The sequence below is a fragment of the Pituophis catenifer genome, unplaced genomic scaffold (assembly GCF_029215685.1).
Source record: "Pituophis catenifer annectens isolate HBS135680 unplaced genomic scaffold, rPitCat1.0.hap2 SCAF_9, whole genome shotgun sequence".
Classification (NCBI taxonomy): domain Eukaryota; kingdom Metazoa; phylum Chordata; class Lepidosauria; order Squamata; family Colubridae; genus Pituophis; species Pituophis catenifer.
Genome location: NW_027256889.1, coordinates 9,637,041 through 9,758,521, shown reverse-complemented (window position 1 = coordinate 9,758,521; position 121,481 = coordinate 9,637,041). Strand labels below are relative to the sequence as shown.

Here is a 121,481-nt window from a genome sequence, read left to right as displayed (position 1 = left end):
ATTTCTTTTGAATAAATGTACTTAAGATTGCTTTCCACTAGCTGTTTCATTTGACAAATGAAATCCCTCTGTGCTTAAGATTATAGACTAAAGTCATATCCGTTGGAAATAAGAACCCGAAAGATATAAACAGAATCCATCTTTGGGTGCAATGCAGGTTAGCGCCGGATAAGAAATCTGGTTTATCAGGAATTTTTAGAACAACATACCAATTTCAAACCTGCCAAAATATATGCAGAATATAAATGCACCTGAATGACATTGCTTTTTAAACATTTCGGGAGGCGAGTTGCAAAAGCACGCTTTTTGTTCACATTGAACGGAGTGGCAGAGTTTGGAAGGGACCTTGGAAGTCATCTAGTCCCTTCTGCTCAGGAAGGAAACCCTATACCCGTGATGGCAAACCTATAGCACGCGTACCACAGGTGACACGCGGAGCCATATCTGTGGGCACACGAGCGTTGTCCTAGCTCAGCTCCAGCACACATGTGCACGCCGGCCAACTGATTTTCGGGCCTTTCGGGCCTACTGGAAGTCGGGAAACCGGCTGTTTCCAGCCTCCAGAGGCCCTCCGGGAGTTGGGGAAGGCTGTTATCGCCCTCCCCAGGCTCCAAGAAAGCCTATGGAGCCTGGGGAGGGCGAAAAATGGGCCATCACATGTCAAAAGCAGGGGCAGCGTGGGTGGGTCACACGCATAGGCATGGGGGGCTTTCAATTATGGGTGTGGGCATGCGCGCACATGACCCCCTGCGCTCCCTCCACTTTTGGCACGTGTTGGAGGACCCACAAGTTCTAGAGGCAAGTTGTTCCACTGATTAATTGTTCTAACTGTCAGGAAATTCCTCCTTAGTTCTAAGTTGATTAGTTTCCACCCATTGGTTCTTGTCCTGCTCTCAGGTGCTTTGGAGAGTAGCTTGACTCCCTCTTCTTTGGGGCAGCCCCTGAGATATTGGAAGACTGCTATCATGTCTCCCCTAGTCCTTCTTTTCATTAAACTAGACATACCCAGTTCCTGCAACCATTCTTCATATGTTTTAGCCTCCTGCCCCCTAATCATCTTTGTTGCTCTTCTCTGCACTCTTTCTAGAGCAGGGATGGTTAACCTTTTTGGTGCCGAGTGCCCAAAGGGCATGCGTGGGTGCACTAATGCATGTCTGCATGCCCAAACCCCCCAAAATGCAATGTGAGCACCCCCTGCGCATGCGCCCCACCTCCCATGCATGCTCCCAGGGCCTCCCACGCCCTGTTGTGGCTTCCAGGTTAGTGCAAGAGGCTTTCCAGGCCCAAAACTGGGCACGGACTGAAAAGCCTCCTTTAACAACCTGGAAGCCAAAACAGGGTGCAGGGGCACGACACGAGGACCCACAGTGTGAGCCCCCCCCACCCCGTGGCCTGTTTTGGGTGTGGAAAACCTCCTGCACCAACCTGTGCCCACCATTCATTCACACACACACACCGCACATGTGCGTGCACATCTCCCGCACATGCATGACAGAGACCCGAAGACCAGTTGGCCGGCAGGAGGCACATGCACATGCGTGGTGGAGCTGGGCTGGGGCGACGGCTGACATGCCCACAGAGAGGTGGCATAGGTTCATCATCACGGTTCTAGAGTCTCAGTCTTGTGGTGTCCAAAACTGGATGCATTGCTAAATCTGCTAAATTAATTTATTTCAGCAAAAACAGCCGTCCCCTTATTCAGGCACCTGAATTAACTTATGGTATCGTTGCACGAACTTGCAAGGACACCCCCCCTCCCCCATCCCAGTCATTGTTAAGGAAAAGGCTGCACGTTTTCAAGAATTACAGACCCAAAGATATAAGCATTTTTTCCCCCTGCAGGGGAAAAACAACAACAACAGTTCCTTGTCCCAAATGGCACACTATGAAAATAGAATGCAAAAACTCTTATATTTGAAATGTGTGCACAGCAACGCATGTAAATATTTGTTGTGCATTTTTCTGCATAAATAGTAGGCTGATAATTTACAGTTGGTAAGTCGGAAAAAACACACACCCAACCACAACCCAATTGATATTCATTTCCATACAATAATAGGAGTGATTTCGCTCATTTCATTACAGCGGCATTAATCCTGCACAAAGATTGTTAGCTAAATTCATGCAAAAATACACATCAAAAAAAGTGAGTGTAAAGAAAATAACCACCCAGTCCTCCTCTACTTTCCCTGACTAAGTGCAGCTTCTGATCTCTCTAATTTCGTAGTAGGAAGGAAGGAACCTTTGAACTTGTAGAAGAGAGAGTACATTTTATCTAATATCTTTACAAAAAAGATCCGTTGTAGAACCCCACAATGAATATTTGAAAGGCTACCGGGATTCTCTTAAAGGTACATGAATTTGCATAAATCCTTTACCGTGTTTTTTTTTTTAAAAAAACAGTTTTTACATTAAAAAGTAGTTTAAAATGCTCCCAGCATAGCGTCTATGTGAGAGAAATAGGTGATGATTTAAGTAGGATCCAGCAGAGTTTTGACCAACATAGAAGACAGAACAAAAGACCACGGATTTTACAATCAGGTCTGCATTCTTCAGTGCCACTTCTCAATTGATGCTATTTGAGGGCCTCTTAGCTTTTGTTTGACAACTGATTAGTGAAGAACTGATGCCGTTCATTAAAATATCTAACAATGACTTCTCAATAGGAGCGGTCCTCTGAAATAGTGAAGGAAGGGTAAAATGATTTTACTTGAATAATTGGTAAATTCCAACTCATTGTTAGGTCATCTTTCGTTAAAAACAAAAACAAATGCCCAACGTCCAAATGAAAAAGGAACATTGGAACCATAATAGATTATGACAAGGACAATGATGACCTGCTTGTCAATTATGGTTGGTTCCATCAACTATTCATTTAATATAAAGATGTTGAGACTCTAGAAAGAGTGAAGAGAAGAGCAACAAAGTTGATTAGGGGACTGGAGGCTAAAACATATAAAGAACGGTTGCTGGAACTGGGTATGTCTAGTCTTATGAAAAGAAGGACTAGGGGTGACATGATAGCAGTGTTCCAATATCTCAGGAGTTGCCACAAAGAAGAGGGAGTCAAGCTATTCTCCAAAGCACCTGAGGGTAGAACAAGAAGCAATGGATGGAAACTAATCAAGGAGAGAAGCAACTTAGAACTAAGGAGAAATTTCCTGACAGTGAGAACAATTCATCAGTGGAACAACTTGCCTCCAAGAAGTTGTAAATGCTCCAACATTGGACGTTTTTAAGAAGAGATTAGATAACCATTTGTCTGAAGTGGTGTAGGGTTTCCTACCTAAACAGGGGATTGAATTAGAAAATCTCCAAGGTCCATTCCAACTCTATTCTATTCTATTCTATTCTATTCTATTCTATTCTATTCTATTCTATTCTATTCTATTCTATTCTATTCTATTCTATTCTATTCTATTCTATTCCATTCCATTCCATTCCATTCCATTCCATTCCATTCCATTCCATTCTATTCTATTCTATTCTTTCCAGCCTTGTTTCTCCCAGTTGAGCTGAATAGTAACTCTCGTAATCTTTTGACAAAATTACATGTTTTTTTCTTGTCCGTGTCCTTCTAGCTTTCTCGACCGCCCTTTTCTCTCCAGATTCAATGCACAACAAACCGCAGATGATGAGTGAACAAATAGGAGGAACAAGGATCTGAAATTAAGATTAGGAGGCTTTGAAGATTAGAACCTGACATCCTTAGAAAAATATGCTCAGTGATTTCAGCCCCAATGCTGGTTCCTCTTCAATCACTTTTACAGGACACTCATCAGTATTTTTATCACCTTACAACTCCAAGAAATCCACCCACGCCTAGAACAGAAGAATGCAACTTTTGGGCCATGACCTTCCATGGACAGAGATGTTTAGTTAGGGGAATCCGTTGCCTACATTCCTGTGCAAAGTTGGCCTCATTCTCCTGCATATAATATGTATTCCCTCCTACCTTGATTGGCTTGATCTTCCCAGTCTTGATCTTGATCTACCTCATTCCTGGCTCCTAGGTGAGAACTTGGGACTCAATGTCTCAGTTTTCTAGGTTTCGGGACCAGAGTCCAGCCAATGAGATAAGGGACACTCCTTGACTTCAGAAAGGCTGTATGCTGATTATAATAATTGAAATGGGATACAAGGGAACCAGAATTCATTTCTGATTGGTTGCTTCAGAGCAAAGAAAGCGGGCTCTGATGGTGACATCAATTTAGTAATAGAGACAGGTTGCCACATGGGGGCAGCCCTAAAACTCAAACCATGTGGGGCTTCCTCTCTATAAAAACCCTTGGATTTTCTGGAGTCTGTGTGAGCCAGTGGTTAGGATGTTGGGTTAGGAATTAGGGAGACTCATATTCAAATCTACCTTCGGGCCACATTAGCTTAACTGGCCAATTTTAGGCTATTGATTTTCTCTAGGCTCATCCTGCCAGTTAGGAGTGTTGTGGGAGAACCTAGGAGGAGGGAAAGCTACATATGCCACCTTCAGTTCCTGAATGAAAGGCAGAATATAAGCCACATGCATTGTTTTTCTGTATGAAAAACTTCAAGAAGAGGAGGGAGAATGCACAACGCATGACTTTTCATTTTAACGATTGTTTTTGAAACTGCAAATTTGGACTTCTCTCTTTTGTGAAAAGGGATGTGGTGGCTCAGTGGCTAAGACACTGAGCTTGTCGATCGAAAAGTCAGCAGTTCAGTGGTTTGAATCCCTAGTGCCACATAAGAGGCTTTGAAACAGAGATGAGCACCGCCCCCTAGAGTCGACTAGCACATATGTGTGAGGGGAACTTTTACCTTTACCTTTACCTTTTGTGAAGTGTTCATGGAAGGCTGAAAGTGAGGACTGTTGAGGTCAGGGGCGGAAAACTTGCAGCCCTCCAGCTATTACTATACCACCACATCCATCACTTTCAACCAATCATGGAAAGAACTTTCTTCTCACTTCTCCTTCTCCTTCACTTTCATCTTCCTCCCTTCACCTATTCTCCTTCTCCTTTTCCCAACCAGTGTTGAATTTGCAAGAACAGAAGCCTATCAAATACTTTAAGTAGATTAAGGTAAAGGTAAAGGTTCCCCTCGCACATATGTGCTAGTCGTTCCCGACTCTAGGGGGCGGTGCTCATCTCCGTTTCTAAGCCGAAGAGCCAGCGCTGTCCGAAGACGTCTCCATGGTCATGTGGCTGGTATGACTAAATGCCAGAGGCACACGGAACACTGTTCCCTTCCCACCAAAGGTGGTTCCTCTTTTTCTACTTGCATTTTTTATGTGCTTTCGAACTGCTAGGTTGGCAGAAGCTGGGACAAGTAACGGGAGCTCACCCCATTACGTGGCACTAGGGATTCGAACCGCTGAACTGCCAACCTTTCAATCAACAAGCTCAGCATCTTAGCCACTGAGCCACCACCTCTCAGTTTAAGTATATTACTCAAGAGCAATTGCTCGACATATTCAGACATGTTTCCTATCATGGCATGCTTCCTGCTCTCAGAGACAAGAAGTTATTAGCCACCAGCTGGAAAACAGTGGGACCTTCTGTCCAATATATCTGAAAGTTATCAGGTTATGGATGAAGAAGATCTTTCCCTGAAATCATGCAAAGTTACTCAGTTAAAAAAAAAACCACACACCAAGAGAGAGTCCTTCATCCTTGACTTAATTCCATCAAGTCTTTACAAGTTAATCATTCAGATTTTTTTTTTTTAATGGTTAGGTGTTCCCTCCACAGGAATTTGGAACAAGAAAGAAAGAAAATACTAGCATTACCCACTTATGGCTTCAGCTTTGGCCACTGCAAACATGCCTTCCTCACTTGATTTTTATTGTGAACTAAAATCCCCCAGGGATGAAGAGCTTGGCCGTCCCCAGCCTAGAGGTAATCATTTTGTTCTCCCCACCAGTTGGAGGCTGACTTGATTTATTTGTCTTTCTCTGATCAGATTCATTAGCCCCATTGTGTCATTCTGCTGTGGGTCAAAGGCAGAATCATGTCACCACCCAATTATGCCTTTTCTTCCTTTTAATTGCTGAGTAAATCAAAAGCGGAGACACAGTCAGGGTGGAATCACTGCCCGTAGATTTATGGCTGGAGTGTCTCCCAGCCTGGAGACGGTGAGACCCAACTCTAAGGTTGATCCATGCTTTGTGGCAGATCAGCCCTTCCACATCATCCATCTTGGGCACAGGAACAAAGGGGAAAAAATTGCCCTCTGCATGCAAGACATTTTCTTTTCAATTATATCAAATCATAATTTTTGAAGGGGAAAAAAAAGTCTCAGGGACCTTTATTGATCTACTTATTTATTATTTAATTAGTTTCTAGGTCACTCTGGTCAGCTTCACAAGTAAAATACCCCAACACATTAATCTACCTTCAGCCGCTATGTGTAGAAATCCTGCAACTGTGCAGATGATCATTCAGCAACTCTGACAGATGACCATCCAATAATTTAAATTCCTCCAATGAAAGACCATCTGCTACTTTCTAAAGTGGTCTGTTCAAGACTCAGATTCTCCTGATTGAAATCTCTCTCTTTCTCTCTCTCTATGTCTCTCTCTCTCTCTCTGTCTCTCTCTGTCTCTCTCTCTGTGTCTGTCTCTCTGTTTCTGTCTGTCTGTCTGTCTGTCTCTCTCTCTGTGTGTGTCTCTGTCTCTGTCTCTGTCTCTGTCTCTCTCTCTCTCTCTCTCTCTCTGTTTCTGTCTCTCTCTGTCTCTCTGTCTCTCTCTCTGTTTCTCTCTCTCTCTCTCTCTCTCTCTCTGTTTCTGTCTCTCTCTGTCTCTCTCTGTCTCTCTCTCTGTGTCTGTCTCTCTGTTTCTGTCTGTCTGTCTGTCTCTCTCTGTGTGTGTGTCTCTGTCTCTCTCTGTCTCTCTCTCTCTCTCTCTATGTCTGTCTCTCTCTCTGTCTCTCTCTGTCTCTCTCTCTGTGTCTGTCTCTCTGTTTCTGTCTGTCTGTCTGTCTCTCTCTCTCTCTGTGTCTCTGTCTCTCTCTCTCTCTCTGTTTCTGTCTCTCTCTGTCTCTCTCTCTCTCTCTGTTTCTGTCTCTCTCTGTCTCTCTCTCTCTCTGTTTCTGTCTCTCTCTGTCTCTCTCTGTCTCTCTCTCTGTGTCTGTCTCTCTGTTTCTGTCTGTCTGTCTGTCTCTCTCTCTGTGTGTGTCTCTGTCTCTCTCTCTCTCTCTCTCTGTTTCTGTCTCTCTCTGTCTCTCTCTCTCTCTCTCTGTTTCTGTCTCTCTCTGTCTCTCTCTGTCTCTCTCTCTGTGTCTGTCTCTCTGTTTCTGTCTGTCTGTCTGTCTCTCTCTCTGTGTGTGTCTCTGTCTCTCTCTGTCTCTCTCTCTCTCTCTGTTTCTGTCTCTCTCTGTCTCTCTCTCTCTCTCTCTGTTTCTGTCTCTCTCTGTCTCTTTCTGTCTCTCTCTCTGTGTCTGTCTCTCTGTTTCTGTCTGTCTGTCTGTCTCTCTCTCTCTGTGTGTCTCTGTCTCTCTCTCTCTCTCTCTCTCTCTCTCTGTTTCTGTCTCTCTCTGTGTCTCTCTCTGTGTCTCTCTCTCTGAAATGACTTCCTTCCTTTTTCCAGTCATCTCTGATTTTCCTGCCTTCTGGAGAAGATAAAACCACCGTTAAATCAGAGTAGCTTGCAAGCACCTGAAGATGGCAGGACCTTCTGCTCAGATCCTAAACAAACAGTCATGTGTCAGTCCTGGAGGCCATCTTTTTCTTTAGATCTTCAGGGCTGCCACATTTAGTGCTGTGGGAATCTGGGAGGGGGCTTTGCGTGGAATGGCAGGGATATCTAGCCATAATAACATTCTTTTCTCTGAGAGTCAAGGACATTCAACCCTGCACCTGGGGTGGCATGACTGGGAGGCATCTCCAGTTGGGACGGTGCATTGATTGGACCATGTGATGGACATGTGGTTGCAGGGGAAGGGACTTGGACTTTCTTTTGGGTGGGGAAAACCTGGAAGCTTTCAGATTTGGGTTTTTCCCAGATGTGCCAATATGACATCTCTAATAAAATGAAACTTTGAGGACTTCTAGCCTTGGAGTCTTCTTTTGTTGAAGGTGTTACTTGGAACTCTGACATTAGGAAGAGTATTATTGAAGCTTCTGAATGCTGCGCTGGAGGAGATAATGGATGGAATCAATCAGCGTGTTCACTTGAGAGGCATAAATGACTAGGCTCAAAATGATCCTGTTTTTGGACTCATCGTGCAAGATCTAGCTCCCTTGAGAAACCCACAATGCTGGGGAAATGGAAGGAAAGAAAGAAAGATGATGATTAGTAGCAACATGGATGGACTTGTTTAGAGCAGTGACTGAAGACCTGAAGGCCAGGTTGGGATAGATAGATCATCCTAAAGTTGTCTATGGTTATTAAGAATTGACATCCAGTTGATGGCAGGTAATTGATCATTCAATCCAGTCCATCAATCAATGTCCTTCCATCTTTGTGAACTTCCTTTTTTAAAAAATCTGCTACGAGGGACACAAAATGCTTGATGATTTGGACTTTGAGTCTGATCAAGCAGGCTTTTTTTTTTTTTCTATTCTAATAAAGCTTCCATCCTAGGAGTCCTACTGCATATTGGGCATAAATACAATTGAGAGAGTCCAGATATATTTTACGAGAAGAGTCCTCCATTCCTCTAACTGCAATAAAATACCTTATGCCACCTTATGGGGTTAGACAACTTAGAACTACGCCGACTTCGGTCTGATCTAAGTGTAGTACATAATATTATCTGCCACAATGTCCTTCCTGTCAATGACTACTTCAGCTTCAACCACAACAATACACGAGCACACAATAGATACAAACTTAAAATGAACCGCTCCAAATTCGATTGCAGAAAATACGACTTCAGCAACAGAGTGGTCAATGCCTGGAATGCCCTACCTGACTCTGTGGTTTCTTCCCCGAACCCCAACAACTTTAACCTTAAACTGTCTACTGTTGACCTCACCCCATTCCTAAGAGGTCTGTAAGGGGCGTGCATAAGAGCCCCATCGTGTCTACCGTCTCTGTCCTAATATTCCTTTTTTTTCTCTTATTCTTTTCATGTATTCAAATTATGTTTATACTTTTACCTGTTATCTTATATATGCTTAACAAATAAAAAAATAATAAATAAGGTGTCCATATTGGTTTCTTCCATATTTCTTTTTCTTTCTTTGAATTGACTCCAGAGGTGGGCTGCTTGGGGTTCGCAGGGGTTTTGGAAAACCTCTAGCTAAGATTCTGTGCAGTTTGGAGAATCCCCAAATCCGACTCCTGGCTGGCCCCGCCCACCCCACCTCGCCCCTCACAGGAGTCCCCAAGTGGCCCATCTTGGATGCAGGTAAGCGGAGGGCATGCGTGGAGGCTCAGGAAGGGCGAAAAACAGGCCTACCGGAAGTTTGGGAAGGCCAGAAACGGGCCTGTTTCTAGCCTCCAGAGGGCTTCTAGAGCCTGGGGAGGCTGTTTTCACCCTCCCGGAAGCTCAAGGAAAGCCTCCAGAGCCCGGGGAGGGCAAAAATGCCCTCCACCATGGTGCAGGAGGCCGACTAGGACACACCCACCATGGACATGCCCACCCAACAACCTGGCAGAGAACCCCTTGCTAAAATTTTTGCAGTCCACCCCTGATCAACTCCTTTTTTGTTCTGTTTTTGGTTATAAAAGAATGTGTGAATTCTTTGGAAGAACCTTTTCCAGATGGGTTGGAACTTGCAGAACTCTCCAAGGTGCCATGACAGAGGAGTCTTATATTAAACAAGAAATACCGAATAAGTGGTTCTTTTTTGTTTGTTCTTCATATTGTGTTATTCCTTGATGGGTAAAAAACAAGAACAATTAAATAACAATCATTTAAGCATTACTGTTATCAAACATAAGATGGTGTGGTTCATTGACGTGTCAATATCTGGAGAGAGTCAAGTTGGTGAAGAATAACTAGAGAAAATAACCAAATATGACAAGGATCTTGGAGTCCTAGTGGGCAACCATTTAAATATGAGCCAGCAGTGTGCAGCAGCTGCCAAAAAAGCCAACACAGTTCTAGGCTGCATAAACAGAGGGATAGAATCAAGATCACGTGAAGTGTTAATATCACTTTATAATGCCTTGGTAAGGCCACACTTGGAATACTGCATTCAGTTTTGGTCACCACGATGTAAAAAAAGATGTGGAGACTCTAGAAAGAGTGCAGAGAAGAGCAACAAAGATGATGAGGAGACTGGAGGCTAAAACATATTAAGAACGGTTGCAGGAACTGGGTATGTCTAGTTTAATGAAAAGAAGGACTAGGGGAGACATGATAGCAGTCTTCCAGTATCTCAGGGGCTGCCACAAAGAAGAGGGAGTAAAGCTCTTCTCCAAAGCACCTGAGGGCAGGACAAGAAGCAATGGGTGGAAACTAATCAACCTAGAACTAAGGAGAAATTTCCTGACAGTTAGAACAATTAATCAGTGGAACAACTCACCTGCAGAGGCTGTGAATGCCCCAACACTGGAAGTTTTTAAGAAGATGTTGGATAACCATTTGTCTGAAGTGGTGTAGGGTTTCCTGCCTAAGCAGGGGGTTGGACTAGAAGACCTCCAAGGTCCCTTCCAACTCTGTTATTCTATTCTATCACAATTTACAAATTGAGATTATAGCAGGAAAAAAACCCCCACATGCTGATTGCAGTCTTTGGTTGCAATGCCATGGGGTAGAAAAAAAGTCAAGTATTTAGACATTTAAAACTTATGGGAATGTGATGATGTAAAAAACTACTTGGCCCAGCATACATTTTACAGCAATACTTCCATGAGTTTTTAGGTTAGGACTCGACTTGCTGGAATCAACCTCCCGTTGATTAGCCCACGACAGTCATTCGGATAATAATAATGATGATGATAAAAATGCCTCTCCTAAGTGAGCCAAGTTAGAAGTCGACTATTTCCTGCTTATTATACTCTAGAAGAAGTTTCAGGGACGCTTCCCAATCAAAATGAAAACGGATAATTGGTAAGAGTTCTTCAGATCTTCGCTGGGACAAAATTGTGTGGGTGCGTGGGTGTTTGGGTGTGGCTGTGTTCTCCTTTTCAAAAGGCAGCAAGTACTTATGAGTTACCTATTGCATCAGGAACAAAAGCTTTGTGATCAGGATGACGGTTCTTTCAGGGTGCAATTACTGTGGGCACAGGAGCATGGGAACCTCAACTGGGAGTCAGAGGTACGGTGTGCTACACAGCAAGGCACCTGATCACAATGGAAGCCATGCTTAATTGCCATTTGGAGGGGGCCACCTTGACCTGGTTGGGATCAATGTATTTTTAGACAATCTCTCAGCAAAGCTTGAATGTAGAACAATGGGCGAGCTGGACCGTCTGCTCATTGAGTTGTCTGTTCACAGATGAGCGTGTCCTACCGGTTAAAGAAGGAACGGACAATTGGCCACCAGGTGCCTTTTTTCTTTTTTTTTTTTTATTGCAAAAGTTTTACAATTACATTTTCACCCCTTTTTTCACCCCCCCACCTCCCTCCCCAAACTTCCCATCCACCCTAACCCTCCCTAACCCTCCCCCCCCAGACTTCCCTATTACATACTCATAACTAATAACACTAATATATAAACCTGAACCCATCCCTCCCCCTATATAATTTTTCCTCTTTGTCTCTTTACATAAAAATATTTCTAATACATTATTTTCAAATAAAAGCTATTTGATACTTTCTGGTTTGGTATTTGTTCTGAACATATTCTATCCACCTTTTCCATTCCCATTCGTAAGTCTCTTGTGAACAATCTTTTAGATACGCTGAAATCTTCGCCATCTCTGCAAAGCTGGCCATCTTCAAAGTCCATTCCTCGATAGTAGGCAAAGCTTCATTCTTCCAATATTTACCTATCAACAATCTAGCTGCTGTTATCATATACAATATTAGTTTTATTTCACCCCGTGTAAAACCCTTAACTATACCCAATAAAAACAATTGTGGAGAAAATTGAATTTTTTTCTTCAAAACATTCTGCATGACCCACCAAATTTTTATCCAAAAAGCCTTAACTTTCCTACAGGTCCACCAAACATGATAATATGTAGCATCTACACAATCACATCTCCAACATTTTGGCTGAACATTAGGGTACATACATGACAACTTTTTAGGATCTAAATGCCATCTATAAAACATTTTATAAAAATTTTCTCTCAGGTTTTGCGACTGTGTAAATTTAACATTCTGAACCCAAATTTTTTCCCAAGTTTCCAGCATCACTGGTTCTTCAAAATTCTGTGCCCACTTAATCATACAATCTTTAACTAATTCCGTTTCTGAATCTCTTTCTAACAAAACATTATACAGCCTTTTAATATGCATTGGACCTTTCTCTCTTATATGTCTAACCAATTCTTCCTCATGCAACATAATACCAGTTTTTTGGTCCTCTTTCCATCTCATTTGTAATTGATTATATTGTAACCAGGTTAAATTAATCCCTTCGTCCAACAGTGTCTGCAATGTCTTCAGCTGCCATCTGCCCGCATCTGTAAAAAGAACCTCTTTGTATAAAAACCCCCCGAGTGACATTATATTTGTATTCCACAAGGTATGACCAAGATCCAGCCATAGCGGTATTTTATAATCCCATTTGAGTCGGTGCTTCTTCCAAACTCTCATCAAAGAATCTCTGAGTATATGACTTTTAAATACTTTATCAACTTTATCATCATAAAATAAATAAGCATGCCATCCAAATTCAAGATCAAAACTTTCTGCATTCAATATTCCAGCCTTTTTATTTCCAAACCAGTCACTTGTTAAAGTTAAAGCTGCTGCATCATAATATAACTGTAGGTTTGGGAGTTTAAGGCCTCCTCTTTCTGGAACATCTTGCATAATTTTCAATTTCACTCTCGGCTTTTTCTCGTTCCAGACAAACTTATTCACACCAGACTGCCAGACTTTCAGTTGTTTATCACTTTTAAGCACCGGAATCATTTGAAACAAAAACAGAAATCTTGGCAAAATATTCATCTTAACTGCTGCTATTCTTCCAAGTAAAGACAGTTGCAGCTTTTTCCAGGTCTCCATGTCTTTCTGAACCTCTCGCCACAACACCTCGTAATTATTTTGAAACAATTTCATATTTGATTCTGCAACCTGAATTCCAAGATATTTTACCTTAGGTACAATTTCAAAGCCTGCCCTCCTTTCAAGCTCATGTTTACGATCTTGTGTCATATTCTTAACTATCATTTTAGTCTTTTTTGAGTTCAGTTTAAAACCTGAAACTCTACCATAGTCTTGTATAATGTCGTTCATCAGGATTATTGATTCCATTGGTTGTGATAGGGTAACAACCAGATCATCTGCAAATGCCTTTATTCTATAATCCTCTTGCCTTATCACTATACCTTTCAAGATTTTTGAGTCCCGTATTATATTTAGCAAGACTTCCAATGTTAATATAAATAAAAGTGGGGACAACGGACATCCCTGTCTTGTTCCTTTTTCAATTTTAAACTCTGTCGTCAAACTTCCATTAATAATAATCTGTGCTTTTTGCTCTTGATAAATTGCTGAAATCGCCTGTATAAATTGGTCCCCAAAGCCCATCTTTTTTAAAGTCTTTAGTAGAAAGTTCCAATCCACTCTATCAAAGGCTTTCTCCGCATCCAAGAAAACCAGCACTGCAGAAATCTGTTTATTCTTATCAAGATATTCCAATAAGTCTATTACTTGCCTTACATTATCCTTCATATATCTGCCCTCAATAAATCCCGCTTGGTCCTCATGAATCACTTTTTGAATTACTGGCATCAACCTGTTGGCACCAGGTGCCTTTTTTCAATGACTCTTTTGCTTGTTCCCATAGGAAGAACAGTGCAGCTGCATTGTTACCCCAAAGGTAGAGACAGAAGGCTCTATGGGGGGTGGGTGGGGAGAAAAGATTTGTTTTTTGTTTTGAAGACATCCAAAAGAATTAGAATATTCACTCACTGGTCTTTATTTCCTTTTGGACAGAAATGAGTAGGGTATTTAAAACGGTGGCAGCAACATCTAAAAGGTAGAGGTAAATTTTCCCCCTTGCATATATGTACTAGTTGTTCCCTACTCTAGGGGGCGGTGCTCCTCTCCGTTTCAAAGCCGAAGAGCCAGCACTGTCCGAAGATGTCTCTGTGGTCATGTAGCCGGCATGACTCAATGCCAAAGGCTCACGGAATGCTGTTACCTTCCCACCAAAGGTGGTCCCTATTTTTCTACCTGCATTTTTTACGTGCTTTCGAACTGCTAGGTTGGCAGAAGCTGGGACAAGTAACGGGAGCTCACCCCGTTTACGCGGCACTAGGGATTCAAACCGCTGAACTGCCGACCTTTCGATTGACAAGCTCAGTGTCTTAGCCACTGAGTCACCGTGTCCTGGCAGCAACATCTACAATTAACTAAATAGTTTATTTCTGCAGGAAAAGTCTTTGAGGGGGAAAAAAAAAGAGCCAGTAGCCAGAGGTAGGTTTCAACAGGTTCTGACCAGTTCTGGAGAACCTGTAGCGAAAATTTTGAGTAGTTCAGAGAACCGGTAAATACTACCTCTGACTGGCCCCGCCCCCATCTATTCTCTGCCTCCAGAGTCCCAGCTGATCGGGAGGAAATGGGGATTTTGCAGTAACCTTCCCCTGGAGTGGGGTGGGAATGGAGATTTTACAGTATCCTTTCCCTGCCACACCCACCAAACCATGCCATGCCACGCCCACCAAGCCATACCCACAGAACCAACAGTAAAAAATTTTGAAACCCATCACTGCCGGTAGCCCACGGAACAGAGTTGCTCATTTCTTGGTTAACTCAGGATGTCTTTTCAATTGCTTGAGAACAACTCATGTGCCATTCGGAATAAATTTTTTAATTATTGAAACTAAGAAAAAGCCCCAAACAAACAATAAAAGAGGGAATAAAGAAAAAAATGAAAGAAAAAAAAATATCCTGGCAATTTGTTGACGTTAACCTCTTTTCTTCCAACATCCCCCAGCCCTCAATCCTGTAACTGTTAAAATGCTTCCTAAAAAGAAGCCAAGGATTTGCTGTTCTTCTGATTCTTCGTCAGTTTGTTTTGGGAGGAGGAGGAGGAGGCAGCTTGCTTGCTTGCTTGCTTTAGAAATTGCCATGTAGGTCAAGGATGCGCAAAGCTGGAAGGTCAAGATTAATGTGGCTGCATCCTTCCTCTTTATCCATCTACCGGTCATGTATCTTTGTTCACTGCACGTCCACTGGATATTCAAAGGGTTCTCATCCCTTTGAAATAAAGACCCTGCATTTATTGAAGCCCCCTGGAGTGGTGCGGTGGCCTAGAGGTGGAGCTCTCGCCTCACAATCAGGATGCGGTGAGTTCGATCCTAGGTAGAGGCAGATATTTCTCCCTCTGGGCACACTGAGAATATATCTGCTGAACAAAACTCTGCATTGGTGACAGGAAGAGCATCCGGCCACTCAGCTCCATTCAGTTGCCCAGACTCCACCCCATGAGGGATTATGGGGTCATTAAAAGAAGCCCTCACTGTCAAGACTTCTGAAAACTGAAGGAACAGTTTCCCACAATGTTGGTGTCGATTTCACGACAGTTGGAGTAGGAGGCAAGACACACATAGTGCAGACACCCTAAACAGACACACAATTGTTAGAAGAAGAAGAAAATCTCCAAATCTTTATCCCCAAACCTACAACTTATGTGGTTTGACTTTCTTGTTCCAAAAATGTTGAGTGTGGTCCTTGAGCCATCAAAAAATGACCATCCCTGCTTTAGGTGATACTTGATTTGCTCCTCAGCTGATACCTGCAAATCGCTGTCCCTGCTATGATTAGATACAGGGAAGGAATAGAACAAAAATATGTGGCCTTCTTTGCAACCTTTGATTCAGGGGAAGATCCCTAATATCGGTGGTGGTATTCAGCCAGTTCGAGTGAACCGGTAGTGGCGACCTGTGGATGGCCCACCCACCTGACCCAGTGCTATGCTGTCCTATTTAGCCACGTTTTCTAAGCTGCTGTTGTGGCTCTGACCCCCGAGCCCATCTTATCGGAGGAAGAAGGCTCCGAAAGGAAAGGAGAGGAGTTGGCCGGGCCTCCCTCTCCAGGACCCTCCTCTCTGGCAATGCCTCAGGTGTCCCCCGACGGAGAAGAGATTGACCAGGAGCCAGGTATCCCCGCGCAGGCGCAGGCGGACAGTGACGGGGATGAGTCTTGGCTGGATCCACGCCAGCGTCGGAGAGATAAGCACACGCAACAAAAGAGGAGGCGTGCCAGAGATTAGGCTGAGTCACTGGACCACACCCCACAGGATATAAAAGAGAGTGTGGTGGCCAGTCAAGCCTTGTGATGAACAAAGATGAAAGCTTCCACGCCATTCTGCATTGCTGGACTTTTGCTATAGGCTTTGCTGGATTATATTTGGACTTAAGTTACTCTGTAATTATTGAACCTTTTACTTTGATGTACCAGAAGCAGAGAGAAGTTATCTCTTCCCTTTGTGAGTAATAAACTCTTGGCAGGCAGCCACTAGGTTGCTGCCAAGTTCTGTTATCATAAGGATTTTGTCGGCTGGTTTGGTTTTTAACACTTGGATGTCTGTTGGTGTGTGTGTGTGTGGGACAGGGACAGAACAGCTGCATGCATGCGTGTAAGCCATGTGTGTGAGCAAAGCGCATGCGTGGAAGGCTGGGTGCATGTGAAGAACGCGCACACGCTCACATTTTCGGTGCACGGTGAACTGGTGGTAAAATTATGTGAAACCCGCCTCTGCCTAACATAATGGTTGAACCATGCTTGCCAAGGAAGAGGACCCAATTTCTTTCATCCCCGAAGGAAACTACAGAAAGATGCTATCAATCATGTTCTAAGTCCACTATCCATGTTGCTCAGGTAATCCTGTGGTAGAAATGATGCTCTCAGATCAGGGGTGCTATTCAGCAGGTTCTGACAGGTTCTGGAGAACCGGTAGCGGAAAATTTGAGTAGTTCAGAGAATGAACAAATACCACCTCAGGCTGGCCCCATAGTGTGGAGGGAATGCGGATTTTGCAGTATCCTTCCCCTGGAGTGGAGAGGGAATGGAGATTTTACAGTATCCTTCCTCTGCCATGCCCACCAAGCCACGCCCACCAAGCCACACCCACAGTGATTCAAAATAAAAATTGCATCCTACCATTGGCTTCATAGTGTTTTACAGCCCTCTCTAACCAGTTTACAGAATCAGCCTATTGCCCCCAACAATCTGGGTCCTCATTTTACCGAACTTGGAAGGATGGAAGGCTGAGTCAACCTTGAGCCTGGTGAGATTTGAACTGCTGAACTGCAGCTAGCATTCAGCTGAAGTAGCCTGCAGTACTGCACTCTAACCACTGTGCCACCTCAGCTCTCAGTGGCATTGAGAAAGGGGATTTATGGCAGTTTGCCCTACCTCCATGGTCAAGGGATCAGAATTCAAATGCTTGGCAGCTGGCTTGTGTTTATGTCGGTTGCCGTGTGCAGGAGTCATGTGATCACTTTCTGCAATCTTCTGACAGTCAACGGGGAAGCCAGGTGCACTTAAGCACCACTCTTATAGGTAGTTCTCGATTTCCAGAGTGGGGAGAGAATGGGGATTTTGCAATATCCTTCCCCTGGAGTGGGGTAGAAATGGAGATTTTACAGTATCCTTCCCCTGCCACGCCCACCAAGCCATGCCCACAGAACCGGTAGCAAAAAAAATTTGGATTTCACCACTGTCTCAGAAGTTTCAGATATAATTTCCCCAAGTTTCAGAGAAGGTGCTTTTCATCCTATGCAGAGGAAGTTCCTTCATTCAGCAGAACTTCCTTAAAATGGAGGGAGCTAGGACCACACTAACCACAATTAAGTGGTCTTACTCCAAAAAAACAGGCAGGGGTCCCTTTTTGAAGAGGGTTTCAGAAGCTTTAGGATGTGAACTGGGGTACCTTAAGCATATACAGTAGAAAGTTTAAGGTTTTGACTATTTATTTATTTATTTATTTATTGGTTCAATTTATATGCCGCCTGTGAAGTTTCTGAAAGATGCTCTAATTAATTCATGAGCCATGAGCCGAACTTCAAAAAAAATACAGTCATTTATTAGGGAGCACCATTTCGGCAATATTCGGATGCAGTTAGAACTAATCCCACGTAGATTTACGTTCCCCTATGACCCTGTCTCTCCCCTCCTCTCTGGCCATGTCATAAATCACATTCTCCAATTAACCACTTTGGCTGGCTGTGAAATCCAACACCCTCCTTCTGATTGCGGTCAGGAAGAATGTATGGAATGCACTTCAGTTAGGGAAATCAATCAGCTCTATCAGTTCTCCCTCCCTCCTGCTCATGGCAACTTGAAAGCTTTGCAAGTTGACATCGCCCTTCTCCGGAGACTCAGGGCGGCTTACAATGCGTTAAGCAATAGCCTTCATACTTTTGTATATACCTGCTTAGTAGGGCTTTCGGCCCCCACAAGCGGTGTCCTTTTTTATACAAAGTCAGCTTATTGCCCCCACAATCCGGGTCCTCAATTTACCTACCTCGGAAGGATGGAAGGCTGAGTCAATCTTGAGCCTGGTGAGATTTGAACTCACAGTAATTGCAGGCAGCTGGTGCTACTTAACAACACTTTAGTCTCCTGCGCCACCAAGGCTCTTAACCTATATAGACTATAACCTTCCAGCACTTAAATGCAAAACAAAGTCAACTTCATACGCTCACCTACTCTGGAAGCTCTGGAATCAAGTATTTTGGGGCTACAGAAGAGATGCTGGAAGCCTGCCTGTAGTCACCATCCCTGCTCTAGAAAGTCGCACACATTTCTAGAATTCAGCTAAGCCTGAGTCGTCCCTGCGTTTTTATGGATGGCGGCTCACACCATGGACAGTGATTTGGCTGGGTTGGGGGTGGGGGTGGGGAGGACGGGAGGGCTCTAAGAGCGCTGCAGCAGAAACAGCCCAGCAGAGAGCACTGTTTGTCTATTATCCGGAAAGCGTCTTTCTTTAACTGCAGAAATGCAATAAGAAGCAATTAGATTTCTTGGGCTTTTTGGAGTTTTTTGCTTTGTTTTTTTCACACTGCAGTGAAATGTCCTCATTGCAGGAATCATTCGGAGAATATGAATTAACGGCAGCTTTATGACTGAGTAGCAGTTGTGGCTAATAAATATGGAAGAGCCTTTTGGCATGCCTGACAATTCTGCTTTCCTTTCCTTTTCAATGTTACTACGTCTCTGCTTCTCCTCCCCCCTCCATCCCCATCTCAGTATCCCAGTATTTTCTTCCCAAGGACTTTTAAGGGTCTTCCTTCCTTCAGTCTTCATAAGCCTAGTAATAAGAAATGGTGAAGGGAGAATGATTGTCCTACGATTGTTTAGTACTGCAGGGCTCAGAATTTAATCTTGGATGGGCTACACCTTACCCTGGAACAGCTGCAATTAAATATGACCTTGATTTATCTCTTTGCTAAAGGCACAAAAAAAACAAAAAACAAAACAAAACCAGAGCCAACAAAAGAACTGGCAACTGCAGAGAAAGAGGCCCAATGTGGTTCCTGAGCGATGAAGGTGAGACCTGAAACAAGTGCTCCTCAACCTTGGCAACTTTTTAAGATACTTGGACGTCAACTTCCAGAATTCCCCAGGCAGCATGGGAATCGATGGGAAAGAGTTTTTGGCTTGTTGAAAAATGTGCCCGATCTGGCTGATTGGAGATGTATAATTCCGAACCCCATGGGAAACTTGACATATGTGTGTAGGCAGGCAACTTTGTTATTTGTCTAACACTTTTTGCTAACACGGGATACGTTTTTGCTTTAATCTAATCCAAACAGTGTAAATTTCCCAGTGATGGTTTAGGCAGGTGGCCAAAGTGCAAAAGAATGGAAACTTAAGACTCTTAATTATAAATAAGCTGTTCAATCCCAGTTAAAATATTGACCCTTTGGGACTGGTTTCTGTGTTAGTCTATATTCGTTTGAGTACACAAAATATGTTTTCATCAGGCAGGGTGGAGAGCCGAATCAGTAAGATACTGTTTCACTGAACAATATGGGGTAACTCTTATGCATTGTCCTTGGGCTCTAACAGCTGGAAGGAAAAAAATCATTCCGGAGCAGACCTTTTCTATATAGTCCAGGGAAAGGATAACTTTGGAGGACTTCAGGAGTCCTCCAAGACTATCAGTTGAGCATGCTGCCTCATTTTCTTGTTCCTCAACTTGAAAAGAGCATGTGAACAGGTAGAAGAGGAAAAAAAGGTACAAAAAGGTACAAAAAGGTACAAAATTAAAATCTTACGAGACCGCCATCTGCCACCAGTAGCCTTTCACCGGCCAGTACACTCCCATAGAGAGGGGCTCCTCAGGATGCCGTCAGTCAAACAGTGTCGACTGGCGGCCCCCAGGGGGAGAGCCTTCTCTGTGGGGGCAACTGCCATCTGGAACGAGCTCCCCCCGGAGATACGGAGGATCCCGGATTTGCGCACTTTCCGCCGTGCCCTCAAGACCTTCTTATTTCAACAGGCTGGCCTGGCCTAACCTCCTTTTAACTGTTAATTTTAAATTTGTTTTAAAATAATAGGGGTGTTTTAATTTGGTCCAAATTATTTAATGTGTTTTTATATTGTTTTTAAAGTTTGTATTATGTGTATTTTATCTTTTGGCTGTTCACCGACCTGAGTCCTTCGGGAGTAGGGCGGTATATAAATCCAATTATAAAATAAAATAAAAATAAAAATAAAATTGCAAATTAGAGCAGTGTCAAGTCCAAGTCTAAAGACAACACAGCAAAATCCAGTTGAGTCCAATCTTTTATTTGCTTACACCTACTGGACAGAAAGGGATGCGGTGGCTCAGTGGCTAAGATGCTGAGCTTGTCGATCGAAAGGTTGGCAGTTCAGCAGTTCGAATCCCTAGTGCTGCGTAACAGGGTGAGCTCCCGTGACTTGTCCCAGTTTTTGCCAACCTAGCAGTTTACCTAGCAGGTAAAAAATGCAAGTAGAAAAAATAGGGATCACCTTTGGTGGGAAGGTAACAGCGTTCCGTGCACTTTTGGCGTTTAGTCATGTCGGCCACATGACCACGGAGACGTCTTTGGACAGCGCTGGCTCATTGGCTTTGAAATGGAGATGAGCACTGACCCCCAGAGTCGGGAACGACTAGCACATATATGCGAAGGGAACCTTTACCTTTACCTTTACCTTACTGGACAGAATCTAAGCTAAAGCTATAACCTTCTAACCCAGTGTTTCTCAACCTTGGCCACTTAAAGTGGGGGTGGGAATTTCAACTCCCAGAATTCCATAGCCAGCCTTGCTGGCTAAGGAATTCTGAAAGTTGAAGTCTAGACACCTTGAATTGGCCAAGGTTGAAGAACATTCTTCTAATCTACTAGGTATATCCTGAGAGATACACTTGGGGTGTGGCTACCTTGATCCTCTTCCTCCCTCCCTGAGCCCTCTTGGAACTGTTCGTCTCTCTTTGATAGAGTTTATTGCATCTCTCCTGGGAAAGCTCTTGAGCTGCCAAAAAGTTCTTTCCCCTGCTTCACTGGTGTACATCAGTGGTGAAATGCTGCTGGTTTAACAACTGGTTTGGTAAGTGTGCGCTTTGTGCATGCACACGTGCTTTGCGAGCACGCCTGCTTAAGGCACTTGAGCACAGCGGTGAAAATGGAGCATTTAGAAGCTCAGCTGCTTACCTTCCAAGTCAGCAACGTAAGGAGAACAGTGAGGGGGGGGGAAAATCAGCTGTGCCACGTAATTGAGATGAGCTATAAACAGGAAATAAAGGACAGGATAGAGTGGGACCGAGTGGGCGGGGCCAACTGATCGTCGAAGCTACCGGTTCGCCCAAATCGGTCCGAACCGGCTGAATACTATCCTGTTTCCCCAAGACTAAGACATCCCCTGATAATAATCCCAATCCGGCTTTTGAGTGGATGTGCTAAAATAAGCCTCCTCCCCGAAAATAAACCCTCCCTGAAAATATTTAAATACAGAGCTGGAAATCAGGTAAGATGGCAACAGGAGCCACATCTTACTCCACGCGCCCAAATAATAAGACCTCCCTGAAAATAAGGCCTATTTCGGGGTTCAAAAAAATATAAGACAGGGTCTTCTTTTCGGGGAAACATGGTGTACATTCCAACACAGGCAGGATGGTCTGGAGATCAGGACTGGGTCACCTACAACCGTGTGGGTCTTGCTCTGCTCTTTTGCAGAGATCTCACAGGTGGTTAGTGATTTTGTTCCAAGGTTCCTTCCAGTCAACCCTAGTGCAAAGCATCGCCGTTGACTTGGAAGTCAAGTAGGGTCAAACTTGGTTAGTTTTTGGATGGTAGGCTCAAGGGAACATATGGACTGTCCATTAAGACACCAGGAGTCAAACTCGGTTTGAAGGAGAGTTGACCTATGTCTGCATAGAAAGGCATTTCATTGGGGCATCCATAACCTATCATCTCTGCCTCCCCACCCCCCGAGTATCAGAGAGGGGGTGTTAAAATTCAATACTCGGCTCCTGGCTCACATACCAGTGGTCCCATCCCCAAAAGTGTGGCTGCCAGCCAGATAAATCAGTTCAAAGTACATTTTTAAAATGAAATTAATGGTGTACAAATACGGTTACTCTCCATAAATCTAACCACGTTTCCCATTTGCTACAGTGCAAATTACAAATTACAGGCTACCAAGGGGCTCTCTGTGGATCTCACAAGCATCTGTTAATTATCTGCAGTTTCTGGTTTTCCCTTTCGGATTTAGCCGATAAAGTTCTGTTAGCTTTTCATCCACTTTTGTAGCTTTATTAGTAGCAGTATTTTCCAGGGGCCTGTAATTTCAATTTCTAAAATGTCTGCAGAGTGTTCGACGGTAGTTATTTTCCACCCTTGGAAACAGAGTGGTGGATGGCTTATAGAAATGAGGGGATGACCAGAAAGGATTAATTCAAATTACAGATGTGCTCTTCCTTCCTTGCCTAAGGATAAGGTTGACGGAGAAAACTCAGCAGAGAAATAACTAATCAGCCTGCTTTAATCATAGCAGTTAAAGCTCATATACATGCAAGCATGGATTTCTAGTCTGATGGCATGGTCTGTTAAGCTAAAACCAGAAAACAGCAAGCATAAGGAAAATTCTGTTCTGATTTGAATAATTTGAATATCTCAGTGGTTTTTATTGCATTGGTTTCATGGGGGAAAGAATAGGACTATATGAACTGTAAAACAATTATACACTGAATGCTCTTTTTTTTTTTAAAGATTTGCAAGGCAGTTTTCATCTTTTTTTAAAAAAAAAATGCACCCAGAAGTACATATTAGGGGGAAAAGTTTCCTTTACACACTGTTGTAATTTCAGATACTTTAGGAACATTCAACTTCAGATTTTTTTCCCCCTTCGTCTTTGCTTCCTTGTGCTTTGATTTGGCCATCTAAGTAAAGGTTAGTTAAATTCTAACCTTTGGATTTGGTCAAAGATGAAGTCCACTTCTGTTTGAAATTCCTCTTCTAGGCAACAATGGAAGGGGGATTGCTTAGGAGTCTTAAGAGTGAAAACAACCTGCAAAAGCAGTGTTTCCAAACCTTGGCTACTTGAAGATCTGTGGATTTCAACTCCCAGAATTCCCTATCTGGCATAGGAGTTTTGGGAATTCTGGGGGTTGAAGTCCACACGTCTTCAAGTGGCCCAGGTTGGGCACGCTAGGACAGGGGTGCCAAACTCAAGGCCCATATCTATCTGCTCATATCTATACTCAAAAATCTAGTCAACTAATGGGTCAGCTCTAAATTGGTGCTAAATAAGAGTTAATGGGATTTATGAGGGGTTGGACATGCACCGCTTGTGGGAATGTAATGATTCCAGGCTGATTCTTCTCTTGACTCCACCCTAGGCCTTTTACTACAACCACAGTTCCCATCTATCCATGATCTAGAGCAGGGGTGAGATTCAATTTTTTTTACTACTGGTTCTGTGGGTGTGGCTTGGTAGGCATGGTGTGGCTTGGTGGGCGCGGCTTGGTTGGCATGGCAGTGGAAGGATACTGCAAAATCCCCATTCCCCTCCCCCACTCCTGAGGGAAGGATATTGCAAAATCTCCATTCCCACCCCACTCCTGAGGGAAGGATATTGCAAAATCTCCATTCCCACCCCACTCTGGGGCCAGCCAGGGGTAGTATTTGCCAGTTCTCCAAACTACTCAAAATTTCCACTACCGGTTCTCTGAACTACTCAAAATTTCCGCTACCAGTTCTCCAGAACCTGTCAGAACCTGCTGAATTTCACCCTTGATCTAGAGCAGGGATGTCAAACTCAAGGCCCATGGGCCAGATTTGGCCCACGGGGTGCTTAGATCTGGCCTGTGGGGCCACCCTGGAAAAGTGAAGGACCGGCCCGCAGTGCCTCTGCCAGTAAAAACAGAGTTTGAGAGGGCCACGGGAGGCCCTTGCGAGCTCCATTTTCGCTGGCAGTGGGTTGTAGGAGGCTGTGGCAGCTGAAAATGGAGCTCGGGAGTCCGTTTTCACTGGCAGAGCACTCAGGCCAACACAGGCGCCCCCAACACAAGTGACGTTGAGCTGGCCATGCCCACCCTGGCCCCCCGAGGTCAAACACAACCCTGATGTGGCCCTTAATAAAATCGAGTTTGACACCCCTGCTCTAGGACAACTGAAAGATCATGCTTGCTCTGTTAACATTTCTGGCTGACTCTGCGTTAGGTTTCTAGAATCTATGATGGCTTTCTACTGGTAATCAAGGAAACAGCTATAAATCATGTCTAAGTGTAATTTGTCATGGTTTAATGAGGCGTAGCGAAAGGAAAAAATGCCATCTAACTTAACTGGACAAAGCCCATGTAGCAAGAGGATAGATAGGACTGGAAATATTTGTATCATTGCTTTATTAAGAAATTGTCTTCATAGAATTTACTATTTGAGAATATTATTTAGATTCTCCTCAGGCACTGTTCAGCATTGAATCAACCATGGCTATTCTAGCAAATATTTCATGACTTCACAAATCCTTGTTGGTTCTTTCCGAATCAATAGATCAATGCTGGATTTCTCCTGATGCAAACTGAGATGGAAGGATTAAATTTCAACGTGTATTAAGACTGATTTTTAACTGCCCTCTTTCCCCTCATTCTGATGGCATTTGAATTTGAAAAATGCCTATGTTAGAGACGAGGCTGCTTATACACTTCAGACTTGGTATCATCCATTCTTATAAATATTTATCTGATTTTTTGGGGGGTACATAATTTAAATTGAAGGAGGGATGAAATCTCTAATCTGAAAACGGTTCTCTATAAATTGACTGTGCTAAGATTTGTAAACTGCGGAATGCAAAATGACACAGAATGTAAACTAAGATGTTCAAGGGGATGGAGCAGTTTTCTGATGAGGAAAAGTTGCAATATTTGGGCCTTCTTAGTTTAGAAAGGAGGCGAAGGAGAGGGGACATGATTGAGGGGTACAAAATGATGCATGGTGTGGATAAAATGGAGAAGGAAAAGTTATTTCCCCTTCCCCAAATACTAGGAACCCGAGGTCAGCCTATAAAATAAAACTGAATCCTCAAAGAATCTGGACAGACAAAAGGATTACATGATGTGCAATTCAACTTTAGAATTAACTACTATGAAAGGTCCAGAGTCACTTTGTAGGGGGGGGAATCACCTTGTATGTGACCCATAGTCATCTTGTAGGGGAAATGGGTGGATAGAAAATTGATTGATTGATTGATTGATTGATTGATTGAATGAATGAATGAATGAATGAATGTTGTGCAGGCTACCAGCTTGGCTGGCTTCAAACAGGAGTTCAACCAGTTTATGGAATTCATGATGATCTATGGCTCTTAGCCTTGATGGAAGTGTGTCTACTTCTAAGGCTATCTGCTAGGAGATGTGTTGGCTTCTATGTGCCATTAGTTGGTCATGGTGAGAACAGATTGCTGGACTAAGGGATTGGTTATGTTTGTATGTAACCCATGATATTATCAAGAGTCTATACAGATTATAATGTGTCCCTTATAATACAGATACTTTACGAGAAGAGTCCTCCATTCCTCTAACCTCAATAAAATACCTTATGCCACCAGACTTCAAATTTTGGGCTTAGACAACTTAGAACTACGCCAACTTCGGTCTGACCTAAGTGTAGTACATAAAATTATCTGCCACAATGTCCTACCTGTCAATGACTACTTCAGCTTCAACCACAACAATACACGAGCAAAAAATAGATACAAACTCAAGGTAAACCGCTCCAAACTCGATTGCAGAAACTATGACTTCAGTAACAGAGTGGTCAATGCCTGGAATGCCCTACCTGACTCTGTAGTTTCTTCCCCAAACCCCCACAACGTTAACCTTAGACTGTCTACTGTTGACCTCAGTAGACCTTCCTAAGAGGTCTGTTAGGGGCGTGCATAAGCGCACCAGCGTGCCTACCATCCCTGTCCTAATATTCCTTTTTACTTTTACTCTTTTCATGTAATACTTTTACTTGTTATCTTATATATGCTTGACAAATAAATACATAATAAATAAATAAAATAAAGTCATATTGAGCTCTTTAAAAGCAGAGAGGAATGAATGAATGAATGAATGAATGAATGAATGAATGAATGAATGAATAAGGCTGCTGAATACTTCCTCTGAACTAATCCTGCTGTGGGTTTTCTAGACTTTTTGCAACACCCCTGTATATACTTGACTGCTTTATCTTTGAAACACAACGTAATATAAGAAGATGTGGCCAGCTGGTCTGAAATAGAACCAATCATCATCATCATCATCATTATCATCATCATCATCATTATCATCACAAATTTATTGTCATTGTACGTGTATACACAGTATACCCATACAACGAAATTCACTTAACACCCAAAGACCAGATCCAACACATATAACAATCCCCAACACACCCCCACCCACCACAAATTCCCCACCCCTAAACCACCCAAACATCCACACAACAGACCAAGTAATGCTGTCCAACAGCTCACTGATGGTGGCCCTTTAGTTCATTGTTGAGTACAATTATAGCTCTGGGATAAAAATTATTCAGAAAACGTGAGGTCCAATTTAATTGTTCTGTATCTTCTGCAGGAAGGCAACAGTCCAAAAAGATTGTAAGCAGGATGGGAAGAGTCTCTGAGAATATTATGCAACTTCCTCAAACAGCGAGATTCGAAGATGTTTTCCAGGGCTGGTAGCTGGAGTCCGATGATATTCTGGGCAGTTTTAATAATTCTCTGTAGAGCTTTTATGTCCGCTGCAGAGCTGCTCCCATACCATGCAAGAATGCCGTATGTTCGGACACTCTCAATGGTGCTGCGATAGTAGGACAGAAGTAGATGCTGAGACAGATTTATCTTCCTGAACCAGGAAGTACAGCCTCTTCTGTGCCTTCTTCACAAACATGTTAGCATTCATAGTCCGTGAGAGGTCCTCCGAGATATAAATGCCCAGAAATTTAATATCATCTCACCCTCATTGTATGTTGAGAAAGTATCCTTATTATTTTCTTTATCATCAATACTTTTATTAGCAATTTTGCAGCCCAGGTCCATAAAGTGGTATATAACAAAAGCCATCCAATGCAGGAAGTTATCAAAACAGTATTTGTGATGTGTCATGGTTGAGTTCAGAGGAACTTCACGAGAACTTAATTCCTTTGTTGTACACAATTTCAGTCAATAGCAGATTAAAGAACCATGACGGTAAAAATCCCTTCCTATTTAATCCCCTGTGAAAGCGGAAAACAAATATTGATAGGATGGATTGGCAAACATTTAAATGTAAAGTTCTGAGAAAGGCTAAAAAAAAAGAAAAAAGATGCTGAAAATACTTGGAGCAGAAAATGGCCTAAGGGCTAAAGTAGAGGAAAATGATAGAAGTTCTGAAACGCCTCTGGAAATACTCCCATCCTACATTATGTTATGAGATAAATGCTTAGTTGAAAGCCATGCGTTAGACTCTAAGAAAACCAAACTGCCCGATTTTTCCTAAAATAGTTTTTCCATTAAGGAATGTGTCAAACTCAACTTCTCTGGTGTTTGGGAGATAAGACTCAACCAGATCTTAGCAACCTTTTTTCTTTTAACAACCCCGTAAGCCAGAGGTGTCAAACACAAGGCCATTGGGATAGATATGGTCTGTGACGTGGTTGGATCCGGCCCGTGGGACCATCCTGGAAAATGTAAGGGGCTGGGCTGTGTCACTCTGGCCCAGTCTACCTGCATCTCTTCGGCCTGGTCTACCTGCATGGCTTCAGTCTGGTCTACCCAGTGCGAAGAGGAAACATGCCAGCAGTTTGGGGAGTGGTGTCAAGCTGGCCACACCCACCCAATTGGCCACACCCACCCACTTAGCCATGCTCACCCAGCCCCCTGAGATCAACCACAGCCCTGGTGTGGCCCTCAATGAAATTGAGCTTGACACCCCTGCCATAATCCTTGCATTGAGGAGGGGGGGCAATTGGGGAGATTAAATGGAGCCAAGCATTTACTGGCTGGATGCCCTTCCTGATGCCTATGCAAAGGTCACAGCAGATATTTTCTCATTGCGCCCAGAGAGAGAAATATCTGCCGCTATCTAGGATTGAATTCACAGCCTCCTGATTGTGAGGTGAGAACTCCACTTCTAGGCCACCAGACCTTAGCAAGAGCCTTGATGGTACAGTGGTTAATGCACCCTGTTATTAACACAGCTGCCTGCAATTTCTGCTGGTTCGAATCTCTCCAAGGCTCAAGGTTGACTCAGCCTTCCATCCTTTCTAAGGTAGGTGAAATGAGGACCCAGTTTGTGGGGGCAATAAGCTGACTTTGTATAAAAATATACAAAAGAATGAAGGCTATTGCTTAACGCATTGTAAGCCGCCCTGAGTCTCCGGAGAAGGGCGGCATTTAAATCAAATTTAAAAAAAAAAATGTATTCCCAAAAGTAAAATCCCACTTTCTTCAGCCAAACTTTCTTCCAAATAAGTGTGTTTGAAACTGCTTCAAGTAAACTGCAGGTTGTAATGCAAACTGCGAAGACACACTTCTCTGAATTTTCTAGTGCAAGCTGCAGCCCTAATTACGAAAACTGCAAATAAACATTGTATATGGAATCCAGCTGTAATGTGAAGGAAATGCATTTTTTTAAAAAAAAATATGTTCCAGAATGCTAACTGAATAATTCATATGTTGTGGATTTTTGAAATTTTAACATTTAAAGATTAAGGCAAACCGAAAAGAGTTTTGAATGGAAATTTACAAACCAGGTAAGAAATAATATTCTGTATCCATCTTGGGTGTTTATGTAAACTCCAGTCCTATCACTTCTTATGTGGGAATGTATTTCATTGATCTCAGAGTTACACCCATTAAAAACATCTATCCAATTATACTGTCAAAGACCTCCACAGGGAAATTTTCCAAAAAGGTTAATTTTCTGTAAACATATCAGAGAACAAAATTTATGAAAGAGCATGGGAAATTACGCCAAATAAGCAGATGTAGGCTGGAGATTTAAAAAGAAAGAGAGAATGCTCAAATTCCTTCAATTCAGGGCTGAAATCCAGCAGGTTCTAACAGGTTCTGGAGAACTGATAGCGGAAATTTTGAGTGGTTCAGAGAACCAGCAAAAAGCACCTCTGGCTGGCCCCAGAATGGGGTGGGAATGGAAATTTTGCAATATCCTTCCCCCAGGAGTGGGGAGGGAATGGAGATTTTATAGTATCCTTCCCCTGGAGTGGGGTGGGAATGGAGATCTTGCAATATCCTTCCCCTGCCACACCCACCAAGCCACGCCCACAGAACCGGTAGGGAAAAATTTTGGATTTCACCCCTGCTTCAATTCTACCAGGGGAAAAAAAAAAACTATAACTAACATAGCTAGGATCCCAGCCTCAATACTTGGGCCACACCCTGATGGGGTGAATTAAATGCCATTTTAAATAATCCAGACCCTTTCGTGTTAAGGAGAACAAAGTTCATATTGACCCAAAAGCCACAATTAACCTCCCTCTTCCCAGAAACAATAATGACTCAACCGGTCACTCCTATATATGAATGAGTTTTACCATCAATATATCAAGTCTGCAAAGGTGGTGCTGGGATAAAGGCTCTCATCAGCAGGTAAGTGGGATACTCAACAAAAGTGACTTAGGCTTGTTACCATGATAGCATACCCCACGGTCCTGTGATCAAAATTGGGGGCACTTGGAAAACTGGCCTGCGTTTATGACAGTTGTACTGTTCTGGCATTTGGTGATCTCTATGGTTAACCTTCCCAGTTGGCTTTCAACAAGCAAAGTCAATGGGGAAAGCTTGATTCGTTTAACAGCTGGCTGAGTCTCTTAACAATTGCAGTAATTTGTTCAACAACTGTGGCAGAGAGGTCATAGAGAATAGAATAGAATAGAATAGAATAGAATAGAATAGAATAGAATAGAATAGAATAGAATAGAATAACAGAGTTGGAAGGGACCTTGGAGGTCTTCTAGTCCAACCCCCTGCTTAGGCAGGAAACCCTACACCACTTCAGACAAATGGTTATCCAACATCTTCTTAAAAACTTCCAGTGTCGAAGCATTCACAGCTTCTGGAGGCAAGTTGTTCCACTGATGAATTGTTCTAACTGTCAGGAAATTTCTCCTTAATTCTAAGTTGCTTCTCTCCTTGATTAGTTTCCACCTCTATGGGGTTTAACTCACATTTCCATTGCTTAGCATACCACTTTATAATCCCTTGGTATAGAGCACATTTGGAATATTGGCTCCAGTTTTGATTGCCACGATATAAAAAAGTAGATGAGACTCTAGAAAGAGTGCAGAGAAGAACAACAGATGATGATCAGGGGACTGGAGGCTAAAACATATGAAGAACAGTTGCTGGAACTGGGCATGGCTAGTCTAGTGAAGGGACGCAGTGGCTCAGTGGCTAAGACGCTGAGCTTGTCGATCGAAAGGTCGGCAGTTCAGCAGTTCGAATAGCAGTTCCCTAGTCCCACGTAACAAAAAATGAAAGTAGAAAAATAGGGACCAATTTGGTAAGAAGGTAACAGCGTTCCATGCACCTTCGGTGTTTAGTCATGCCAGCCACATGACCACGGAGATGTCTTTGGACAGCGCTGGCTCTTTGGCTTTGAAACAGAGATGAGTACCGCCCCCTAGAGTCAGGAACGACTAGCACATATGTGCAAGGGGAACCTTTACCTTTAGTCTAGTGAAAAGAAGAACTAGGAGGTGACATGATAGCAGTGTTCCAATATCTCAGGGGCTGCCACAAAGAAGAGGGAGTCAAACTCTTCTCCAAAGCACCTGAAGGCAGGACAAGAAGCAATGGGTGGAAATGAATCAAGGAGAGAAGCAATCTAGAACTAAGGGGGAATTTCCTGACAGTTAGAAAAATTAATCAGTGGAATCGCTTACCTTCAGAAGTTATGGGTTCTCCAATAGTGAACTGGACAGACACTTGTCTGGAATGGTATAGGGTCTCCTGCTCAAGCAGGGGGTTGGACTAGAAGACCTCCAATGTCCCTTCCAACTCTGTCGTTCTGTTATCTCCTGAGATTATATAATACAGCCTCTTCTTCTAGGAACACCTCTTCCAAAATTCCCAAATGGATGGGATTTCTATCTCATGATAGATGGAAGGTACCAAGCTGGGGGAAAGTCTGCAGCGGATAATTCCCTGGAAATCTGACAATAATCTGGGATATTTTTTTCAAAATAATGTACACATCAGAAGCCATTCTCAACAATTTTGTATCCCTCTGTTAATGCAGCCTAGGACTGTGTTGGCTTTTTTGGCAGCTGCAGCACAGTGCGGGCTCCTATTTAAGTGATTGTCCGCTAGAACTCCAAGATCCCTCTCACAATTATTACTAATATACTGTATTTTTTGGAGTATAAGACGCACTTTATTTTGGGGGGAGGAAAATAAGAAAAAAAAAATTCTGCTTGAGAGGGTCTCATTAGCTCCAAAAGGGTGAGGACCGGCGGGTGGGTGGGGCTACATTCGATGTATAAGACGCACCCAAATTTTCACCCTTTTTTAGGAGAGGGAAGTGCATCTTATACTCCGAAAAATACGGTAACTGCTTATGCTGTCACCTCAAAAATTACCATTTTTTTAAATGAATTTTTTTGTATGAATTAAATATAAAGACTGTTTATAATTATAAGCATGCCAATATAATTAACAGAATTAGAAATAAGCTAATATAAAGAAAAATTTAGCTAAAACTATTCTGCTACATTATTACTACAGTTACCAGTTTATGCGTTAATATTTCTTTTTGTTCTCTCTTTGTTTTTCTTTTGTAAATGATATACCCTGACAATACACCCTATTCAAAATGTTTATGAATATATATTTTTTTTAAAATTACCATTTGAGAGGCCTGTTTCGGGGATTTCTAGGGGCTTCATCCAAAGATTTCTGGCACCAGGTGTAAATCTAGGCCCCTAAATAGATATAATCCCCTCAAATGTTAATACGAGCTTTAATCAATTACAGCTCGAGCAATTTGCCTCTGAAAAAAATAGTGAATTTGAATAAAAAGAGGAAACATCCTTTTTTTAAAAAAAAAAAAAAAGATAATTGAATGCTCTTATCATGGCAGGCATTATTATTATTTTTTTTTAAAAAAGCATTTTGAGTTGTGCATGGGGGAAAATGGTTTTGATTGATTTTGGAGCAACTCCATGAACCAATGAATTGAAGAAAATGTTGCCACCCTAATAGAAAGAAGAAATATTTTTTAAATTAGCCACAGCTGGTGTGAAACAATAATGAGCGTTTTGAAGCCGTTCCACTCATGTTAAAATGGGTTGCTTCGTTTAATCAATCTTTTCATCAAAATAAATGAGAAAAACCAAAGTTTCTCTTCCCCTTGCAAACCCCCCACCTCACCCTAAAAAACATTTCAAGGGGTTGAGAGCAGCAGAAAAAGAATTGGAGATTAACGTCCAACACCCCCATTTGGTTTTGGCTAACTCTAATCAGAAATACATCGCATTGAATTGAATGGGATTTATTTGCAAGTAGATATATTGGGAATAGCTGCAAAAATCAACCAGCAATATAGTGTGTATGTGCGCATGTGTTTGTGTGTGTGTGTGTGTGTGTGTGTGTGTGTGTGTGTGTGTGTGAGAGAGAGAGAGAGAGAGAGAGAGAGAGAGAGAGGGAGAGGGAGAGGGAGAGGGAGAGAGAGGGAGGGTATGTGAGAAAGCAAGAGAGAGCAATTTTTCCATATTGATTTTACATTGCTTTGTATCACTGTTTCTCACGACTTCTAAATTTATCGTGTCTTTTTACAATTTCAGGATTTCAGAATAACAGGCGCGGAGAGGTGGGCCATTCCTGTTTATGGGCATTGTAGTACAAATGGCTTTTTTTTTCTTTCTTTCTGTAGTTCGGATTTGTTTGGATTTGTTTCCTTTTTTATCCCATTTTTATTATTTTTATAAATAAGTCAAGGAGCTGAACATGCCAAATACTTCTTCTTCCTCCTCCTCCTGGTGGACTTGGGACTAGCCATTCTCTTTCAGCCCAACCCACCTCACAGGATTGTTGTTGTTGTGGGGAAAATTACCTACTGAGCTCCGGACGGCTCCTGATCTCCGCTCCTTCCGTCAGGACTTGAAGACTTGGCTTTTCAAACAAATAGGCTGAGACTGATTCCGGGCTTTATTATTTTACTACTAATTAATTATTTGGATTAAATTATGATTTTATTGTACTTGTTTCTTAACTTGTGTTCGCCGCCCTGAGTCCTTCGGGAGAATGGCGGCATATTTTTATTTATTTATTTATTTATTTATTTATTTTATTTTTATATGCCGTCCTTCTCCGGAGACTCAGGGCGGCTTACAATGCGTTAAGCAATAGCCTTCATACTTGTTGTATATTTTATACAAAGTCAGCTTATTGCCCCCACAAACCGGGTCCTCATTTTACCCACCTTAGAAAGGATGGAAGGCTGAGTCGACCTTGAGCCTGGTGAGAATTGAACTCGCAGTAATTGCAGGCAGCTGGATGTTAAATGCTGCCTTAGTAGGAGGCATTAGCCTCCTACGCCACTCAGGCTCCCATATAAATACATGTAATAAATAAATAAATAAATAAATAAAATAGGAGGAGGAAAAAGTATTAGGTATGTTCGCCGCCTTGAGGTATTTAAAAAAGTTATGCAGGTGGGATAAAAATAAAGAGCCTATTGCATTTTTATCCTCGCCCAGTTCCTCATCCTTAATTACCATTTTCCATTCTCTTTTTTCACAGCCATGGCGACATGCAGGTTGCTGTCACTAGCCATAGGATTGGCCTTGCTCACAGGTGAGCAGGAAATAATCTCAAAACAGAAATCTACACACACCCTGGATTCATGAATCAGATGAATAAAATGCAAATTGAATTTAAGTAAAACACCAGAGCAGATTCACATCACAGAGTCAGGAAAGAAAATAGCTCTGGGATTTGAGTTGCAGTTAAGTGCATAAGTCTGCCAAGACATTAAACTATGCTGGTTGATATGCTTTGAAAGATATATGAACTCTCGGAAATTCTGTGAAAGACTTTAATCTAGAGATAAATTATTATGCATTGAAAACATTGCACAGGTGAACCTTCTCCTCGGCGTGTTTGCTAAATATTTTTAAGGAGATAATCGGTTGAAATGGTTCTAATTGTGGAAGGCTCATAAATATGTCAAGTGCAAATGTGTTGATTCGTAGAAATAAAGAGTGGGGTCTCCGAGTCGACCCTGCTTTGTGCAAAAAACTAAATAAATAAAAAATAGAATTAAAGCACCAGCAACAGATGGCCATTTGGCCTCTGCACGAATGCATCTGCTAGAGAGAAGCACATCAAATCCTCTTAGTAATTAATTCCTCTGTAAAACCACTCTGGAATTTTACTTTAGACATTCAACAGAAATCTGTCTTTCAGTAGCTTAGACATATTATTCTATATCCAATTTCCTGAGCTGATAGAAAACACACCTTAAATGGCTTCTCTGTCATGTCCGTGTGAAAAGATCACCGTCTAACAGAAATGATTACTCTTTTCCCGGAATTACTTAGTTTAGTGAGATTTACCAAATGGATCTGTGTCCTTTTTGCACACAAAATCCTCCCAGGCTGCTCACCTGAAAGTGTCAGTTGTAAGAAGAGGCTAAAAGAGGAGACATGACAACATTTACAAAATGCGTAAGCTGCCCAGAGTCAGTGACACATCAATTATTATTATTATTATTATTATTATTATTATTATTATTACTATTATTATTATTATTATTATTATTATTATTATTATTATTTAATCTGTAATGAGATTCACAGCCTTTGAGGCTGGTTAATAGCTCAGCAGCTCGAGTCCTAACCAAGGACCTAGGAACTGTTAAGGTATCGTCGGAGGATGTAAGCTGTTCCGAGTAAGGTGGTTTTTTGTAGAGTCAAAATGTTCAAGTCTGGCAAATTTTTTTTTATTATTATTATTATTATTATTATTATTATTATTATTATTATTATTATTATTATTATTATTATTATTATTATTAAAAACCCATGAGTTAAGAACTAGTTAAAACAGCAATCTGAGGACTATTTATCCAGTTTTGGAACTACTGGCCATGCAACAGCTTGAAAACACCAATTTTAAGCCAGGAATGTCAAATCTGTTTTGACTGAGGATGTCAAAGAGCATACTAGGGATTGCATTTCAGAACAGTACACACGTCTTGGCTGAAGAAATGGATGAAAACAGAACAAAAACTCGCTTGATTCAATTTCAGTTAAATGCAGTTGCTGTAATTGTTCCTCAAGTATTTCATAATTTCTCCTTTCTGTCATATCAATATTATAAATGTGTGACAGCTTTGGGGGTGATGGGACTAATTTACACCCCAGATATTGAGAGGTTTACAGTAGGCCAATGCAGAGGCGGTATTCACTTACCTTCTCTACCTGTTTACAAATGTGAGCACGCGCGCCTCCTCCATGCATGTGCAGAGCCTTCTGAACATGCAGAGGGTCAAAAATGGGAAGGGATGACGTCCAGGCGGGTGGGCGGAGCCTCCTGTTGCAGGCACTACCGGATCGCGCGATCCGGATAGAGCCGGCTGAATTTCACCACTGAGTCAGTGGCATCCAACCTTGGCAACTTTAGGATTTGTGGACTTTGATTCCCAGGGGAATTCTGGGAGTTGAAGTCCACATGCTGGCTGATGAATTCTGGGAATTGGACCACAAGTCTTAAAGTTGCCAAAACTGGACGCTTCTACAGTAGAGGCCATTTTGTCAATCTCTAGTTTTTTTGCAAAATCTGTATTCAGTGACTAAACTCAACCAGATTTCTAAATTAACTCATGTTGGAGGTTTGTATGATAACTTGAACCATCAACAAACTAAATGGAATGGGTTCACACAACAATTTCTGCCCCTCCCTGAAGTAACAATGGTTAACGTTAAGCAAGCTTAGCTCTTGTGTAAAAGGAGGAACTAGAATTTTCACCTGATATGGTTAACCATGTTGTATGAGCCCATTCAATGAAAGGGCATTTTGGGCATGGTGAAATCCGAACCGGTTTGCTACCGGTTTGCTGGCCGCACATGCGCAGTGCACACCAAACATGCGCTCTGCATGTGCGTGCCAAAAGGAGGCTTGGGAAGGTAAGTAGAAGCGAGGGGGGATCAGCTGTGGCGAGCGATTTAGCTTTGCTAAACTGCACTGCACAGCTGATCCCCCCCCCTGCTGTTCTACTTACCTTCCCAAGCCTCCTTTTGGTGCGTGCTGCGTGCCCGTGCATGTGCAGTATGTGCCAAAAGGAGGCTTGGTAAGGTAAGTAGAACAGCGAGGGGGGGATCAGCTGTGGCGCGCAATTTAGCTTTGCTAGAAAACAGGAAATCCTGCTTTCTAGCAAAGTTAAACCCCGCTGCACAGCTGATCATCGGCAATACCGGTTCAGAGGAACCGGTAGCTTTTTTAAACTGCTGATTCAATCGAACCGGTAGGCCAAACTGGAGCGAACCGGTAGCATTTCACCCCTGATTTCGGGTTATGCAAACCTTCACATGTGCTGCTTGGTTTTACTACCTGGCCATCCTCATTTTTTCTGTGTTTTCCCTTCCTTGTAGGTCTCCATGCTGTAGCACCTATCGGCCAGGAATTCATCACTGCCTTTATGCAAAATTACCAGTTAGGCTATTTAGAGGCTGAATTTAAGCTTGTCATCTCTGGCAACGTTCCCCTCACTACAGTTAACATCTTGGTCTATAAATCTACCTTCCAGAAAAAATTCTCTCTTCCCCCAGGAGAGACCGTGGTAGTGAAGATGCCTATTTATGTAGAGACGGTTGGCACCATTAAATCCTGCCACACTGTCTTGGTAACAGCCAATCAAAATATCTCTGTGGTGGCCCTGAGCAAAAAGGGAAATTCAGCTGACACCACGGTTGTCTATCCTATCCAGAATCTCGGAATGGTGTATTATGTTCTCACACCTATGGGAGCCATCTCCAAAACTCCAAAAGAGTTCTCCATCATTGCATGGCGTGAGAGCACTGGCGTAGAGATCCATCTCAAGGGATCTGTGAAGTTCCAAGACCGCATTTATCCTGCAGGCAGCAAGCTGTATCTCACCCTTCTACCCTATGAAGCCATCCAGCTTCAGAGCTACCAAGATCTCTCTGGCACACTTGTCAGAGCAACACACCCAGTAGCAGTGCTAAGTGGGCACACCTGTGTCCAAATGAAAACCCAATGTAGTCATGTGGTAGAGCAACTGTTACCCGTGCAAAGCTGGGGCCGCTCCTTCTTTATCCTTCCTCTTCCCTTCCAGACTCAATATGATATTGCATATGTAATAACCTCCCAAATGACCACAGTCACCTCTGTCTCTGGTGGCACCCATAAAAGTTATGACCTCAAGTCTGGACATCTGCTTCAGCTGAAAGTCACACAATCAGGCCCCATCTACATCACAGCCAACGTTGGCATCCAGGTCTTCTTCTTCTCTCCTGGTGGTATCCATGCGGGTCGTATATTTCACCCCTTATTTCTGACCATCCCCAATGTTCTCAGCTACTGCACATCCTACTCTTTTGAGAGTCCAGTGGGCTTTGAGAATTATGCCCTCCTTGTTGCTAAGACAGCTGTTGCTGGTGGGCTCACCATGGATGGGGACGCTTTGGGAGGCGTCTCTTGGAAACAGATTACAGGAACAGAATATTCGTGGAGTGAGTACCGACTTCGGAAGGAAGAATATATCCATTCCATACAACATCCGGACAGCCCCTTTAGCCTGCTAAGTGTGGGCATTGCTGCCAGGAGTGGCTATGGAGCAGTAGGAGTCTGCCAAAAGGGTGAGTATTGGGAACTCTACAGGTCTGGATGTTTGATGGTGTTACAGATATCATCACAGGATGGAAGATGATGATGATGATGATGATGATGATGATGATGATGATGATGATGAAATTTATTTGCCATCCATCTCGCCATGGCGCTACTCTAGGTGGCTCACAACCAGGGATGGGCTTCAGATCCTTTAGCAATGGGTTTGCCACCCTGTTGCTGGGTGGACATGGCCATGGTGGGCGTGGCCTAGTTGGCTGCCTGAACCACAGCAGGGGGGGATGTTTTTCACCCTCCTCAGGCTCCAGAGGCTTTCCTCAAGCCTCCAGGAGGGCGAAAACTGTTTTCCCTGGGGTCCGAAGGCCCTCCAGAGGCCGGAAGCAGGCCTGTTTCCAGACTTCCAGAACTTCCAGGAGGCCCATTTTTTGCCCTCCCAGACCCTCTGCACGGCCACTGCACTTACCTTGAATGATTGCCTGGAGACTCCTGGGAAAGGCGGGGCCAGCCAGGGGTGGCATTTGGGGATCCGCCGAACCCCGACGATCCTTGGCTAGAGGATTGCCGAACCCTGATGAACCCCCAGGAGCCCACCCCTGCTCACAACCATGAAAAAAACCCAAAGACATAAAAAGGAAGTTAAACAAAGCAAAAAAAGCCCCGTATAGAATAATAAAATAATCAAGGAAAAGGAAAAGGAAAAATCAACATGATTAGTAAAAAATAAAGATGGATGAGTGGGGAGCAGAGAAAGGAGGCTGGGGGAGGTAGTGTCTGCTATCAATTTAGCAGCTACCTCCCAAGTTGAACTGCTCCATTGGATTCCCTGGCCAACCTGCAGAGTTCAGTCTTTAGACTCTTATGGAATGACAAGAGGTTGTGGCCAGATCTTATCCTGGAGGGCATGATGTTCCAAAGAACGGGTGCTGCAGCAGAGAAGTCTCTTCTGGATCCCGACAATTGGAGTTCTTTGACTGATGGGATCCACAATAGGCTCTCCCTGCCATCCCAAGTAGGATGGGCTAGACTTAGTAGGACAATATGGTTCATCAGGTGCCTGGATCTAGGCCATTAAATAACATGCTGTCTTTTGTTACCCAGAAGCTCAACCTGTTCCCACGAGTACTCCTATACAGTGCCGGAAGAAGGAGACTTACAAAATGCAAAATGGCCAGAAGGTGTGCGTGCCTCAATCTTCTGCCATTTGCTGGGCTTGGGGTGACCCCCATTACCGGACATTTGACAGGCGGAAATATAACTTCATGGGCACCTGCACCTATACCGTAGCCAAGACCTGTGGACCAGACACAACTCTCCCGGCCTTTCATGTCACCATCAAAAATGAGAATCGGGGCGTGAAGAGTGTGTCCTACGTTGGATTGGTGACAGTCCAGGTCTACGGATATGACATAGCGGTAGCCAGGAAAGAACATGGATTTGTGCGGGTGAGAACAACATTTCTTCCTCTTCATTAGGCATGCAAGTGTCCAGATCCTACTGTAAGATTTTCTGTGTTACCAAGGAAAAAATACCATTGAAATGTCTTTGAGTATTTGCAGTGGTGAAATGCTACCGGTTCGCACCGGTTCATGTGAACCGGTAGTGATAAAAACTACCGGTTTGGGCGAACCGATAGTAAAAAAAAAAAGTGGTTCCCCTGAACTGGTATTTCTGGCACCTGGCAGTCAGCAGAAGTATCTACCTGGAAGCCAGGTAGTGTCTGCTATTTTGGACATGTGATACAACACCCGGAAAAATATGCCATCCTTCACTTAATCCTCCAGGGAAAGCTTGAAGGCAAATGAGGCCCAGGCAGAAGAAAAACATCATGGCTTCAAAATCTAAGGGATTGGTTTGGACAAAATTCAGCAGCACTTTTTCGTGCAGCTGTTGATAAAAATAGGATTGCCAACATGATCGCCAACGTCCAATGATGGATAGGGCACAACAAGAAGAAGAATATAATGTGATCATTCAATTTGCGATAGACTAGACTAGACTAGACTAGACTAGACTAGACTAGACTAGACTAGACTAGACTAGACTAGACTAGAATAGAATAGAATAGAATAGAATAGAATAGAATAGAATAGAATAGAGCTGGAAGGGACTTTGGAAGTCTTCTAGTCCAGCCCCCTGATCAAGCAGAAGAACCTATTTTCAGGTTTTGATGTCGTCTCAAACAAATTGCATTTCAAACAAATAGTCTTTGATAAAAATCTTTCATTTATTAAGCACAACAATCGAGCTCCGACTCCATTGCAGCCAACACTGACTTCCTAGCCGAAACCCTCCCTTTCCTTTCCCCACTCCTCTGCGTCTCATTGGCCATCTTCCAAGTCACTCTGCCCATAATCTACTGCTTCAGCTCAAAGGAATTTCCCCCCTCCCATCCCATCTCCTAGGGGATAGCATCTCCAGGGAAAATAAGTAGGTGAATAGTCAAACGTCCTCTTGCCAGATGCCCCATCTCCTCCCCCTTATGTCAGCACTGGAGTGAATGCAGCTTGAAGTGCTGACATCTATACTTTTTCAGACAAGTGGCTGTCTTAAAAACCTCCAGTGAGGGAGTGCCTATGATTTCTGAAGGTCAGCTGTTCCATTGGTTAATTATTTTCACGGTTAGGAAGTTTCTCCTTAATTCCAGGTTGCTTCTCTCCTTGATTCTTGCTCTGCCCTCTGGTGCTTTGGAGAATAATTTAACCTGACTAGGTGGCTCAGCGGCTAAGACGCTGAGCTTGTCGATCGGAAAGGTCGGCAGTTCGGAGGTTCGAATCCCTAGTACAGGTCTCCTGTGTGAGCAGGGGGTTGGACTAGATGACCTCCAAGGTCCCAACAGTAACTCTGTTACTGTTATCCCTCTTCTTTGTGGCAACCCCTCAAATACTGGAATACTGCTATCATGTCACCCTTAATTCTTCTTTTCTTTGGAGTAGCCAAACCCATTGTCTTTAGTACTATAATAGTGATAGGGATGAAATCGCACAAGCAGAGCATAGAATTCCTTGCCAAAGAACCCAAGTAGAAATCTTAGAATTTCTAGTTAGAAGAAGCATCTATGTTTGAAACTATGGACAGATAATACGATACTGCATTAAAGAGCTCTATTTTTTTCCTATAATTTCCTTCCCATATGAAATTCCGCCGGGAGAGATGAAATGACATGACTGAAAGCATCACTTTTTCCAAAAAGTAACTGCTCTAAATGAAGGCTAGATTAGAACATTTGCCCCCGAGGTGCGAGTTTTCTGTGGGTAAGAACTGAAGCCATTTCAAAAAGAACAATCTAAAGAGATCAAAATTGCACTTTTTCTCATCTGCATTCTGGGATGGTAAAGTGCGATGTGAATTGAACACTCTTCTCTTTCTGGGCATTCTTGCATGGTTCCAATCCTGTCTTTGGCACGAGAGCTGGGTAGGTGTCTTTTATTATTTCACCAGGAGAGTGTGAGTTCTAATCCTGCTTTAGGCATGAAAGCTTTCAGCCTAACTGGCTTCACAGGGTTCTTGTGGGGAAAATAGGACGAGGAAGGTGTATCAGGTGTGTTTGCCACTTTGATTTTTATTTTATAATTATAAAAATTTTATTTAAAAATATTAAAAACTATTTTATAAAAATAATGAAGTCAGGGAGGGAGGGAGGGAAGGAAGGGAAAGGAAGGGAGGGAAAGGGAGGGAGGGAGGGAGGAAGGAGGGAGGGAGGGAGGGAGGGAGGGAAAGGAAGGATGGGAAAGGAAGGAAGGAAGGAAGGGGGAAGGAAGGAAAGAAAGAAAAGGAAGGAAGGGAGGAGGGAGGGAGGGAGAGGGAGAGGGAGGGAGGCAGGGAGGAAGGGAAAGTAAGGAAGGGATAGGAAGGAAGGGAAAGGAAGGGAAGGAGGGAGGGAGGAAGGAGGGAAGGAAGGAAGGAGGGAGAGAAGGAAGGAAGGAAAGAAAGAAGGAAGGAGGGAGGGAGGAAGGGAAAGAAAGAGGGAGGGAGGGATGGGGCGGGAGGGAGAAAGGGAAAGGAAGGAAGGGAAAGGAAGGAAGGAAGAGGGAAGGAAGGAAGGAAAGAAAGAAGGAAAGAAGGAGGGAGGGAGGGAGGGAGGGAGGGAAGGAAGGAAGGAAGGAAGGAAGGAAGGAAGGAAGGAAGGAAGGAAGGAAGGAAGGAAGGAAGGAAGGAAGGAATTTCTTATGCATTTTGCATAGGTGAGTAGTTTTCTAAGTGTGGATGTTCTTCCTTTCAACAGTGGTTCATCCTTTGAGTTGCATCCATACCTGAATGTATCCATATTCAAAGTATATTATGATCAGGGATGAAATGCAGCAGGTTCTGACAGGTTCCGGAGAGCCGGTAGCGGAAATTTTGAGCAGTTCGGAGAACCGGCAAATGCCACCTCTGGCTGGCCCCAGAATGGGGTGGGAATGGGGATTTTGCAGTATCCTTCCCCTGCCATGCCCATCAAGTCACGCCCACCAAGCCACACCATGCCCGCCAAGCCACGCCCACAGAACCGGTAGTGAAAAAGATTTGAATTTCACCACTGATTCTGATGTCTTCTTAACACATTCATTGCCCCAGGTGAATAACCAGCGCTTCCGACTGCCTGTCTCCCTGATCAAAGATAAACTATGGCTCTTCCAAAGCGGGACCTCTGCCATCATAGAGACGGACTTTTCACTGAGGGTGGCCTACAACTGGAACAGCAACTTTGCAGTGAAGATCTCCAGCAGTTTCTTTGAGAATGTTTGCGGCCTGTGCGGTGACTATGATGGAAAAGCTGATGATGACTTCAAGACCCCCAGTGGATCCTTGGCTCCGGGCCCTGTGGAATTTGGGCAGAGTTGGAAAGTGGAGGATGGAGACCCAATGTGCTGGAGTGACTGCCATGGAGAATGTAAGAAGGTCACCGAGGAAAAACTCACTAAATACAGAGGTGAAACCTTTTGTGGCTGGATCAATAAAAAAGGCGGCCCGTTCAACAAGTGCCATTCTTTGGTTGAGCCTGACATCTTTGTGGAAAATTGTGCCTATGACCTCTTCGTCTATGAAGGACACAGGGAGGCTTTGTGCCAAGCGCTGAAAAGCTATGTGGACACCTGCCAGCAAGAAGGTGGAGTTGTCTTAGACTGGAGGAACCTCGTTGGATGCCGTGAGTAGGAATTCCTTGCTGATGGTAGCTTTCTTCTAGATCAAGGTTGGGCAACTTCTATGGGAACTTTATGATCTGTGGACTTCAACGCCCAGAGCATGGCTGCCTCAGGAACTCTGGGAGTTGAAGTTCATAACTCATACAGTAGCCATATTGCTGAATCTTACTCTAGATCAGGTGTGTCTAACTCGATTTCATTGAAGGCCGCATCAGGGTTGTGTTTAACCTCGGGGGCCGGGGTGGCCATGGCTAGCTCGACATCACTCCTCTTGGAGACACCTGTGGTGGCTGAGTGCTCTGCCAGTGAAAACGGGCTCCTGTTTTTGGCTGCAACAGCCTCCTGCAACCGTCTGCCAGTGAAAACAGAGCTCGAGAGGGTCGCACGCAGCCCTCCCAAGCTCCGTTTTTGCTGGCAGAGGCACCGCGGGCGTGTCCTTCACTGTTTCCAGGGTGGCCCCGTAGGCCAGAATTAAGCACCTTGAGTTTGACACTCCTGCTCTAGATCATGGATTGACGGGAACTGTAGTTGTAGCAAAAGGCCTGAGGCGGAATCAAGAAAATAATCAGCCTGGATGTCAAGTTTCCGAAAGATGCCCTAATTAATTCATGAGCCATGATCCAAACTTCAAAGGAAATATAGTCATTTATTAGGAGCAACATTCCGGCAATACTGGGATTCAGTCAGTACTGATCCCACGTAGATTTACGTTCCCCTATGACCCTGTCTCTCCCCTCCTCTCCGGCCATGTCATAAATCACATTCTCCAATTACCCACTTTGGCTCGCTGTGAAACCTAACACCCTCCTTCTGATTGCGGTCAGAAAGAATGTATGGAATTCACTTCAGTTCTCCCTCCCTCCTGCCCATGGCAACTTGAAAGCTTTGCAAGTTGACACTGGAATCATTACATTCCCACAAGTGGTGCATGTCCAACCAGTGGTGGGATTCAACAGGTTCTGTCCGGATCGCGCGAACCGGTAGCAGCGACTGCGGGAGGCTCCACCCACCCGCCCAGATGTAATGCACAACTACTGCGTATGCGCAGAAGGACATGCGCATGCGCAGAGGTGGCGCATGCAAGCACACACTCACATTTGTAAACCAGTAGTAAGTGAATCCCACCTCTTTGTCCAACTCCTCATCAATTCCATTAATTCTTATTTAGCACCAATTTAGCGTTGACCCGTTAGCTGGCTAGATTCTTGAGTTTAGATATGAGCAATAAATCAGCTTAACTGGAACTTGTCATGTGGTCCTGATTCTTCATGTCTGGCAGTGGTCTAGAATACCTGAGAGGAGCCCTGGTTGAGAAAACTGACCTGAAACTTTACCTTACAGTGAGATAAATATAATAATAAAACATCTTCACAGAGACTTAACCTCATGACCTCAGTGCCTTCCGCTGTGCCCTTAAAACCTTCTTTTTCCAACAAGCCGGGCTGGCCTAATTCTTTTTAAGTGTTTTTAATTGTTTTGTTTATCGTTTTAATTAATGGGGCCAAATCTATATATATATTTTTTAACTGTATTTTAATATTTGTATTTGATGTTTTTATTTGGCTGTTCACTGCCCTGAGTCCTCAGGGAGAAGGGCGGTATACAAATTCAAAATAAAATAAAAAAATAAAAAATAAACCTGCCCAGTCTTTCTCCCTTTTGTGGGGTGGCTACAGTAACTGTAGGCCAAATTCAATTAATTTCTCCCCATACTAGCCCATTCATTTCCATACCTTTTTGAAAAGGCTACCCAAAGTCACCGGAGGCGAATTTATCAGTAGGTATCAAAAATGAGGAATAATGGAACATTCATGGTCAATGACTTCCATCCCTTTGAGATTTAAGAGGGGGGCGGGAAGAGAGAGATTGCCCTTTTGCCTAATTTTTATCTTTTGAGCTCAGCACACATCCATCACCCTCACGCTAAGAACACCAGCAGTTATCTAGTGTAGCGTGTGAAGTACGCCACACTTTTTTTTAAAAAAAAAAACTCACTGTTTGATTTTGCAATAAAAGCTCATGGGAAGCAGGAGTCAGGGAAATTATTACCTTGCTAAGAAGATTTGATCTGGGGAATGGACAGACTCCCCGTTAGTTACTTTATGAAAGCACAGAATGGACGCTCTCAAAATTCTAAGTCTGCTTACAGCTCAGAAAAGTTAGGAACTTGTGTCCTAGAGTTGTGATTCCCCAACCTTTCCAGCTTTGTGGACCAGGGAGAGAGGGAACGGTTATGCGTGTGAATAGCATGTGTGCATGCCCTCATCCGCTGCTCGTGCAAGTGGAGTTTATTTATTTATTTACTATTGTAACGCTCTCTACATGGGGCTCCCCTTGGGGTGCACCCGGAGGCTCCAACTGGTGCAGAATGCGGCTGCGCGGGGGATTATGGGAGCGACGGGGCGCTCCCATGTGACTCCTCTCCTGCACGAGCTGCATTGGCTTCCGGTGGACTTCCGGGTGCGCTTCAAGGTGTTGGTGATCACCTTTAAAGCGCTCCATGGCTTAGGGCCAGGGTACTTACGGGACCGCCTTCTGCCACCAATAGCCTCCCACCGGCCGGTTCACTCCCACAGAGAGGGCCTCCTCAGGGTGCCGTCGGCCAGACAATGCCGGCTGACGACCCCCAGGAGGAGAGCCTTCTCTGTGGTGGCACCTACCCTATGGAACAATCTACCCCCAGAGATACGAGTGATCTCCGACCTCCGGATTTTTCGTCGGGCCCTAAAAACTCATTTTTTTCAGCTAGCCGGTCTGTCCTGATTTTAGGGTTAGTTTTAAATTTTTTTAAAATTTTAATATTTATTTTAATTGACAAGTTTTAAATTATGAGCCAAATTTATAAATTATTTTAACTTTATTTTAACTGTGATGTTTGTATAGATGTTTTTTATCTGGCTGTTCACCGCCCTGAGTCCGAAAGGAGAAGGGCGGTATAGAAATCCGAATAAATGAAAAAAAATTTATTATTTATTAATTCAATTTATATGCTGCCCTTCTCCAGAGACTCAGGGCGGCTTACAATGCATTTAAAAAAAAAACCATTATAAAAACATTTAAAAATTAAAACATTAAAACTCATTCACACCATTCATGGCCGGATCTCACAAGATCGCAACAGCGAGATCAATGGCCCCAGGCCTGCCAGAAAAGCCAGGTCTTCACTGCTTTGCGGAAGGCCAATAGGGTGGGGATGGTCCGGACCTCCGGAGGTAACTGGTTCCAGAGAGCCGGGGCAGCCACAGAGAAGGCCCTCCTCCGTGGGCCCGCCAGCCGGCATTGTTTAGCTGATGGGACCCGGAGGAGACCAACTCTGTAGGATCTTACTGGTCGCTGGGAGCTATGCGGTAGAAGGCGGTCTCGAAGATACCCTGGCCCGGAGCCATGTAGGGCTTTAAAGGTAATAATCAACCCCTTGAATTGTGCCTGGAGACCAATAGGGAGCCAGTGCAGCTCACGGAGAATTGGTGTAATGTGGGTGTATCTAGGTGCACCCATGATAGCTCGTGCAAGCATGCTCACACGCCACTTCCGTGGCCCGGTTCCAAATGGGCTGCTGGCGGTATTGCAACGTATCCCAGGGGTTGGGGACTCCTGTCCTAGAGAATCTAGTTAAATTAAAGCTTTTGGGTATGTGGGTACTCCAAAAATGGAATCCTGTCAAAGAAGTAATGTATTAATTAAAAATGGATTTTTACAATTTTTCTCTCCTTTTCTCAGGTTTTTTTTTTTTTTTGGTCCTCCAAATTGTTTTTTATTAATTTTTTAAATCTTTTTTTTTTAAAAAAATAATTTTATTATATAAAATGTAAGGGATGCAGTGGCTCAGTGGCTAAGGTGCTGAGCTTCTCGATAGAAAGGTCGGCAGTTCAACGGTTCGAATCCCTAGTGCCGCGTAACGGGGTGAGCTCCCGTTATTTGTTCCAGCTTCTGGACCAAACAGCTCCTAGCAGTTCGAAAGCATATAAAAAATGCAAGTAGAAAAATAGGGACCACCTTTGGTGGGAAGGTAACAGCGTTCCGTGCGTCTTTGGCATTGAGTCATGTCAGCCACATGACCACGGAGATGTCTTCGGACAGCGCTGGCTCTTCGGCTTTGAAACGGAGATGAGCACCGCCCACTAGAGTCGGGAACGACTAGCACATATGTGCGAGGGGAACCTTTACCTTTTTAATCTTTATAAAGTGTCATCATTTTTACCATTTTTCCTCTCCTTCTTTTCCATAGCTTTATCCTGCCCTGAGAACAGCGTCTATAAAATCTGTGGGTCGGTCTGTCCTGCCACTTGCAGCAATGAAGCTTTTCCACCCTATTGTTCTTCTTCGCAATGTGTGGAGTCTTGCCAGTGTAAGGATGGCTTTGTGATGGATGCTGGGAAGTGCATCCCGCGAGCTTCCTGTGGCTGCCTCTTTGAGGGTCGCCTCTTGGCTCCCAATGAGGAGTTCTGGGGAGACACCACATGCACAAAGCGCTGCACCTGCGACCCACAGACCAAGAAGGTGAAATGCCAGGACACCAAGTGCAGCGAGAAGGAGCAATGTCAGGTCAAGAACGGCATCCAGAACTGCTATCCTATGAGCTACGGGACCTGTTCTGCCTTTGGCCACTCCCATTATCATGGCTTTGATGGCCACAATTTTAACTTCCAGGGCACCTGTTTCTACAGATTTGCTGGGCTGAGTCAGAAGAGGCAAGGGTTGGTTGACTTCCAGATTTTGGTCCAGAATTCTCCTCAAGGGGGCTGGTCTGGGACTCCTAAAAGGGTAGTCAAGATTGAAATCTACAACCTGGAGATCACTGTCAGCTGGGCATCTCTGGGCAGAATTACGGTAAGTTGAATCTTATGGATATATATATACATACATACATACATACATACATACATACATACATACATACATATATGTTTTTCTTCTAGCCAGGTTTTCCCTACGTAACCAAGGTTTTTTGTAGCTCCAGCTCAGTAGAATCACATCCACTCGATTCTGGGCTTTTTTCTTTTCTAACAGCTAGCAAGCTCTTACTGCTAGGTGGGAGACCTAATATGGGTGTGGCCTACTGATGAAAGCAAATGAGCTAGAAATGGATCTATTTAGGTCTCCCACCTAGCAGTAAGAGCTTGCTAGCTGTTAGAAAAGAAAAAAGCCCAGAATCGAGTGGATGTGATTCTACTGAGCTGGAGCTACAAAAAACCTTGGTTACGTAGGGAAAACCTGGCTAGAAGAAAAACATATATGTATGTATGTATATATATGTATATGTATATGTATATATATATATATATATATATATATATATATATATATATATATATGTTTTCTCAGGTTTTCGTGGGTGTTTGTATGTAGGTCTTTGGTTATTCGGGTCTTCTCCCACGTAAAATTGGAAGTGTCTTGGCGACGTTTCGACGAAGTCTCATTCGTCATCTTCAGGCTGGTGTTCTCGGCTTCGTGCTTCCAGGAGCAATTGCTGATTGCAATTGATGACGAATGAGACTTCGTCGAAACGTCGCCAAGACACTTCCAATTTTACGTGGGAGAAGACCCGAATAACCAAAGACCTACATATATATATATATATATATATATATATATATTTCTTACTTCTTCGTAGGGTTTATGTGTGTTTTTCTTCTAGCCAGGTTTTCCCTACGTAGCCAAGGTTTTTTTGTAGTCAAAAAAAAAGGAAAAAGAAATGCATAAAAATATTGGAAATAAGTACATACATAGACTACTCAATTTTTTAAAACAGGGTTTTTCATTAAGAATTTAGAATAACAGAGTTGGAAGGGACCTTGGAGGTCTTCTAGTCCAACCCCCTGCTTAGGCAGAAAACCCTAAACCACTTCAGACAAACGGTTATCCAACATCTTCTTAAAAACCTCCAATGTTGGAGCATTTGCAACTTCTGGAGGCAAGCAGATCCACTGGTTAATTGTTCTAAGTGTCAGGAAATTTCTCCTTAGTTCCAAGTTGCTTCTCTCCTTGATTAGTTTCCATCCATTGCTTCTTGTCCTGCCCTCAGGTCCTTTGGAGAATAGCTTGGCTCCCTCTTCTTTGGGGCAGCCCCTGAGATATTGGAACACTGCTCTCATGTCTCCCCTAGTCCTTCTTTTCATCAGATTAGTCATACCCAGTTCCTGCAGTCGTTCTTCATATGTTTTAGCTCCAGTCCCCCTTTTGATTTAAATCAAAACAAAATGAGACACTTATTTTCTAAGCACCTGAAGAAAAAAAAACTTGTCCATTTCAACATCTGTGATTGACTTAGAGCCAAATTTCATCATTGTTCCTTCTCCTATCTCTCTGCTTCCAGGTTAATGGCCAGCTCACCAACCTACCCTACAAGTTGGGCCCAGATCAAATTATTATCTACCAAAAGGGTTGGGAGACTGTGATCCAAGCGGATTTTGGCCTCGTGGTGACCTTCAACTGGCAGAGTCATCTCACTGTTACTGTGCCAACCATTTACCAAGGTGCCTTGAGCGGACTCTGTGGCAACTTCAACGGAGATAAAAAAGATGACATGACATTGATTAGTAATGGGCAAGTCACCAAACTGACAGCTTTTGGCCAACTCTGGAAGGTGGCCAAGTTCCCTGGCTGTGGAGAAGTCAGCCCAAAGGTATGTCCAGACTTGCAGAGAGTGGCCCAAAAGCAACGAAGCATTAGCACCGAATGTGGACTCCTGGTGGACAAGAATGGCCCATTTAGGGAATGCCATGGCAAAATCAACCCCAAGATGTTTTTCCTCGACTGTGTGTCTGACTACTGCACATCCAACAGTCAAACACATGTTCTCGGCTACACCATTGCTGCTTATGCATCTGCCTGCCAAGTTGTAAGAGTGACCATTTATATTTGGAGGATCCACATAGACTGGAGTAAGTAAGATGGGGTGCTATCTAACAAAATGAAACTCAATGGTGAAAAAAAGCAAGGTTCTACATTTAGGCAAGAAAAACAAAATGCACAGGTACCGTATAGGTGGTACCTTGCTCAATAGTAGTAACTGTGAGAGGGATCTTGGAGTCCTAGTGGACAACCATTTAGATATGAGCCAGCCGTGTGCAGCAGCTGCCAAAAAAGCCAGCACAGTTCTAGGCTGCATAAACAGAGGGATAGAATCAAGATCATGTGAAGTGTTAATACCACTTTATAATGCCTTGGTAAGGCCGCAAGTGGAATGCTGCATCCAGTTTTGGTCACCACGATGTAGAAAAAATGTGGAGACTCTAGAAAGAATGCAGAGAAGAGCAACCAAGATGATTAGGGGACTGGAGGCTGAAACATATGAAGAATGGTTGCTGGAATTGGGATGTCTGGTTTGATGAAAAGAAGGACTAGGGGGTGACATGATAGCAGTGTTCCAATATCTCAGGGGCTGCCCCAAAGAAGAGGGAGTCAAGCTATTCTCCAAAGCACCTGAAGGCAGAACAAGAGGCAATGGGTGGAAACTCATCAAGGAGAGAAGCAACTTAGAACTAAGGAGAAATTTCCTGACAGTGAGAACAATTAATCAGTGGAACGACTTGCCTCCAGTAGTTGTGGGTTTTTAAGAAGAGATTGGATAATCATTTGTCTGAAGTGGTGTAGGGTTTCCTGTCTAAGCAGGGGGCTGGACTAGAAGATCTCCAAGGTCCCTTTCAACTCTGTTATTCTATTCTATTCTAAGATTCCATAGGCTCACTTATCAAGAGATTTACTTCTTTGTTTGACAAGTAGCCTCAGAGAATTTCTTTGCTCTGTTTTCTTCTCCACTCACTAGGTTCAGGGCAGGGGTGGGTTCTAACCGGCTTTACTACCGGTTCTCTTTGTGCATGCGCTTTGCGCGTGATCACCGTGTGCATACTCGGTTTGCTTGCCTGTGCGCCAAACGTGTGCTTTTCGCAAGCGCATTGCAAATCTGCCCAGCTGAGATGCGGCAATCCGCTCTACCGCACCTCTCAGCTGGGCGAAAAAAGAAGAAATATAAGGTCGGCATAACGCCGGGGCGGGCAGGAGGGCCCAGCTCCCGAAGACAGAGAACCAGTTCGGTGACGTCATATTGTCACCACTACCGGCTCTCGCAAACCGGACCGAACCGGGAGGAACCCACCACTGGTTCAGGGGCTAGGAAGCCTTACATCTTTCTCATTTGATTGCTCCAGCTGTCCCCAGGTGATGCCTGGTTTCGATCAGCTTCTGGTGACTCTTAGCTTGGTGTCTCTTGAGGCTGGCTTTCTACAGGTTTAGCTGGAACAGCTTATTTAGATTTAGATTCAGAATCTGAGTCCTGAGCCTGGGCCATGATGGCCACTAATTTCAAGTTGGTCAATCAAAAGTAGTTAGAATGTATTGGCTTGGGATCAGGGGTGGGCTTCAAAAATTTTAGCAAGGGGTTTTCTGCCCGGTTGCTGGGTTGGTGTGGCTATGGTGGGCGTGGTCTCCTGCATCACAGGGGGGAGGATTTTTGCCCTCCCTGGGCTCTGGAGGCTTTCCTTGAGCCTCCTGAGGGGGCAAAAATGGCTTCCCCAGACTCCAGAGGCCTGTTTCCGGCCTTCCCGAACTTCCAGTAGGCACATTTTTCGCCCTCCCCGAGCCTCAACGTGCAGCCTGCACTTACCTGCATCCAAAACGGGCTGTGTGGGGACTCCTGGGGGGGGCAGGGTGGACGGGGCCAGCAAGGAGTGGGATTTGGGGGTTCTCTGAATTGCACAGAATTTTAGCTAGAGGTTCTCCTGAACCCCTGCAAACCCCCAGCAACCCACCCCTGTTTGGGATTGGAGAAACCAGATTTAATTGATTGATAGGCCACGTCAATGAAATTCCATAGCAGGAGAAGATATTGTCTTAGGATCATTTTTGGCAGGTTGTTAAAATAGTTCTCGTACATGGTGGGGGAAATATGGCTGCCCCCCCTCCATGTATGACACAACTATATAGAGAAATACAGGATTAAATAAACATCTCTATTTTTTTTTCTAAGGAGAAAGTCTCCTGAGAAATTTCAACTCATTGATTAATTAAGCATCATCAAATTGTGGTCAACTCTTAGCAACCACATAGATAAATTTTCTCCATGATGCTTTAGCTCATTGGTTTCCCACTATTTTATATTTGAAATATTGGGGTTATAACAATTGGTCTGTTCCAGTGTCTCCCAACTTGCCAATTTCCAGACGTGCAGACTTCAGATCCCAAAATTTTCCAAGCAGAATAGCCATTGATGAGAACTTTGGGAATTGAAGTCTGCACATCTGAACGCTTATAGGTTGGGGAACACCTTGTCTAGATCCACTTTCCCTCTGTCTTTCTCCCAGATTTCAGAACACATCTGGAAGGCTACTTGGATTGGAGAAAAACAAAGGAAGCACCGGAACCAAACTTATAAATAGATGGTCAATATCTTTTCTTATTTTCCCATTTCAGAACTTACATGTCCACCAAACAGCCATTATGAACTCTGTTCCAGAAGCTGTCAGCAAACGTGTGATAGTCTCTATTCGTCTCTGCCCTGCTCCACTTACTGCACAGAAGGGTGTGTCTGTGATGAAGGCTTTGTCCTCAGTGGTGACCGTTGTGTCCCTCTGCATCAGTGTGGTTGCAGTTATCAGGACCGATATTATATGAGTGGAGAGACCTTCTACCCAACCAGTAACTGCAATGTGAAGTGTACGTGCCAAGGCGGTGGAGCTGTCGCCTGCCACAAATTCTCCTGTGGGCCCAATGAAGAATGCAAGACGATGGACGGAATCCAAAAATGCCATCCAATGAGTTCCGCCACTTGCTCGTGTTCCGGAGATCCTCATTATCTCTCTTTTGATGGAGTTGCCTTTAATTTCCAAGGCACCTGCTCTTACATCCTGGCTAAGACTACCGTCGAAAGCATGACTGATCTGACTCCCTTTACTATCACGGCAGTAAATGAGCCTTGGGGGAATGGAAAAGTCTCAGTCATTAAGCAAGTATCTGTGGAAGTCTATGGCTTCAAGCTGACTCTGCTCCATAAGAAAAAAGGACAGATCCAGGTCAGTGTTTACTCTAGAATTATCTTCTCGTCTATGTCTATAAAACATTGTCTTCTTAATCTGAAAAAAAAACCTTTACAACTGCAACCATAGATCTTCTACAAACTCTCTAATTTATTTTCACAACGATGCTACAGAATACATTGATCAAAAAGATAGTGACTGGGGAAAGGTGAAAATTATCTAGTGAGCTTTTGGGTTCGATTGCTTTGAACTCAGGTCTTTCTGGCTCTCGTTTGTTCATTTTAACACTTCCCCACTAAGTTTGCCTTCTTTTGCTTTTGTGAATTATTCTACCAAATGATATTTCTTCTCCATAGCCAAAGGTGGAATTCAGCCAGTTCAGACTGGTTCGGGCGAACCAGATGCTAATTTTACATCTGGTTCGCCAAACCAGTAGTTGCAAGGACTGGGTGGTCCTGCCCACCCCACTCCTCCCCTCCCAGGAGTTTCCACACAGCCTGTTTTGGATGCTAGGTAAGTGCAGGGCCTGCACGGAGGCTCTGGGAGGGACTCTTGGAAGTCTGGAAGTCTGGAAACAGGCCCGTTTCTGGCCTCCAGAGCCCAGGGGAGGCCATTTCTGCCCTCCCGGAGGCTCAAGAAAAGCCTCAGGAGCCTGAGGAGGGCAAAAAATGGGCCTCCCGGAAGTTCTGGAAGTCGGGAAATAGGCCTGTTTCTGGCCTCCAGAGCCCGGGGGAGGCCATTTCCGCCCTCCCGGAGGCTCAACGAAAGCCTCCAGAGCCTGGGGAGGGTGAAAATGCTCCTCCCTCCCTGATGTGGTGCAGGAGACCGAGTAGGCCATGCCCACCATGGTCACACCCACCGAGCAACCGGGCAAAAAACTGGTTGCTAAAATTTTTGAACCCCACCCCTGTCCCATAGCCCTACAGCCCTGGAATTTTTGTAGTATTTAGGTGACATATACATTTAATAAATAATAAAATAAACTAAAATAAAATCCAAGTGCTTCTCAACCTTGACAACTTTAAGAAGCATGGACTTCAAGTCCCAAATTCCCCAGCCAACATAGCTGGCTAGGGAATTCTGGGACCTGAAGTCCACACATCTTAAAGTTGCCAAGGTTGAGAAGCACTGCTATAAAAAAAAAAAAAACCTCTGATCAGGGTTTGCTGTACATAAGAATAAGAAGATACTCTGGACGCTTTGTAAAAATCTATTGTTGCATAGGTGTGACTTTTTCAGGGAGGGGGCAGTGCATTTACCACTCTATAAAGCCTTAGTAAGACCAGTTTTGGTCGTGATACTATGAAAAAGATGTTGAGACTCTAGAAACAGTGCGTCGAAGAGCAACCAGGATGATTAAGCGACTAGAAGCTAAAACATACAGTGAACGGTTGCAGGAACTAGGCATGTCTAGTTTAATGAAAAGAAGGACTTTGAGTGACATGATAGCAGTCTTCCAATATTTGAGGGGCTGCCACAGAGAGGAGGGGAGTCAACCTATTCTCCAAAGCACCTGAAGGCCAGACAAGGAATAATGGATGGAAACTGATCAAGGAGAGGTACAACCTGGAAATAAGGAGAAATTTTCTGACAGTGAGAACCATCAACCAATGGAACAGAAGTTGCCTTCAGAAGTTCTGGGAGCTTCAGCACTGGAAGCTTTCAAGAAGAAACTGGACTGCCATCTGTCAGAAATAATTTAGGGTCTCCTGCTTGAGCAGGGGGTTGGATAAGATGACCTACAAGGTCCCTTCCAACTCTGTTATTCTATTCCAAGTCTCTTTTTCTCAGAGATGAGTTTCAAAAACCCTGAATCTCCCAAGAAGCTTCCTTTGAAGTTAGTGAATGGTTTAGAATGAAACCTTCTAAAACCACTGAATGGTTTTGAAAGGAGGGAAATAGAAAAGGAAAGAGTTTCAACATGAAACGGGAGGGATCTTCTCTATCTGTAGACCACAGGATGGATGGAGAGGCCATTTGGCTGCATTTGGACCAGATGTTGATTTTTGCATCTCTTCTATTTGTTTCTAATCCAGGAAATCAAAAGTGTAATTTACTTGGATTAAGAGGGAAAAGGGAGGTGGGGTTTGAGGATTATTGAACTCAGTATTTTTCTAATTAAATACGGCATATGTTGAATCTGCCCTGTCTTGTGAACTGGTCTAGCTGGATTTGGGGATCTGTTTTGAAACAATCTTCCAAATGTGTGGAACGGAGCACAAATAAGCTATGGAGACCTTTTGTTGAAAAGGTCAATGTGTATTGACTCCCACATGCCAAGAATGATGGTAAGAACTGGAAATATTAATGTTCTGCCATTAGAGAGCAAACAAATCCTTGAGGTCTGTATGACTGCTGTACCAATTCCTTGTTTACTCTCTCTTCCAGGTGAATGGGGTATTCCGGTCCCTCCCCATTGAACTTTCTGAAGGACATCTCAAAGCCTATCAACATGGCATGAAGGTCCTGATAAAAACCAGCTTTGGCCTTGTGGTGAGCTATGACCTGGTTTACTATGTGAGAATTACTGTCCCAAGCAGCTATCAGAAGCGGATGCAAGGTCTGTGTGGGAATTACAATGGGAAGAAGGATGATGAGTTCCTACTACCCAGTGGGCAGAAAGTTACAGATGTGGCTGAGTTTGGTGCTTCCTGGAAGGTTTCAGTCCTTGGGGCAGGAGGACCTTGTTCAGATGGATGCTCTGGGAGCAACTGCCCAGCCTGTGATGAAGACAAGAAGAAGGTTTTCAAACAGCGCAACTACTGTGGGATCCTCACTGCCTCGGATGGCCCCTTAAAGGGTTGCCACAGCCAGGTGAACCCCAGTGTGTTTTTCAATGACTGCATCTATGATTTGTGCCAAAGCAACGGAAACAGCCAGGCCTTGTGCCAAAGCATTCAGAGCTATGTGTCAGCCTGTCAAGAAGCCAAGGTCCTTATCCAGCCATGGAGGAGTCCATCTTTCTGCCGTGAGTAATGTTGAATTCCAGTTTTCAGAAACTTAGAATAAAAGGGCTGGAAGGGACTTTGGGGGTCTTCTAGTCCAGGGGTGTAAAACTCAAGTCCCAAGGGCCGGATGCGGTCCACGGGGTGCTTAGATCTGACCCGCAGGGCCACCCTGGAAACAGCGAAGGACCAGCCCGTGGTGCCTCTGTCAGTGAAATCGGAGCTCAGGAGGGCTGCACGCGGCTGTCCCGAGCTCCATTTTCGCCGGCAGAGGGTTGCAGGAGGCTGTCGCAGCTGAAAAGAGAGCTCAGGAGCCCATTTTCACTGGCAGAGCCCTTGGGCCTCCACAGGTGCCCCCAACATGAGTGATGTCAAGCTGGCCGTGCCCCACTCCCAAGGTTAAACACAACCCTGATGCAGCCCTCAATGAAATCGAATTCTGGGATTTGAAGTCCACACATCATAAAGGTTGAGAAACACTGACCCCTGGACTCATCCGTTTTGGGGCTAAGGCACCAAAGAACCCCAAGCCCACGTAAAAAGGCACTCCAATTTTCTCCATTCAGACAAAAAGCATTTGCTCTGCTTCCGTTCAAACAGTAAGCATTTTTTGGCAGCTTCAGTTGCTCAGCACATCCATTTCACATGACATTCCTCCTCCCCCTGCTGAAGATCTGGTCCAAAGGCTGAAATTTGCTATAAAGCATTGGATGCAAATCATTTTCTCCCATTCCAATCATTCTCTCCCCCTCCATCTCTTTCTTTCAGCTTTGAGCTGCCCTCCCCACAGCCACTATGAGGAATGTGCTGATTTTTGTACTGCTGATTGCTCTGGGCTCCGAATATGTCCTGAAACCTGTGCCGAAGGATGCCAGTGTGATCTTGGATACTTCTTTGACGGGCTCAGCTGCGTCTCAATGGAGGGCTGTGGATGCTTTGGAAATGGAAGTTATTATAGGGTAAGGCTCCAATCTTCACTTAAATCAGATCTTTGCTCTACCCAGCCTCATGTCGATGGAGATTCTCAGTCATCCAGGTCATGGTACTCCCAAAGTTGCTTTTTCAAAAGGTAACTTGGACTTTGTTTTTTTCCTTGAAGACTTTTTCCTTCTCATCCAAGAAGCTTCTTCAGTTCTGACTGAAGTGAAGTCAGAACTGAAGGAGCTTCTTGGATGAGAAGCGAAACATCTTCAACAAAAACAAAGTCCAGTTGCCTTTTGAAAAAGCAACTTTCGTTCACCCGCCCAGCCTCATTTCTGACTGTCCCAGTGCAGTTGTTGGTCAAGCTTTTCTCCAGGGGCTCTCTTCTGTAAGTAGTCCTCAACATAAGATCATAACTGAGCCCAAAATTACAGTCATTAAGTAGGTCATCGCCTGGCCATGAACAATTTTATGACCTTCTTTGCAGCAATCAGGGATGCAGTGGCTCAGTGGCTAAGACGCTTTGAGTTTATCGATCGAAAAGTTGGCAGTTCAGCGGTTTGAATCCCTGGTGCCACATAACGGGATGAGCTCCCGTTCCTTGTCCCAGCTTCTGCCAACCTAGCAGTTCGAAAGCGCATAAAAAATGCAAGTAGAAAAATAGGGACCAACTTTGGTGGGAAGGGAACAGTGTTCCGTGTGTCTTTGGCGTTTAGTCATGCCGGCCACATGACCATGGAAACGTCTTCGGACAGCGCTGGCTCTTCGGCTTTGAAACAGATATGAGCACCATCCCCTAGAGTCAGGAACGACTAGCACATATGTACGAGGGGAACTTGACCTTGCAGCAATCTTTAAGGGACTCACCATGGTCTCTAAATGAATGCATCAGTCATAATATGCATCCATCGTCAGAGAAGTGAAAAAACAGTCTCCACAAAAAAAGTCATAAATCATGCTCCCACAATCATGATTAGTTGTGCATACTGGTTGGATCATGTGACTATGCGGGGGGGGGCAACCTTTGGAATTTCGAATCTAGGTTGTAAATAGCTCTGGGGAGGTCCATTGCAATTTCAAATGGTTGCTAAGTGGCCAGTCATAAGTCAAGGATTACCTGTAATAAGCTAACCAAGCCAATCCTGACCGAAACATTTTTTTCCTTACATCCCAAAAAAGAATACATGTCTGCTTGAAAAATAAATAAGAAAGAAAAAGTGTGGTATGGAATGAAGAATAAAGAAAGGAATTTAGAGAGAGTATATATCCTAGAGATAAAACTACTTAAATCATTATACAGAGAGTCCTTGTTTAGCAACCACAATTGGGACCAACAACTCAGTCGTTAAGCGAAGCAACTTAACTGAACTTCAGCTTTCCTTTGCTTTACAGACCTGCCAAGGTCCTAAATGCAAGGATTGGTTGCAAAATTATCGCCGTCATAACCACAAGCAGTCACTGTATGTGGCAGTTGCTAAACAAAGACTGCCTGCGTAGCAAAAGGACGGCAGGAAGTTTAAAAGCTTGGATGATTATAGGAGAGCTGTGAAGGATTCCTAAAGAATAATAGGGGAGGTATCAGATGGACCTCTTTGAGAACATCTTACACTAGAGAGCTACTCCTAAGAAGACCAGTGTCAGGATTCCAAGAAACTTGCTATTATCATAGCGTAAGAGGCTTTCTTATTTTTTGAATGGGACACACAGTATTTCTATATCTCTGAGCCCAGATTCTTGGGTTTTTTTCCTCCTTCTGGAACAATAAAGATATTCAATATCATAGACAGAATAGAGAGCTTAGGAATTGTGCTACACAAATGCCTTCTGTTCCTTGATGGAAGCTTAAAAATACTCATTGGAAGCTAAACGTGCTGAATGCTTCTTTTGTTCCACGCCTTCTCAGCCCAAAGAGGAGGTCCTGTTGAATGAATGCCAGCAAATCTGCCAGTGCTTCCCTGGGCAGGGACTCCTTTGCAAATCTTACCACTGTTCTTCTGATGAAGACTGCCAGGTCCAGGATGGGATCATGAGATGCATTAATAAAGGTAACTGAGTCAGGAGCTAAATTTGCATACGCTAATCCCAAATCGTCAAAATACAATGCACATTGTGTGTCCAACTAAATGCCAAGATAAATGTTGGCTTAGCGTGATGACCTGTATCCAGTGGTGGGTTTCAAAATCTTTTACTACATGTTCTGTGGGTGTTGCTTGGTGGGCGTGGCATGGCATGGCTTGGTGGGCGTGGCAGGGGAAGGATACTGTCAAATCTCCATTCCCTCCCCACTCCAGGGGACGGTTACTGCAAAATCCGCATTTCCTCCTGAACAGCTGGGACTCGGGAGGCAGAGAATAGATGGGGGTGGGGTCAGTTAGAGGTGGTATTTACCGGCTCTCCGAACTACTCAAAATTTCCGCTACCGGTTCTCCAGAACTGGTCAGAACATGCTGAAACCCACCTCTGCCTGTGTCCCACAACCTGCCAAAACAATGTGCGGTGGTCACTACGCAGCCTTGTTCACAACCAGACAACAGTAACGGGAGTGGGAAGGGAAGGGAAGGCATTGGAATGTAAGGGAGGTTTGGGAGGGAACTCTGGAATTCCAAGTGTGCCGCCCGGAAGCATGAGATAGACCCAAACTCTAAGGTCATCAGTTGGGAACCTCCAAGGCAGACAGACTGTTCCTAAAACTCATTTGGTGTGCAGCTGATTGGTGGACAATGGACAATGGGAGGCCCAGGAGAAAAAGGAAAGTTTCACTATCATCAGAGTTGGCTGTCAGGGTTCCAACAGATGCCCTAATTAAATCATGAGCCTCGAGCCAAGCTTCAAAAGAAATCCAGTCATTTATTAGGAGCTTCATGTCGGCACATTCCAACTCTGACCCCACGTAATTTACAACCCAATCTTGACCCTCTTCCCCCTCCCCTTCCCCAGGGTGTATCATCAGTCATATTCACCAATGGAGCAATTTCACGGGTTGTAGAGATCACTCCCCTCCGGACACTGTGGGTAACCCTGGGAGACAGCCTTGAGAGAGATTTGTCTGGAATGTGCTTTTGTTTTTGGCTGCCATGCTGCTTCACTGTTTTCCTATCCTCCTTGCCTATGGCAACTCAAGAACAGGCCAGGGATGCTTTGCGAGTTGACACTGGATTTTCCACTTCTGTACCCATATGACTTTTCAGTAAAGTTATTTTACTGAATAAAAAAATTCCAGGAATTTCTTTTGCTGTTTAACACAGTGGGACAGATGACCCAATGGTTAATTTCCAAGAACACCCTGACCTACCACCATCATCCCCGATTATCCAACACTATTTATCCTATCCTATCCTAGAAAACTCAGCAAAAATATTTCCAGAAGGATGTCTCCAGATCAGCTGTCTCTGATCTCAACTTTCTATACAATGAGATTGCTGCATAGAGTGGAATTCATGCAGTACAGGTAGTCCTCGACTTAACAACTATTTAACAGTGGTTCAAAGTTACAACAGCACTGAGAAAAGTGACTTATGACCCATCCTCAAAGTTATGACCATCACCCAAAGTTATGCAATCATCTGATTGTAATTCAGGCACTTGCCAACCAGCTTGTAAGTGTGAAAAACAGTCATAAGTGGCTTTTTTCAGTGCTGTTGTACCTGTGAATGAATGATTGTAAATTGAGGGCTACCTCTACTATGTTTGATTGTGTATCTTTTCTTCTATCAGATCCTTGCAAAACCTTACAGTGTCGGATCAAAGAAACATGTAAAGTAAAGGATGGCAAAGCTTCATGTGTCCCAATTTACAACGAAACTTGCTATGGCTGGGGAGAACCACACTATCACACCTTTGATGGGTTGGAGGTGGACTTCCAAGGGACGTGCACTTACACTTTGGCCAAGTATTGTGGCAGTGACACCGGACTGGTTCCATTTGTGGTGGATCAGAAGAATGAAAACCGGGGGAGGCAGGATGTTTCTTTTGTGCGGCTGACCAATATCTATGTGTACGGCTACAACATTTCCATCCGCAGGAGGCACACAGGCAAAATCTGGGTGAGTTTAGTTGTTATTATTTTTGCAGTGAAATTGAGGTAGCATCAGGACGTAGCCCGAAGGAACCCTTGGGATAGGCAACCTCTGAATGACAATGAAGATAGATATTGTTGTGGCCTGTTGGCCGCCGGCCCCTCCAGCAGCCGAATCAGAGGAGGAGGAGGAGGAGGCGTGGGAGTCAGGGCCAGCATCAAGGCAACCTGAGAGCTCTGAGGGCAAAGAGGGAATGGAGCTGTCAGAGATAGAGACAGAGGTGGAGCCTGGGCTGTCCATCAGCCCTCAGATGGAGAGTCAACAACCCCCAGGTCGGGAGGTGGCTGATGAGGAAGAGGAGGAACAGCTGGGTCCAGTGCCTGATGCACGGATGCGCAGAAGGCAGAGGAGAGGAGAGCAGTGGAAATCTATGGGCTGATCCTTGGGACGGAAGAGCCCCTGCTGCTAGTGAAGCCCCATCCTAGCTCTGGGGATAAAAGGCAGGGGGCAGAGATGAATAGGTGTGTCAGACAACTATTCATCTCCCTGCCAGACAAATCTGTTAGCCTGAGGTGTGTGTAAAAGAGAGACTGGCGCTCCTAATAAAGGGAACATTTGTTTAACTACAGAGCAGTGGTGGGTTTCAAAAAATTTTATTACCGGTTCTGTGTGTGTGGTTTGGTGGGCGTGGCATGGCTTGATGGGTGTGGCTTGGTGGGCATGGCAGGGGAAGGATACTGTAAAATCTCCATTCCCTCCCCAATCCAGGGAAAGGTTATTGCAAAATCCCCATTTCCTCCCAGTCAGCTGGGACTTGGGAGGCAGAGAATAGATGGGGGCGGGACCAGTCAGAATTTTTACTACCGGTTCTCTGAACTACTCAAAATTTCCGCTGCCGGTTCTCCAGAATTGGTCCGAACCTGCTGAAACCCACTTCTGCTACAGAGGGTTTGTCGTGTTTGGGAGCCGGGTCAGAACAGATACTGTGTAAAAAGTAAGCATGGTCACAATAGAAACTAACGAAGATGGACAGGGTCCAAAAAACATTTTCCCCATTGTTACGCTTATAACAGGTAGTCCTCGGCTTACGACCACAATTGAGCCCAAAATTTCTGTTATGAAGTGAGACATTTGTTCAGTTAGTTTTGCCCATCTTACGACTTTTCTTGCCTCAGTTGGTCAGTGAATCCCAGCAGCTGATAAATTAGTAATCCGGTTGTTAAGTGAATCTGGTTTCCCCATGAACTTTGCTGGTCAGAAGGTCACCAAAGGGGATTACATGACCTCGGGACACAGACACGGTCATAAGTATGAACCGGTTGCCAAGCATCTGAATTTTGATCACGTGATCATTGGGATGCTGCAAAGATTGTAACTGTGAAAAACTGGACATAAATCGTCTTCAGTGCCGTGGTAACTTTGAACGGTCACTAAATCAACTATTGTAAGTTGAGGCCCACCTGTAATCATTCTCCCAACCACATAAAATTGTTTTAAAAGTCAATCACCCTTGGATCAAGAATACTGCATCCAGTTTTGGTCGCCAGGATGTAAAAAAAGATGTTGAGATTCTAGAAAGAGTGCAGAGAAGAGCAACAAAGATGATATGGGGACTTGAGGATAAAACATATGAAGAAGAATGGTTGCAGGAACTGGGTACGTCTAGCTTAATGAAAAGAAGGACTAGGGGTGACATGATGGCAGTGTTCCAATATCTCAGGGGCTGCCACAAAGAAGAGGGAGTCAAGCTATTCTCCAAAGCACCTGAGGGCAGGACAAGAAGCAATGGGTGGAAACTAATCAAGGAGAGAAGCAACTCAGAACTAAGGAAAAATTTCCTGACAGTTAGAACAATTAATCAGTGGAAAAACTTGCCTCCAGAAGCTGTGAATGCTCCGACACTGGAAGTTTTTAAGAAGATGTTGGATACCCATTTGTCTGAAGGGGTGTAGGGTTTCCTGCCTAAGCAGGGGGTTGGACTAGAAGACCTCTGAGGTCCCTTCCAACTCTGTTATTCTATTCTGTTCTGTTCTGTTCTGTTCTGTTCTGTTCTGTTCTGTTCTGTTCTGTTCTACTCCACTCCACTCCACTCCACTCCACTCGATTCCATTCCATTCCATTCCATTCCATTCCATTCCATTCCATTCCATTCCATTCTATTCTATTCTATTCTATTCTATTCTATTCTATTCTATTCTATTCTAAGCTTACCTTCTGAGGACCTGAACACTTCCACATTGTTTTCTTGACAGTGATAAAGAAGTGGCTTGCTAGCTTCTCTCGGGATTTTCTTCTGACTTTCCATCAAGCTCTTATAGTCCTGGAATTTTAGCATCATCTCCCATCCTGGTACGACCCATGTCCAGCTCTGCTTAGCTTTTTTTTTTTTTTTTTTGAGATCAGCTAAGCTTGGCTGGGTTCTGGCACCTGATATGTGAAGCCAGTCCAAAAATGTGACCTGATCATCACATTTCTGAATGCAAAGCAGGCTGGTGCAAGGTGACCTACATTCCCTTTGACAAATTCATGCGGCAGAGGCAACATCATTCACCGAAGCAAAAAAAGGCAGGCAGCACCGCACTCTTTGCTTAGATGTGGCCTTTGCGGGGGCCTTGAAGCTTCTCCATGACGGACATCAGAGCCAGGAGAGGTTTTGGCCAAACCAAACTGCATTTTAATCTGTTTCTGGTGTCACTTTGCATGATTCTAGAAAGGCACCAGTGATGGGTTCCTCCCGGTTCGGTCTGGTTCGGCCGAGCTGGTAGCGGTGATGATATGATGTCACCGAACCGGTTCTCCCCCCCGCCCTCCCACCCCCCCACCCACGTTATTCTTACCTTTTATTTGCTCCCACCCCCAATCTATTGCTGCCTCCTGAGTCCCAGCGGATGACTAGAGGGAAAAAAACTGTTTAAACTCTTGCCGCGGGGCTTCAAAGGCCCGTCCTACAGCTGATCAGTGTTAAAAGCAAACAAATGAGTCGGGTCGTAAGTGCGAGGACCTTTCAGAAATGACTCTGACCAGCTAGCCACGCCCACCTAGTCACATGTCCTCCAAGCCACACCCACAAAATAAGCCACACCCACAGAACCGGTAGTAAAAAAAATTTAGAACCCACCCCTGGAAGGCACCCTGAAAATTCATCCTACACAGGCAGTTCTCGACTTACACTCGCAATTGAGCCCAACGTTTCTAAGTGGCTAAGTAGAGACATTTGTTAAGGGGGGGGGGTTGCCCCCTTTTACGGCCTCTCTTACCACGGTTGTTAAGCAGATCACTTCAGCTGATAAAGTTAGTAACCCGCTTGTTAAGTGAATCTGGCTTCCTCCTAGACTTTGCTTGTTGGAAGGTCCCAAAAGGGGATCTTGGGATCCAGCCAGCGGCCAAGCATCTGAATGTTGATCATGGGGAAAGTGCCAAGGTCATAACTGTGAAAAAGGATTATAAGTCACGTTCTGCAGTGCCGTCGTAACTTTGAATGGTCACTAAACGAACTGTCGTAAGTCGAGGATTACCTGCATAAATACAAGCAAAGTGTAGAGGAAAGCCAGATTTGTTTAACAATTGTGTGATTCAGTTAATAATGGCAGGGACTTAACAACTGTGGCCAAAAGGTCATAAAATTGGGCACAACGACCTAACGACTGCCTTGCTTAGCAACGGAAATTCTGGTCCCGATTGGAGTTGTAAGAGGAGGACTACTTGTAGGCGGTTGTGTTAGCCAGAATAATTCAGGAGTCCAGGTGGTTCAAATGAATACAGGTTTATTATACGCTAAAATTTTTCTAGAAAATTTGCCGAGCCACTAATGATCACAGCAAATTAGCAGCGGGAAAAGGTCAACGGAATTCAAGGTGGGCTGGATTCTCTTGTGGGCATGGAGGGATTGGAGACTGATGATGCATTTGACCCTTCCCTCGGACTCAACCTGGTCATCTCGCAAAATTCATTTCTCTCGCCATGTAACGTGTATGCATCTGAACTAGACTGTGTTGTTTCTCTGTGTCATAGAATATATGTGGGTATGTACACAATTTTGTATTTATTTATTTATTTTATCATGTATATGTAGCATATATTGGAGGTGGTGACCCTTTGAGAGCTGTATGCAACAAAATTTCATTTTAATGTATGCCGTTTAGTGTACACTCAAAGTGACAAAGTTATTGTTCTGTTCTGTTTTGTTTTGTTCTGTTCTACTCTACAATGTCTATTCTGTTCTATTCTATTCTATTCTATTCTATTCTATTCTATTCTATTCTATTCTATTCTATTCACTCTACTCCTTCTCTTCTCTTCTCTTCTCTTCTCTTCTCTTCTCTTCTCTTCTCTTCTCTTCTCTTCTCTTCTACTCTACTCTACTCTACTCTACTCTACTCTACTCTACTCTACTCTACTCTACTCTACTCTACTCTACTCTACTTAATATTCTATTCTATCTATTCTACTCTACTCTACTCTACTCTACTCTACTCTACTCTACTCTACTCTACTCTACTCTATTCTATTCTATTCTATTCTATTCTATTCTATTCTATTCTATTCTATTCTTCTATATCTTCTCCATCTGTGCCCATACATTATGTATGTATATTTGTGTTTGAAAACACAGCTGAACGGGGTCATCACAAACCTGCCTGTGACCCTGGAGGATGGGAAAATCCACCTTTTCCGGAGTGGCGTGAATGCCATCCTACAAACCGACTTTGGACTGGTGGTATCTTTCGATGGGGCCTCCCTCTTATCCGTCATCCTCCCCAGCAGTTACTACGGTTCCATCTGTGGCCTCTGTGGGAATTTCAACCAAAACCCGAAGGACGACATGATCACAGCTGCAGGGGACAAGGCGAATTCTGCGGTGGAGTGGGCTGCAAGTTGGCAAGTGAAGGACCGCGATCCGTTCTGCTGGCATTACTGCAAGGACAAATGCCCCACTTGTGAGGAGAGCAAGCAGCAACTCTTTGGAAGCAACAAATTCTGTGGGCTCCTCACCAAGTTGGACGAGGGTCCCTTCCAGAAATGCCACCCTAAGTTAAGCCCTGACAACTTTTTTGACAGCTGCATTTATGACGTCTGTCTCAGCGGGGGTGCCAAGAGCATCCTGTGCAAAGCTCTAGAGGCTTACGCAACTGGCTGCCGCATGGAGGGTGTGATCATTACAGACTGGAGAACACAAAGCAGTTGTGGTGAGTACAAGTTCACGGGCTGGCATGAGGGAAAATGTTTTTCGTGTTTCCCCCCGCCTCCTCCCCCCAGAAAGGATGGGTTTATTTATTGGATGGGGAGCCCATCACTTTGCTGCCAATGAATTTCTGCCAATGAATTGCTGACTCTATCTTTATGATACCACACTTGCACAAGTGTGTCAGCAAATGTCTATGGAGATTCTCAGTCATCCAAGTCATGGTTGTCCCAAAGGTGCTTTTTCAAGAGGCAACTGGACTTTCTGGTTTTTCTTTGAGGACGTTTCGCTTCTCATCCAAGGAGCTTCTTCAGAGAAGCAAAACAACTTCAAAGAAAAAAAAAAAAAAGAAAAGTCCAGTTGACGTTTGAAAAAGCACCTTTGGGACAACCATGACTTGGATGACTGAGAATCTCCATAGACATTTGCTGACACACTTGTGCAAGAGTGGTATCATAAAGATAGGGTAGCCCAAATTTGCACGCCAAGGCTAATTGTGAAACTCTTGTCAGTGTCAGGTTTTCAGGCCGTCTTCAAATAAATTGCGCCTCAAACAAAGTCTTTTTTGAAACAAACTTCCATTTTATTTAGCACGGCAACTTTTACACTGACTCCATGCAGCCAGCAGTGACGTGCTGACCCAAAATCCCTCCTCTTCCTTCCCCCACTCCTCTGCATTCATTGGCCATCTTCCCAATCATTCACCCCTAATCTACTGCTCCAATTCAAAGAATTTCCCCCCTCCCATCCATCTTCTAGGGGACATTATCTCCAGCTAAAATAAGTAGGTGAAAGGCAACCGTCCCGTTGCAGACACTTGCATTCCCCTTCTCATGTCAGCACTAGGATAAATGCATCTTGACGTGCTGACAGTCAGCCCATTCAACAGAAAGCAAGCGTCTTCCTGTTTTTTAAAAAAAAAAACACAAAAGTTACTGAAGAGAACAGAATAAAGTTATAGAAAACTCAGCAATTGGCAAGATTCTGTCTAGAATCCAGTTTATCATTCAACTAGTTAAGCAGAGGCTTTCTTTAGTGAGATCTCTGGGGAATCAGGCTGGCTGGTTGTTCTCTGAACTGGTATAGATTAAATGTCCAGGTGGCCTCCATGTGAACAATGCTGTTATATTAATATGTGAGATTATATGTAATATAAGAACCAGTTTGGTCTGGTGTTTAAGGCATCAGCTAGAAACCAGGAGATGTGAGTTCTAGTGACATCATAGACTTGAAAGTGACGGGATGACTTTGGATCAATCACCAGGAGTTTGTGAGTTCTAGTACTACTTTAGGCATGAAAGCGGCTGGGTGAGTTTGGACCAGTGGTGAAATCCATATTTTTTTACTACCAGTTCTGTGGGCTTGGTGGGCGTGGTGTGGCTTGGTGGGCACATGGCTTGGTGGGCGTGGCAGGGGAAGGATACTGCAAAATCTCCATTCCCACCCCACTTCAGGGGAGGGATACTGCAAAATCCCCATTCCCTCTCCTCCTCCTGGGGAAGGATATTGTAAAACCTCCATTCCCACACCACTCTGGGGCCAGCCAGAGGTGGTATTTGCCGGTTCTCCAAACTGCTCAAAATTTCTGCTACTGGTTCTCCAGAACCTGTCAGAACCTACTGGATTTCACCCCTGGTTTGGACCAATCACCAGGAATCTGTGAGTTCTAGTCCTGCCTTAGGTGTAAAAGCTGAATTTGGCTCACTCTCTCTTGGTCCAATTTACAGGGTTGTTGTTGTTGTGGGGAAAATAGGAGGAAGGAGTATTAAGTGTTTACCATCTTGAGATATTTATGAAAATAAATTATTAAAATTTATAAAAATAATAAAGGCACATTAAAAAGGGAAAGAAAAGGAAAGAGGAGAGGGGAGAGGAGAGGAGAGGAAAGGAAAGGAGAGGAGAGGAGAGGAGAGGAGAGGAGAGGAGAGGAGAGGAGAGGAAAGGACAGGACAGGAAAGGAAAGGAAAGGAAAGGAAAGGAAAGGAAAGAGGAGAGGAAAGGAGAGGAAAGGAAAGGAAAGGAAAGGAAAGGAAAGGAGAGGAGAGGAAAGAGGAGAGGAGAGGAGAGGAGAGGAGAGGAAAGGAAAGGAAAGGAAAGGAAAGGAAAGGAAAGGAAAGGAAAGGAAAGGAGAGGAGAGGAGAGGAGAGGAGAGGAGAGGAGAGGAAAGAGGAGAGGAGAGGAGAGGAGAGGAGAGGAGAGGAGAGGAAAGGAAAGGAAAGGAAAGGAAAGGAAAGGAAAGGAAAGGAAAGGAAAGGACATGAGCTGGTTGGTAGAGTTTACTCCTGTTGGGTAGGCCTGCCTTGCTGTGCAACTCTCACTGGTGCCATTGGCATTCTGTCCATTCAACTTACTGAAAAGTCCTTGCTTTCCTCCTTCTTTCCAGCTATGCCCTGTCCTGAGAACAGCCACTACGAGGCCTGTGGCAGCGCCTGCCCAAACACTTGCTCTCAGCGATTGGCTTCCGCGTCCTGCAAGATGCCCTGTGTGGAAACCTGCCAATGCAACGATGGCTACGTGCTCAGTGTAGATCAATGTGTCCCCGTGGGGAGTTGTGGCTGCACCTACAATGACCTCTACTACAAACCGGAGCAGGAATTCTGGGGCGATAAGAACTGCACCTCTCGCTGCAGGTGTGACCCCAAGATGGGCATTGTAGTGTGTGAGCCAACCAGCTGCAAGGCTAGCGAGATATGCAGAATAGAAAACGGCATCCAAGATTGCTACGGCATCAGCTTTGCCACGTGCACAGTGATGGGGAATCATCACTATGCCACTTTTGATGGGCGGAAACATGACTTTACTGGCACTTGCCTCTATCAACTGGTCGGCTTCTGTGCCAAGGATCCTGCTCTCACGCCATTTGCCATCAAGATCCGGAACAGCCAAGGCAGGAAGATCTTGCCCTTCTCTTCTCTTATGACCTTGGAAGTTTATAACATGATCATTACCATCAGCCAAGATCATCCTGATACAATCCAGGTAAGAGGCTAGGCTAATACAGGTTGTCCTCGACTTACAAACATTTGTTTAGTGACTGTTCAAAGTTACAACATCACTGAAGAAAAGTTATCATACGTATGACCCAGTGGTGAAATCTAAAATTTGTCACTACAGGTTCTGTGGGCGTGGCTTGGTGTGTGTGTGTGTGGGGTAATGTGACTGGCTGGGCGTGGCCATTTTTATTTTTATTTTTACTTTTGAAACCATTTTTTCTACAACCTCTTCGAAGAGGTTGTAAAAAAATGCTTTCAAAAGGCTCTGACGATCCCAGCTGAGTTGCCTGATCGGCAGAGACTTTTTTTCTTTTAAATGGTTCTGATGATCCCAGCTGAGTTGCCTGATCAGCAGAGGCTTTTTTTTCTTTTAAAAGCCTTTGACGATCCCAGCTGAGCCACGTGATCATCAGAAGCTTTTTTTTACTTTTAAAAGCATTTTTTCGGCAGAAGAGGTTGTAGAAAAAATGCTTTTAAAAGTAAAAAAAAAGCCTCTGATGATTATGCGGCTCAGCTGGGTATGGAGGGGGGCAGGTATTTTTGCTACTGGTTCTCCGAACCATCTGCCTCCATTGCTACCGGATCAGGCGATCCGGTCCAAACCGGGAGCATTTCACCACTAAGGGTATGACCCTTATAGCAACATCCTGACAGTCAATGTGATCAAAATTCAGGCACTTGGCAATGAGATCATCTTTACAAGAGTTGCAGCATCCCAGGGTCACTGAGCTGTGGGTAGCACAGTGGTTAGAATGCAGTATTGCAGGCAAACTCTGCCCACTGCCTGGAGTTCGATCCTGACCGGCTCAAGGTTAATTCAGCTTTCTATCCTTCCAAGGTCAGCAAAATGAGGACCCAGAATGTCGGGGCCAATAAGCTGACACTGTAAACCGCTTAGAGAGCGCTAAAAAAGCACTATGAAGCAGTACATAAGTCTAACTGCTATTGCTATATGATTACCATTCTCACCTGGCTTCTGACAAGCAATTGGGGAAGCCCTGTTCGCTTAATGACCACAGGATTCACTTAACAATTGTAGTTATTCATTTAACAACCCTGCAAAAAGTTGTAAAATTGGGCATCACTTAACTACTGTCTTGCTTAACAACGGAATCTCTGATCTCCATTGTGATCGTAAGAGAAGGACTACCTGTAATATTATATTAGCTTGTCCTAAAGAAGCATTGGAGTGAGTGTTTTAATGGTACTTAACTATTGTCTTGCTTCACAGTATAAATTCTGGTCTCCATTGTGGCCGTAAGTTGAGGACTATCTGTAATACTATCTTAGCTTGTCCTGAAGAAGCATTAGAGTGAGTGTTTTAATGGTACATTTTATCCTGTATAAGGATGTTATGGACTGGAGCTTCTCTTAAATATGGTCTCTGTTGTTTCCTCCTGAGTAATGGGCTTTGTTTTATTTATTTATTTATTTATTTATTTATTTATTTATTTATTTATTTATTTATTTATTTATTTATTTATTTATTTATTTATTTATTTATTAGTTCAATTTATATGCCGCCCTTCCCCAAAGACTCAGGGCGGCTTACAATGCACTTATAGCAATAGCCTTCATTCTTTTGTATATACCTGCTTATTAGGGCTTTTGGCCCCCCCCATAAGCGGTGTTTCTACAAAGTCAGTTTATTGCCCCCACAATCCGGGTCCTCAATTTACCTACCTCGGAAGGATGGAAGGCCGAGTCAACCTTGAGCCTGGTGAGATTTGAACTCGCACTAATTGCAGGCAGCTGGCAGATAAGTGCTACATAACAGCACTTAGTCCACTGCACCACCAAGGCTCTTCATTTCGTTTTCCATTTTGACAATATTCTCTTCTCTTCCTGTAGGTTGATGGAGTATTAGTGGACTTGCCCTTCTACTATGAAGACAAGATCCAGGCCTACCTTAGTGGAAATCATCTCCTTATCAAGACTCAGTTTGACCTTTCCGTGATCTTCAGTTGGAATAGACTAGTCCACATCACCGTTCCTGGCAGCTATCTCAATGTGATTTGTGGTCTCTGCGGTAACGGCGGTCAAAAACCTGGTAGAGAGTTGACCATGAAGAATGGGGTCCCAGCAGCCAATTTTATCCAGTTTGCCGACAGCTGGAAAGAAGGAGAGAGCCTTGGTTGTGTGAATGGGTGTACCAGCAACTGCCCAGGCTGTAGTGAAAATGAGAAACAGATCTACAAGAAGGATCGCTACTGTGGGGTCCTCTCCAGAAAAGATGGACCATTCAGGCATTGCCACAAAGCTATCGACCCAGCTCCTTACTTTGATTCTTGTGTCTTGGATGCCTGTCTGTACAAGGGCCACCAGAGCATCTTGTGCAGTGCCATTGCAGCCTACGTAATGGTGTGCCAAGCACGGGGCATCCAGATTGAACAATGGCGGTTGGCCTCCTTTTGCAGTAAGTATTAGAGCGGTATTTTTCAACCTTGGCCACTTTAAGACCTGTGGACTTCAACTCCCAGAATTCCCCAACCAGCCATGGCCAAGGTTGAGAAACATTGTGTAAGAGAGATGTTTTCAAGGGAAGGTCAAAGAAAGAAGCTAACAAACAATCCTTCTTGTATATGGAGATTCTCAATCATCCAGGTCATGGTTGTCCCAAAGGTGCTTTTTCAAGAGGCAACTGGACTTTCTATTTTTTTTTTCTTTGAAGGTGTTTCGCTTCTCATCCAAGAAGCTTCTTCCCCCCACCATCCAGGCAGAGCTGAAGAAGCTTCTTGGATGAGAAGAGAAACGCCTTCAAAGAAAAACCAGAAAGTCCAGTTGCTTCTTGAAAAAAAGCACCTTTGGAACAAACAATCCTTCTCCAAACCAAACTAGATCTGAAAGTGCATTTTTATATTTTTCAAAATAAGTATAACATCAGTCAGAGGGGAAATTTACCATTGGGTGTAAGGTGAGTTTATCCTTTCCTCCAGTGCTCTGATACTTGTGAAGAAATTTTCCTCTTTGAAGGTGTTATCTGAGAGAGAGAGAGAGAGGGAGGGAGTATTATTTATTTAACCACTTTTGGCCCGCCTTTCATTGAAAGTAATCCCAAAGCAATGTACAACAAATCAGCTCAACAAATCCTTCTGTTTAATGTTCTTTCTGTTACAAAGATGTGGGACGCGGTGGCTCAGTGGCTAAGATGCTGAGCTTGTCGATCGAAAGGTCAGCAGTTCAGTGGTTCGAATCCCTAATGCTGCGTAATGGGGTGAGCTCCCGTTACTTGTCCCAGCTTCTGCCAACCTAGCAGTTTGAAAGCACGTAAAAAAAATACAAGTAGAAAAATAGGGACCACCTTTGGTGGGAAGGTAACAGCGTTCCGTGCACCTTTGGTGTTTAGTCATGCCGGCCACATGACCACGGAGATGTCTTTGGACAGAGCTGGCTCTTTGGCTTTGAAACGGAGTGGGATTTGGGGGTTCTCCAAACTGCATAGAATCTTAGCTAGAGGTTCTCCCGAACCCTTGCGAACCTCCAGCAGCCCAACCCTGCCACTGCGCCACCACAGCTCAGCACCCGGTTCCTCCCCCCTCCCCCTCCCCAGAAACCTCTTAGGGAGGCCCAAGCAAAGCATCCACCAAAACAGCTTTGCAAAGCAACATGGCCTTCTCACTTCTAAGCACAGGTAGAGTGAATATAGTCTCACCCACCTCAAATAGTCAAAGTGCCCTCTGCAGTTCTGCAGTTTTCAGGCAGCTGCCAACTTGAGGGAGAAGCGATGGTTCAACTTTAGCCCTGTTTAATTTAACCGGAATGTGAGATGCTTTGCACAGGTCTGGCAAAAATCCCGCAAGCTGTCAATCTTGGGAGTCCTTCCTGCAAAGTCAACACGGATCCGATTACATGAAGGGAGATTCTGGTTTTGTTTCAGTTGCTATTTATAAACTGATTTCACACACCTCACTAAGCTGTGATGGAGTTGGCTCACTTTGGGCTTCCTGCCTTATCTGAGTCCATATACATTGTTTGTAGCTCGTGAATTGTGGCTTAGTTTAGCACTGCGTTATTGGAGCTAGGAATGAAGGTTTGGGAGGTACATTAGCAATCAACTGGTCCACACACATCCCCGGCAATATCCTCTGCCCGATGCAGAATCCACTATTCGAGTATTTCAAGAGACAATCATCTGGCCATTATGAAGCACTATCATCAAAAGGGAGGCTGCCACCTTTCAAAATAGTTTGTTCCATTGGTGAGGAGCTCTTACGGTTATGGAATGTTTCCTGATGTTCAACTGTAATTGAAGCTTCTTCAGCTCTGACAGGATAATGGGGAATGGTAGGATAAACTTCCAAGTACTTCAACGACCCTCTAAAACAGAGGTCTTCAAACTTGGCAGCTTTAAGACTTGTGGACTTCAACTCCCAGAATTCTCCATGCTGGCTGGAGGATTCTGGGAGTTGAAGTCCACAAGTCTTAAAGCTGCCAAGTTTGGGGACCCCTGCTCTAAAACGATGCAAATGACCAGCTGTCCTACAAAGAATATAAATCCTTCCATTCCCCACTATCCTGTCAGAGCTGAAGAAGCTTCTTGGATGAGAAGCGAAAGGTCTTCAAAAGAAAAAAAAAAGGAAGTCCAGTTGTCTCCTGAAAAAGCACCTTTGGGTCAATAAATCATAATTAAACAAACCATATGTGACTCTCCCCCCCTTAATATTCCACTGTTTCTTTCAGGTTTTTCCTGTCCCCGTAATTCTCACTACGAACTCTGTGGAGATGGCTGCCCGGTGACCTGCCATGGCCTCTCAGCCCCCGATGGATGTGTGACATCCTGCAAAGAAGGCTGCTATTGCAATGCCGGGTTTGTCCTGAGTGGAGATGAGTGTGTCCCAATAGGAGAATGTGGTTGTCTGTACCAGGGCAGGTATTATAAAAAGGGCGATGAATTTTACCTCAGTGCTTCTTGCCAAGACAAATGCCGTTGTGGAGAAAATGGCGCCGTAGAATGTCGGAAGGTCGTCTGTGGGCCTCAGCAGCAATGCAGGATTGAGAACGGGAAGCAAGCTTGTCACCCTCGTGCCAATGGCAAATGCAGCGTAACCAGTGGAAGCCACTACCTCACTTTGGATGGAGAGACCTTCAACTTCCTGGGGTCTTGTTCTTACACTTTGGTCGAAGTCTGCGGCAAGGATCCTGAACTGGTCCATTTCTCCGTGGTGGTGGAGAACGAGAGCAATCGGGAAGGCAAAGTCGTGCCCAAGGCGGTTGTCATCACTCTTCGAGGTTATGTCATCAGACTTGTGAGAGGAATGACTTGGCAAGTTCAGGTAGGTCCTGTGTCCTACCCAGCAGTGTATTTCCTCCTGCTTATACCAAACACTTTTGGCAGTTTTCTACCACATTTCCTACTTCTTTAAACAAATGAGCCCTGGTGGTGCAGTGCAGGGGTGGGCTTCAGATCCTTTAGCAACGGGTTCGCTGCCCTGTTGCTGGGCAGGCGTGGCCATGGTAGGCATGGCCTAGTTGGCTGCCTCCACTGCGGCGGGGGGGACAGATGTTTTTCACTCTCCCTAGGCTCCGGAGGCTTTCCTCAAGCCTCCAGGAGAGTGAAAACTGCTTCCCCCAGGCTCCAGAGGCCCTCAGGAGCCCAGAAACAGACCCGTTCCCAGCCTTCTGGACCTTCCAGGAGGTCCGTTTTTCACCCTCCCCAGGCTCTGGAGGCTTGAGGAAAGCCTCCGGGAGGGCGAAAGCAGCTTCCCCCAGGCTCCGGAGGCCCTTCGCAGGCCAGAAACAGGCCAGTTTCCAGACTTCTGGAACCTCCAGTAGGCCCGTTTTTTGCCCTCCCAGACCCTCCACATGGCCCCTGCATTTACCTGGAATGATGAATGGGCTGCATGGAGACTCCTGGGAGGGGCAGGGTGGGAAGGGCCAGGCAGGGGTGGCATTTGGGGGTTCACTGAACCTTGGCTAGAGGATCGTCCAAACCCTGCTGAACCCCCAGGAGCCCACCCCTGGTGCAGTGGTTAAAATGTAGTTGTCAGCATTCTGAGTAATGAACCCATTCAAAGCAGAACTCTGAGGTAAGAAGATTCCTCTAAGAACATGTTTATTGGGTACATCATATTGGCACAGCCAGTGAAAGCCAACTCTGAAAGTTCCCTTAATTAAGTTTTCCCTTAATTAAAAGGTTAATACTTCCCTAGTGTCATCAGTCACATTGTCCAATGAATATGGCTGGCAGTCTCCTCTCCTCCTTCACCAGCCACCTGTTACGATGACCTTGGTTCCCACAGGAAAACTTCTTATTTTGCCTGCAAGCTGGGCTATCTACTTCCATCCCTCCCCTTCTATCTCAGGCTTCATGGCAACTGTGAGGCAGGACAAGATGGCTTCAGCCTGGTTCACTTCAGAGTTGACAGCGGTATTGCAGGCTAACTCTGCCCATAGGGAGCAGTTCGATCCTGACCGGTTCAAGGTTGATTCAGCCTTCCATCATTCCGAGGTCTATAAAATGAGGACCCAGATTGTTGGGGGCAATAAACTGACTCTGTAAACTACTTAGCGAGAGCTGTAAAACACTGTGAAGTGGTATATAAGTCTAAGTGCTATTGCTAAACTGTGAGGATGCTGTTGTACATGTCCAGGTCTAATCGCTTACACTTAGATGATGCTTAGCTTCTGACCCTGGTATAAAGAATCAGAAATGAATCCATGAAGGTTGAGTGAGAAACCTCGTAAGAAACATCCACTGCTGAGATATTCAGGCCCTCTCAAATTTGGAACCCGCTCCTTACTTCTGAAGATGTCCAGCATTTATCCAGCATCGATAGCATGCACCTTGTGGTTTTAGCAATTTCAATTTCCCACAGTCCCACATAGTGATCCCGGTGCTAGGAGAGGATTCCCATGCTATTTATCATCAATGGATGCTGATTTTATCTGTTCGGGTAGCAGCCCATTCATCAGATTTCAAGACTTGCAGATTGGTAGAGTTTGTCTCCCTCTTCTGTCGATTTCCTTTTTCTATCTACTACTTGCTGTTTCACGGAGCTAGGAAGGCCCGTTGTGCTTCTTGGAATCAGAGATTTCAAGGTCATTTCCATGCTGGAGATTTATAGCATCTTCTCAAGTCATCCAACCTTAGTTGTGCCCAAATAACAGTAATGCAGACAGGCCCTATATATCACTTCAGTGATGGCTGAGTGATACTCCCTAAGACGCTGTAAATGAATAGTGCAGAAACGGCTGAAGTTGTATGAAATGGCCTTTCTAAATTCTGCGAAGCATCTTGAGAACAGCAATATAAGGGAGACAGATTCTTTAAATTCCTCCAGGGTGAGATTTTCCCCCTTCGTGAAGAAAATTGCACTGCTAGTAAAAAAACAAAAAAAAAAACTTTAAAATGGGAGGACTCCTCCCATCATGTCTTTCTCTGAAATTTAAACGTCGCCGGAATGCCGGAGAGAGGATTGTACAGTGAAGGGCAAAAGATTCACACATATGCCAGGGTTATTATCTCACAGCAAATTAAATGCACGATTACCATCTTTCACCCACCACAGTTTCAGTAAAATGCTCTTCTTCTCCGAGAAAAAAAAAAAAAAAACTAAAATCAAGTCTCCTTCCTTGAACAAAATTAGAACTTTGATCTAACTCTAACCCTAACCTTAACCCTAACCTAGATCAAGCTATTTTTCTGTGGCTGACACTAATGAAAAAAATGTTATTTGTTCTTTGGAGCTAATTCAGTTGTGTTTTTGCTTCCCCTTGGGAACACGTGAAGGTGGGTTGTGTCTATCTATTCAAGAGAGCCAGTTTGGTGTAGTGGTTAAGGTGCCGGCCTAAAAACAGGGAGACGGTGAGTTCTAGTCTTGATTTAGGCATGAAACCTGGCTGGGTGACTTTAGGCCAGTCACTCTGTCCCAATCCAATCCATTCCACAGGGTTGTTCTTGTGGAAATGTAGGAGGAGGAAGATGTATTATGTATGTTCACCCGGGGGGGGGGGCTTCAAAAAGTTTAGCAAGGGGTTCTCTGCCCAGTTGCTGGGTGGGCGTGGCCATGGTGGGTGTGGTCTAGCCTCCTGCACCACGGCGGGGAGGTGTTTTTGCCCTCCCTGGGCTCCGGAAGCTTTCCTCGAGCCTCCGGGTGGGTGTTTCCAGCCTTCCTGAACTTCCGGTAGGGCCGTTTTTTGCCCTCCCCGAGCCTCTATGAGCCCTGCACTTACCTGCATCCAAAATGGGCTGCATGGGGACTCCTGGGAGGGGTGGCGCAGGGTGGGAGGGGTGGGGTGGGCCCAGCCAGGAGTGGGATTTGGGGGTTCTCCGAACTGCACAGAATCTTAGCTAGAGGATCTCCCAAACCCTTGCAAACCCACATCAGCCCACCCCTGTGCTCACCACTTCGAGTTACTTATGAAAGTAATAAAGGTGGAAGAAAGAAAATCTAAAAAAACACTAAATCTTCACGTCAGTTAAATCTCCCATGGATTTTTCTCTTCTTTCTGCATAGGTGAATGAAGAAGCCTATACCCTGCCACTCGTGATAAAGAAAAGATCAATTTTAATCCATCAAGAGGGGAAGAATGTTCTAGTCCAGACCGACTTTGGTTTCAAAGTTCTCTATGATTTTTCCCAATTCATCCTTCTGATCATCCCTAGCACCTACCAAGGACAGGTATGTGGCTTGTGTGGCAACTTCAACGGGGAGAGACGAGATGAATTCCAACTGCCTGATGGAACCAGCACCTCCAACGTCACCACATTTGGAGCCTCCTGGAAAGTGTCAGCGGAACACCTCAGGTGTTCGGATGACTGCAGGCAGAACTGTCCCTCTTGCAATGCTGCTCAGATCAGGCCGTATCAGGTGGAGAGTTCTTGTGGGCTGATCAAGGCCCCCAAAGGCCCTTTTGAAGTCTGCCACCTCCTGGTGAAGCCTGAAGAGTATTTTAATCTCTGCCTGTACGAAATGTGTGCTGCTCACGGAGCCAAAGAAGCTCTTTGCCGAAGTCTTCAGGCCTATGTAGCTGTTTGTCAAGCAGCTGGAGCCACTGTCAAAAGCTGGAGGACAGCTGCCTTTTGCCGTGAGTTGAGAAATGGACCTGCTTCTGCTATGCTCAATCACTGATCTAGATCTGTTTAGGATCCTTTTACTCCTTTGCTTATCTCTCTCATTCCCTCATTTATCCTGAATATCTCTAGAACAGGGGTGTCAAATTCAAGGATTGGGAGCCGGAGCCGGCTCGTGAAGTACTTAGATCTGGCCTGCAGGACCGCGCTGGAAACAACGGCGGATCAGCCTATAGTGCTTCTGCCATCGAAAACGGACTACCGAGCTCCGTTTTCAGCTGCCACAGTCTCCTGCAACCTTCTGCCAGTGAAAATGGAGCTCAGGAGAGCTGTGCACGGCCCTCCCAAGCTCCATTTTCACTGACAGAGGGTTGCAGGAGGCCATCCCAGCTGAAACAAAGATTGGGAGCCCGTTTTTGCTTAGCAGAGCGCTCTGGCCACCACAGGTGCCCCCAACATGAGTGACGTCAAGCTGGCCACGCCCACCCTGGCATGCACCCCAGCCCCCCAAGGTCAAACACAACCCTGATGTGGCCCATAATGAAATCAAGTTTGACACCCCTGGTCTAGACGTTAAGAGTGTTGCCTTCAAATTCAGGAAACTCAGGTTGAACCCCATTTCAGCACTAACGTGGAACCATCCCTTCATCTAAACTACCTTTGGGTCTTCAATTTATGAACAGGACTGTTTGAAGTTACTACGGCACTTAAGAAAGTGACTTATGATTGTCAAAGTCAAAACCAAAGCCTTTATTGTCATTGTACATCATGTATACGATGAAATTGGTTTAGCCTCTACTGGTGCAGTCCATACAAGAATACAAGACAACATGAATAATATAAAGAAATAATCCTTATACAAGTAGTTAGGGAAAAAAACTAGTCATACGTTTCCATATGTACGTCATATTCTGTGCAACATGTATATTACTCTGGTGTAAGATCTTATATCATGGTATATACATATTACACACCACACTGGCACCAGTGATTGGTCCTCATACTTACAACTGTTGCAGCATCCCGTCGCTCACATGATCAAAATTCTGGCGCTTAGCACCCAGCAAGTATTTACAATGGTTGCAGAATCTTGGGTCATGTAATTGCCACTTGCAATTTTCAGGAAGGGTGGTGGTGGTTAGGGATTTCCAACAAGGAAAGTCAATAGAGGAAGCCATATTTGCTTAAAGATTGCATAATTTGCTCGACAAACATGGCAAAAAAGTCATAAAGTTGGACACAACTCAGATAACAACCACATCACTTAGCAACAGAAATTCTGGTCTTAGTTATGGTCATAAGTCAAGGATTACCAATAGGCATTAGAAAAATTAAATGGGGTAGGGGAAGAAAATCATATAGGCAGTGATAGGATGCTGCCGGTTTAACAACCAGTTCAGTGATTGCGCACTTCGCAGTTTTACAAATACAACTGTGTAAAACACAGTTTTACAAATCTGTGTTACCACTTGGGAGTAAAGTAGCTGAGGCATGGCAATCCGCTCTGCCGTGCCAATCAGCTGAGAAGATAAAGGTAAGTAAAGCGCAGGGGCGTGTGGGCGGGCCGATCTGATCGTCGGAGCGAACCGGTTCGCTCCCAGCTGATCGTCAGAGCTACCGGTTCGCCCGAACTGGTCTGAACCCGCTGAATCCCACCCCTCCATATAGGCAGTCCTGAAACTAATTTTGAAAAGGTGCTTCAATAGAATACACCTTTTACACCTGATACAACTCTATGATCTATAAATTTTATTTATTAATTGTTACTTATCTATTTAAACATTTAAATAGTCACCCAACTTGTGCCAAACTTTGGCAGCTCACAACCATATCTACGTACAATAAAATCCAAAATATTAAAATGAAAAGATTTGGCACCTAGCTAAGCTTTCCTATGCAGCCCACAAGAGGTTCATCTCACAAAACTCACCTTATCCTAGGTCTTGAGTGCTTTTCAAAAGGTTAAAAGAGTTTAACCTTAAAATTATTTGATGACATATAAGTGTAGAAATCGATGAACTCCTTTTTTCTTATTTGTTACTTACCTTGCCTTCTCTGCCAGATTTATCTTATCTGTGATATGACCAGCTCAGCCAATGGCAGTCTAATTTATCTTTGCTTTTCACCTTTCTCTGAAAGCATAAAGATAGCTTAGCTAACCACTATTTTAATATGCTAAAGAGCCTCATTATCGTCTGTTCATTTAGCACTGAGGATCATATTTTCTGTGATCTATTGGCATCTCATGGGAGATGGAGATGTAGCAAACCTGTGGTATCATAGTCAAGCTCAACATCTGGTGACTATATGGACAAAGTTATTATTTTCTTCGAAGACATTCCAATATGGACATCCTCAGAGGTGGTATTCAGCCGGTTCGGACAGGTTAACCCGAACCGGTAGAGGAAATTGTGGGTGGGCCCCCACGCCCTGGCTCTATGCCATCCTATTTAGGCATGTTTTTGAGGCTGGGCACATGCATGCATGAAGTGAGCATGCACATGTGGGGCGAACCGGTAGTAACTTAATGTGAAACCCACCCCTGGACATCCTATATTATTATTATTAATAACACCCTCTTCTTTCTTCTAAGTGTTGATTACATGAAAAGGAGAAAATCATCTCTTACTAAAGATAGAACCTGATCTCCTGTGGAGAGTTTTGAAATTAGGCTTAGGATCTCATTAAGTTAGTCAATTTAGCCACATTAGATAATGGCAATGTAGATGTTCATCCCCTATTACACATGCAATTAAGCTATCTCTTTCCTCAAAGCATGAAAATCATGGACACTTTATATTGAAGTTCTCTAATTCTGCTTTCCTTCTTTCCTCAGCCTTAACTTGCCCACATAACAGTCACTACGAGCTGTGTACCAGATCCGGTGATTTTACCTGTGCTGGTCTATCTTCTCCAATCCAATGTACTGAGAAATGCTTTGAAGGCTGCCAGTGCAATGATGGCTACATTTCTGATGGGGAAAAGTGCATTTCCCTGGACAAATGTGGCTGTGTACATGAGGGACGCTACATGAAGGTTGGTACCAGAACTGTTCTTAGCTGTTTCATGAATGTGCAGAGCAGCGGTGAAATCCCCCCGGTTCTATCCGGTTCGCCGAACTGGTAGCACCGGCGGCAGGAGACTCCACCCAACCACCAGGACATCATGTCCCATTTTTTACCATCTGTGCATGCACAGAAGAGGTTTGCATGCATGTAGCATGTGCACGCACAGCACGCTCCCGTTTCCGAATCGGTAGTGAAGGTAAGTGGATTTCACCGCTGGTGCAGAGCTATAGTATATATAGGGAGGCAGGGAATGTTGTGGGTCCCATCCCCTAGGGAGATACAACTGGTGGGACCCAGAAGAAGGGCGTTCTCCATGGTGGTCCCCTCTCTCTGGAACATCATCCCCCCAGAGATTAGAATGGCCTCCACTCTAGCACTGTTCCGGAAGGCACTGAAGACCTGGTTCTGCCAGCGGGCCTGGGGAACCCAGAGCGGGATGGAGCCCATTAAATGGCTCGTGTGAGGTCCTGTCACTTAGGTAGTGGGGTGGGGGTGATTTTATTATAGTTATTAATTATATGACTCTTCTTTTATAAACAGTTTTACTGTTTTATAAGAGGTTTTATATTCTGTAAGCAGCCTTGGGTCGGCATGTGTGAATAGGCGACAATATAAATTCCCTAAATAAATTCCCTAAATCGTGATGCCAAAAGAAGAGGGACCAGAAGCTCTTCTGATCCGATGCACACACACTAGGGGGGGGTAATAAAAATATTGAACTGAGATGCTGCAAAATAATTAACTCGGCATTTCCTGTTTGCAATCGACTTGCCCTACAGTTTGAGAATCTGTCCTTCCTTTGCCTGTGCATTGAGATGGGCCATAGGTCTTAAATATGCAAAACTCCAATAATGCTTCAATAATTAGAGGGGCTTCTTTTCCCTACTGGAAATTGACAGAGACTGCCACATTCTGGACAGAAAAGGTGTGTGCAGAGTTAGTGTAATGGAGAAAGGATACAGAAAAGCATCGCTGAATTTATTTCTTGATATGCCAGAAAGGGATGTGGTGGCTCAGTGGCTAAGACGCTGAGCTTGTTGATCGAAAGTTCGGCAGTTCAGCGGTTCGAATCCCTAGTGCCATGTAAAGGGGTGAGCTCCCATTACTTGTCCCAGCTTCTGTTAACCTAGCAGTTTGAAAGCACATAAAAAATGCAAGTAGATAAATAGGGACCACCTTTGGTGGGAAGGTAACAGTGTTCCGTGTGCCTTTGGCGTTTAGTCATGCCAGCCACATGATCACGGAGACGTCTTTGGACAGTGCTGGTACTTTGGCTTTGAAATGGAGATGAGCACTGCCCCCTAGAGTCGGGAATGACTAGCACATATGTGCGAGGGGAACCTTTACCTTTACCTATGCCAAAAAAAAAAAAAAGCACTTTTAGATTAGGGTTGTCCAACCTTGCAACTTTAAGACTTGTGGACTTCTGTTCCCAGCATTCCCCAACCAGCTGTATGGTTGTTAGGCTGGCTGGGGAATTCTGGGAGTTAAGGTCCACAAGTTTTAAAGTTGCAAGGTTGGCTAGCCCTGGTTTAGATGGACAGGCCATCCCTTTAAGGGTGTGTAAGATTAAAATGTCAGCTTTTTCGATGTTAGGTGAAATCTCTATGTTTATCTGACAGAGATTTTAAAAAAATCCTTTCTGAGATATTGAGATATTGATATTTATGAATTATTTTTTGTTTCGCTGCGTTCTGCCATAGGCTGAAGAAAGCGTTCTCTCCGGGGGTTGTTCGGAAAATTGCACCTGCCATGCGTCAGGCCAGCTCACCTGCAATAAAACCAGCTGCCCCCAAGGGAAGGTTTGCGCCCTTCAAAATGGCCGACATGGTTGCTTCAAGCAGGAAACGGAATGCCACCTCAGTTTAGAAGCAGAACTGACCACCTTTGATGGCGTCTCTGGGACAATACTTTATGACGGTGCCTATGTGATGGCCTCTCTCTGTGACGAAGCAGCCCAGATGTGGTTTCGACTGGTGGTGGATTTCAGGGGATGCAATGGTAAAATGAGCTCAGTTTCGGCCATCTACATCTTCTTCCAAGAGGCTGTTCTTGCTGTCAATCAAGACAAGGAAGTTTGGGTAAGAAAGTTTGAGTTGGTGATTCTTGGTGCTGTAAACAAAGGAAACGTGTGGTGGAGTTAAACACCTTAATGCAGTGTTTCTCAACCATGGCAGCTTTAAGGTATGTGGACTTCAACTCCCAGAATTCCCCATGCTGGCTGGGGAATTCTGGGAGTTGAAGTCCACATATCTTAAAGCTGCCATGGTTGAGAAACAATGCCTAACTGAATTTGAATTTTGTCCCAATGTGTACACGGTAGGCTATTAGAGGTGGTGCTCAACTTACAACCACTCGTTTAGCGACTGTTCAAAGTTACAATGGCACTGAAAAAAGTGACTTACAACCTCTAATCATACTTATTTATTTATTTATTTAATTAATTAATTAAATTTGTATACCACCCTTCTCCTACTGGACTCATTGCCACCATTGCAATATCTCCATAGTCATGTGATCAAAATTGGCAATTGATATATATTGGCGATAGTTACAGGGTCACATGATCACCATTCTTGACCTTCATAGCTAGCTACCTCCAGGCAAATTCAATGGGTATGGCCAGATTTGCTTAACAACCACATGATTCACTTAACAACTAAAAGCAGAAAAAGGGTCATAGAGAGAATCAGGCAAAATTGTGGTCATAAATGGAGGACTATCAGTATTTATTTCATTTCTTTAAATTGTTTATACGGCCACCCATCTCACCATAGTGACTCCGGGTGGTGTATAAAGACTAAAACCCAACAATTAAAAGAATATTCCATGGCACGCTTGGTAAATTATACTTTCCAATCATTATGTCTACCTGAAGAAAAGAACAATCTTACTTCAAAAACAAGTACTTTCTACTGTCACACTATTTTTACTGCTCAGGGGAAGGCTTGCCCCAAAGACTTTGCTTTGTTGTGAAGAAAGTTAATTATCCACTCAATTTCTGCCTGTAAATTTGATGGAAAATTCTGGAAGGTCTGATTGTGCCCAGTTCTAGTTTGCCCCCCCTCCCGTTTTTTGTTTCGTTTTTTGGGGGGGAGGAATTTTGAAGGCGTGCTTTGTTTTAAAACTGTATTGTGTTTATTTTAGGACTCACACATCATTTTTATGTTACTTTCTGTCACAAAACAGCATTCATAATCACAGGGGTTCTGAAGGTGACTGAAAAGGGAATCTGTGGGATCATAATCACCCCATCCCTGAGTTAAACCTTCCTTTCAATTTTCCACTAAATATTAACAGAAATGGTTTAAAGACCCACTGTGAATTCAGTGTGTTGGTTATCGTGTATTAACAAAGAAAAATGAATTAAATCTTCTGTGTTTTCAGATAGAAATTTATACAGGGAAGCCATTTTTAATTTCATACAATTAATGTCCTCCTTTCCACTTATCTTTTACCTCTAAAACAAACACAAGGGCAATTCTGGCTGATTTTGCTATCACCTGCTCTGATTAGACCATTTCCCCCAGTTTTGAACTCTGACCCTCATTTGAAGATGTAGCATTTCAATAAACTTAACATATCCCACGATCACTTTCTGTTCAGGTGAATGGAAAAAAGGTGAAACTTCCAGCTTCCCTTTTTAAAACCGTATCTGTGAGCATCGCCCAAGATGTTGTCACAATTAGACATGGGACAGCTCTTCAGGTTGTCTTTGACCTCAAAGGAGAAGTGTCCGTGAAGGTCAAAGACAGCCTGGCAGGCAAGCTGTGTGGATCCTGCAGAAACTTCAATGGTGACCTCTCTGATGACCTCACGCTACCCGATGGACAAGTTGTAGGAGACATTTCTGAGGTGATTGATGCATGGAGGGCCACAGACTTCATCCACTGGTAAGTTAAAGCTTTAGTCATTTATTCTCTGATTTAGGAGTGCACAGCTGGAGTGGTGTTTTTTTTTTTCCCTTGTCCAGAACTGTGTTCCCATTGGGACAATTTGTTAAGAATGCATGCTATCAGAGCGAAAAATAGAGGTTGGCGTGGGCAAAATGAAATATGAATAGAGAAAACTATTTGTCTCTCTTTGGGGCAATCTTTCTCTCTTTTTTTTTTCCTGCTCTCCCTATCCAGTAGCTGTCAGATTCTTCATGCAAAAGGCCAGGAGCCAGAGATAGGAAATAGAGCTAGAAGATAGAGATAGAAGATAGAAGATAGAGGAGAGAGAGATGAGAGAGAGAGAGATGAGAGAGAGATGAGAGAGAGATGAGAGATAAAGTTGATGGAGAGACAGAGATGAGAGATAGAGATGATAGAGAAATGATATAGATGAGAAATAATAGAGATGATAGAGATAGCCATGAAGACAGAGATAGATAGAGATGATAGAGATAGCAATGGAGATAGACAGGGATAGAGATGATTGATAGATAGAGATGAAGACAAAGAGGATAGAGATAGAGATTTATTTGCAAGGGCTTTCAAAACTTAGCTGAAAGGGAGGCAGTTTTCCTATCCAATTTACTTGCAGCGGTAGACCAATCTTTTCAATTAGAAATAGCCAGAAGGCAGCCTGTCACCCCAGAAATCCACAAAGAGCCTATAACAATGCTAAAAATGTAAAGCAATGAGTCTAATTGTAATGAGCTCTCCAATAACCCAGGAGCGTATGTAATATGGTATAGGAAATGAGATACCGCAGATTCAAATGCATTAAAGTCTAAGTTTCTGGGCCCAGAGCAAATGATGTTTAAATAAGCTTGAAACTGCCTTAAATTCAAAGTGTCGATCTGCATATAGGAGGCATGGATTTTTTTTTTCTTTTGATGGCATTGAAGCAGCCATCCATGGTCAAATCAATACAGTTTGATATAATACTCAATGAGTCTAAGTCTAGCAATCTCCATATTTTTCAAAATCTCCATTAAATACTGTTCCACGCTTGATCTTCTTGATCTGGTTTCCTGATTTTTCTGTAATGTTGCTCTTAGATCTGGGGGAAAAAAATGTGGGTGCTTTCTTTTTAAAATTTAGGATGTAGGTATTGTGGTCTGCGGCTGCCTGTGGAGCTGGCAGTAGAGTCAGACAATGAGGAGGTTGGGGAGGAACATGGGCCAGTCCTGGAGTCTGGGGAAGGCTCGGACGAGGGCTCTGCATCAGAGGCAGAGAGGGGGCCAAGGCCATCTGGGAGTTATGTGCTGCCTCCGGAGCCTCCAGAGTCAGACATCAGTGAGGCAGAGGAACAGGGGGAGCCTGTTCCCTGTGCGCACATGCGCAGAGCTGCCAGAAGGCAAGAACAGTTAAAACAAAAGTGACAACTCGGGAGTAGGGCTTGGAGATGATTGGCCCCTCCCATAAGACATAAAGGAGGAGCAAAAGCACATGAGCCTTTGCAGGAAGCAATTTTGTTCATTCTGGTTGGTTTAAATTCCGAAGCTGCGTTTTGACTCTGTGCTCCATGTGACCTTGCAAAGCTAATTGCCAATTAGGCCTTTGGCAGCATGTCCAGGGAGATAAAGGTGGGTGCTTATCAGCCTTATCCTGAAGGACTGTGGCAGACTTCTTTCAGACCCTTTACAAACTATTTGTACCTCATTACGGGCTGTGAATAAACAGAATTCACAGCCGTTGAAATAAAAAGAGGGTTCTTGGGACTAATTGTGTGCTTTTTACTGTCTCAGGAAGCCTAGATCACAACAGTAGGGTGCTAACTAAGGCCAAGGTGGCCTCAGCACCATCGTCCCAAAGAAAGTGGATTTCCAGTGGCTTTTTGTCTTGTTTTAAGATACGTTTTTATTCAGGTTGGCTTTGGGTTTGTAAGCTGTTTTGGCTGCTTAGATGCTTTAACTGGGTTCTTACCAATATTAACCCTTTTGAATATCACTTATAGCAAAAAAGCAACTGTGGCTATGGAGTCGATAATAATCCAACTTATTTTTTCTTTCTCTTTTCTAGCAAGCAATAATTCAAAAGGTCGATCCAGTCCATCAACCTCCACAAGTGACCATGGTTCTCTGCTGCTGTGCCCTTAAAGATGCTTTATCTGCAATGCCCTAAGAAGGCATTATAAAAATCCCAAACTGTGTCAATAAAATATCTATCTATCTATCTCTATACCTGCAGAATTGTTTCTGGAGAAGTCATTCTGTCCACAGATAGCATCCTGGGGCTGAAATCATGCAAGGCTGCTGATTAGATTTCTTTAAAAAAAAATTAAGGCACGATAAAGAGATAAATTGTGCTTTCTAGTTTATAAGGTCTAAAAATTGAAATAAAGTATTTCCTCTGGACCAGAATTTTGACACCACACAGCTCAGTAATTAATAGCTGATAGCAAAGGAGTCATTAAAAGAATTAAGAATTGCTGCTTTGGAAACAACTGATGAAATGAAATTTAAGCTGTGTAAATGGTTCAATTTTTGGAATATTTTTGTTCCTGAAGCTTGTACATATGCATTGTTTTGATTTTTCTGTCCTTCCATCCAATAAACCTTTGTGACAACTTTTGGGAAGAAATCAGTATGGCTGATAACATACTATAATTTCACCTTCATGACTTTTAAATGTTTCATAGGAATGGTAGTTTGGAACTGAAAGCTTTTCCTCATAGTAACTGCTCAGATGTTTTCCAAACCATGATCAATGGATCAAGCACACTGATTGTTTTATTTCCATTTGTATGACACATGGGGTGGATAAGGATTTTGTTACCCCACCATTTTTGATAGTCCAGAGGAGGCAGGATACTCACTGGATGTTGTTCTTTATTTTTTTGTTATTGGTCTGCTGAAATTTGGGCTCCGATCACTTTTGGTGTTCCTTACATATTCCCTCTGTTCCTGTTGCATTTAAACTGCTTTATGAAGGATTGGGAAGTGTAAAGTGCCCTAATCCAGAGATGAACATCCGATAAACATTAGGTGTGCCAAGGTAAATACATATCTGACACAGAAAACACCTTTTAAAGGCATTCCACCTACATAGTGAGAAGAGAAGAGTGTGATAAGATTGAGCTGATGGCATTGGTGCTTTCCAAGATATGTGTGTGTGTGTGTGTGTGCGTGCGTGCGTGTGTGTGTGTGTGTGTGTGAGAGAGAGAGAGAGAGAGAAAGAGAAAGAGAGAGAGAGAGAGGTGGGGGGGGGAGGCCGAAGCAGAGAAGAGGAGATCGAATATTGGTGAATAAAGGCATTGAGTCTGGTTCTGGCTATTATTCACCCCATTCTAGAAATGTCATTAAGTGGTAAAAAGATGCCTAGCCTTCTCTTGCTATAAATAGTTCTATGTCCGTCCACAATGTTCTCTGCACAAAAGCACATAACTCTGATAGTAAAGTTGGTGGCAAGGGACTTTGGTCACAGTTTCAGGATGAGTCAATAAATGGCGGTGGAATCGGGTAGTAGACACTTTCTGAGTAGTGGGGAGGGAGTAAATATTGTTCTGTCATGCTCCGTTGAGGTTCCTTCCTAGTAAGTGACATCTGAAGAGGCCTCGTGGCAAGGGAGGGATCACAGCCGGCCTGTCCTTAGAACGGGAAGCAATCTATTGGGAAAGAAAGAGGATTTAATGCTACAAAATTATGGCTGGCTCCCACCCAGTCTGATCTAACTGAGAATGTTGTGCTGATGGGAAAAAAAAAAACTAGGTTTGCACCAGAGGTGGGTTTCAGCACATTCTGACCAGTTCTGGAGAACTGGTAGCGGAAATTTTGAGTAGTTCGGAGAACTGGTAGTAAAAATTCTGTCTGGCCCCGCCCCCATCTATTCTCGGCCTCCCAAGTCCCAGCTGATCGGGAGGAAATGGGGATTTTACAGTAACCTTCCCCTGGATTGGGGAGGGAATGGAGATTTTACAGTATCGTTCCCCTACCATGCCCACCAAGCCACCTCACAGAACCGGTAGTAAAAATTTTTGAAACCAACCACTGGTTTGAACCAAGCACCAGGCTAAGGCAGTGGTGGGATTCAACTAATTTAGCAACCGGTTCTCTGCCCTAATGACCGGCTGGGTGGGCGTGGCCATTATGGGCATAGCCAGGGGTGTGTGACAGGCAGCACTCGGCCTCCTGCACTCCCCGGGAGCAAAAACGGGCAGCGGGAGGCACACCACCCCCCATGCCCTGTTTTGGGCCTAGTAGGCCTCCCTGCAGCCTCCTGGGAGCAAAAGCGGGCCGTGCTGTGTCACCTCCCTCCCCCACGACCCATTTTGGGCCTAGTAGGCCTCCCTGCAGCCTCCTCGGAGCAAAAATGGGGCACGTGGAGACTCCTGGAAGGGGAGGGGCAGAGCCAGCCAGCATTTTAACAACTGGTTCACCCGAACTGGCCCAAACTGGCTGAATCCTACCACTAAGCTAAGGGTTTTATGTGAACACTACCCCTATAATACAAGAAAGAAAGAAGAGGATTCTGGGGAATGTTGTATTTGCCTGAGTTTTCTCCCACCATGTTTAGAAAGATTAAGCTAGTGTCCAATGAAATCACATTATGGACGAATGCATATTCCTCAGCAATGGATATGGCATATGGCATATGGTAACACAGTTGTTCATTTTGAACCATCGGTGTTACTTCCATCCCGGATATAACGTAATCCCCTCTTCTCCTTTAAATATTGCATATGCGTGTGGAGATACTTCACACAAATACATTCAGAAGTACTTAAGAAAATGAGTTTGCATAAATATATCAACGATATCAAAGGATTTATAGCGTGTGTATTAATTTATAATGCTTGCTTGCTAAAAGCAATAGCTTTGCACATTTTGGGTTCTGAGTATGCCAGTGGGGTACCAGATGCGGAGTTCCCACTGGCATTCACAAAGCAATTGGCCCTGTTGAAGATAAAGCTTATGATAAAAGGTTCTTGTAGTTCTTACAGTAGACAGACAGATGCTTATGGGAAGTCTACAGGCCATTAAGATGATAGCAATCTGCTTATTATATGCTACCATTTCATATGGGGATTCTATTTTTGACTACCAGACTTAATAATTGATTGCATATTAATATATCAAACACCAAATGTATTCTCCTGGGTATCTCCTGCTACCCATTCCATCATCTTTTGTTTGAAGAAGACTTAAGGAGGAAAAATCAAGCCCAAAATCTGATGATTCAGATACGATATCTCTGTAATTCAGATTATATCCATGATGGAGCAACTTCAAATTTGGAGAATCACTTACCATTCAAAACAGCATCAGTTCTCTTGGGAATTAGTAACTGTGGAAAGAAGCAGAAGACAAAGTTATGGCGCAGTGGTTAGAATGCAGAATTGCAGGCTAATTCTGCCCATAGCCAGGAGTTCGATTCAGACCGGCTCAAGGTTGACTCAGCCTTCCATCCTTCCAAGGTCAGTAAAATGAGGACCCAGATTGTTGCTGATTCTGTAAACTGCTTAGGGTGTGCTTTAAAGAACTATGAAGCGGTATATAAGTCTAAGTGCTAGTGCTAGTGAAGAAAAGGACCAGGGGAGACATGATAGCAGTGTTTCAATATTTGAGGGACTGCCACAGAGAGGAAGGGGTCAACCTATTTTCCAAAGCATCCGAAGGCCAGACAAGGAATAATGGATAGAAACTGATCAAGGAGAGATTCAACCTAGAAATAAAGAGAAATTTTCTGACAGTGAGAACACTCAACCAATGGAACAGTTTGCCTTTAGAAGTTGTGGTAGCTTCATCACTGGAGATTTTCAAGAAGAGATTGGACTGCTATTTGTCAGAAAATGCGTAGGGTCTCCTGCTTGAGTGGGGGTTGGACTAGATGACCTACAAGGTCCCTTCCAACTCTTGTTATTCTGTTCTGTTTTGTTTTGCTGTTGCTATATAGAGCTAACTTCAAGGAGTTCTTAGAAGTCTCTTTTCACCAGTTCACTATGAAGGTTCAATCTGAGCCTGCATATTTCCTATTTTGGAAGACTAAGTACAGGAATAGAAATTCTTCACTGCTGTTTAATCATTGCAGAAAGTGATCAATAGTGGGTTTAGTGCTTCTTGACTTATGACCGGTTGCTTAGGGGACTGTTCCAACTTACGACAGACCTTCCCAGGACTACTTACAACCTGGATTTGAAATTCTGACAGATAAGGGCATCTCCCTGCAGTCACATAGATAATAGATAATAGTATTCTTTATTGGCCAAGTGTGATTGGACACACAAGGAATTTGTCTTTGGTGCATATGCTCTCAGTGTACATAAAAAGAAAAGATAAATTTGTCAAGAATCATAAAGTACAACACTTAATGATAGCCATAGGGTACAAATAAGCAATCGAATTATACTAGGAAACGATCAGTATAAATTGTAAGGACACAAGCAGCAAAGTTACAGTCATGCAGTCATAAGTGGGAGAAGGTGGGTGATAGGAACGATGAGAAGATTAATAGTAATAGTAATGCAGACTTAGTGAATAGTTTGACAGTGTTGAGGGAATTATTTGTTAAGCAGAGTGATGGCGTTCAGGAAAAAACTGTTTTTGTGTCTAGTTGTTCTGGTGTGCAGTGCTCTATAGCCTCATTTTGAGGGTAGGAGTTGAAACAATTTATGTCCAGGATGTGAGGGGTCTGTAAATATTTTCACAGCCTTTTTTTTTTTTTTGACTCGTGCAGTATACAGGTCCTCAATGGAAGGCAGGTTGGTAGTAATTGTTTTTCTGCAGTTCTAATTATCCTCTGAAGTCTGTGTCTGTCTTGTTGGGTTGCAGAACCAAACCAGACAGATATAGAGGTGCAGATGACAGACTCAATAATTCCTCTGTAGAAGGAATTGGAACATGGTCATGTCTTGGCATTCAGCAACTGGCCTATGAGGAAGATTCCAGTCTCAGAGTTGTGATTTGCTTGGGTTCGTTAGTCGGAACCTTGACATATGGCCATTAGCCCTGCTCCACAGTCACGTGATGGCAATTTGACATTTTCTTCCCATTTCTAGCAAAAAAAAAATGCCGACTGCGGACAATAGAGTTGCTTAATGGCCTTGCTTTACAACCGCTACTAAAAGATTGTAATGTCAGATACTGTCTCATGGTGACCCAATTAGCAACTGGCATAACTTATGACCGTAATTGTGGGCACAATTACGGTCATACGTTGACGGCTATCCTGATGATATAGTTTCTCCAACTAAGTCTGGATATTTTAAAACTGTCATAAACTGCAAATAGCATTACTTACCATCCTAAGAAATCTCTGGCCTTCCAAGCGTCGACAACCTCAGCGATGTTATCGGCCATCTGATCATTGGGCAGCTTTAAGTCATCCGAAGTGTCGTTGTTGAAGTTCCCACAAGGGGCACATAACTTCCCTGCCAGGTTGCTGGTGACCTTCACGGTTATTTTCCCATTGGGACTGTAGAGAATTTGTAGCTGGGAGTTTTGATTGATGACGATGCTGTCCTGAGCTTCAGTGATAGAGATGGCCGAAGAGATGGTGTGGGGCAGCTGGACCAAGAGTCCATTGACCTGAAAGGAAAGCAATGGAGACATGGAATGTGAGGATTCTTGGGCTCCAGACTCTACTATTGTGGGTCGTGGAGTTGAGTATAGGTACTAGTCTTCAATTTATGGCCACAATTGGGACCAGAATTTAGTTGCTAAGTGAGATGGTCATTGGGTGTTGCACCCAGTTTTACCACCTTTTCTGCAGTGCTTTTTCACCAAATCACTGAAGTTCTTAAGAGAATCATGAAAGCATTAAGCCAATCTACAGTAGTGGCCAAAATTGTATAAACCTTTTGGGGAAAGTGTATTTTTGAGGTTTGATGGCTAATAACACCACTTTTTTTTTTTTTTTGGCATTTCAAGATAATCATATTCCACTGCTGGAATGGCCTGGGAATAGCCCAGACCTTAACCCAATTGAAAATCTATGGAGCCGACTAAAGAAACTTGTTAGTCAGAAGCGACCCAGCAATAAAACCCAGTTCATAGAAGCAATCATTCAATCTTGATTTCACATTATAACAGCTGCAGAACTAAAAGACTTGGTTCGCTCCATGGGAAGACGTTGTAAGGCCGTAATTCATGCTAAAGGTTACCCAACTGAGTATTAACTGACATGGTGGTAATTTTTGTATATCTCGTTTTTTCTACGGTGATAATTTTTGTACAACTCGTTTCACTTTTCTTCTTTATAACTGCTATTCTAATAGCAAATCCTTCATAAAAGTTATTGCATTACATTCTTGATTCAATTGTCTTTCCATTGATATCTACTTTGATGGTACTACTCCCCCCCCCAAAAAAGTGGTGTTATTAGTTAGTTTTAGAAAATACACTTTTCCCAAAAGGTTTCCACAATTTTGGCCACTACTGTAGCTTCCCCCGTTGACTTTGCTCATTGAGAACCAGCCGAGAAAGATGCAAATGGAGATTACGTGACCCGTGGTGGGCAACAGCTTACCCAAGTCTCCTTGAAGTTGGTCACCGTGATGAATGCTTCCCGGAAGAAGACGTAGATGGCGGTAGCAGCGGGCACCATGTGATCATCGCAATCATTGATATCCACCACCAGTTTAAACCAGGTGGGCGAGTCCTCATCACAATAGGATGCCAGCTTGTAAACACCACTGGTGATAAGCTTCCCTTGGACTCCATCAAAGGAGCTGAACCACGTTTCTGGGCTGAGAGTGCAGCGGCCTTCCTGCCTTACGCAGCCGTACCCTTTGGCTGTGAGCATACATGTCTCTCCCGCAGCACAGTGGTTCTTGACACGGATGAGTTGGTTAGATGGGTGGCAAGTGTTCTTCTCAGAGCAGTCATTAGAGAGGAGAGTCTCCCCTGCCTGGAGAGCAATTACACACACACACACATACATACACACACACACACACACACACACACAATCCTCTGGTGAAAAATTACTTTATATCTACCAAGGAAATCATGCATGCAACAGAATAAACAAAGCCAAACAAATGGCAATATTATAAAAAAACACACTTCTTTACAAAACGGGGCTAATGGTAGCAATTTAACTCCAAATACTTATACAGTCTAGAACAAGAATAAGCATTTGAACGATATTAAGTGATGATTTGGGGACTGGAGGCTAAAACATATGAAGAACGGTTGCAGGAACTGGGTATGACTAATCTGATGAAAAGAAGGACTCGGGGAGACATGATAGAAGTGTTCCAATATCTCAGGGGCTGCCACAAAGAAGAGGGAGACAAGCTATTCTCCAAAGGACCTGAAGGCAGGACAAGTAGCAACGGGTGGAAACTAATCAAGGAGAGAAGCAACCTAGAACTATTATTTATTTTTTTATTTTATTTATTTGTTTGTCAAACATGTACAAGGTAGCAAGGATAAGTATGAATCTAAACATAAACAAAGGAAGTAAGTACAGATAAATGGGGCAGTAAGACAGGGACGGTAGTCACACTGGTGCGATTATGCACGCCCCCTTTACGGACCTCTTAGGAATGGGGTGAGGTCCACGGTAGATGGTTTAAGGTTGAAGCTGTGAGGGTTTGAAGCTGTAACAACGGAGTCGGGTAGAACATTCCAGGCGTTGACCACTCTGTTGCTGAAGTCTTATTTTCTGCAATCGAGTTTGGAGCGGTTTACCTTCAGTTTGTATCAATTGTTTGCCCGTGTATTATTGAAGTTGAAGCTGAAGAAGTCGATGACAGGTAAGACGTTGTAGCAGACAATTTTGTGTACTATGCTGAGATCAGACCGCAGGCGGCGCAGTTCCAGATTGTCCAAGCCCAAAATTTCAAGCCTGGTGGCATAAGGGATTCTATTGTGAGTAGAGGAGTGGAGCACTCTTCTCGTGAAATACCTCTGGACCCACTCAATCGTATTAATGTCCAATATACAGTATGGATTCCAGGCAGATGAGCTGTATTCGAGAATTGGTCTGGCAAAGGTTTTGTATGCCCTAGTTAACAATTCAATGTTACCAGAGAAGAAGCTTTGCAAAATAAGATTAACAACTCTTAATGCCTTTTTGGCAATGCTGTTACAGTGAGCTCTGGGGCTTAGATCGTTTGAGATAAGTCCTCCTAGGTCCTTGACAGAACTAAGGAGAAATTTCCTGACAGTTTAGAACAATTAATCAGTAGAACAACTTGACTCCAGAATTTGTGAGTGTTCCAACACTGGAAGTTTTTAAGAAGATGTTGGATAACCATTTGTCTGAAGTGGTGTAGGGTTTCCTGCCTAAGCAGGGGGTTGGACTACAAGACCTCCAAGGTCCCTTCCAACTCTGTTATTCTATTCTATTCTATTCTATTCCATTCCATTCCGTTCCGTTCCGTTCCGTTCCGTTCCGTTCCGTTCCGTTCCATTCCATTCCATTCCATTCCATTCCATTCCATTCCATTCTATTCTATTCTATTCTATTCTATTCTATTCTATTCTATTCCAAACTTCTATTCTAAAATTCTGTTCTGTTCTGTTCTGTTCTGATCTGTTCTGTTCTAAAGTCAACCAAAATAAATCACAGGTAACCAGTCCTTGATTTACAACCACAACCGAGGCCAAAATCTGTGTTGCTAAGCAAGACCGTTAAGTGAATTTTGCCCCATTTTAAGACCTTTCTTGCCACCGTTGTTAAGTAAATCACCACAGTGGCGAAGTTAGTAACCTGATTATTAAGTGAATATGGCTTCCCCATTGGCTTTCCTTGTCAGAAAGCCACAAAAGGTGATCACATGACCCTGGGACCCTGCAACCGTCATAAGTACATGCCAGTTGCCAAGACTTAAGTTTCGATCATGTGACCATGGGGATACTATGAAAAACGGTCTTTTTTCAGTGCTGTAACTTCAAACGGTCGCTAAATGAATGGTAAGTCAAGGACTTCCTCTAACATTAAATTTCTATTATGACCCTCTTACATGTCATAAAATCTAATTTTAAGCCTTTCTCTTCTGAAAAAGGGTTTATTATTATCCCTGATTTTGAAAGCATGGTGGATGACATAACTGATCATTTTTGCTAACCAGTAGCTGCTTCTACACCTACTTTAAATGCCATTAGCTAGGATGAGAAAATTATCTAATTTAGCATCACATATTCATAAGGTTCGTGCATATCGGTGCAGAATTTGAAACAGCTGCTGTGCAATTAGGGTAGAGCACAGTAACTGATGGATGGATAGGTGTATAGAGAAAAAAAAGCACCTTTTCCAAAACAGATCACATGGCTTTTAGAAGGACTGAGGGAAAAAAAAATATTAAAAAGCAGAAACTTGGGCTGAACCAGTGGTGGGTTTCTACCGGTTTGCCCCGGTTCGGGCAAACCAGTAATGGCGGTGGTGGGAGGCTCCGCCCACCCACACGGACGTCATCATGGATGCTCTACGCATGCGCAGAAGTGCTGCGTGTGAGCGAAGCGCATGTACGCGCGCTCCCAGTTCTGAACCGGTAGCGAAGGTAAGAGGAACCAACTACTGGGCTGAACCTAAGAAATCTAAAACCAATACAAGCTGTGGGGTTTTTTGGGGGGTAGGAGGGGGGAAAAGACTATCTGAGTAACTTGGAAAATATTAGATTTAGATTTAGCAATATAGCTTTATCCCTAGAATAGATGGTGTTAGAACAGGGGTGTCAAACTCAAGGCCCAGGAGCCAGATCCAGCACACGGGGTGCTTAGATCGGCCTGCTGTGCCGCTCTGGAAACAGTGAAGGGCCAGCCCACAGGGCCTCTGCCAGCCAAAATGGAGCTCTGGAGGGCTGTATGTGGCCTACCCGAGCTCCGTTTTCACTGGCGGAGGGTTGCAGGAGGCCATCGCAGATGAAAACGGAGCTGGGAGCCTGTTTTCGCTGGCAGAGCGCTCAGGCCGCCACAGGCGCCCCTGACACGAGTGACGTTGAACTGGTCACACCCATCCTGGCCATGCCCCCCTGCCCCGCTCCCCCACCCAGGTCAAGCACAACCCTGATGTGGCCCTCAATGAAATCGAGTTTGACCCCCTTGTGTCAGACGCATAAAAACTCCAGAATATGTCCATTGTGGCATTCTCTTTAAGTAGTCAATTCAGATTGGCTAGGTATTGTTTTAACATGTAATCCCTGACCGGCTGGAATGTAAGAAGAAGAAGAAAAAAAAAAAGCCTTCATATAAATATAAATTAGAGATAAAATGGTTGTGAAGGAGCGTAAAAGAAGCTGAGCATTTTTAGCATCAGGATTATTTTTCAATGAATATATCAGGGCATGCAAAACCCCAGTTTAATCAGAAGACTAACAGTGTATGGCAGTAGCGGGCTAGATGGTAAGATGGCTCGAAAGCAAAGACACCTTGCTTCACTGTGTGAATTAGTGAGCAAGTGTGTGAAAAGCAGGTAGAGGCTGCAACCAAGCCAGTCATAAATATGAACCAATTGCCACGCATCTAAATTTGATCACATGATCATGGGGATGCTGCAAAGATTATAACTGTGAAAAATGGTTAGAGGTCATGTTTTTCAGTGCTGTTGTAACTTTGAGCGGTCACTATACGAACTGTGGTAAGTTGAGGACTACCTGTAATTGAGCCCAGAATTACAGTTGAAAGTCATGGAAGTTGTTAAGCAGGTCACCATGTGACCACACCTGTTTTAATTACTTTTTTTGTGGTGGTCGCTAAGCAAACAATCACGGCCATTAAGTTAAAGCATCCATTTTCCTCCAATGGGCATTTTTTGCCAGAAACCGGAAGTAAATGCTGAAAACTGATAAAGATAGATAGATAGATAGATAGATAGATAGATAGATAGATAGATAGATGGATGATAGATAGACAGACAGACAGACAGACAGACAGACAGACAGACAGATAGATGATAGATAGATAGATAGATAGATAGATAGATAGATAGATGATAGATAGATAGATAGATAGATAGATAGATAGATGATAGATAGATAGATAGATAGATAGATAGATGATAGATGATAGATGATAGAAGATAGATAGATAGATGATAGATAGATAGATAGATAGATAGATAGATAGATAGATAGATAGATGATAGATGATAGATGATAGATAGATAGATAGACGATAGACGATAGACGATAGATAGATAGATAGATAGATAGATAGATAGATAGATAGATAGATAGATAGATGATAGATGATAGATGATAGATAGATAGATAGATAGATAGATAGATAGATAGATAGATAAGTAGATAGACAGATAGATAGATGATAGATAATAGATGATAGATAGATAGATAGATAGATAGATAGATAGATAGATAGATAGATAGATAGATGATAGATGATAGATGATAGATGATAGATAGATAGATAGATAGATAGATAGATAGATAGATAGATAGATAGATAGATAGATAATCAAAAATGGTGGTTATGTGAGTGTGGTATGTCACAAATGGCCATAAATGCAAACCAGTTGGCCAAGCACCCAAAATGCAATCACGTGACCACAGAAGGGGTAGCCATTGGAACTTCAGAAATGGGTCATAAGTAGCTCTGGACGTGCCCATTGTGACTTTGAATCAGTGATGGGTTGCTCCCGGTTCAGTCCGGTTCTTGAGAACCGGTAGTAATAGCTGCGAGAGGCTCCACCCACCTGCCCCAACGTCATCACTGATAATCTGTGCATGCGCGTGCTCCTGTTGTAAACCAGTAGTAAAGATAAGTGGAACCCACCCCTGCTTTGAATGTCATTAAACAAGGACTAACTGTAATTGCCCAAATATTGTCAGTGAGATAAATCAACATGTTTACAATTTCTGAACCATGGCAGCGACAAATACCGTAACTTCGGAGCAATTTTTCCCAAGCTCTGTCACAAAGAAAGCTTCCTGGTTGAGTCACAAAGAACTTATTTCATGAACCACACCTACCTTGATGTAACGCCCTTCATAAACACATCCGCACTTATCCAGAGACACACATTCCTCCCCATCAAAGGCGTAGCCATTGTCACACTGGCAGCCTTCAAAACATTCTCCTGTGCAGTGAGTTGGGGCAGATAAAGCAGCACATGTGAAGTCGCAGGATCGAGTACACAACTCGTAATGACTGTGAGCTGGGCAGGAAAGAGCTGAAAAGAGCAAGATGGAAACAAATCATATTCATTTAGAGGGTACTTAAACTTCAGCGTTGTTCTAATTCAACCAGATCATGGTTTGTCCCAGGGGTGAAATGCTCCCTGTTCGGACCGGATTGCCTGATCTGGTCGCGATGGCAGTTGGTGGTTCGGAGAACTGGTAGCAAAAATCCCTGCCCGCCCTCCCAATGCCCAGCTGAGCCGCGCGATCATCAGAGGCTTTTTTTTTAAAAAAAATTTAAAAGCATTTTTTCTACAACCTCTTTGCCTGAAGATAGGTTGTATCTCTACCTTGATACTTGAAGCGACATGCCAAAGTTGATTGCGTTGTAAGAGCTTAGCTTTTACTTGCAGACCTTTGATTACCATCTAAGTAGCATCTTCAGTGTTACTTAGGTGACAAATGAAACATCTGCAGTGAAAACCAAGCTCGGAGGATTCCCATAATCCAATCCACCCTCCCAACCCTGAGCTACCAATATTTTCGAACACCTCATTGTACCTGGTTTGCACAGATCTAAGATACAGTGTTTCTGGTGTCTCTTTAATATGAGCTTGAATAAAGACATCACCTTGGAAATATAGTGACAAACAACAGCCCAAAAGAAGTGATCATTAAGTATCTCAAACTTACAACAGAATGACGTTGATCTCCAAGGTCCAACATTGGCTCCAGCTAGCTGGCATGCAACCGTGTAGGCTTGAAGACTTTGACACAAGGTATCTCCTGCTCCATTGGCCAAACACATGTCATGGAGGCAAAATCTGAAGTAGTCAACGGGGCTAACCAATGGGTGGCAAGCTTTAAAGGGACCTGTCTTGGATCGGATCATTCCACAAGAACTTTCCGTTTCATAGGGTGCAGTCTGGGTAGCATGACAGGTGGGGCAGTTCTCCCCACAACCATCAGAGCATTGACCACCGTTCCCAGGAACTTTCCAGGAAGCACCGAATTCATCCATGCTTTGAGTTATTTTTCCGTTAGACAGCATAAAATCATCACTCTGGTCACTATTGAAGTTGCCACCCAAGCCACACAGATGCCCATGATATGTGCTAGAAACTGAGACGTGGACATGTGAGGAAGCATCATAGAGGACTCTGAGAATAAGAGGTGACTGGACAATGATGTTGTTCCCTTCTTGTGTGATCCAAAGTTTTCCATCAACGGTGCTCATTGGCAATGTATAATACTCTCCATCCACCTGTATAAAGACATAGGATATAGTTTAGATGAGAGGTGTCCAACCTTGGAAACTTTATGTTCTATGGACTTCACCTCCCAGAATTCCCTGGCCAGCATGGATAGCCAGGGAATTCTGGGAGGTGAAGTCCACAAGTCTTAAAGTAACCAAAGTTGGGCATTCCTGGTTTAGATGAAGGATGTTACTTCTAGTCACACTTGCTTAGTTGCAGGTATAAGCAAAAAGCTAGGCCATAGCTGTGAAATATTTACATTTGCGGGCAACATCAGCATCTGTTATTCACTTACACTAATATATATCAGACACATACCATGGTCTTCCACTTTATTCCCCTTTCAAGGACAATGGAATATCCTTGCACTGAGATTATAACTTTTCTTGTCGATGCACGCCAACCTTCAAGCTTCTCATTCTCCACCAACACTGAGAATTGCACTAATCGGGGATCCTTGCTGCATACTCTGGCTAGGATGTAAGTACAAGAGCCATGGAAATCAAAACTTCGCCCATCAAAGGAAATGTGATGAGGGTCACCGGTAGCTGTGGTGGTTCCATATCCTAGAGGATGACAACCTTGGATCCCATTTTCCATCCTGCACACCTCATAAGCACCGCAAGAGAACTGGTGGCATTCAATCGCTCCATTGTCCATACAATGACACTTCTCCTGGCAAGAGGTGGTAGGGTAGAACTCCTCTCCCTTCTTGTAGTACCTGCCCTGGTGCGTACAGCCACACTTAGCAATGGGAATACATTGATCTCCACTCAGAATGAATCCAGAGTCACAAAAACATCCTTCCGCACAGGGAGCTTTACAGGTTTCTGGAGCTGAGGGACTCTGACAAGTGGCAGGGCAGCCATTTCCACAGGGTTCGTAGTGGGAATTACGTGGACAAGGAAGACCTGAAAGAAAGAACGGGGAAGAAAAACACTAGACCTTCCTTCTAACAGGAGTAGAACTCACTCTTCCTTCTAACAAGACTAGAACTCATGGTCTCCCAGTTATTAGGGCACCAGACTAGAAACTGGGAGACTGTAAGTTCTAGTCCTGCCTTAGGCTGGGTGAACTTGAGCTAGTCACTCTCTCTCAGCTCAATTTACCTCACAGGTTTTGTTGTGGGAGAAAATACAAGGAGAAAGGTGTGTAGGATAAGTTCACCACCTTCTACAGAGGAATTATTGAGTCTGTCATCTATAACTGTCTGGTTTGGTTCTGCAACCCAACAAGACAGACACAGAGGATAATTAGAACTGCAGAAAAAACAGTGGCTACCAACCTGCCTTCCATTGTGGACCTGTATACTGCACGAGTCAAAAAGAGGGCTGTGAAAATATTTGCATCTTGGACATAAATTGTTTCAACTCCTACCCTCAAAACGATGCTATAGAGCACCGCACACCAAAACAAATAGACACAAAAACAGTTTCTTCCCAAATGCCATCACTCTGCTAAACAAATAATTCCCTCAACACAGTCAAACTATTCATCAAGTCTGCATTACTATTACTATTAATCTTCTCACCGTTCCTATCACCCATCTCCTCCCACTTATGACTGCATGACTGTAACTTTGTTGCTTGTGTCCTTACAATTTATATATAGAATAGAATAATGCCCTCCCACTCAACCCCTCCCCTCCCAGGAGTCCCCACGCTGTCTGTTTTGGATGCAGGTAAGTGCAGGATGCACACGGAGGCTTGGGGAGAGTGAAAAATGGGCCTACTGAGAGTTATGGAAGGCTGGAAACGGGCCCATTTCCGGCCTCCAGAGGGCCTCCAGAGGCCATCCAGAGCCACCCTCCTGGAGGCTTGAGGAAAGCCTCCAGAGCCTGGGAAGGGCAAAAACGCCCCCCCCCCAATGCAGGAGGTCAACTAGGCCACGCCCACCATGGCCAAGCCCACCCAGCAACCAGGCAGAGAACCCCTTGCTAAAATTTTTGAAGCCTTACTGCAGAAAGAAGCTGATCTCCACGGCTTAACTTGGACGCCCAGAGCTTGGCAGGCTGTCCCGTAGGCACTGATGGCACCACAGAGGGTATCACGATGGCCCTTGTACACACAAGTATCAAAGACACAATCGTCAAAGTAGGATTTTGGATCGATCATTTTATGGCATTGCCTGAACGGTCCGTTTTTTTTTATAAGGATGCCACAGAATTGGTCTCCCTTGTAGATTTGCTTCTGCTCATCATTACAGACTGGACAGTTAGTAGTACATCCTGTGGAGCACCCCGGGACCTCCTTCACCTGCCAGCTGTTTGCAAATTGGATTTCATCCTCTGCTTGCGTTCCATCTTTCGTGAGAAGGTCATCACTTGGATCTTGATTGGCATTACCACAGAGACCACAGAGTGCATTGGCATAGGTTTTTGGAATGATGACCCGGGCATAGCTGTACCAGTCAAAGCTGACACGCAGATCAAAGTCTGTCTTGATGAAGCCATGGACCCCACTGGTGTAAACCTTCAATTTATTTTCATAGGAGAAGGGAAGGTCCAACAAGACTCCATTAACCTGGAATACAGGAAAGACCAAGTGTCTTTTTCAGTGAATTTTCAGTTATTTTGTTAGTAAATTTAGGTAACCTTTTTTTTTACAAGTTAAGCTTTATAAAATTACTTGGGGGTGCTGTAGGGTGTGGTAGACATAGGGATCTGCTTATGTTATTTCTTAAGATGATGTGATGATGCCAGAGCTGAACGTTTCCTGTCCCCTTTATTAGAAACAGTTCCCAGCTAGTCTATGGGGAATTTTCAGGACCAAAATAATGAACTCTCGGGATTTTTTTTAAAAAAGGTCACTGCAATTGACATTTTGGCTGATGTGGCCATTGGAGAGATGTAGCTCCACATAGCAAAGATGAAATCTTATAGTGGTTGTGCAACGAAGGAAGAAGTGAAAAACAGTGCAGAGCAAGTTCAAGGAGATTAGGATGAATTAAAAAGCTGGTAGTAATAAATGAAGGAAAAGATTTTGAAAAGAAGAAAATATCTGCTGAGGGAGGGAGGAGAGAAGGAAAACAGGGAAGGAAGGAGGAGGAGAGAAGGAAAAGAGGAAAGGAGAGAGATTAGGGCAGGAGGGTGGAATGAAGGGAGGGAGGGAGGAGAGAAGGAAAACAGAGGGAGGGAAGGAGGAGGAGGAGAAAAGGAAAAGAGGGCAGGAAGGTGGGAGGGAGGGAGGGCAGGAAGGAGAGAAGGAAAACAGAGGGAGGGGAGGAGGAAAGAAGGAAAACAGGCAAGGAGAGGTGGGAGGAGGGTGGGAGGGTGGAAGGAAGGAAGGGGAGGGAGGGAAAGAGGGAGGAGAGAAGAAAAAGAGGGAGGAGGGAAGAAGGAAGGAAGGAGGAAGGGAAAGAAGGAAGGAAGGAAGGAAGGAGAAGGCAAGGAGGGGAGAGGAGGGCAAAGGAAGGAAGGGAAGGCTTTATTTTAAACATTAACTAACCTCTGTCTGGATACAGCAATCAAGTTGCAGTCAGACAACTTGATAGCTGACTCATACAACACTCTACCCCTAATAGACCATACACTTCCCTTTATTTCACCTTCTCCATTCTTTAGTATTTTTTTTACCTGGATTTTGCGTGGATGCTCTTGGCTCAGGCTGAGGGTCATATTGTAGACTTCCAAAGTCACGACTTTGGTAAAGGACACGGCCTTATTGCCTCGATTGTTGTTTTCTACTATGACTGAAAATGGGGTGAGACTGCTGTCCTCGGAGCAGATCCCCGCCATCTGATAAACACAGCTACCCTGGAAGTCATACTTCCGGCCATCAAAGGTGGTATAGTGAGGGTCTCCAGTTCCAATGCAGGTGGAGTAAGCTGACCCTTTGCAGTGGTGCACACCATTGACCGTGGTACATTTTTGATTGGCCTTACAACTGGCCTTCCAGCAGTTTACCGTCCCCTGGCTGAGGTCACACTTGCAGCGGGAAAGGCAGTTCTCGTCTTCCCAGAATTCTTCTCCCAGTTCGTACTGGACGCCATTGTAGAGGCAGCCACAGCTTTCAACAGGGACACACCGGCTGTCATGCAGGGCGTAACCACTGTTACACTGGCAATTTGGCACACAATTCAGTGTGCAGAAAGAGGAGGCTGAAGGCTCAGAGCAGGTATCTGGGCAAGCATTTCCACAGGCTTCATAGTGGCTGTTCTCAGGGCAAATGTGAGCTGTTGGGAGAGTAGGCAATATTGGATTGTGATTAATAAAGCACACACTGAAATCACAGATTGGTCCAGATGCAGAGAAGCACTGCAAATGTTGTTTTCAAAGAGGGGGACAAGCCTAAGAGAGACAGCAGAACAGAAGTGAAGTTGTCCATGTCTTTAAAACCATCTTTATGAATATGACCTACAGTTCAGCTGGCAAGCTCTCCCGGGGTGGGGTGGGGGGCAGCGGTGAAATGCACGTATCTTTCCTACCGGTTCAGAAATGTGAGTGCGCGCGCCTCTTCTGCGCATGCACAGAGGGTCAAAAACAGGATGTAATGATGACCTGTTGAGTGGGCGGAGCCTCCCGCCACCGGCCCTACCAGTTTGCACAATCCTGACAGATCCAGCTGGATTTCACCGCTGGGTGGGGGAATACAGGTAGTCCTTGACTTATGGCCACAACTGAGCCAAAAATTTTGGTTGCTAAGCAAGACAGTGGTTAAGTGAGTTTTGCCCATTTTACGATCTTGGTATAATTAGGCAATTTGCCTAATTATACCAAGGTTGGTGATTAGACTGAAGAATTTGTGTTATGAAGAGTTTGTTTTAATTTAGTTTGGACTATGCTGAGAATGAGTTAATTCTCAGCTGTTCTAATAAAGTCTGTGTCAAGGTTCGAAGTCGTCTCAAAATAAATCTTGAGGGGCTGACAGTCTGTTTGTTTTGGAACTGCTTGTGTCAATTACTACCTACTTGGGCCTGGGTCACAACAATGAGATGATGGGAACAGGGATCTTAGACTCGATTCCTCCCTCCCCCCGAGATGAGAATCTGTAATCGTCTATTACAAATGCCACATTTCAAGTATTACAAAGTCCGTCCTTTGTGACCAGTGGTGGGCTGCTGCATGGTCACAAGGGTTCGGGCGAATCCTTAGGTCTGATCGCTGGCTGGGCCCACCCCCCACCCCGTGCTATGCTTTTCATTTATAACTAACTTTCTGGGTCATTGGCTGGCCCAGCTGTTATTTGCGCTGCCCCTGCTGTACTCACTGGAGCTGCCTGAATTGTTTGAAGCTCTGTTTCTCTCCCAAAGGGGCGCGTGCTAGCTCACAACCAGCGAACCCTTCATTAAAGTAAGAGCTTGGGAGCCCAGGCAAAAAGGCACTGACAGAGGACCAGTCAGATAAGAGGCAGCATAGCCCTCAGCTGCATATTGGGTGGGGCAAGGGGCTCACAAACACCCTCCTAATTTCTCTGGATGGAAAGGAAATGATTCCAAAACATTCACTTTTGTACAGATACCTTCATCAATTGTCTCGTTTGCGTGGTGGTCAGTTGGGTCTTGACCACAGCCAGATGCCTTTTTCCATTCGTTAACAAGGATGCCCCGTTCTTCACAGGCCATGGCATAAGCCTCCACTGCTTGGCACAGCACATCATTGTCCCTTTGGTTTACACACATTCGGTTGATGCAGTCATTGTAGTAGCTGGCGGGGTCCACAATGGAATGACACGCCCCAAAAAGTTCGGTTGAAAGATGGCTAATAATTCCACAATATTTCCCACTGCCATAAAACTCCTTCTGGCTGTCATCACAAGCCAAGCAGTTTCCTTGACAGGAATCTGAGCAAGCAGGATCTTGGTCATCGACTTTCCACTTACTGGCCCAGGCCATGATGGAGGACACTTGTGTGCCATTAAGATCAACCATGTCATCTGTTCTTACCTCATTGAAGTTCCCACAGAGCCCACAGGTGGTTCCATAATAGCTGCTGGGGAGAGTCACCACAATAGCCCAGTTGTTGTCAAATGATAGCTGAAGGCCAAAATCGGTTGCAATGGTGAGTTGTCCGTTGCTCTGGCTGATTTTGACTTTGCCATTTACCACCGTGGTAGGGATGGTGACCTCCAGACCATTGACCTAGAAAGAGAAAAGGAAAAGAAACAAGACCTAACTAACATTTCCTAACATCACTTGAATACGAGCCAGCAGTATGTTGCAGCTGCCAAAAAAGCCAACGCAGTCCTAGGTTGCATTAATAGACGGATAGACTCAAGATCACATGAAGTGTTAATTCTACTTTATAATGCCTTGGTAAGGCCACACGTGGAATACTGCATCCAGTTTTGGTCACCACGATATAAAAAGGATGTTGAGACTCTAGAAAGCTCAAAGAAGAGCAACAAAGATGATTTGTTCTCTGTGGGCGCTCCTGCCCTTTGGAATGAGTTACCCACCGGGCTCCGGACGGCGCCTGATCTCCGCTCCTTCCATCGAGGCCTAAAGACTTGGCTATTTCAACAAATGGGCTGATTCTGATTCTCGGGTTTTATTATTTATTTGTCTTTGATTTAAATTGGTTTTAATTAGGATTTTCCTTTATTATTGTATGCTTTTAAATTTGTGTTCGCCGCCCTGAGTCCTTTGGGAGAAGGGCGGCATATAAATATTTGTAAATAAAATAAAATAAAAAAATAAATAAATTAGCTGAGTGAAGGCTAAAACATACAAAGACCGGTTGCAGGAATTGGCTATGTCTAGTTTGATGAAAAGAAGGACTCGGGGTGACATGATAGGAGTGTTCCAATATTTGAGGGGCTGCAGCAAAAAAGAGGCAGAGTCCTATTTTCCAAAGCACTTGAAGGCAGGACAAGAAGCAATGGATGCAGTGGTGGGATTCAGCCAGTTCGCATCACTTCGGGAGAACCGGTTGTTAACTTTCTGAGCAGTTTGAAAAAGTGGTTTTTGGAAGAAATCATTAGGGCAGAGAACCGGTTGTTAAATTACTTGAATCCCACCACTGAATGGATGCAAACTGATCAAGGAGAGAAGCAACCTAGAACTAAGGAGAAATTTCCTGACAGTTAGAACAATTAATCAGTGGAATGACTTGCCTCCAGAAGTTGTGAATGCTCCAACACTGGAAGTTTTTAAGAAGAGATTGGATAACCATTTGTCTGAAATGATATAGGGTTTCCTGCTTGAGCCAGAATTGGACCAGAAGACCTCCAAGGTCCCTTCCAGCTCTGTTATTCTGTTATTATTCTGTTATTTCTGACCAACCAGGTTTCCATTATGTGTCACTGCTTCTCATCTTTCAAAAGAGCCCACGCTTCATGAGAGATGGGAGTGGGATTCTGCTTCCTAATTGAAAAAGCGAGGATTTTAACTACGGTTTCATTCGTGGCAACTGAAGGGCTCTACGTATCTGATTGGAGGTTTTTCTTTTAACCTCATTAAAATTAATCACAGATTATGAAATCAAATCAAATCAAAGCATTTTATTATATACAAGATTTTTAGAATGTGTCGTGCCAAACTTTTTTTAAAAAAAAATTCTCACCGCACTGCATGTCCCCCCCCCCCGCCTCCATGGAATGATAAATGAAACATCCCACAATGGATGGAAAAAGGGATGGAGTTGGCTGCTTTAATTAAAGAAAAGGGTTTATCCAGTTTTGTTTCCACTTGGAAGCTCCTTCTGGTCTTTATGCTCGAAACAGGAAAAAAAAATGAAACTTTGATTGTAGGTTTTGACGATAAGATTAATTTTGTTGTTACAGAAATGCCTGGCACTCACTAAATACAAAAGAGAGATTGGGATTGTAACTGTATTTTGTATTCATTGAACATAAAATGATAGAGTTGGAAGGGACCTCAGAGATCTTCTAGTCCAGCTCCCCACTGGAGCAGAAGACCATATACCCATGATGGCAAACCTACGGCACGCGTGCCAGAGGTGGCATGCAGAGCCCTCTCTGTGGGCACGCCAGCTGTCGCCCCAGCTCAGCTCCACCATGCATGCGGAGGCCCACACTGGCCAGCTGGTGTTTGGGTCTCTGCTGCGCATGCACGGGGGGCAGGACGCATGCGTGGGGAGGGTGCAGGTTGGTGCAGGAGGCTTTCCAGGCTGAAAATGGGGCATGGGGGGGCCTCATGCACCCCATTTTGGGCCTGGAAATCCTCCTGCACCAACCTGGAAGCCAAAATGGGGCACAGGGGAGCGCGGGGTGCATGCACAGAGGACCCGGGGCACATGCACGGGGCCACTCATGCATGCACGGGGGCGCTCACATTGCATTTTGGGGGTTCGGGCACGCTTGCGTGCATTTGCGCGAGCGCACTTTGGGCACTTACCACCAAAAAGGTTAACCATCACTGCCCTATACCATTTCAGAGAGATGGCTGTCCAGCCACTTTTTGAAAGCCTTCAATGATGGAGCACCCACAACTTCTGAAGGCAAGTTATCCCATTGGTTGATTGCTCTCACCATTAGGAAATGTCTCCTTAGTTCTAGGTTGCTTCTCTCTTTGGTTAGTTTCCATCCATTGTTTCTTGTCTTTGTCAAGTTTCGAGGTCATCTCAAATAAATTGCATTTTAAACATTTTAAACAAAATCTTTGATGAAAAACTCTCATTTATTAGCACGACATTCTAACTCCGACTTCATCGTAGCCACCACTGACTTCCTGACCCAAAACCCTCCTTTTCCTTTCCCCACTCCTCTGCACTCATTGACCATCTTTCAAATCACTCTACCCCTAATCTTCCAAATCACTCTACCCCTAATCTACTGCTTCAGCTCAAAGGAATTTCCCCCCTCCCATCCCATCTCCTAGGGAATATTATCTCCAGGGAAAATAAGTAGGTGAAAAGTCAAACGTCCCTTTCCAGACGCCTCCGCTTCTTCTTATGTCAGCACTAGAGTGAATGCAGCTTGAAGTGCTGACAGTCTTGCCGTTTGGTGCTTTGGAAAATAGTTTGACCTCCTCATCTTTGTAGGAGCCCCTGAAATATTGGAACAGTGCTACTGCACTGAAAAAAATTGGAAGTCCCTGCTTTTTTTCCCTTTCCTTTTTACTTTGTACCGGTCTCCTCTTCTTTACCTCTGCTTTAAAAAGTAATGAGGAATGAAACAGATGCAAACCAATCAGCTGCAGTTCCTACCGTTATACGGACATCTTCTTCTTTGTCAATAGTAATACTATGATCATACACTTTGATACAGATTCGCTGGAGCTTGAAAACACCCTGATTGTCCATCTTGCTGTTCTTCTCTTCAACCTTGAAGGGCTCAAGCTTTGGGTCGCTGCCACAATACTGTGCAATGCTATATGTGCCAGAGTCTTTAAAATCCATAAAGAGGCCATCAAAAGTCTGGAAATACTTGGCTGTGGTGCCCACACAGGTTCCCGTGTACTTATGGATGCAAGTTGGTTGACCCTGTAGAATTTTGCATACTTCTTTGGTCCTGCACTTGAGCGTTCTGCAGGGATCTGAGAGAGGAAAACAGAACCCAGCAATATATGACACTGTTGATTAACTCAGAAGATTCACCGCTCCATGCACTTAGATCTTAGGATAAATTAATTTATGTTAATGGGTGTAGTTTTCCTATTAACCTCCTCTTTCTATCCCATTGAAACCCATCTTTGAGACTGCTTTGAATATCATGAATGTAGCTACTGAAAAAGAGGACATATCCATTTTGGACCTTGAAATATGTTGGTCTAATGAAGTTTGCATGAAAAATATTTCTTGTTTCGACTATCCTCTAAATATTTCCTCCATGCATCCCTCCCCCCCACTGTTTGTATTAATGAGAGAGAGACGTTGGGAGTGAAAATTACATCCAAATTGTCATGTGTGAAATCAGCTTTGGGATTCCACAGCAATAATTTCTGGGAGAGATTGGATGGATTAAATCAAATGTTTCCCCAACCTTATCTTCTTTTTTTCAACAATGGTTGACTTCTTAGAAGTCTGCAGACACAGTACAAAGTTAATAGACCCATCCCTGTAGTGGTAGGTTACTACCAGTTTGCCCTGGTTTGGGCGAACTGGTAGCGGCGGCAGCGGGAGGCTCCACCCACCTGCCCAGACATCATCAAAAATGTTCTGCACATGCGCAGAACCTTCTACACATGCAGAAGCGAGCACGCACACCCACACATTCCCAATAGTGAACTGGTAGCGCCGGGATTTGAAACCCACTACTGCATCCCTAGTATATAGTTGTTGTGGTCCGCCTGCAGCCTGTGAAGCTGCCAGCGGAGTTGGACAGCGATGAGGCTGAGGAAGAACATGGGCCAGTCCTGGAGGCTGGGGAAGGCCTGGATGAAAGCTCTGCATCGGAGGCAGAGAAGGGGCCAGGGCCATCGGGGAGTGATGTACGGACTTCAGAGCCTCCAGAGGCTGACAGGAGAGAGACAGAGGAACAGGAGGAGCCTGTTCCTAGTGCACGTATGAGAAGAGCTGCCAGAAGGCAGGAGCAGATAAAGCAGAGAGGACTACTCGGGAGTAGGCCCAAGAGATGATTGGCCCCTCCCATAAGACTTAAAAGACCAGCAACGGCTCTTGGCCTCTTTGCCAGAAAACAACCGTTGAGAGAATTGCTTCTTGTTTCACTGTATTCATTTCTTTTTGGCGTCTGCTGCTTCTGAAGTTTGCCTAATTATCCCAAGGTCAGTGATAAACTGTGGAATGGTGTTTTGAAGAATTTGCTTTAATTTAGTTTGGACTACACTGAGAATGAGTTAATTCTCAGCTGTTCTAATAAAGTCTGTTTGTTTTTGAACTGTTTGTATTTAATACTAACTACTTGGGTCTGGTCACAACAATAGTTAATATTATTGCACTGCATAATATTGCATCACGCTGATGCAACATATGTCAGGTTGATTAAAAAGCCTTCCACATATAGGATAAATAACAAGAATATAATCTGGAAGGCATCAGGTTAGGCAAAGGTCAGTTAAAGGAAGAAAGAAACATAACCTTAAAACACTATATTGAATCTGATTACTGAATTAATTTATTCCCCATGTCTGCAGAATACTTTAAAACATAGACCCACCAAATGGGTCGGATTCAGCCAGTTCAGACCAGTTCGGGCAAACCGGTAGCTCCGACGATCAGTTGGCCCTGCCCACCCACCCCTGCTGTATCCTGTCCTTTATTTCCTGCTTTGTAGCTCATCTCAATCGCGCTGCACAGCTGATTCCATCCCCCACCCCCCGCTGTTCTACTTAACCATTGGTTAAAGTTTTGGAAGGTAAGCAGCTGAGCTTCTAAATGCTCCATTTTCAGCTCTTCGCGCAAGCACCTTTGGCGTGAGTGCACGCATAGCAGCGCTTACCGAACCGGTTGTTAAGCCGGCAACATTTCACCACTGATTGGATTCATATAATAATAATTCTAAGCCACCAAAAAAAAAAAAAAAACCGCACCAAATTATGTATTAATCAAGCTTAGTAAGTTGCCCAAAAGCATCTGTTAGGGCTTTTGTTCACCTGGCTAAACATATTGTGTGAACCAGGGGTGGGTTCTACTTACCTTTACTACCAGTTTGCAATGGGATTGCGCGTGTGTGCTTGCTTCGCTCACACACATGCGCAGAAGTGTTTTGATGACATCAGGGTCAGTGGGCAGAGCCTCCCAACGGTTTTACTACTGGTGCGAACCGGGAGCAACCCATCACTGGGTCACACAGTCAAGGTTATGAAGAAAGGAAGAAGCAATTTCCTCTTACCATTTGCGCAAGCCGCAGGAGAACCGCAAGCCTTTCCATTTGCAATCCCGACACTCAACAGCCCAAAAGGGGAGCTGGGATGTTCTATTCTGTGGATGGTATTTTGCGTTTGGCCTAAGCTGTGAGCAGTCCAAGAGTAATCGGTGCCAGAGACTACATGCCATTGCAGAGTGTGCAATGGCCTGCTGTCCACAGTGATCCCGGAAATTTCTGAAGATTTGGCAATGATCAGGGCATAGTTCTCAAACTGGTCACTACTATAGGTGTTGTAGGCCAGGCAGTAGCTGGAGATATCAGGTATTGCCATGAAGAATGGATCGTATTTAAGATTCCCAAAGATGCCACCGTCACTGAAAAACATAACTTGGATGCCAGAACTAGCTGAGATGGACATGGCAGTTGTGCCTTGAATGCCATAAAATACTACCCGGGCAGCCTGCAAAATTCTGGTATTCTTGATTTGTCCATTCTGGACATCAACCCGAGTGCTTTGGGAAGCAGAAACATACACAATGTCATACTCTGTATTAAAAGGTAAAGAGGGAACAATGAACTTGGTACCCCAGCTGGTAACAGGCAAAAGCTGTTCAAGGACATGATCACACTGGATTTGCCTGGAGACGCATGTATGTCCAGTATAGACAGCCACTGGTTTCTCGGAGACTATTTTAGTACCAGAGAGGTCCACTTGGCCTTGGAACTGAGCAGCCTGATAAGGTTGAAGGGAGATGGTCAACTTGCTTCCTCGTAAGTAGGGTTTTCCTTGGAAAGTCACAGGACCTTTCAGGGAGACCTCAATTGATGTGGGTTCTGCCCAGCTTATAATGGCAAATTCTCGGTAGCGATCGGTACCCACATTTGGTGTCATGACATAATATTCAGTACCCAAGCTTTCCATGGGATAGACAATAGTGGTGCCAGCGGAGTGCGGTTTGTAGGAAAGGGAAACAATGGAGATATCATTGTCAGCCCGGATGGTGAGTGTATTGTCAAAAATGTTGCTTCCAACCATCTCAGCCTCTGGTGGGATTTTCACTGAGAGTGTTTCTCCAGCGTTCGCGATGACCGTTACCCTCAGCGCAGGTTGTTTCATGAAGATAGTAACAGATGTGGCCTGAACGGAACCTGTGATGAGAAGCTTAAATTCTCCCTGGAACCTTTGTGGAAAACCATTTTGCATGAATGCAGTGAGAAACTCTTTTCCTAATGGGCTTGAGGAAACGGGGATGGGGAGGACATTTAACATGATCCAGGCAGACCAACTCAAAATGCCTAAGCGGGGAACAAAAAGATGTAAATGTTACGGCATGATAAATAATCTCAAAACTAGCATGCCTGTATGTTCTCCGGAAGTATGGAAAATGTAATTGGCCCTTTGTTGAAGTAAGGTCAAGAAAGAAGTTCTCAATAAGAGCCTTGATAGTACAGTGGTTTAGTGCACCCTGTGATTAACACAGCTGCCTGCAATTTCTGCTGGTTCGAATCTCTCCAAGGCTCAAGGTTGACTCAGCCTTCCATCCTTTCTAAGGTAGGTGAAATGAGGACCCAGTTTGTGGGGGCAATAAGCTGACTTTGTATAAAATATACAAAAGAATGAAGGCTATTGCTTAATGCATTGTAAGCCGCCCTGAGTTTCCGGAGAAGGGCGGCATATAAATCCAATTTAAAAAATAAATAAATAAATAAGGGGTGGAATCCAGTGAAGATCATTGTACAACTTGAACCTGGTCAACATGATGTGTCTAATCTTATAACTGCAATGGTATGTGGTAAAGACTTTGGTCAAAGAGCTGCTGCCTAGGGAAGAGTCAGATAAGAGACAGCATAGCCCACAACTGGTTAATGGATGGGGCAAGAGGCTCTGAAGAGATCCTCTCTAGTTTCTTCGATGGTAAAGGAGGGGGGAGAACAATTGTATTTTCACACTTGCAAGATTGATGTCAGCCTCACGGGATGAATCAGACAGGAATTACAACCAGATGAGCTACTTCTATTTAATTTTAGTGCGATGTTGACAAATCTTGCAAGACTAAAAGTATAATTCTCCACCCACCACCACATCTCTTTTATTGCCCAAGAAACCAGGGAGAGTCTCTTTTGAGCTTTTTACTCTGGCCACTATCCAGCTGCAAGCTACACTGTCTGTTATCTGACTATTCCCCAGGCAATGTCTCTTGGCTCAGTCTCTCAAGGTTTTCCCCACATACCATTACAATAACAGTGATGAAGTACAATGACTAAACAAGACCATCTTTAAAAGAATTTGTTGCGTTATGAGCCAAAGGAGTCTGTGATTTATGTACAGAGACCCTGTCAATTATTTCTTTTAATCTATTAGTCGTCTTGCCCTTGTTTATGTTGGCTCCTCTTGTCTATCACTTTTCTTTTCTACTAAGATCGTGTCATTTTATTCAAAGGTTGGGCAGGGGCTACCCCCACCCAATACCTTCCTCTAGATTGAAGACAGCATATTGAAAAATTCCAAAGATTTCTTGATTTGTGCAATATTTATCTGGCCAGAATTCTATAAAGCTACAGCCAGAATCTTGTGCCTTAGAATGTAAAAGGATATCTTAAATTCACATCAGCACAGAATGTGAAGAGTTGCTCTTGTGCAATTACATTCCCACTTGTCCCATTTACAAAAGAGAACAAAGGGCACCAGGGATGGTATGGAGTACTCACCAAAAAACATACCCAACTTGCTCCAGAGGTTGATTAACTTCATGATTGACCTCCTATTAACCGAAGCTGCAAAATACATTTTAAGATTAGCTCTGTCCTGCATTCTGTTGGAAGTTCTGTCTTTCCAACATCTAGCTGTTGAAAGGCATTCTGTGTTTTTATTTGTGTGTGTTTATACATACCTTCAAGTTAGTTTTGGCTTCGGGCAACTTCCTGGACAAGTCCTTACATTTTCTTGGCAAGATTTCAGAAGTGGTTTGCCGTTGTCTGATTCCTATGCCTGAGACAGAATAACTGGTCCAAGCTCACCCACCTGGCTTTGTACCCAAGGCAGGACTAGAACTCACATCTCCCAGTTTCTAACCTGATGCTTTAACCACTACACCAAACCACCTCTCCATGTTTTTATAGCACATTAACTTCAAATGTGTTTGCGAACAAAGGGGATCAATTCAGCAGTAATCTCTATGATTCAGTAAAAGATATTCTTCACTCGCATGCAGTTCAATCTAAATAAGACCAACAAAAAATTCCCATATGGATAAGATAAATGCTACCAAAGCTCCCTACAATTTGAGGAACATTTTATTTATTTTTGAGAGTATACTGGAGAGCTACAAAACTCACATCATACATAATCTCATTTTTTTTTTTTTTTTGTTTAACAAATAAAATAGTTTTGGGCTATTAGAGATGGTTCGTCTCTCTTGAATCATTTATCAAAAACAAGGGGAACAGTGCTAATGATATTTTAATATCTTCTGTAAATATCTTGTGTATGTATTTTAATATAAATATACAGGGCTTCAAAAATTTTAGCAAGGGGTTCTCTGCCCAGTTGCTGGGTGGGCATCACCATGGTAGGTGTGGCCTAGTCGGCCTCCTGCACCATGGAGGGGGAATGTTTTTGCCCTCCCCGGGCTCTGGAGGCTTTCTTCGAGCCTCCAGAAGGGCGAAAACGGCCTCCCCAGGCTCTGGTCTTTCCGAACTTCCGGTAGGCCTGTCGATCGAAAGGTCGGCAGTTCAGCAGTTCGAATTCCTAGTGCCGCGTAACGGGGTGAGCTCCCGTTACTTGTCCCAGCTTCTGCCAACCTAGCAGTTCGAAAGCACGTAAAAAATGCAAGTAGAAAAATAGGGACCACCTTTGGTAGGAAGGTAACAACGTTCCGTGCGTCTTTGGCGTTTAGTCATGCCGGCCACATGACCACATAGACAACTTCAGATAGTGCTGGCTCTTCGGCTTTGAAACAGAGATAAGCACTGCCCCCTAGAGTCAGGAACGACTAGCACATATGTGCGAGGGGAACCTTTACCTTTTATAAAGAAACATCTTGTTCTAAATAGTTTTTGAGTACTTTTTAACTGTAACAGATAAGTGGGATACATTTCTTTCTTTCTTCCTTCCTTTCTTTTCTTTTCTTTTCTTTCTCACTTACTTTTAAAGCACAGGAATCTGAGTAGCAGAGAAAAAAATTCCTTTTGGCAGAGTCTTAATTATGAGCCCAAAGGCATTTGAGATCACACAATTTCCTTCTTTCCTATTTTAGCTCTTGTTGTGAGCAAATAAAGAAATAGTAAAGGGAACAGGCTGTTTGTTTTATTTATTAATTGGGGGGGGGGAATCAGGGATCAGAAGACCACAGTCAGCAGCAATGCCTGAATAAGGGGAGGGGTCAGAAAAGTTGAGATGGTAACCACAACGGAGTGACTGAAGCCTAGTTTATTTTTTTAGGTGTGTCGCATAGGTTGGGCAGCCAATAAATGTAAATAAATAAGAAATAAACACATTTTAAAGGGGGGTGGTAGCCACCATCTTGGCTTTCCTCCCCCTCCCTTCTTCCTCCCTTCCCCCCCCCCCCGGGCAGCAGATGCTTTTGCCAGGCAGAATTTCAGTATATTGAAATTAGGGTCCCACAGCTGTTTTTTAAAAATGAGACCATTTTCATCCATAATTGAAGAGCTAAAATAGGAAAGGAGGAAATTGTGTGATCTCAAATGCCTTTGGGCTCATAATTAAGACTCTGCCAAAAGGAATTTTTTCCCCTGCTACTCAGAATCCTGTGCTTTAAGAGTAAGCGAGAAGGAAAAGAAAAAAAGAAAAAAGAAAGAAATTTAACCAGCAAATCTTTCCCAGTCATCCTACCTTGAAATTAAGTAGACAGAATTTCTGCCTGTTCATACAACCGTTACCCTCTTTTTGTGTCAGTGAGCAAAAACGACAGCCCAGGATTGTATAAGATGCAGATCTCGAATTTTAATATTGTGTTATTAAATAAAGAACAGGATGGATTACATACCTTGCAAGTATGATTCCCTACTAGTTTCGCCTTGCAACGGACTATTCCATATCTCACAACGGACAAAAGCTACCCATCTACCAAACTAGCCATCAACGCCCTAATTAACAACCAGAAACTCCAGACAACCAGGAGGAGCCACATAAATACGATGCAAAGAACAGCCCAGCGTACATATTCTGGAGCAAGAGAAGTTTCCTGATGATGGACTCCAGCAAAGTGTGAAAGCTTGGAAGAATAAACCTTTGATCCTGGTGACCGACTCAGATTGGATCTTGCAACATTTTCCTGGGACATGTATATTTATTTGCCTGGGACATTCACAAAAACTATACTTTCTGAAATTCCTGAGCATGATTTAGTAAAAGACAATACAAATTTTCTTACCTTCTGTTCCATTGACTTAGAACACGATGGTCCCACTGTAATTCTGAGCTTCCTCCTTTCGTTTCTCTTGATATAGGAATTAATAGCTATTCCCAGAATACTCTCTGGGGAAGATTTAAATAAGATTCGGACATAAATATATCAACCAACCCAGGAGAGTGAATATTCCTAGGCTGTGGATGTGATTCTGGTTGTGAAATCTTTGACCAGCGGGACACCAGTGGTGACTAATAGGAAAACATGTTAGCTAGGCTGTTCAGATTGGCCTTTCACTTACTCAGAATTTACAACTCACCATGGCTAACCCTTGAAGAGATTGATGCAACTGAAGAGAGGTTCTGTACGAAGTGTCAGAGACCAAATCTGGCAAGTCCAGTGTAATGATCACGCTGCCAACAGTTTTTCAGAGAACTGCATTCGTAAGGCTAAGAGCTGCATCTCAACCTCTTCATTTCATTCTCGCAGAACAAACTTTCCTGTGGGGTAGATAGATGCCAAGTTCAACAAAGGCACAATATAGCCAGTTTTGTGCATCTGCGTAAAAGAAGATTCAGGATTTCCACGAACTATGCCCAGTTGTGGATTCTTTTGGATAACATTGGTCATTATTTATTTATTTATTTATTTATTTTGTCGCATTTCTATTCCGCCCAACTCCCAAGGGACTCTGGGCAGCTTACAACAAAGAATAAAACAATGCGAACAATCCCATAAAAAGAAAAACATTAAAACATTAAAAACTTTAAAACACATGCACTCCAATTCATGGCCGGGTCTCACAAGATCATTATAATGAGATCAACGGCCCCAGGCCTGCCGGAAGAGCTAGGTCTTCACCGCTTTGCGGAAGGCCAATAGGGTGGGGGCGGTCCAGACCTCAGGAGGTAATTGGTTCCAGAGAGCCGGGGCAGCCACAGAGAAGGCTCTCCACCGCGGGCCCACCAGCTGACATTGTTTAGCTGACGGGACCCGGAGGAGACCGACTCTGTGGGATCTTACCTGTCGCTGGGAGCTATGTGGTAGAAGGCGGTCTCGAAGACAGCCTGGCCCTGAGCCATATAGGGCTTTAAAGGTAATGACCAACACCTTGAATTGCATCCGGAGACCAATAGGGAGTCGGTGCAGTTCGCGGAGAATTGGTGTAAGGTGGATGTATCTAGGTGCACCCACTATAACTCGCGCAGCTGCATTCTGGACCAACTGTAGTCTCCGAACACTTTTCAAGGGTAGCCTCATGTAGAGCACGTTGCAATAATCCAACCATGAGGTGACAAGGGCATGAGTGACTGTGAGGAGAGCCTCCTGATCCAAATAGGGTCGCAATTGGTGCACCAGGCGAACCTGTGCAAAGGTCCCCCTAGCTACAGCTGTCATTACTAACCCAACAGCCAACATTCGTTTTTCATTGTTTGTAAGGGGGAAACAGGGGTGGAAGAAACAGTGACTAACAAGTTAGTGGTGGCAAAAGAGCTGAAAAGAATTGTGAAAGTAAAAGAGAGATATGAACAAATACATAACAAAAAAGGAACAAAAGGGGTTGGAATTCTTACCACCAAATCACCTAGAATGATGGGGAGATGATGGCCTATGGTCTACATATGAACTCTAAGACCCCATTTTGGAATTACCAAATCTCTATTATGTCCACTTGTTTGATAGATGTCTGTCTCACCTTCCCTTCGGGATCTCAAAGGTGCATATATATAGCACTCTCTCTTTCAATTTTTTCTTCCCCAAAGCCATTGATTTTTCACAGAAAAGTGTCATATGTAATGATTGAAACTTTATTGGAGTGATGGCATTCTTGGAGGGCAGAGTTCTTGATGAGTTGGACATCTTTTTAAAAAGGAAAAAAAAACATGGTTTAGGCACCAGTGTCCTGCTCAAAGGGGTATTAATGTCCATGTATTATTTTTTTTTAAGTCCAATTCTTAAATCCTGAAAGTTCTTCTACCATTGTTCCAGGTTGATCCTGTCAATTTTGAAGTTTAAGAAGAGTGTGATGAGCAGAAATCAGATTACAGGATGGGGCCTGCAGAAAAGAAATCCCCAAAGTGAAATTAAAAATATTTTCTTAAGAATACATCTGATGAAGTCGGAAAGTATTTGACAACAGTCGCCAAAAAAAAAAAAAAACATTGGAGGTGAAGATTCATACAATTTTACGGTAGTTTTTCATTTGAAATTAAAACACATTTGAACAGCGCAGCTCCAATGAAACATTTATAGAAATCTCTAGGCAAATTAAATTGTTTTCAGCTAGTAGTAGAAAGCATATTTGCATATAGTGTGGTGGTTTTCAAACTGTTTGAGCCATTTGCTCTTTGGTCTTGTATAATGTCATCACCTCCAAACCTACACCCCACTCCCAGACTCTGTTGTTTTACACATGTTGTCTCAGTAGTGGCTGAGTCCACAACTGGATCCTTGACTCAGATACAATATCTGGTTCCAAGACCTTCCACCTACATCCCTAGTTTATGGTTTAACATCACCGGTTTATGTAATAAATCACAACTTAGGACACTGGGTGAATCGAGCTATAAATTCTCCATTAATCCAGCTGGATTCATTCTGCTAAATTGCTGACGCTTGCAAGAGAGCTTCACAAATGCCCCTGAGCTGAGAGCTGAATTAGAAAAAGTAAATGTGTAAAAGGTCTTCAAAAGAGGGGTAAAGGCAGCAGAAGTGCTTTTCTATGACTGACAACACAGAATCTTGTCATCTGTGGCAGGGGCGGGTTCAAAACTTTTAGCAAGGGGTTCTCTACCTGGTTGCTGGGTGGGCGTGGCCATGGTGGGTGTGGCCTAGTCGGCCTTCTGCACCACAGTATGGGGGGGGGGGGTGTTTGCCCTCCCCGGGCTCTGGAGGCTTTCCTCGAGCCTTTGAGAGGGTGAAAACAGCCTCCCCAGGCTCCGGAGGACCTCTGGAGGCCAGAAATAGGCCCGTTTCTGGCCTTCCCAAACTTCTGGTAGGCCTTTTTTTTGCCCTTCCCAAGCCTGTGTGCGCACCCTGCACGTACCTGCATCCAAAACGGGCCATGTGGGGACTCCTGGGAGGGGAGGGGTGGACGAGGCCAGCCAGGAGTGGGACTTGGGGGTTCTCTGAACTGCACAGAATCTTAGCTAGAGGTTCTCCCGAACCCCTGTAAACACCCAGCATCCCACCCCTGATATGTGGTGATCAGCCACAAAACGTTCAAGTCATAAGTCAAGTACTTGGCCTTGTCAGTGATGCCATTAATTTTTGTCCATGTACTCCCTGTGTCTTTGCTTTGTGGGATTCCACCAGGGGTGAAATCCAGCAGGTTCTGACAGGTTCTGGAGAACCAGTAGCGGAAATTTTGAGTAGTTCGGAGAACTGGCAAATACCACCTCTGGCTGGTTCCAGAGTGGGGTGGGAATGGAGATTTTGCAATATCCTTCCCCCAGGAGCGGGGTGGGAATGAGGATTTTGCAGTATCCTTCCCCTGCCACGCCCACCAAGCCACGTCCACCAAGCTATACCACACCCACAAAACTGGTATTTAAAAAAAAAATAATTTCGCCACTGGATCCCACCCTCTGCAAAAATTAAAATAAACAAGAAGTGCTTTAGCAGAACTATGCAGATGAATCAGCCTCATCAAATTCACCAGCTGACATATCAAATGGAAGAA

The 121,481-nt window shown here is 44.0% G+C and overlaps 2 protein-coding genes across 2 annotated transcripts; one reads left to right on the top strand and one right to left on the bottom strand.

Moving 5' to 3' along the window:
* Positions 1–19,522: 19,522 nt before the first annotated feature.
* Positions 19,523–85,453, top strand: FCGBP (Fc gamma binding protein). Its single transcript, XM_070950029.1, has 20 exons — positions 19,523–19,544; positions 34,251–34,304; positions 37,103–38,329; positions 39,420–39,763; positions 42,876–43,446; positions 47,673–48,274; positions 49,761–50,328; positions 52,856–53,454; positions 55,807–56,386; positions 57,132–57,322; positions 59,188–59,329; positions 60,999–61,327; positions 65,913–66,486; positions 68,866–69,461; positions 71,327–71,891; positions 74,156–74,748; positions 77,932–78,502; positions 81,325–81,524; positions 83,260–83,637; positions 85,163–85,453. Exons 1-20 carry the CDS (start codon positions 19,523–19,525, stop codon positions 85,451–85,453), a joined length of 8,997 nt encoding a protein of 2,998 aa, XP_070806130.1.
* A 2,721-nt stretch (positions 85,454–88,174) lies between these two features.
* LOC139321357 (IgGFc-binding protein-like) lies at positions 88,175–106,326 on the bottom strand. Its single transcript, XM_070950028.1, has 10 exons — positions 106,224–106,326; positions 104,339–104,937; positions 102,722–103,286; positions 101,083–101,675; positions 100,202–100,772; positions 99,362–99,561; positions 93,952–94,332; positions 92,725–93,011; positions 90,735–90,771; positions 88,175–89,092 (listed from the first exon to the last, which is right to left on the bottom strand). The coding sequence occupies exons 1-9, from the start codon at positions 106,324–106,326 to the stop codon at positions 90,765–90,767; spliced, it is 3,306 nt and encodes a 1,101-aa protein (XP_070806129.1). The 3' UTR covers positions 88,175–89,092; positions 90,735–90,764.
* Between the last annotated feature and the right edge of the window lie 15,155 nt (positions 106,327–121,481).

Bases quoted from the DNA above. Each gene is read 5' to 3' on its own strand.
- LOC139321357 (XM_070950028.1), bottom strand. From the start codon at position 106,326: ATGGCCTGTGAAGAACGGGGCATCCTTGTTAACGAATGGAAAAAGGCA. The intron at 103,287-104,338 runs GTAAAAAAAATA...CCTGTATTCCAG, and splicing joins AGCATCCACGCAAAATCCAG to GTTAATGGAGTCTTGTTGGA. The intron at 99,562-100,201 runs GTAAGTTTGAGA...TGCTCTTTTCAG, and splicing joins GAGATCAACGTCATTCTGTT to CTCTTTCCTGCCCAGCTCAC.
- FCGBP (XM_070950029.1), top strand. From the start codon at position 19,523: ATGTGGTTCCTGAGCGATGAAG. The intron at 56,387-57,131 runs GTGAGTAATGTT...TCTTTCTTTCAG, and splicing joins GAGGAGTCCATCTTTCTGCC to CTTTGAGCTGCCCTCCCCAC. The intron at 83,638-85,162 runs GTAAGAAAGTTT...CTTTCTGTTCAG, and splicing joins ATCAAGACAAGGAAGTTTGG to GTGAATGGAAAAAAGGTGAA.